Raw genomic sequence first — 144,179 nt, forward strand, 5'->3', positions numbered from 1 at the left:
AACAAAAACTGATCACTCACCTGGTGTGGTAGGTACCTCGGGGATGAGACTCAAAGCCCCTGCACACAGGTTTTGATTATTTTAGCCACCGTCCTCTTGAAAATGAAACATGTACTCTGTCTGTGTCCCTGAAAGCCCCACCTAAGTCAAAGTTTGAATACTTGCGGGGCTTGGACCCTGCAGCCCACACAGCAATACAATTTCTGTAAATGGCCTGTTCAGAGAGCTGTTCTTTGCATGCAGATTTCCAGGAGATCAAACAAATTAAAACAAGAAACTAAAATATGTCTTGATGTACAGCCTATCCAAGCTCCCTTGCAGCATAGAGAAAAGTCCTGCCTGGATGCAGGCTTGCTTGGTGAACAGAAGGAGATGGTGTTAGTAATTTGAGTCAGTGTGCCAGGCAAAGACTGTGCAGCTGCAGCTCTGCTTGAGGCAACGAGAGGGAGAAAGCTCAGAAAGAAAAAAAACCAAACCAACCATAAAACAGTCTAACCTGATAAGTATGGAAAAGGAAAGGTGATGTCCCACTGCCCAGCGGGAGACAGAAATGGTAATAAAGTTACTTCCCTGTAACCAGACCCTTAAAAGCTAAAAGATGTTTTTGATTTGAAAGCACTGCTCACTGGACAAAGTCAAACCTGTTCCTGTCCAGAAGGCACAGGCTACTGCTGCAGCATATTCCACATGTGGCATTAGCAGGAGCATCAGCAGGAATTTGATAGGTCTGCTCAGGCAGCACAGTGGCAGGGAGCTGATCAGTAGGTAAGGCAGAGAAGTGCAGAGTATCCATAAATCAGAAATAGAGAAAGATTTAATTACATGCTTGGTTAATATTTACAAACATTGACATTTTTGCTCAATATGTAAATAAAACACAGAGATAAGAGACAGGGGCTGCAGTAGCCAAGCAAAGCCAAAATACACTAGGTTAGACTATTTGCTGTGAGCTGGCATATGCCTGGAGAATGGAATGGAGACACACTATATAAACTGAAAGAATAAATAAATAAATATTGACATTGTTCTACACCTGTTTAGCCTCTGGAGACCAGTGATTTGTGGGACCATATGTTGGACAAAATGAGACTGTTCATTGATAATTGTAAATGTGGTGACCCCTTGCAAACTGGATATTAAAAATATTAAGTAAATGGCACATTTTAATTATACAGTAAAGAGGCTGATCTCCACCATTAAAAGACTGCAGCTGTCAGGAAGAATTGATCATATGACAGAAGGTAACATTTATTTGGTAGTAGACCTTGGTAAATGACATCCCAAACAATCTTTAGATTCTTAGACAAACACATTCAGTTCAGACTTGAGTTTAACCATGAGGCTTCATTTTCTTTGCCTTTCAGCTGAGACAGTTTTTATCTGTTCCTCATATCCTATAGGGCTTGCTTGGTTTTTTTTGTTTTAATCTGTTTAGAAGTATTTAAATTTCAAATGAAGTATTATTAAATGAGAAACTGTAAACAATGGAGTTTGGAATTGGAAGTCAACACATTTGTTATTCTTTTTGCCAAAGGTATCAAGTAAGTTGCATAATTAGCACAGTATTATATCATCTTTGTCAACATAAACAGATATGTTTTATCATCTTTGAAAGCGCCACTGGTGAACAACTGAAAGTGCAGACTCCAAAGAGCAGCAGCCCAGGAAGAGCTGAGAGCATCCACAATGCCTGATGAAGTTGGTAAGGAAATGAAGTAGACACGTAGCAAGTAGTCACCAGCAGAAATGCCCAACGCTCTCAGGTATCTGCTTCTGCATCTGAGGCTGAGGAGAAACCACACAAAGGTTTTGTAGCTTCCTTCCTGCTTGCTGTCATCTGACTTTAAGACAAATGTGTGATGGTAAAGCAGCAGTGGATTGATTCTTCTCACTGACCCAGAGGAACCCTTCTATGCACAGGGTTTGATGTTTTCCCCCTCCACTTCTGGTTCTGTGAAGCGCAAGGAATGCGTCACATTGTGCCGATCCTGTGGTGAGGCACTTGCAGAGTCTGAAGGTTGGGGCACGTGAAGTAAGGAGCTGGGAGAAAGCAGGCTGCTATTCCATTGGAAGCAAAGGGGAGCGTAGGCCCATAGAATACCTCTTCCTTCCCCTCCTTGCTAACATCCAGCACCTGCATGTCAAAGCATACAAAATATTTCTGGGATCACAGAAAAAAGCTGAAACGAATTTGCTGGCACCCACCACATGTATTTACTATTCATCCCAGTGGAATAGTAGTTTCAGATAACTTTTAGATTATTTATGGATCTGGTGATCCATTTGCTGTTCTCATCACCCAACCCAAAACCTGAGTGCACAGGCACTCGGGAGCAAACGGTGACATTGGATCCTGCTTCCTGGCAGGAGAAGGTGCAGCCATGCAAGTGGGTTACCCTGCACAGAAGGGCTCCTGTTAGCAGAGAGCACAAATCATCTGTCAGCTCAGTGGTGTATAGGGGGCACAGAAGCTCTATGGAAGATGGGAATGCCAAAGAAATGACTGACTTAAAGTAAGTAAAGGTATTTGAAGAAAAGTGGCATTTTTTCTTCCAAAGGAGAGATCAACCTCAGTTTTCCTCAACTGGAAGATAAAAGGGCTAGTTTTGCTGGTTAAAGCCAGGCACACTGCCAACAGCTGAGGAAGGACAGCACACAGAGCTCTGCCAAATCACTCATTATATTTCTTTTCCCTTTTATGTGGGGACTGTGTCAGGCAGACTGCCAGTTCACGATCAGTCTGGGGATGTGGACAAATGTCCATTTAAGAAAGCAAGATCCCAAGATCATTTTTGCTTGTCACTAAGCTGTATTTAAACCCAGGTGCAATACTGCAAAGTACCTGTTGATTATAAAGGAGCCCACTGGCGGAGCACAGCTGCTACCTCTATACTGTGCTATTACTCCATCTAAGCATTATTATGTCAGCTATATCCAAGCCAGCCTGAACGACTTGTTCCAATAAATTTTTAGGTATGGTATCCAACAACTTGCTAAAACAGAATTATACTAATGACCAGAGCATATTTTTAACTGTTTATCTTCCATTATCTACTTTTTACAAATTCATGCTACTAAGTGTTCATTATAAGACCAGCAGCATGGCAACCTAATATACTCCCTTCTTATGCTAAGCCTAACTTCTAGTCTTATGGGACAGTTTGGAGGTGAAATTCTAAAATCCAAAAAGTTGGAAGCAAATGAAAATTTTGTTTATCAGCAGAAGTGCAGAAACTGAGACATGAACAAGAGTTTCTGTCTGTAACTGCCCAGCTGGTCACAAAGCAATGGCTGTGATGCAGAACTGCTTCACTCAGAGACATGCAGAAATACAAGAATTCCAAATTTCTATACCGAAGTACCTGAAATCCATGGATCTGCAGGTGAGCTGCTTTTATAAAAGATGGGAGAGCAGAAGAGTTTGTTGGACAACCTATTTCCTAGAGCAGGGATCAAAAAACTTCCACTGAAGCTTTAAAGCAGTAAGCAGTAGGGCAAGTCACAGGCTGACTGCACTTGGTCAATGAACAACTTGTTTACTCTGGCTGCCCTTCAGAAACACAACTTGGAAAGAAAAGAAAAATCACAATATGGGCTGAAAAATTCTTAGCCCCGTCACCCATTTCTGCTGCCCTATTCCTTTTGAACTTGATTGTGTAACCTGTGAATATATACACATTATTTTATCCAAACCTTGCCAAAGGAAAGATAACTCAGCCCTGGTTTACTGGAATATCTTAGAGGAATTGCATCTATTGGCTCATCTGGAAATACTTTTAATATCTACAGTATTTCCTCTCTGTTTATGCAAGTTCAGTGACTGCATAAGAAATATCCTTAATCTCTCCACTTCACATGTATTTTCCTTTTTTAATAACAACTGTGCAAAACTTATCCTTGCAAAATTATTGGAAAAGACTTTAAAAGAAACCTAAATCACTCACCTGGATACATGCCAAAGGCTCATTTGTCCAAATCGAATAGCCACCAACTAAATATATTCTACCATTGTGGACAGCAACTCCAGACTCATTTTGACCTAAAGCAAAAATGGAAATAGAAACCACTTTCAATGTTTAATTAACCCTTTTAACACCAAATGCTGGAGTTCTATAATGGGATGCAAACACTCCTGGCAGTAACTTGACTTTCAGAATTCCCAACATGTCTGAGCGAAGGTGAGGTGTGGGGGCACTTCCTTGCTCTCTGCAGGAGTCCCACCTGGTGCTGCCCAGGGATAGCTCAGGTGAGCAATAATGTGGCTGTGCAGGGGACCATCTGCTCCCTCCTCAGGTGTGTCACAGGTGACAGGCAGGGTCCCCACATGCCCCTCAGCCTCCATCAGACACGAACAGCCAAAGAGCCACAGAGGCTGAGAGCTCCTCACATGCTGCCCACACCTGTCCAGCCCCGCTCCTCCAGGTGCAAGCACGGTGAAAATCGCTGGAGCTGCTGTGCAAGTTCATCCCCATCGCAACAGTCTCCAAACAAGTTTGGAAGTTTTGAGGGAAAAAAATAGCCTTAAAAAAGTCTGCACTACACAGTGCACCAGGCACATTTACTGCCAGTTGCACAGACAGAAAGAAAGGCTTGGATAGTTTCTTAAGGTGCAGGTTGTGGAAACAACCTGCAGGCAGTAGAGAGGAGGCTGCCTCACAGCAAAGCATTTAATGGCACAGAGTCAGCTCCAGAATGAGGAGAGTACCTGCGGTGCCACAGTTTTGCAGTTGCAAATCAGATTACATCCTTCTCAAAGGCTGTCAGTTCCTCCAGATAATAAAATAATTAACTAGTGAGCAAAAGACACATGAAAAACCAGTTCTGTTTGACCGTGTGTAATTCCTTTTTAATCTCTGCCTCAGTGTTCATCAAATACTCTGATGGCCTGACTTGGACACCAAGCAACCCTACTGCTAGTGCTACTCTAAGAAGGTGTCACATGCCTGTCTGAAGCGTGGCCAGCAGGTTCAGGGAGGGGATTCTGCCCCTCTACTCCACTCTGGTGAGACCCCACCTGGAGTGCTGTGTCCAGCTCTGGGGACCTCAGTACAGGCAGGACAGTGACCTGTTGGAATGAGTCCAGAGGAGGCCACCAAGTGGATGGGAGGGATGGAGCACCTCTCCTGCAATGAAAGGCTGAGAGAATTGGGGTATGTTCAGCCTGAAGAGAAGGCTCCAGGGGGACCTAATTGTGGCCTTCCAGTACCAGCAGAGAGCCTACCAGAAAGCTGGAGAGGGACTTTTTAAAAGGGCATGCAGTGACAGGACAAGGGCTAATGGCTTCAAGCTGTGAGTAGGTTTAGACTAGATATTAGGAAGAAAGTCTTTACTTTGAGGGTGGTAAGACTGCCCAGAGAAGTTGTGGATGGCCAGTCCCAGGAAGTGCTCAAGGCCAGGTTAGATGGGGCTTTGAGCAACCTGGTCCAATGGGAGGTGTCCCTGCCCATGGCAGGTGGTTAGAACGAAATGATCTTTAAGGTCCCTTCCAACCCAAACCATTATATGATTCTATGTCTCCCCTTGGGATTCAAGGGGATAATACATCAGGGAATTGTATCAGGTGGAGGTGAAGTTTGGTGGACTGGGTGGCAGGGACAGTGAGTTGCAGTGCTTTGCAAGGTACACCTGTAACAGTTCTTACTCTAAGTCAAGAAGAACTTTACAGATCCTATAGCTAACTAAGTGCTCAATTCACTTCTGACTTGACAGAGTTCCAACAAGGACACCTGCTTTTTGATAATTTATTAAGATACTGTTTAGAAATTAACAGATTTCAGTGAAAGCTTTGTCCTATAATGCCAGCAGAAACCACTACAAAATGATGTTACATGGTAAAGAAACATCAGTCTCTTGTACACTCAAACAGGGAGCTAAAACCAATACCACAGGCAAGCTTTTGGAGAATTAAAAAAGCAATACTGATAATATTATACCAAATTATTTTTAATGACTGCTTAATTAAATAAAATTTATTTGCACCTTCTTCAAAATTTAATGTACAATGTGCTAAAACAAATGTTTTGTAGACCACTGAATGCCAGAACTGTAAAGAGAAGTGTCTTCTTGGCTAACAGTGGTCCCTAAATCAGAAGCAATTGTAGCAAAGTCATGGAGTTCCACATACTAAAGGCATCTAAAGGGAAAATACGTTTCAGTTCAACAGTAGTGAGTTCCCCTTTTGTACAGTGCTCACCTGTCAGCATGTTGAAGCTGCAACGGGTCCACTGGTCGGCATCTATGCTGTAGGAGTCTATGTGACGGACCAGGATCCGATCGTTGTTGTAGTCGAGGTCATTCCCACCTAACACATAAAGCTTCCTCTGGACAGCGGCCATGGAGTGATACACTCTCCTCTGCGGCATCGGGCTACGGCTTAACCACTTATTCTGGGAAGAGAGGGAACTTGTCCAAGCACTGCTCAAAGACACACCTATACTGCTAGTGCAATAAACAGCAGCACAGGTCTGGTTTCTTCTTAGCCTTGGTCAGGAACCACAAGTGCATATACTTGTTCTGTTCATATGCTAAACGTGTGTTGGTTGTAACACTGACTAAGGATACTGGACTTTCAACATGTGGTTTACAGTTCTCACATTTAAATTCATTAATTTAATGGTATTTCTTGCTCTGTATTTTTTTTTGTCTAGCTCATCAGGTTTCAAAGGTCTTTTTTTTTCTTTATAACTCCATAGCAAATTCTCCTTAAACCAGACTATTAGATGTCTCCTTTGTATACAATGCTAAAATTATCTGTACCAATGAGCTCTGTTATGAGAGAAGAGAAATTCTTCTACCTTTCTTTATTCAGAAGCTTATTTGATCTTATCCTTGGAGAATGAAGCAACAGGAAAAATAATTTCCTAAAGAATCTTCTCAAATGATTCATGCATTTGGTTTAAAATTAACCCTTTATTTGTGGGAAATTACAAAGTTACAACCCTTTCCATATTTTTCTTACTCATTAACAATATTCAAGAATTTTACCTGTTTAGGGGAGAGGCAAAAAGACATGGAAGACAAAGGATTAAAGCACAGTATTTTATACCTGAGAAAACAATTGCTCCTGCTATGCCTACCAAATCGAACAACCTGGCAATGGGTAGGATTAATTTAAGTGGAGGAAGTTAAGAATCTGTGAGGAAATTTTTTGTGATACATGTGCAGCAACTCGAGAGCCTCTAAACCTTCTGCCTTTTAACCTCTGCAATATATAGCTATACATTTCAATGTGTAATAGTTGAATATTAGGCATTAATGTTCGCATTAGTAGTCCAGTCTCTTAACACCAGACTATAGACACCATCTGCTTTGCAAAGCCTGCCTGCATCCCCTGATTATATCTTTAGCTTCCTCCACTGCAGTGCCTGCCAGGTGAGCCTCAAAGCGCTGCAAAGGCAGTGAAACAGAGGGGCCTGGCAGGGTCATTTCTAATAAGTCGGTGTGTGAATACTAATCAGTGGTGGGGAAGCAGAGGTCAGCCCAGCCGGCTTGTTGGCAGGTAGCTGTGTGCTCGGTGGCAGATGGCAGGCATTATCGACTCGCCACAAAGGCCTCGCGCAGGAGCCGGCGCTGGGGCTCCGTGATAGAGCTATTGAGATTCCGTGCGAGATGCAAGCAGATGTGATGGTTTCCAGTACCCACCGTAAACAATATGCCAGCAGAATTTTTAAAAAGAGCTTGTGTGTACAAACACGAAGCAGACCCCGTTTGAAGAATGCAAGTGCACAATTCCTCTGTAACTCTTCAGGCACCAGGCCGGGTTCCTCGCCGTCAGCACAGCACGCTGAGGCAGCCCCACCACTGCTATTCTGGGGGGCAACTTTCACGTCAGCAAGTGAAGAAATAAAGTGAAAGGTACAGTAGAGACATGGTATCCAAACACATGCCCCCCTCACAAGCAAAGTAAGATTGCTGCCTGTAATTGCTGCTTGGATTTAGGACAGTCAGCATTTGTACAGTCAATGATAAAACTGCACCTCAAAAAGAACGAGGCAGGTGTGTCATCTCCTGCTTTCTGCTTCAGGCCCCATATGTGCTATGCTTTAAAAAGTCACTGGGAACCACACAGAAGTATCTCCTGGCACAATTTTTTTCCAAATACAGCAATCAAAGCCCCTATCCTACAATCAGAAAAGTCAATACTCTTCCACGTGGGTGTAAATCAGGCTATGCAACTCTGATTGCAAGCTTAGGACTTTTAATTCCTAATACAAGCAAGAGGGCATAACCATGCCCTAACCCTCTGAAATGGTTACTGAGCCATGCTAACCTAATCAAAACACATACATAATGTATGAAATAATCCCTAAAAGATATTTTAGGTGCTTGGGTAATGAAATGATAGGCACCCTTGCAGTCAGCAGAGTAAGTCATGGCCAGGTAGTACAGTTCTCAAAGTATGCAGGAAACAAAAAGGCCCATATATGCAATTAAAAGCAGAATGCCAATGACAAGCAGTGGTTTTGGGACACTGACTTTGAGTATACATTGCCCAGGGCTGCTGGATTACAAAAGAAAAAAAATTAAAAAAAGAACAAGCAAAATAAATACTGATAAATATAGGTGATTTAAAGCACATTTCTGTGTTTAAGATATTTCTAATGCCTATAGGCTTACAAACATAATAAGTTGTCAGGGGTCTCCATTATTCTGTTAAACTCACAGATCAGTACAAAGTGAATTTAAAACACCACTAATTCAAATGGTCAGTGCTTTTAACCTTACAAAATCCTTTTATGCATTTGCCAAGAGACCTGTTTGAAGCAAAACAAAACATATAAATAACTCAGACACTCACCTGCTTAGGATCATAGACCATGAGTCTGTTTTGATACTGTGCAGTATTTGTTACTCCTCCTACAAAAGAGTTTAAACAGGTTACATTTTTTCATATCAGCAAAGCCAGGACCAAGATCAGGTACAGCAAAATAACCAATTCTAGAGTTCATTTGCAGATAATAACTACATTACATACTACCACTTCTGCTTACATTCCACTGCACTTCTTCATGTGGTTACAAGGGGGAAAAGCCCCATTTGTTATACAGAAACACAGAATAGCATCAATAAACACCCCCCACACACTTCCTTTGTAGAGCTAATTCTATGGGCCAAAAATGAGATAAAAATGGATCTGTTTATAAGTAACTGTGCATTCAGCCTTCATCAAGACAGAAAGATAAAACCCATTCCTGTTCCAGGGAACATACAGCATGTGACACGGTTTTAAAGAGGAGGAGGTGGGCTTGCATCAAAGAGAAGGGAGAGGTCAGAGAGAAGCTGTGCCTACCAGGAGTATGACAGGGGATACCACTGCCAGTTAGAGCACAGTGGAAACCTGTGCAACTGTGCTCCCCTATATATTTGAAAGAAATTCTGTACTTAGTTTGTATTATAGACAGAACATCTCCTGGTTTAGTTGTAAACTTAGGTTGGAAGGTTCCTCCACAGTGACCAGAAACATCACTACCATTTACTTATCAATAATGGTCAGGAAAGTATGGTGTAAAGCACCTCAGAAAAGCTTGGAATAGAGTCTGACCCAAGTAGATGCTGCAAACCAACTATTTACCTCAATGCAGTGAAGAGATGTTTAATGCCCAATCATCCTCTTCTCATTTTGCTTTAAATGGCAAATTTCACTAAGTAAACACAGAAAACTTCTTCAGTCTGTAATCTTACCTGTGCAAACATGTTTTTGAGTGTGCTCAAGCCTTCTGGGGACATGGTGTCACTGCAGCACTGCCACAGTTCCCAGTCCCTCTCTGTCACCATGCTGGGCCCATGGGAAGATAGAATCAGAAATAACACCTGCAAACTGCACCTCACCTTCATCGTGCCAGGAGGTCTGGGCAGAACTAGGGCATTTCAGTGGCCACACACCAGGGACACTCACACTGACAGACAAACTATTTATATTACAGTTTTAATGGCACGTGGACAATAGCAGACAAAATCCACAGCAATGAGAGCAAGGATTTTAATCTTATTTCATTTTGTTGACGCTTCCCTTTTTGTGAGGGCATACCCTGTTTCAGCCAGGACAGCAGCACAATGACTTACATTCCTGCTGGCTGAGCTATGGCCCAGTCCCACTAAGATTGCTGGGTTGGTTTTTTCCCTTTTATCCCCGAGCTCTGTGCTGGGGAATCCTCATTTTGCCAGCCTCCAGCTATGCCGAGGGAAGCATTTTGGTTCAGAGGCATACCATGATTTTGAAGCAACTCTGCCACTTCCCCCATGTCATTTTAGGCTGTAGGTTGGGACTGGTGTGCACTCAAGTTAAACCAGGAGCTCTGCTCCAGATGTGCACCAGCTGTGCTCCACTTCCTAATGGCAGCATAAGGGTGTGAAACAATAACTGGTGTTTTGACTTTGTACCATCTGAGTACTGGGAACATTTGAGCCAGAGGACCAGAACAAACCTAGTCCAAAGCAAAAAATGTGACTGGAACATGGAGTAAACATAGAGAACTCGGCGCCAAGGTTTTACCTGCTGATCTGCTCCTGCCAGCCTGAGCTGCTTGCTGACATAGAAGTACCCTCTGATCACTCCAAATAACTTGAGTGGGGCCAAGAATCGATAGCAGAAATTACAAATGTCTCTATTTTAGACTCTTTTCTTCAGCTGCAGCAGCAGGGAGAAATGATGCTGTTACTTGGGTGCATCTCTGCAAGCACCAGCCTGTACTGGGCACCTACCCAGGGAGGGCAGCACAAACTTCCAGCTCAGAGATGCTCACAGGCTAAGAGATAGCTGGGATGAGATGTAGTCTTTCCAAACTGTTTCTATCACACTATACCACACCCTGCCCATCACAGCACATGTGAAGTGCACACACAAGAATAGGCACTAGAAAGCTATGACTGCTCTTGTGTCTGATCTCACAATCTTTAATTTGCCTCTACACTGTTGTGCAGCCTTCATATTCCTAGTGGTCATCAGTCACACACACAAAAAATTCTTTCCTAATATCTCTTTTGTAGTTTGATTTTTTTTGTTACATACCGTTATTTTCTCTCCCAGCATAATGTCTAAAATGAGACATCAGATTAGTATTTTGAAAAATAAAAAACATAGTTATTTGGATTATTAGTTCCAGAATGTTAAACTACAGGAGACACATTCAAAACACAGTGCTGGGTCATACATTTCCATTCTGAAAGGACACCTTAATTTGGGGGGAAAGATGTGAAGGAAGAAGAGAAAGAAGAGTGTTGTTTCCTCATAAAATAATAAAATAAGCAAATAAGCAAAATTATTTGCTTCTCTTCACAAAGAGCCACTCACACCAAGTACACAGCTTACATCTTTTCCCCTGCAATATTGCTCATCTCTGGTGTTTTATCATTACATTCCCTTCACATACTGCTCTTCACTTTTAGATTAATCTGCCAAAATGAGATGCTAAGGATTTGCATACAGATTTGACTACACAAAAATAGATCTGGAATTAATAACAGTCTCTATATGTTTTAATTTCTTCTAGACTGGAGTACCCTTGCCTCCAGCAGTATTCTTGGCTTTGAAAGTCATCAAGCTGATTTGTCTGCTCTTAGGTTATGATGCCACATGCTGCTACACTGTCCCCTGCAATCAAAGTGCTCGCAGAGATAGATTCCATGCCTTCCCCTAACAAGTATATTTTATAGATTGGCAGTTTTGATCTCCCCTCCCCAGGGGGATAATCTGCATCTTAACAGGTTTCTATAGATACATCTGTCATTAAATATGCCATCTTATATCTGCATCAATTTTCAAACTCTAGTTCCTTCTAACTTTGAAGTGCTATAGCAAAAGTTTAAAATTTTCTGCCAAAATTCAGCTTTAACAAGTCTGCAATGTCCCCTTGAACTATTTTTTTTAAAAATACTCCAGACAGCTGGGAAAGGGCAAAAGAGCAGCAATATGTCTCTTAAAAATAAGAGAAGAAGGGGAAAAAAGAGTTTAAATGGTACCAAAAATAATACATACTTTCTTAGAAAAGAAATGGGGTAATTCTGAGAGAATTTCTTAAACTTCTCTGCTGTGTTTTCTATGAGGAAAGGAGAGGATAGAGAGACATCATAACGAGAGAAAGTATTTAAAAACACAAACTATGCTATTAAATTTGATGTCAAGCAATAACAGCTAATGTGGTAGTAACCCAACAGTTAGAGAAAGAGGAAAAAAAATGTCTGGCTGGTTAAATTACAGAAAATGTACAGTTTGGTAAGCATTTGCTGTTTTTATAAACAGAGTCATGATTACACCACTTTAACATGAGCAGCTTGCTTTGAGGATTCCACTGCCTGGGAGGCAAGAATCACCCTCAGGACAAGACTTACAGACAGGAAAGGAAATCATGGAAAGGCCATCCTCCAACCTATGGGCTTACAATGTTTTTACACTGCCACAGTTACTGTCCCTTGTTCTCTTGCAGGCTGTAAATGTTGCTTTTTAAAGCCCTCCAAGGCCTGTAAATTCCCAGCTCATGCAACAGTGCCCCTCTACATGGGGAAATTGCTAGAGGATTCCAAAACACACCTTGTCCATCCCCTTCCCACACTTGGGAAACATTCTGCGTTGTTATAGCCCCCCCAGACACTCCACAAACTGCATGGAGAAACACCTTCAAAACACACACTTCTAAAAAGAGAAGGGTAGGAGGCAGTAGATTCAACATTTTCCTAAATGACAGTTTATAAGCCATATTTATAACGTGTCCTAGCAAGGTCCCCATATGACTTGAGAAATCGAAACCAATCCAAATCCCCCAGAAAATATCACAACTCTCTCTGCAGTCCCCAAGCGCTAGGCTGTGTGCGGGAATCCGAGTTCACGGGGAGACGTGTAAAACTACACGTTGGCAAAGAGCTCCCATGTGTGCTCCTTCCAGCAAATCCTGGGAATATATAGCAACCCATGACATCTACCCTAAGGTGCTCTACTATTTTAAAACAGAAATCTCTCCTCTCTTAGGTGTCTGTGTGTCAAACACAAGCTAATCCTTCCTCAATGTGCAAACCCACTGCCTCGGACTGCAGCCAGCCCAGGTGCAGTGAGGACAGCTGAGCTGGAGCATATTCTCCCAAGGTAAGGAGTCCCCTGGAAGAGGCCAGCATCAGCTCTGATTACTGCTCTTCAACTCCAGATGCAATTGAGCCACAGACAAGAGGGGCACAAGCCCTAGGTTGGTTTAAATCATTAAAGCTGGATGTTTACATTCAGTCTAAGGAGAATCAATGCCATCAAGCCAATAATGTCCACCACTGAAAGGTGTGAGATAATTCATTTGAATACAGTAAAAATGAAGTCTGTATATATATATGGAACATATACAGATTAAGATTGGGCTGCTAAGGCAATTTTATGTACTTGTTAACCTCCCACTCCCAGTAAATCCTGTGCCAGCCACACTGTAAAACTTATTTGGTTAGATTCTGTAAACTCCTATTATTCCAGATCTATTTTTCATAAAAGCATTTTATAGACATTTACTGAGAAAAAAAATCTTTACTTCACAACAGCATACTGATAGTAAGGTCATACTTTTCATCCCAAATCACTTGCAAACTCAGCATAATTCTTCAAACTATGTTATCAGCATCATTTCCTTAGTCAAAAATCTCCACCATTAGGGAAAAAACAACAGTTAAAAAACCAAAAAGAATCTTGAATTTTGAAAAAAAACCCCTCCTATATTAAATACAAAGCAACTGTACAGGGTTGGCTTGTTTACCCCCTTCCAACAAGCTGAGTTTCTATGTGCATGTCAAGATGTTATTTTAGCTGGCACACTTAAGGTCAGACAACTCAGGCCTCTGCAAAACACCAGTGTAACACTTTGTTTTAAACAAGACTTTTCATGTGCTAATCTCTTGAGCACCGAAGGCAAGGGGAAGTGTCATTATCCCAGGATGCAGCTGCAGGAATGGCCCAGAGTTGGAGTACCTGGCAGAGGTTCCCTGCCCCTCGCTGTCCCCAGGGGCACTACACCTATACTGGTGGAGGAAGGTTAACATGTATAGAAAAGGAGGTCTCTGGATTTGCATGTGTGCTCCACAGAGGATGCAGGGAAATGGGCATGGTTCAAGTCCTCGCTCTTATGGAAAATATTTCCCCGCTTTTATAGGTAATGATTGTTAGTAATGTTGAACTCCGAAGTGTTTAGTGTAGTTTGTTTTTCTTTCACTGAAATACTTCACTTTTCAAGCATTGGGGCATGAATTCATTTGTGAAATTGGTCATGGCATCAGATGTTAACTGGGGCCTAGAAGAATCACCATTCTATAAAATTTCCAAACCACCTGCCCCATGCAATGGCAGTACAGAGAACTTATTTGTTGTGGTTTAACCCCAGTCAGCAACTCAGCCTCACACAGCCACTCATTCACTCCCCCCACCATGAGACGGGGAGAGAATTGGAAAGTAAAACTGAGAAAATTCGTGGGTTGGGATAAAGGGAGTTTAACAGGCAAAGCAAAAGCCATGCACACAAGCAAAGCAAAACATGGAATTAATTCACTGCTTCGTATGAGCAGGCAGGTGTTCAGCCATCTCCAGAAGAGCAGGGATCCATCAAGCATAATCATGATTTGGGAAGTCAAATGTCAGCACTATGAATATCCCCCGTTTCCTCCTTCTTTCCCCACATTTATATGCTGAGCATAACACCATATGGTCTGGAATATCCCTTTGGTCAGTGGGGATCAGCTGTCCTGGGTGTGTCCCCTCCTAAATTCTTGCCCATCCCCAGCCTCCTCGCTGGTGGGGTGGGGTGAGAAGTAAAAAACGCCTTCACTCTGTAGAAGCACCGCTCAGCAATAACAAAAACATCCCTGTGTTACCAGGACTGTTTCCAGCACAAATCCAAAACATAGCCCAGACTAGCTGCTATAAGGAAAATTAACTCTATCCCAGTCAAAATCAGAATATTTTTTTAATAAACTCACATGTATTTTTTTTAATAAGAAAATAAAATGAAGAGTGTAGGGGAAAAACAATAAATAATGACATGAATATAAAAAATGGAACACAGAAAACTCAAGGGCTGAACCCACTTGTGCTAAGCAGAGGGTCTGATTATTTCCAGTGTGCAAAAGCCTCCCTCTTTTAATCTGCTTCTGTCAGGTTAAAAACCCTAAAGAGGTGGTAGCAGCTTAGGAGTCCCTCTGTCACCTGAACACCAGCCACCCACCTCCTATTGCCATTGTGTACACTCATACAGTGTTTTGTTTTGTCCATTTTCCTTTCCTGCTGCCTCTGCCATGATTTTATTCTCTATTATTTTTGAATCCTTGTCATATTTGTCCCAAAGGAGCAGCAAAGGAAAGCTGAAAATTAATCCCAATAATAATAGAAATCCCTTAAGTCTAGTCAGCTTTTGATCAGCAAAGCCTTTAAGAGGGCATGGGGCTGTAGCAGAAGCACTGAGTAAGTAAATGGTCAGTGTGCAGATCAAGCTTTGATGACTCTCTCCACAAATAGAAGGGCTAGAAACTTAAATTATCACTATTTAATTTATTCCCTCACTAAAAACCTGGGCACATTTCCATGGTTCCCTTGCCAGCTGGTAGTAGCAGACTGACTTTGAGAGCTCTTTGCTGATGACCTGTATTTCCCAGAAAAAGCAGCAGGGATACAACTCAGAAACATTTCTAACTCAGACTAATTTTTTAATTACTTAATTTTAGGCCACATACTTCAAAATTAGGGTCCCTCCTGCATTACTAATTACTTTTATGCTAACATCTTATATTCAGTGATGAACAGTGGATTTTCCAGCAGTGACTATGGTACAATAAAACATCTCTCTCTACTATTCTCCTGCCCCTGAACTAGATTCTAGTCCTAAGCAATTAATTAATAATAGAAAGCTAGCTATACTTATTACATCTCCATCTACTTTTCTTTTTAAAATAACTCTATTCGATAAACAGCCAGGTTTCAGTATGAGAGTACAAAATTCAGATCAATACCTACTGAAGTGTCGTGTAGTAAGTATGTTCTTGTCCTTCATAATAACCTGTCAGAACTGAGCAACTCAAAACTTCTAAGCATTTTATTGGAACCTATCAAAATACAACTGAAAATCCCTGTCTACTTTATTCCACTGTTGGTAGTATTTTCAAGTATAAATGGAACAATACTGATAAAATATTTTTTGTTGTTTTGCCCAGTTTTAAAGAATTCATCCAGTAGGCTTCCACTTATCTCTTCCCTTGATTCTACAGCTCTGTTAGAGGCATATCCTTGAACACAATATCACACTGCATCATTTTATAAACACAAGTGGAATTTAAAACACACAGGCATGCATGCATTTCACCTACATAACCAAGCACATGAATTAATCCTCAGCATAATTTCCCTTTTCCTAGAAAATCTGGAAAGATTAAATTTAATCTTCAACCAGACCCATGTTTGACTTAAAAATTGCTATCAAATACTTTCTTGAGTTTTGATTGTTCTGCTTTGTTGGTTTGGGGTTTTTTAAATGAAATTAAGACAAAAACTATTATTTTTTTCATTTACTGGAGGAAAGACCACACTGATGGATTTCTAGTGCATATTCAATGATTTTATATGAGAATGCTTAACACCATATTCTAAAAAGTCCTATTCTTCATAAATACTGACAAATGTAAACCACAAAACAGGAAAAAAACCCAGCAATCAAGGCACAGTAGTAGTAACATCCATGTATTTGAAGTTCCCACCACAGACACACATCCCTCTCCACTAATAAAACAGGAATGGTAGTGAATAAACAGAATAATGCTCTGAATACACCCAGCTGGTAGCCTAAAGCAGAAATCCTGTTCCTGTACTGTAACTGGGTCTCAGATAAGGATTCACACAACACAAACTCTAGAAGACTCCTTAAATGACGGTCACTAAAGAAAGCGACCCAAAGAACCTGCCAGGGATCTTGGTGATTTTCTGTGTTCTGTCCTGCTTTTAATTCCAAAGTCATCATTCATTACTTTAGTGTATATGTATTAAAATAGATACTTGCTAATTCCCCTGCCAGTGTTTGGGAATCCATTCCCATGAGGCACTCAATCCATAGGGACAGGAAGGTACATCCACTAACCTAAACAACACACTTTGAGAAGCACAGCGAAGGCCTAAGAAGCTAAGTTCATCTTCCATTCATATTCCATCTTTTTACCAGAGGCATTCCAGACCATATTAAAATCTCCAGAGGGTACCTACGGTGAAGATGCCAATCACTGAACATTTACCTCAAGGGCTGGCCCCATTTACTCATTAGCTTCCTTAATAAATATTATAACTATATAACCTTCCGTGGCATACTTCTTAGTAAAGGGGGGAATATTTTTCTGTCAAATCTTCTGGAGACAGCATTGACTGTATTCCAAAATAACTAATACCAGAAAAGTCACTACAAACACGGAGGAAACTAAGTCCTCCCACCCCCATCAATGGAACATAACAACTAAAGACTCAGTTGCAAATGATATGTTATTTTAGGATTATAGGGTCTATACATTTATCTATCTGTGCCATAAAGCTATGATTACATCCAGACCGTATTGTGCATTTGTTATGGACAGAGCCATGGAAGATTTTAAAAAAAAGTCATCTTGGCCTGTTACAATATCCTGAAGAGCAAGTGGGAGCCAAATCCTACACCTCCCTTCAAGCCCTGGAACAACACAAGCTAACAAGCACCTAATTTTCCGTTTCATCATCAGGAATAAGTGAATCATAGAATTATACAATATTCTGAGTTGGAAGGGACCCACAAGGATCATCAAGTCCAACTCCAGGCCCTGTACAGGCTCAGGAATTGCACCATGTGCCTAAAAGCATTGTCCAAACGCTTCTTGAACTCTGTCAGGCTAGTGTTGTGACCACTTCCCTAGGGAGCCTGTTCCAGTGCCCAATCAACCTGTGGGTGAAGAACCTGTTCCTGATATCCAGCCTAAACCTCCCCTGACACAACTTCAGACCATTCCCTCCGGTCCTGTTACTGTCAAAAGAACCAGATCATATTACAGAAACAATGTCTTCTTTTGTTTGTTTTTAGGAAGCACACAGAATTTATCGTTGGAAATTTGTCCAAAAGTGCATTATCATTCCAGTTCACCGTGATTTATGAATGGCAACTGGAGATAGCACATATGATAGCAGCAGCTCTGAAACACCAAGAGCGTATGTATAAGGTACGTTATGTTCCTATACTTCTAATGAGGCTTCAGTTCTTTGTCCTCTCCTAAGAGAAAAGTTATCATGACATATAAACCAAAGAAGATTTATTACTTTAATTCAAGACAGTATTTTGGTATTTTGTTAGTACCTCAAACTGTGTGAAACGTTTTCTACCTGATATCCAAAGAAGACCATCCACCACATATCCTGCATGGCATGAGAGCGACCGATCAAAGGACTGAACAAAGGTCCACTTGTTCTTCTTGGGGCAGTAGCGTTCAACTGTAGGCAACACTTGACGCAATTCATTCCTGCCCCCTACGGCATAGAGGTACTCGTCCACGGCTCCCAGCACAAAGTGTTCCCGGCAGTTCTTCATCGGAGCTATCTCCGCCCAGGAGTTAGTGCGGGGGTCATATCGACAGACAGTTCTCACGGCGCACGTGCGCCCCGTGGAGTGCTCTGCCTCTCCACCAGCTACAAAAAGAAAGTCTCCCATGACAGCAACACAGTGGTGGCTCCTCCCCACAGGCATAGGCGCCAGCTCGCTCCAGTTAGCAATCCCTGCAATATGAACGTTCTCTTGGTCTACTGGATTGAAGTATCGCAATTCCTTCACCTTACAGACTTCTCGTTTTTTGCCCCCAATAATGTAAAGAGTGTCTGACTGGAAGCGAGGCTTTGTCCTTGCTGTTTGCCAAACTGGCTGTGCATAGACGCTCTGGTGGTAAGCCAAGGCCTCATTAATGAGCGCTGTCGCAGTTTCACTGGCTTGGACGAGAGGATGAGTAAGAGCTACAGTATGCAGTGTATCCACATCCATAAGGCCAAAGCGGACGTACTGGAGAAGTTCATCCAGGTACTGGTAGCGGCAGTTGTGTTCCAGCCACCTCACAGCCAGCTAAAAATGGGGGGAAGGAAGGGGAAAAAAAAGACATGCGTTATTTGCGTACAGTTCTGTCAAAATTTGGTCTCTTGAAATTTGCTTGCATTCCAAGAGCAGATATATACTTGCCTCAGTCATGGTATCTATCTATCCATCTAAAAAGCAGCTGTGAAAGCCTATTAGTCCACATAAAAAGATACCTATTAAGACTCTACCTACAGTGTATCTACAAAAGCATTGTATTGCACCAGTTCCCCTAAACAATTTCCACAGCATTGTCAGCTGCTATGCAATACTCTCATTGTACAACCTGTTAGTGTTGCTGGAGACCATACTATCCCTGAACCAAGCTGCTGGAAAAATAATAAAAAGTTAGGGGCTATGGGATCACTGATAGACTAGAAAGAAGACTAATATCAGAAGATAAAAAAAAAAGCCTTTTCTGCCCTTCATATTTCATCCTGTTTATGACAAAATATCGAAGAAATATAACACAGTACATACTGAATCCTTCAATATTTTTTTCTTCCTCATTTATTTTATTCATAAAGGAGAGAAAGGTGTAAGGGGACAAAAAAATTAAGTCAGAGAAGAGAGAAGCACAGAAGAGTCTCTGCTAGTTTGGGGCAGACAGAAAGCAACAAGGAAAACTCTAAAACTGTTCAGCAATTGAAACTAGTACCAACATTGAAAATTAAACATAGCTTTCAAATTACATAAAGCTTACTGAACCCAACTGGTCCTAAAAAGAGGCTAGGAAGGGCCTAAACCATTTGAAGAATTGTTGTATAAGTTATGCATGAAAACATCCAGTAATGAAGATACCAAAACTTCCTCAGGAAAACCATTCCCATACTCTGGTATCTCTCAGACAAATATTCCTCTTACACATGCAAAAGCTCTAAACCTTTAAACTCATCATCCCATTTTCCACCTTTGGGTTTATCTTCCAGAGCAACCCTTGAAAGTGATTCATCCGTATGGGATGAAAAGCATTTTGTTACCTTCTTTTTCTTCTCCACCTCAGATGCATTTTAATATTGGTGTGAGAGTCCTCTTCAGTAAATGAAAAAAAATATTTCAATGCATCTTGGGTCGTATTTTCTAAATCCCTGTTGCTTGGCTCACAGTTCTTTGTTATTGAAATCCTTAATTAGGGTTAGTTAGTTAGTGTTACTTAGGGTTAGGGTTAGTTAGTTAGGGTTAGTTGGATTTGGGCTTAGGGTCAGTTACTTAGGGTTAGTTAGGGTTAGGGCTAGTTAGTTAGGGTTAGTGTTGGAGTTAGTTAATTAGAGTTAGGGCCAGCAGGTTCGGGTTAGGGTTTATTAGGGTTAGTTACTGTTAAGGTTAGGGTTAGTTTGTTAGCTTTTGGGTTATTTTGTTAGGGTTACTTAGGGTCAGCATTAATTAGAGTTAGGTTTAGTTAGTTAGGGTTAGTTAGGGGTAGGGTTAGTTAATTAGGGTTAGGGTTAGTTAATTAGGGTTAGGGTTAGTTAATTAGGGTTACTTAGGGTTAGGTTTAAAGTTAGTTTTAGGGTTAGTTAGATTTAGGGTTAGGATTAGGATTGGGTTAGGATATTAAATCCCGCAGGTATTTAAATCCTTAATGTTTTCTTTTGAAAACTGGATATAATCTTCTTATGGCTTTAGCTGTAGTGAATAGGTTGGAAGAATCCCTTTGATTGGGATAATCTATGCCATTCTTGCTTGCACATCACCATGCAAGACTGTCATTGTACTACGATGTTGCTGATCCATGTTGAAGTTTATGACTGAGTACTATTCCCACTTTTTTTTTTTTTCTTTTTTTTTCTCCAGAGATTTCACAGCATGTCATGCTTTCTCTGTCATTACCAAACTCTCTACTGTTACTTTAGGCCACTGCCACTGCTTCAGTCAAGAATGTTCTCAATCCTAATTGTATTTTCAAAACTGCTTGAAAACCATTTCACCTTCTGATTTTCTATAAGCATAAATCCCTTATTGTTCTTTCATCCAAGTCATTTTCAAAGACATTGACTAGTTCTTGATAAGGACAAACTCTACTGGATACTTCAAATTATTTTGACACAGAACTCGTGGCATGGGTGTTTTCAACCAGCTGCGTGATAAAAAAAATTTCAGTTAAATCTTACTGCCCTGTACCATTTTTGGGAATGTCACATAAAGGAGCTGAAAATTATTCTCTTATTCATAGCTTTCATATAAGATATATTAAATTTATTACTGCTTCTGTATTCTGTCAGAGAGGGAAGATGACAAACCAAAACCACCTTCTTGTTAAGATTAATTTGAAACACATTTTCTTCCTTGTGATCCCCTGTGAAACAAAGAATCAATGAAGGGCATCAAAAATGCAAAAGTAGTTCAGTCAGTTAAATGCTATATTGAGTTTCAAATACATGCATTAGCTATATGTATTTCAAATTGCTAGTAAAAGGCATTAATCAAATACATTTGAAAATGTTCATGGACTTGAAGTCATTGAGCTTTACAGCCAGGTGTTCTAAGTCCATCAAACCCATGTGTCAGGTGTCTCCTACTGAGTTTTATTAGGCAACTTCCTATTCCATGTCTTTGGCCACGTGAATGATTCCTGAAAGGCACTTAGCACTCATCATTCAGACACTTGAAATTGAAGAGAAATTCAGGCTATCTTCAGCATATATAGCAACTGAATGATTTGTGGGTTGCTATATTGAGATAGAAGAATTTACCAAAACTTAGTTCTTATCTGTCAGCACTTGAATCCAACAGACTGGTTACTTTTGGAACTATAAATTCATGCCCTTGCTCACATCTCTAATGGCATCACAGAGGTATCACTTGGGCTACAGTGACAGACATTATAGACTCTGTAAAAGACAGGCACTAATGTAAACTAGGACTTGGTAACCACAAAACTTTTAGAGGAAGATTAATATTAATGCCTTATTAATATCTTAGAACTTCATCCATCTGCTTTCCTTTATTGTCCTCCTCTTGGTCCCCCAATAAATACTGTATAAACACACAAGCAACAACACATACATTCATAACATCAAAGACATGGTACCTGCATTCATTTCTGGATATGGGATGTGTGATGATCTGCACAGAAGACATGGACATCTCCATTGCAATACATTTTCTCTACTGTAGGAAGTTTGACATATGCAGCTTGGTTCATACTGAGTTAGGTCTGTACTGAGAATAGTACTGGAGTTGTAAAAAATGTTTCACTGAAACCAATAATGTTTAACTTTTCTCTAAAGTCACAGAATTTCTAAACCACTACAGTGATAGCTGCGAAATGATACAAAGACTCTGTTGGCACTCATGAGACGTACAGTGTATTCTGGGTCTTGAACTAAAATCTTCTCTATCCATTCCACACTATTTTATCCCCACTCATCTGTCCTGAATCTTTTTTATGTAAACCTTTGACTCTTTCCAAATTAAGTTGATTGCAACCTGCTTGGGATTCTCTACATGCTGCACCTCAAGGTATCTTTGGCCTACGTTACTTCCACCTTTCCCCTCTGACAAGCAGCTGCAACAGCAATGGGGGGACAAGGTGAATCCCAGGCTGTCTCTTGTGTAGTTTGCTACTGGCTCTTACCAGACTCCATGTCTGAGGTCAATTTGCAGTGGAAGAGAGCATTTTAATGTATGAGTTTAGAAAGCAGGACTAAGAACCCTGCATACCACCTGGATGGTCTGTAGGCATTTGACAGAATGCAGAGAAGCTTCACTGAGTCTTGGGGAAGCAACTGAGGTCTGTGAATCACAATTTGTTTAGAAGCTCCTCTCCAAATCAACTCATGCCACTGTTTGAACACAATTTGACTACAGTGCTCCACATGACCCACACCTAGTCTGTGACACCCCAAGGCAGAAAAAAGGCCAGAAGAGCTAAAAGCTATAATGTTTTTATCTCCTTGTCTTGCCATTTGTGACAATAACTGTTACTCCACTTTAAAATTCATTTTAGGTCACTACTTAAAAGTAAGTGCTAGGAATTTAACCTACAAATGTAGGTATCTATATGCCTATTTACAGAATACAGGACCAACTCCTAAATTGTGACACAAGGCTGTGGAACAGGTCATCTGGTTTCAGGAACACTCACAAACTGAGCCTTAGATTTCTACATTGGTTTTGCAGCACATTGTTACCATGTTCTCTAGCAGAACATGGTGTCTCACACTATAGAGGCATGGAAGAAAATTGGGTGTGGGTGAACAGATACTCTAGTCACTGGATGGTTTGGCAGCTATTGGAAGGCTGAAAAAGTTCAAAAGAAAGAAAACTGAATTCTCAAACAAGTCTTTCAGTTATAGTAGAAGTAGCCACTGATGGACGTTAACACAGTTCTAACTTTCCTCCAGTGCAAAGGAGGCAAATATAACTCTCACCAACATATGGCAGACAGAAACTTCCATGTACAAGACCAGCAAACATCTGTATATCTATCAACACGATTTCCAACACCTTTATTCAAGGTTTTGTTTAATCTAGACCGAAAAACCTGGTGCCTACATAAAAATCCCAAAATCCACCCCATCTATACACTGACTATAGTGTCTATGTTTTCGCCTCTCTGGAAGTAACAATTAGCAACTATAATCAGTATTGGCAAAATAAACTCAAAGCCATTATACACTTTATGATGCTGCAAGAAAAGACATTCTGGCTTCTCTAAGGAAATACCAGTAGCACTTGAAATCACAGCTGTGTTTAAAATGCTAACAAGCAAGCAAAAAAGAAAAAAGAGCATCCACAATTTTGGGGTTTAAAATATTTGTATCAGTGCTAAATAATTTACAAAAATAAGGAAAGACTCCTACTCCTACTGCCATATAGGCAAATTCTGTTTAAACTGCTAGAAGCTTCTTTTCTATTAATTTTAATGTATGAGTGTGTGAGTAAAGGAAGCTACAGCCTAGTGCCTATATCAACTTTAATAAATAATATATTTTGCCATATTCATCTTCTAAACTAAGTAAATGACAAAAGTAGACCCTCAGAAGGACAGGATTTTCAAACCAGATAAATTCTCTTATTCTAATGCCTTAACCCAAAGGATCTTTCTTCTCCAAGGTCACATAATGTGATTTAGCAATGGAGTTCATTCTCAAAACAGCAGAAAAGAGATGGAAAAATATGTCGTGGCACAGTTGGAGCACACATCAAAGTACATCTGCATGTTGGATAGCGATTTCATTGTGTTTCCAACACCTGCTTCTGCTTCCAGCACAGTGCTTCAACAGTCCAAGTCACACAGGCTTGGAGCGCAGTTCTTCCCTCCCTGCTGTTAATGGTGTACACACCACGCACATCCCGCAGCCGGAGAGGCCACAGAGGCAGAGGAGGTTAAAGCTGAACTAGGAATTTCACTCCTGTTGAAGATAACTCTGCAAGAAGTAGTTACCTGGTCCTTTGGGCTGCCAGCTATCCCAGGGAGCAAGAGAGCCCATCACGCCTGTGCCTTGCCTGTTCAGCATCCCCTGCAATCCTTCTCCAGCCACTCTGCTGGGAAACGTGCCAAACCTTCACTTGACATCACACCAAGTTTTCTAATCAGAAAAGCCAAGCTACTTCATGAGTGCAAAAAGCTTGACATACTCATATTTATTAGACTCAGGTTCACTTAGAAACTACTCTAAGTCACAAAGCCAGCAGCAGGGAAAGTTTCTGTTGACAGAGCTCCAAGAAAGAAAAAACTTTTCTAAGCCTGGGCTCTGTGTGAGGGGCCACAGGAACTCTATTAAAAGTCATCTTGGTCTGCTCCTTAGTTGATGCATTCATGTTGTAGCCCAGTGGACCAGCAGCAAATATGCTACTTTATATCATCCAAGGTGTCTAGTAAATGAGATGAAGTCCAAAAGTGACAGCAGTGGAAAAAATTAGAGGGTTGAAGTGTTGTTTTTTTTTTTCATTTTGTTTATTTTAGCAACAACTACTAGAAAGAAACAAATTTTCTAAGATTTTAAAGCAATGAATTCACACTGTCTTATTAAAACAAATGGAAATCCTAATTATAATAACGTAGTAAACATTCTAAGAGAAAACAAAATTTACTTGTGGAAAGATGTATTTTCCTGGACTGAGATCTGATATGTGCAACACAAATGACCCAATTTGTGCATGACAATCTGATGATGATATTATATGAGGGGAAGGGAAAGAACTACAAATCTCACCTGAACAGTTCTTCTGTTCCTTACCAGAAGCAAAAATTTTTGGCCAGAAAAGAAAAAAAATCACATGAATATCTTTGTATCCTTAGCATATTGGACAGTGCTTGTAGACTGATCCTATTGATTTTTGATGCCAAGAAGAGTTGTGCAAGAAACACAGTTACTATAGCAATCACCTTAAAGCACCACCAAGGGAACTTCAAAAAGCAAAACTTGAAATTTACTTGTTTGGTCTTTGAAACACTAGAAATATATATTTTGGCTGTAAACTCGCACATAATTTTGTCTTTTGTTGGATTTTATCTAACTCAGCAAGCCTGAGCTATTCCAGACTGGGACCTCCTGTCTCAAAACCACATTTCAGTTGGCAATTGTCAGCAACACTCTGGCTCTTCACATTTCAAGTACAGGAGCAGAATCCATGGGTAAAACCAGGACATTTACTGAAGCTCTGAAACAAAGTCCACTGAGGGCTACAGAGGAACTTCCCCTAATCCAAAATGAAGATGGATTTCCAAAGGGCCTGAATTTGGGTCTCTAAAGGGTCTTAGTCCTTCCCTCTCTCTCTAGAGGCCATAAAGGACAAAACCCAGGGGTTTAGGATATTCATTTAAGCATTTTAAGTAGGATGAACTAAATTGGTCTGTATCACCTATTGAGGAAGAAAAATGTAAGAATTGTTGCTGAGGAAAAAAAACCCCACCACACAAAAAACCGTATGCACACAATTTTTCAAAGCCATGAGTTACACATGAATATTTTTAGACATTAGTAACCACTCAGCACAGCCTCCAGACTCACTCTGCAATTTTATCAATCAGGTACTATCTTACAGTTGTGGACATCATGGAGAATTAGTGTCTTGAGCCTAGATGCAAGAGAGCTTTAAAGATAGAAATCTTTTTCTTCTTTTTATTTTGAATTTAAAATGTGCATAAAAATAAGACTCTAATGAGCTGCATGTGGAACAATCAAAATTATGAGGTATTTGCATTTCTTTTGCACCTTGAGCCAAACAACTACAAAATTATGCATATGATTCTCTCAATCTGAACACAGTAAATATTAATAATCTATGAATCAGCAATGAAATGCCTTTTGCCCCTGAACCCTGAAGAGAGACTTTCCAACCCAAAAAGTTGCAATACAGTGACTAAGACCACATTTACAAGGCACCGAGCTAAGGCATATGCATGAAGCCTGTGAAAATAAAGCTGTGCCATTCCCCACCCTCTTTACACAGAGACATTTTTAAATTACCTGTTTGTCAGTTTTACAAATGTGTGTCTACGTAAGCAGCTCCCGGTGTGGCGCTGCGTTAGCAAGCAGGCGTGCTTCCATTTGCACATTTGGATTCTAGAATCAGAATTAAAACATTTGCTCTGTTCAGGGTGAGCAGATAAACAGGGATTTTAAATTTTCCTTTTTTTTTTTTTTTTTTTTAATGTGAAAAATGAAAGAAAAACGTTCCTCTGGATGTATTATGCCTTTGGGCTCTATGTGAGGGAAGCGAAAAAAGACAGAGAAAGCTACTGTGAAGGTCACAGAGTGAAAGAACTTCCTCAGGGCACAGAATAAATTAAATCCCAAGGAAAAAATAAAATGTGATTTCCAGAGTGTGAGGCACAAACTCAAAATGACAATGATTGACAGCCAAACTATATCCGTGCAATATCGAAGACTGCACGTTCTCATTTACCTCAGTGTAGCCAGCAAGCGCCCATTAAACATCCGTCTGATGCCCAAATTAACCTTCTTGGCAAACTGAAAGAGGCACAAACTATCATAATCAACCTTTCATTATCACAGCAGCCTCTAGTTAAAGGGTCAGAATAATTGTGCCATCAGAGCCCTGATTGTTTTCAATCAACAGACGACTGGAGTGACAGCTCAGTGATGGAGTAGTTTGATGAAACCGCACCAGGCCTAATCAGAGCAGATGAAAGGAAGGCATGATTGGCGCAAATGAACAGTCGTGCCTCTCTTTTTCATTTACAATCTGAAATTACTCTTAAATTTACAGGGTTTTTTCTCCCTTATGAGTACCTCTGAAAGAATGTTTGACTTATTATGGGTTCTGACAGTGCAGAGTTATAAAACACAGGTAGGGTTTTCAGCCCAGGCTTTAAGTGGGTATTCAGCATAATTTTAACAAATTCACTCTTGAAAAGCACAAAATGACTAAAGACTTCCAATGACCTAACCTTTCAGTGCTGTTTGATTAGCAGAACAATTTATCACAGCTCACATTCTTCATGATAAGAGAAGATTAAAAAAAATGGGCAGGGATCTCTTGCAAATGTTTTCTCTTAGCCAATATATTTATTGTATTATTGCTCTTCTGTTCTCTCTCACACACACACAAAAGAAAAAAATAAATTAAAGAACACTGCATTAATAACCCTTTTCCTCTTTGAATGAATAATAGAATCCAAGCAAGGGTTTGTTTGGAGATGAAAGCAGAGACCAATTATCATGCCACTGACAGCATCAATATTTAGTTTTCTGGTGGGTTGGGTTGTTCATTCCCACATTTTAAAGGATGGGAAATTAATCAATCCCACTAGGTTTTCTTACCTTACTCATCGGCACTGATAGAGAGTGTCTCACAAATGAACAGGGGGGAAAAAAAAAGGAAAAAATGTAGGGGCTGCTTAAATTTGGAAAGAATGAAAGATTCAAATTTCCTGCACCTCCTCAGCTAGGTTCACTTTCTCTCCCAAACCAACTCTGCTCCAGCCATATGCCTTCTCCTTCTCAGAAGGCTGCTGTAAGGAAGGTGAGGCAAACAAAAAAAATCTAATTGAGTCATACCTCTGAAAAAAGCAAATATTTCACGTAGTGAGTGGTAAATCTTTTGTTCTGTGATCTTGGTCATCATCAGATGCTCTCTAGTTTGTCAAACATTACAGAATTCATACCAATGTTCACATCAGCATACCAAACCAAAAAAAAACAGTGTAGAAGCCAAGATTAAGATTTGTCTGAAGGGGGAGTGGATAAAAAAGTTTGATCCAAACACCAAAGGCTTTTAAGAAATTTTATGTCCTGTATTGATTCTCACACTACACAATGGAAGTTTTACTTCCTTAAAAGTTCGGGACTGTAGGAGAATATTCACCTAAGTGGAACTGCCCTCAGCAGAGGAAGCTCTGAGCAGGTTTGCACATCCTTACTGACACACAAGATGATATTTACAGTTATTGAAGTCTACTGTTGATGTAAGGAGGTTGAAAGGCTCTCTGGTCCTTTTTATTTTTATAGTGAGGAAAATCTTACTACCCTCAGAGAGTATGAAGACATCAAGCCCGCCCAATTAAGATTTATTAGCCCCAAGTCCTAGATAAAAGAAGCATGACCAAAGTTGCCCAGTTTGCCAGTGATTTGGCAAGAAGTACTTCCCCACAATGCTTCCACTCAGCTGACAGCTGAGTTTAATATTTGAAGTGGCAGGAAAGGTGAAACGCCCAAACTTTTCCAAGTATAAAGACACCGTTTATGAAATATATATATATATATATACATATATATACATATAGTGAACTCTTGGGAATGAACCCAAAACATTCCTCACAAACCAGTGAAGAAGGGAAGTAAGAGTTTGGGAAGCTGCCAACACGCGTTTTGTTGGATGCAGCAGAAGACAACTCCAAAGCAAATGTTTCTCTGCATAAAGAGAGGTGTCTCACATTCACATTTCCCCACCACAAGGCATCACTGCACACATTCAAAGATCCCATCATTCTGCTGTTTGTCCGCAACTCCCACCCAGCCAACCCCACACTATTGCCAGACTTCTGCTTCAGCAGTGGCACTGGGATTGTGTACATGGGTGTCCCTGAAGTGCATTCCCAAACTGAAGACTGAGATCACAGCTGGCAGGAAAGAAAAAATATGCATCCTTCCAGACCCAAACATTTTCACTGTGATGCAGTCAGACTCTCAGCTTCACAGATGGACAGGGCTTGGAGGACTGAGGGATTAGCTCAGGCAATAAAGAGGGAAGCCAATTACAAATGAGTTGACTTCAGGAAATACATGGCCCCAAAGGAAGATTAGAGAACACCAAGCTTCATTATCTCTGGAGAATGAAAGCACTTGTTAGAGTATGTCCTCCTGACCTCTGATCAGGGTCCGCAAAAGCTGCAGTGGATTTGTCCAGAGTATTACTCAGGGAACTCTTGCTCCAGATAAGAAATGCTGTACCTGTTGGCTGATTTGCTGGTTTGGGATCTATGTGATGGCAAGGTAACAACCTGCAAGTTTCAGAACATGGGCCCTGTATTCTGTAAGCCACTTTGCAAGAAGCAGAAATTTGATTTTTGATCTTTCAGCTGAAAAACACTGCAGCAAGCAGAGTTATTGGTGGAAGTCTCTTGCACCAAAAATGATGCATTTCATGATACTATGCTGTAATCAAAGCAGAGGTAGATAATGCGGCTGTATTAATAACAAACATTCATAAAAATCAATTACATTAAAATAAATCACAATGTATTAAAAATACTTCTCAATTTTTATCAAGTGCTGATAAGATCTATCTTCTTAAAGCATTTAAGCTGCAAAGCATCCATGAGCAATTGCTGTTAGACAAAAAAATTGTCCTGCATAGTCTTTCAATAGGTGCTAGGAGGATAACACAACCTACACATCTTTGGCAGATTTCTTACTCATAATCAAACAGCTCCAGGAGTAACAATTTTAACACCTGTATTTCCGCCTCAGAAATTTTCAATAATTGTTTCTGCACAACATCCTTGGGAGAGAGGAATTCTTTATCCAAAGACAAACTCTCCATCAATCCAGTACAGTCCCTTGCATTGCCAGTTCAGTGCTTTACTGCAAGCTTCCTTCTTTCCTAGTGCTACATAACTATAGTGGCCTTCTCAAAAGGGACATTATTTTATGAAAAAGGTTTGTGAGAAAGACAGTGGTAGTTTCATATTTTTTATGTATGTGTTTCCTATGAAACACATAGAAAAAAATGCCAGTTTTATAATAACAGTGAAGAATAGAATGTATGCTTTCAGAATTGTATTCACTTCTTTTACACACTTTCTGCATTTCTTATATTTACTGGCAATGAGAGTAAGAAATTTACCTAGAAGACATTGATTAAACTGAATAAAGATATTCCATTTTTTTAGATTTACAATAAAGTAACTGTGATCACAAATCATAGCTTTACAAAAGGCTACCTGAACTACATTAATATATAACATTATATATGGTAAGGAATCATATAAAGCAATTGAGTTGCTATAATAGAAAAACTGAACTTCTCATCTACTGGAGCTCAAAGTGAAGTAAGGTACAGACAGAAGGTAAACTCTCAGCTGTTGTAAATTACCACAGCTCATGAAAGCTTGCCATTTTACACCTTCTGGGGAATCTGAACTTCAAAATTAGACAGCGCTTTCCTTCCAAGTATCTAAAAGCAATTTATAAGCAGTAAAACTCAGGCTTCCCTGAGAGAAGTTTACATTTTAACCACTTTCTCAAAATAGGAACTCGGAGAAAAATTAGGTGCCTTAATCAAAATCTTCTGTCCCCTCAATCTTTCCAACTGAGTCTCTTTATTTCCCTACAAAAAATTCTGTGGAAATATTGGTGCTCATGGCACAGAACAAAGTCTGGTAATATGGTATCTGAAACTGAGGACAAAACAGTTCCCTAAGTATCATCTGTCAAAAGTACTTGAAGTATTTTTGCAGCTGAAAAGTGCATCTCCACACAGGCAATAAACACTGCATCCTTTCTTAACCTTGGAGCAGCAAAGACTAAATTGTCCCATAGTGTGCTTCAAGAGAAGTCTGCCCTTGTGTGATCAGGTCCTCAAACTATGGAGGAGTTTCCTCTGTAGTCATTTGGAGCTTCCCTACCAAGACAGATATACGAGTGTGCTTCTTGCACCTAACTGGTTCTTCCACTGTGATAGAAGGGGCAAGCAAGGCCCAGTGCAACCCCTCTCAATGACACTCCACATGTACAAGTGTGTATTTAAAAGTTGTATGATCTTGTGTGTAGCTCCTGTTGCAATAGATTTTAGAGCTACCCCACTTCTCACAGCCACTCTGTTTTCCTGTGCACTGCCATGGCTGTCTTACTGGGGAGTCCACACACAAAATAAATGAGCTGGGAATGGTCACACTGGAAAGGCTTTACTTCTGCAATCAAGGCAAATTTTGTTTTAACAAGATCATCAAAAAGGAGTGTGGAGGGTGACAAAGCAAAGCCAACAAAACTAGAGCAAAGAAAAGCAATAAAACTAAATGCAAAATATGGCATCCAGAAGCTCAATCTCGCTTTTTCCAGAAACACGATCTCAATTCTTTCCTTTGAAACAAGTCCAGCCACAGAGAGTTAGAAGTGACAAGGAAATCGTCTCATCATCAACATTCCTAAAATGTAGCTTCATGGGTCGCTAAAACCTGCCTCTCTTTAATAATGCGATCAAATGGCAAGAAGCTCTCAGGTAAAAACTTCTTGCCATCCATTTTCAAGTGCATCACAAAATGCTCAAGTTTGGATCCTCCATCATTTCTTGTGATGGTAGAACCAACATTGTTAGGTGCTTTATATCTGATAAGCTTTTCTGAAGCTGCAAAGAACAGAAGCTTATCTCTTCATAAACACAGCTGTTTAACTAGGGCTCTTAACTGTGATTTGATTTCAGTTTAAGGAGATAAGGGTTAATGATAGCATTTATCTTTTCTGAAACAGGGTAAGGACAGAGAACACGCAAGTGGAAAAGGACCTCCCTCCAGCAGCCACCATCTCAAAATCTGGAATTGCTCAGGTTGACATCAAATGCATTGAAACTTTACATAGCCACATTTAGCACTAAAATAAGTTACTGGTACATAATTAATAAGTGGAAAAGACAATTTTTCACCATCTGATACACACTGTTTTTATTGCTATTCCTCTCTTGTTATTTTTCCCTCTGAAATATATTTTAGAAGTATAGCAGCTCACTACAGAGACAAGAATCTACAAGCTTTCATTGGTAAAAAATTGTTAGAAAATGGAATAGGCACAAAATTGACAAAATTCTATAAAAATGCAATTCAGCTCTGTGAAAATTAGTCTAAATGGTTCCTGAATGTAAAAGGATTCCTATTCCTTTCTTCCCTATTGTTAGGGTATAATTTTCTAGGGATTTAATAGGCAAATCCAACAAATCACATAAAAATGTATCATTTTCTATAATAATCTTTACAACAGCTATACAGGACTTGTATGTCATTAATATCTTTGGTCACACACAAAAACGTACTTCAAAGTATATGCTCTCCTTAGCTGGTTTATAAATATGCATGCTTTCAACACGCTGTGTTACTACAAAACCACAGACTTCAAATTTTCCAACCAAAATCACACAATGGTTTGGGTTGGAAGGGATCTTAAAGATCACCTAGTTCCAACCCCCTGTCATGGATAGTGCCCATTAGACCAGGATGCTCAAAGCTCCATCTGACCTCGCCTTGAACACTGCCAGGAACGGGGCATCCACAACTTCTCTGGGGTAACCTCTGCCAGTGCCTCACCTCCCTCACAATTTAGAATTTCTTCTGTATATCTGATCCAAACCTACTCTTTTTCAGTTTAAAGTAATTACCCCCTGTCCTTATGACTACATGCCCTTGCAAAAAGTCCCTCTCCATCTTTCTTGTAGGCCCTCTTAGATACTGAAAGGCTGCTATAAGATCTTACAGAAGCTTTCTCTTCTCCAGGCTGAAAAACCCCCACTCTCTCAGTCAGTTTTATTGACTTTGATGTAATCCCCGTATGATGGGCTTCAGATTGACTCATTGCTTAAAAATGAGTCCTGCATTAATTTTTCAAAATTAACTAATTGTTCTCAGAAAGATATTTCTTTCAAAAAGTGACTTAAACACTTAGAACCACATTTGTAATTGCTTTTGAGATCTCAAACATACCTAATGAATTGGGAATGTCAGAGCTTCCCCACTCCAAGATTAAAACAAACATAAATTTACTATTTAAACTGACTAAATAATACCTCAAGCAAACTGAAACACCTGCAACTGCTAGCAGACAAATCTTGTAAAATTATGACCTATACAGTTTCACACAAACGTTAAAATAGGCTCCACCCAAAGGAGCACTTTGAAAGCTCTCCAGCACAGATTTTCACTTCAGAGACTGTGATCTTTCGATCTGTTATTACTATCCCACATAGACCTCTAGCTTGGAAGCCACTTCACAGTAAAGCTTCTTAAGATCTTTTTGACAAGTGTATTTGTCGTAATTTCTTCCATTTCCCTCTGGCATGAGGGAGTCCAAAGTGATCAAAGGAGTATAAGGAACCCTTTGTCAGAAGGCAAGGAAACCCCCAGCTCTGCAGCTCACTTGCACATCTGGAAGCTGCCAAGGGTGCCCCAGTTGGAGTAACAAAGGATGCGCAGGAGTGCCACTGCTTTTCTATCTCCTCGCCTCCTCCCCTTCCTGGAGCCTCCAGTGTCCTGATCCTGGGGCAGGAGTGATAGCACAGGGAAATAGCTAATGAGATCTCAGCAGTCATGCTGAACTAACACACCTTTCAGCAGGTCTAGACACACAAGTGCAACTTTATTACATCTAAGCTGGCACACTTTGGGTGCTTAACTCCAAAACTAGATTCTAGATATCTTAACACATTGATGACAATGTGCATGGTTACAGGAAACCTGGAATTCAATTTCCTTCCATCACCTTCTTTGGCTTTGTGGTTAGAAATAAAAGTAATGCTTCTATCAGCTCCCAAAGGAAAATGTGTTGAAATACGGAGCTGGGAATTCTCAGAAGAGTTTCTAATTTCCTATCATTTTCCACAAGCTTAAATCCACTGGAAACTGTGTTAAACAGCTTTAGTAAAATTTTGAAAGAGTAAAGATTACTAACATTTATATTTCTGAATGGAAGACATAAACTAAGGTAATAACAACAGACTGACATATTTGATCCTCCATGGTATCTGTGCATTTTAGACTTTATGTTCTTTTCTTTAGCTTAAAAATTAATGTGTATTTCCAACCACACTTGGCTTTCAAAACAGCTTCAGTAACTTCTTTTCATGTAACCATATATATCTGTATGCTAATACAATTATATTTAAGTTAATCTCCACAGATCCAAGCCACAAAGAGCGTAACACAAACCCCAGTACAACAGACAAATCCAAACGCAGAATGCAGTAACACAGAAGTCTTGCTGTGTGGACACCTTGGCGTCCTTGTCTGCCTTTCCAAATCGAAATGAACATCCACTGCTTAGCTAAAGAAGTGACCTAAATTCAAGAGCTGTGAGCACAGCAGCCTTCCTAAATACTGGTATGATGCTCTGTGCACTTCTGAAGGTAATCTGGGATAAATAGGTTGAGGCAATATGACTGTAGGACAGTAAGACAAAAGTAATGCTCTCTAGTAATTTTCTATTGCTCACAGCAATAGCAGCAAAATAATCAAGTTTTCTGATTGCAACTGACATGTATCAAAAAGAGAATTAGAAGAACACACAGTTGCTCCTAACATAAACCCAGTTTTAATACAGAAAATCGCCTTTTATACTGTTATACTTGATAAATAACAGTAACCGTATTAGCTAACATTCAAAAAACAGGACTCTGAAACTTTTAAAAGTTCAGAACAAAAGCATAGATAAAGTTCACAAGATATTACTGTAAAGGACAAGATTAAGAGCCCATTTGAATTAAGCCAAAGCAGACAAAGGGGAAAGGTGTTTCATAAAATAAGGGAACAGTGCCAACAGGGACACCATTCATTTTCCCTGTAAGCCAAAATACCATTACTATTACAAATGATACAGAAATTATATCAGGAAAATAGTGTGTGACTTAAGCACATCAGCAGAACAGTGAGAGGTTCTGTCCTACATCCACTGCCTGACCCACTGTATCCTGCATGAACCCTGTCCAGTCTGCAGTTCCAGTGGACACCAACCTCCCTGCAGAATTTGGGCCACAACTACCAGCTCGGCCTATCTATAATGGATGTCATACCAAGAATATTGTACATGCCTAAACTTATAAAAATTAATCCCACACAGTCTGGGGAGGTTGTAAGGAATACACCATTGCACGGAGTCAATTCAGGTAAGATACCTATGTTTAAGCAGATTAGACTAAGGAAAAGGAAACCTGCAGCCTATCACAGGTTATGTTCCCATACTACTTTTATTTCAGGGTAACTGTGTGATTTTGCTTGCAGGCAGTCATGATAGACAGTGCAATCATCACAGATGTAGTACACTGGATACTGCGATTCACGGGTGGCTCTCTGGCACTTTTGTGTAGACTTTCACAAAAAGGGTACAAAAAAGCACAGCAAAACATGCATAGGCAATGTGTTAACTTTCTCATTTAGCCTCACCAATTCACCTCAGCCTTGAGATGCATCAAGCCCCTTTTTTCTCTTCTATGCCTTCCTTGATGAGAGGCTGACAGCCACACTTTAGAGTGGTAGTTTTCTGCTTAGGGTAAATACTCACTAGGAACAAGCATTAGAGTAGACATTATTTCACTTATTGCCCAAGAGAGCACTTAAGCTTATTTCTTGAACAGTGAAAGGCTAATATACTGCTTAAACACAACATTGATTACTGAAATGCTTTCCTTCGCTTATATTTTATGTTGTTACTTGTTTGTCAGTAAAATTTAAGTTCACATTTAGCAAGGCACTTAGGCCACATTTCATTAAAACATATATATACCCCTGAGAAAAATGACTTTTGGTCTCTCCATGTTAAAAATTACTCTGCAATACCAAAAGATTGACAGAAAAAAACCTCAAGTACTGCTCTGAAGGAGTGGCAAGCTTGTACCAGAACATGACAACCCACTTTAGAAACTGCTGTTCTGCATAGGTGAATGTGTGCATCATTGGAGATGCACGGAAGATGTCTTTGGATCTGTCATCAGCACAGAACTGTTCCAACGTAGCAGGCTGCCACAATGTGTATACCACAAAATTTCCTACAGCACTGAACTCTGGCATTTCTGCTGAAGAATAATTTTGGTCCTTCACAAATGCCATCAGGAAATTCAAAATGGAGCTCAAGTGTAAGAAAAGGCTGTTAAAAACAGGGCAGAGAAGAGGATAAACAGGCCTGTAGTAAGAAAACTGGATTTTTACACTTAATTATTTTTATAAAAGATACATTAAAAACTCAGATTGACCTATAACACTGCAGTCTTCCTGTCCTTTATTTTTCTATTTATTCAAGCAAAGACACTTCTCTAATACAGAGACCAAACACTGTTTTTGCTCATCCGCAGGGATAAAAGGAAAAACTAGTGCTACACTTTCACGCATGGAACACATACTTCATAAACACAAGTCCAGAAGTTACACACAAGGAATTTAACAGGGCTGGAATGTCTTAGGAGACTAGCCCAGGAAAAGGCACAACACATTTGCATGCTTTCTAGCTGAATAAACCACTCATGCAGTTTTCTCTACCAATTTTTCCTAGATTGCTTGCTTATCAGTTGATTACCAAGAAACTAAGTTGCTTGGCAAAGTAAAAAAAGAAAAAAAAATAAAAGAAACCAAAAAAAACCCAAGGAAAAAGTCTAACCTTTGCTTCAGAAGAAATACTGACAAATACAAAAATTGATCTGCTTTTAATATTAGCTGTTTAAAAATTATATGTATCCTTTAGAAACCTACTTAAACAGTAGCAGAGATGGAAGAAACTAATCTATACTGATCTCACATTACGACTTTTTTCCAAATATGATTTAAGAGTCCACCTTGGATCAAGTGCAGTATTTAATACAGAATCGTTTGACCAATCTACTGCAGGAAGACAGAATAATCCATTAAATATTTCTATCTGCAACTATTAGTATGATCTTTGAAATATGAATATTTAAGCTTCATGACACTAGAGTTTATAATAAAAAATATAAGGCATAATTATATCATAACTAAAGCTAACATTAATTTTTTACTTAAATCTTTGGCTTGCTTTCTACTTGCTAAGGTTCCAACAACAAGCCTCCATCATTATATTTCTCTGGCAACATGTTCCATCTTATAGGGTTGGTTACTTTTTCAATTATCAAGTGAAAGAATTCTCCTGCTTCCTTAAAGTAAAGCCAATGAATCTTTCTTGTAATGGCCAATTATGAAAAGATTAACTTTTCATTTCATGATAAACTAGACATTTATGTTCTTGTCATGACTGCTTACTGTGGAAAAAAGAAGGGTGCTGCACAGGTCATGATGAAGAAGAAAGAACAAAAAAAAAAATAGTATATTTTCCTCTACCTTCTTCAGGATTCTTCCTTTGTTTTCTTAATTTTTTTATTTAATCCTTTCTTCCACTGCCTTAACTTTACACATTTTAATGCAGCTGACAAATAACAAATTTCTTATATACAAAATAATAGTTCATACTCTCACATGCTAATGAAATGTAAAAACTCAACAGGAAAACAAATCTTATGTCAACTAATAATCATTATTACTGGGCTAGCTTACCTAAAAAAAAAACTGATTGTGGAGGCTCATAAATTGATCCAATTTCATAGCCTACACAGGCTTTCTGGTGGGCTTTTTGTTTTTTATTTGTTTTAAGAAATACATCACTATAGTCCTTGTCTATTGTCTCCACTTAAAATAAGACACATCAAGCCAAAGAGTCTGAAAAATCAACAGGAATTACTGTAGAACTCTACATTAATCCATATCCTAGCACACTGCCACTAATATTACCATTTAACTTTCTCAGACTTGATTTGTTCACAGTTATATTTCATCATACTTACTAGAACTGGCCAGTTGTGAATTGGTAGCCTAAAAAATCCAAAGTATGACAGGATAGAGCTGCAGTCACTTCACTGTAAATCATATTTAAGCATCACTCCATGTATGCATTTTGATGCATTAAAATAACTGCTTTAATCTTTTATGTGCACTAGGATCAGATCACCAAGTGGACATTGGGAATTCAAACTGGTGTAAATAACTGTGCTCTACAGACAGTGGCACCCGTTCCAGAGGTTCTCTGAGGGAAGCTTTAATTTGTGCTTAGGGCTTCATGGCAGCCTTACTAGCAAAGGTGCTTTGGGCATGTGCTGAATTCATATTGCTGTGACATGCAGCCATGTGTGTGCAGAGGCTACACTAGTCACAGGTAAAACAGATAAATCAAATAGTAGCATCCCCACCATCAGCTTTGCTATTATCTGCCCCACTTTGTGCCAATTTCCTCCAGCTTCCCCAACACCTCTTGCTTTGCTGTTCTTCCTTAAGACATGGGATGGGGATTTGTCAAAGTCAATGAGCACTTTATTACAGTGAGAGTGCTCAGTAATGAACAATTCAGCAATTTAATGAGATTCTGTAGATCTGTCTCCAGCCTGTCCATCAAGTTTCACTTCTATAAAGCACCCTGACACTAATCCTCTGGCATACCCAATCTTCACCCTGGGCTGAATATTAGATTCTTCCATGGTATATTGCATTACCACTATAACCTTAGCAAAAATGATGAACTTAACTACACTTGAGGCAATATAGCTGCTCTGATTTGATTTTCTTCTATCGGGTTGACTATGAGGGAATTACTTATTTACTAAGATAAAGCAAAAAACCAGTTTCTTATTGCCTTCTGAATGCCCAAATTGGTAAATATTTATATGTGTCTTTTAATCCATTCTGGGGACCTGGAATATTTATAAATATATATTTATTCCTGGTTTCACAAACTGAATTAAAAAGATGCATGCACATTTTGCCTGCAGCAGAAAACTAGTTTAAAAAATTCTTCGGAAAAGCATTAGTAACCTTTAGAGAGGCAATTATGATAACACTTAAATGGACAGTGTGGAGTTTGTTGTCACTCAGAAAGCAGCATATTACCCATAATTATCTCTCCCCAGTATGACCCTGCAACAGAAACAGAGGCTTTGTCATATTTGCCTCATGAAGTGTTCATTGACTGGAGTGCACACAATTAAGAAAATTACTTCTGAGTCTTTCTTGCAGGACAGGACAGTGAGACACGATTTAAAAACTCCCACTTCCCAAACATCATTACAGCAGGTTACAGAGGGCCTATTACTTGGGATGTGCTTGCTCATTACTGAGTGAATATTAACTTATACTTGTATGGCCCAAGTACACCCAAGCTAGGGGAGTCCACCAACCCTGCAGACAAACGATGATAAAACCCAATCAGCCAATCATCCATGCTCCATGCATAAACCTGTACATCAAAACTTGCTTTTGATAAAGGGAATATGGGCTAGGACTCCAGAGTAGTGTGCCTTGAAACCCTAAATCAAACACAACCCATCCTCATGTGTAGTATACAGCAGGTTCTGTTGTACAGGCATCCTCCAGAGACTAGAACAGGAAAAAGTCCAACTTTATTTTGGTATTTGCAGAAAATATCATCTTTGTAACATACTCCATAATCTAAAGCCTCAAAATTTTGGAAACATATATGCCTTTTGTTATACTGAAGGGTTATGTTACATTTTCATACTGGTTTCGTGCTTTAAAGAACTTAACCTGACATTTTAATTTTTTTAAGAATAAATATTTTGTTCCAGCATGACATTATTCATCCACAGAACATGAAACATCCCACTGATGAATACACACTTTACACTTTGAGAAACTGATGGCATCTAAATGTAGTTATTTCCTTAGAATAATCCAAAAGATAAATAGATAAATAATAGGGGTTGAAATATAAATCAGTCTTCTGAATCACAGTCTTCTCTGTTGGACCAATATAATGCACTTCCTAAAAGGAATGCACAGGTTTCTTTTCAGCAAGTGTCCTTCTACCTTGAAATACATGGAAATACTTTCCTCTCTAAAACATGACAGCAAAAAGGAATCTTTGGGTAATCAATATTACAGAGATTTCCTTCCACTCTATAGAGAATTTTTACAGACTTACAACGGGAATGCTTCCAAGGACAGATTTTGGTTTAGTTTTTGTGTTTCTCTTAATAGGCTATGTGTTTTTCTCACACTAGGTTTTCTTCCAGCCCATACACACTAAAGGTCACAAGATAATGTTTTTATCTTGTTAATACTTTATGGCTAGCAATCTGGTCCTTTTCTAGATCCAGCTTTTTAAAAGGAAGTGATCTCCAGCTTCTTGCCACAAACCTTCTACAGAAGCCTCCACTCACCTCAGAGCAGACCTGCCTGTGTGATGATTCTCTCATTTGCTTCAGGCAAAGTCGGCTGTGGTGGCCCAAACAATTTTAATGACTATTGAATTTATAAGCTAAGTTTGTCTGAAGTGAATGAGAGAGACTGCAGAAGCAGGTTTGCCACCAGACTCATGGCACTAGCCTCATCAGAGGTAATTATAATGGAGTTGCATGCATCAGCCATCTCTTCCCACCAAAGAAGTTGGATCTGGAGGAAAATCTCTGGCTGTATTTAAGCAGCAGAAGTTAAACAGCATGACAAATTTCTCTTTCAAACAAAGTAATTGCATTAACACAACACAACATTTTTAGAATTTCATTTAGAAATTTCCTTCAGTTGTTATTCACAGTTTTTGCTCAAGTGCTTATTCTCCCTCGAGATTGCTCCAGGGTTTCAAAACAACAGATTACTGCTATGGTTTATAGAGTGTCACACATTCTGGTTGTTCACCAATCTCCTTACCTGCCAGATTTGTTCTTCACTGAGTGAAGTGAGTCTATCGCTTTTAAAAACCTCTCGAAGAAGACAGTATGGGAGTGCCAGAACTTCTTCAGGATGACTCTTCAATAGCTCAGAGAGATGTTTTACTAAGAAGCCAATGACTGCATTCTCCAACAAAGTGAGGTTGAAAAGATCCGCAAGCTTGTACAGGTCCAAGTAATTAAAACTATTTAATTCCTAAATGGATGAAGAAAATAAAATACAGGTCACAAAGAAAAATCCCAAACACAAAACAGAGAATATAAAAATCCACAAGTCTCAGATAATGAAAACAGGTTATTCTTTTGGAGCTGTGGAGAAGGAAGGCAATATAACTTGAAGTTAATTAACAGCCTCATTCAAAATGTATATGTAAGTGTTACCAGTGCATATGCAAATATATATGATAGTACTAATTTATACTGCAACTTCTAAGGTTATATATGCATAACGCATCTGTAAGAAATATGGATTAGCACACAATATAATAAACCAGCATGATTTACACTGTATGTCAAGAGCTCACAGGAGCTAACAAGTGGATTTAAAAGATGTATTTTTTAACTACAATGTTTTGTTACAAAGCAACTGTTTGTTCATTATTTACTGTTTTCATTGAACTAGAGCACCTGTGTAGCACAACTTTTCATTCAATGAAACCTCACAAAATACAAGATGCTGAGCTATATTTTATTACGTATTAATTTTTCTTCAATGAACAAATGAACCCTTTGTTATTTCTCCAACTACTGGCATCAACATATAGTGGATGCTGGCCTCCTACTGTTTCTCCCTCTCCTTCTGGCAGCTGAAAATGCGAAGAGACAAAAGCTGCAGTAGCTCAAGGCAGGGAGCTTTGTCCATCCTGCTACAGATGACCCATATTTATGGGCTAATGTTTCCAACTTGGCATCCCTCGTAAATTAGTACCTGGACAACTAACTACTGCAGTTCTAGACCACACTGCTCCCTTCAGGGAAGAGGCCAAGAATTCACCTTTATTAGAGAAAAGTACCCGGGGCACCTGGGAAATAGTCATGTTTACCCGTTTTCTCTGTTCTTGCTGCATGTTCACACCTCTCTTCCTCTCTCCTCCACAATCCTAGTTTTCATCTTCCAATTTACCGCATTGCTCCCTATCAGCCGCCTGCTCCTTGACCAGCCCCATGTGTGAGAATGACAAGGAGCCTCGTCAGTCTCACTTTGCTGGTGAGTTAACACGGGGACTGGAGCAAGGAAGAGAAACAGACTAAATTAAGTCAATTTCACTTTCACTGCTCTGCTGGATGGAATGGCAGCACCAAATGAAACTGACAAGAAATCTTGTAAATGTCAAATGAGCTGCACGGCTGGCAGATAGAGCAGAGCAACAGGGAAGATGGGAAAGTGCGAAGAGGGGTTTTTTTGGAATGTTTTATGGACTACATCTTGAACGTGTGAATTGGGTGCCTGTCCCAATGACTGTGGAGCTGTTTATGCATATGCAATGGAGAGTGGAGAAAGAATTTTTTTTACCTGCTTAGAGTCAGTACTGGAGGAAATGGAATCAAATTCCTGTGGAGGTTCCTGCTTGTTACATAATCTCCCAGTCTGAACAGTGCACCTTTCCTAGCAGAGTTGTACATTAAAGATGAATCCTATTCATTATCTACTTAGACTGCTGCATAAGAGTTTCACATGGTTTTCTTGGAAGTACAAAGATAAGTTCTTTACATTGTCAGAACAAGCACTAACAGCCATCATCCCAAAAGCCACAGTTACTCTAGTGTCAGCTCCTCCTCACACTAACACAGAGGAGGCAAGGATAAATCTGCAGTTGCAGAAAGAAAGAGAAAAGAATGAATTTTACATGAGAAGTATCTGGTCTGTGTGCTTGCTTGGTGATTTAATATCTTCAGATCACAGATGGTACCTCACAACACCACTCCTGTGATGGCCATGCAGTGGTGGCAACAGCACACAGGAGTCTGATCAAAGCAAACATCACAGTATTCGACAAGCAACAACCACAATTTACTATCCCTGGTTTAGAAAACTCTTTTCAAAGAACTCGCTGATTGAATAAATCCCCAATGCCAGAAAGAAACTCAGAAGAGCTCAGTGTGTATTTATGGAGCTCTTTTGTGGTCAATGGTTATGTCTAGGGAGGATAAAAATAAATAAATAAATAAATAAATAAATGAATAAGCAAGCAATGTGAGCTGAGGATCAACAGCCCCACTAAAATACATACCAGGTCAAACCCCACTAAGTGTCAGTTGAGAAGGAGAGGTGGCTTTTAGCAGAATTCAGAAGAGGACAATACTGTAGAGAACATAGTAAAATCTTTCCTTATTAGAGAGAATCAGTAATGAGACACACAAATGCAATCTACCCCTGAAAAATCTTCACATTTCCAGTGAAATCTGAATGACACTGGTAAGCCTTAAATTTTTGGTTTGGATATTTTTCATGATCCTCCAAACTCCCCTAATCCCCTCAAATCAACAGCAACAATTGAAGTTGTTTTTATGAAAGCTGTTTTACAGTTGCAGAGGCCAAATATACTTACAGATGTATAAATAAAACCTCACCAGTTGTTTATTTACAATACAGTATGTAATAACTTATTTCAAATACTTATTTATGTATGTGTGTTTATTTATTACTGGGGTTATGTGTTTACTTATTTTCATTGGTAAGTTTCAGATGATTTTTGATGCTTCTTAACATAATATGTTAGTTACGTGCTGAACTTAGAAAGTTTACTTCTTAATGAATACTACAAGTGTGTTTTGTTAAAACTGGCCTTGGCCTGGAATCAGTAACTTTCATTTCTGGTTTTGTAAGGTTAGAGTTGATCTACAGGTTTGTATTTCACAGACAAAGAGGCAAATAGTGCATTAGCTTTTACAAAAGAAAATCAAGATTACACAGTACTGTATATTACTCAGTTATGATCCTAGAGGGAAAAAATGCCACACTGAGATTGCTCAATGTATACCTCAGATCATATAACTTTGCTCTTATAAGTGGTAAGACTTTCAGAAATAGACTAAAATGCAGTAAGTGAGTTACTTGCAAGAAAAATGCACCTTACCTTCTAGCTTTAAAAAAATCCCACAGGAAGGATCAAAGCAATCACTGTCAACTCAGTCTGATTTGAATAGATTTTTCACACTAAAACCTTAATCAAATTAAAACCTGTGGTAAATGGTGAAATAGGTTACTGAACAGGAAACTTAGATGTGGCCATGAGTAAGAGTACTGGCAGTGTCTGCTTTCCACAGATTTTATCATATTGTGTTAACTGAGCAACTACAAAATTTTGAAGTAGTGTGCAACATTCTTCTGGTACTGTACTGCAGTATATGTTCTTTGAAAACATAAAATACAAACCAGGCTTATGTAAATTATTGAAACTTTTAACCCCTTTTTTTAGAAACTTTTATGTATGTGCCACTTATCTTTTTTGAACTGAAGGATGAAATATGAACATAAGCAGAACTGTCACTAAGAGCTGAAGAGAATTAGGGAAAGGTAGTGATCCTGTATCTTCTAATATGATGTATGTTACACTGCTGAAACACATTCAGACTAAGAAAATATGTATAAAATTATAGACACAGCATTTAAAACTGAAGTTGAAATAGTCCTGAAATCTCACAGTAAACTCAAACCAAATTTAGTAAATTGGCTAAATTACTTCTCAGAGTCTACTTCTAAAATAAGAAACTACCTTAGATCCTATGCATCCTACTTAGTGTGCATCCCCCACTGAAGTAAGGGAATCCATTGTTCCCCACTACTGGTCTTCTGATTCAGTAGTATCAACCTTTAGATGTCAAAACAATTCAACAATGATCTGACATTTAAAAGCCTCATAAAAGAAAATAAGTTCTACAAACAAATATAATCTGAAATATGACAATATTAAATATTCAAAATAAATTATATGACAGTGTGCGTATTTTGATACAGAGGTGTATTTTAATATAGAGATATGATAAATTGTCAAACAGGAAAAATAGATATAAACATTGTGTTTAAATTGCTTCCAAAACCATCTTTTTTCATTTGTACTTTAAAGAATAATTGCTTTGCACAAGCCACAGAAAAGGATGTAACAGATTGATAAATTAGAGTTAATCATAACCAAGTACACAGCAGACTACAGTATACCTCTATTCCTGTGCTCTGTGTTATAAATAGCAGAAAAAGCACAAGGAGAACTAAGGGGAAAGAATGCATTTCTTTATGACCTTATTTGAAAGATAAACTCCTCGGGGAAATACAATTTATTCAGATTATCAAGACCCTGCTGTGCAAATCTACAGTCTGGGAGCACACTACGGAGATCAAACAATATTTACTTTATTCTGTTGGGTATAAAAGCTTTTAATGAATGCATAATTAAAACAGAAAAAGTATATACAGCTTTAGAATTCCACTGCCAAGCCAAGCCATTAATATCCAAAATACCGTACCCAGTTGTAACTCCACCTGCTTCCTATTTAGATTACAACACTGTCATAAATCAAGGTATTAAATGACTAGCTGTAGCAGAGAAGAGTTGCATGGTGACACTATTTCCCCTTTTTCTGAAAGGGGTTCAGCCTCTTTAAAGCAAAAAAAAAAAAAACCCAAACCCAAGTGTGAGGTCTCTGAGACAGGGACAAGGTTATTCAAAATCTGTAAGCAGCACCTAATACAACAGGGTCTTGACCCTGTGTCCTCCAGGTTCTCTGCCACATTAAATACTATGAACCAGCTGCACCACTAAGAAGAGAACCTTGACAAAAATTACAGCAAAGATGGACTCTAAATAGATAAGGGATAGTAACGAAATGAAAACCTGTAGTGACAAAAATATACTTACCTGACAACAAAAGGGATCAACACAATTTAAAGATAAAAGAAATCCAATTCTGTTGGTTCTAGCTGTTTCCTTCTATATCAAAGGTTTTAGTTCTGCAAAACCTCACACATTTACCTAAGAACTAACAGGTCACACACACTCAACAGCACAGCAACAGACATAAACGTTTCGTAATAAGCATAAGCAGAAAAAGTATATTTTAGATCTTATTTGAAATTTGCCTCTGTTAAACACCAAAGTCATCCAGTTGAACCATGAAAAGCATTTTGCTGAAGCCTGGTCACAGTGGAACAGCTGGCTCAGAATTTTTCAATGTATAGAACTGATTACACTTATTATGAGTTAAGTGCAGACTGCAGATGTGTTTATTGACAAAGTAAAAGATGGCTTTCTAAGTGACTCATTTTATACAATTAATTTTTCTGATAGATCACTGCTTTCTCAACACTTTCTGTAACTCTTGCTTTCGTTTTCTCCTTTAAGCATGAAAAGTTAATTTGCATCCTTGCTGCAATTTCAAAGTAGGTCTAGAGCCAAGTAAAAGACCAACAATATCAAAACATTTCAGCCTATTATTTTCCCTCTACCCTATGAGAATTCATTTCCCTTCTCACTTATTGTTTCTATGTATCTGCTCAGTTTTCAGGTTTAATTCTGCTGGCTGGTGCTAGTGAGAATCCTCTTTGAAGACACAGAGGAGGCCTATGAGCTTCACAAGCACAGAGGAAAGTCATGACATTCTCAGATTGCTCATGTGATGACACAAATGTGCAGTCTTCAAAAAAAGAAAGTGAAACATGACATGTGTAAAACTAACAATAAGCAAACATCTTCCTGAAACCCAGTCAGATCGATCTACTTTATTAAATAGTACAAATATCTTCAACTGGCAATCCAATTAAATATTTCAGGGGACCCTGATTATACATACCTTTTATAATCTGCATACACAATTACATATATCACAGAAAGAAATAAAATAATGAAACATTAAGACTACACAGTTAAATTTTCATGGTACTGATGCCATGATCATTTTTTGCCTTTTCTTTTATACCCCTGTTATACCTTCTTACAAGTTCTGTATTCTTAGTGCTTTTTGCCTACATTCTTGGACTTGTTTGTTCAGCTAGGAGACTTAACATTTTAGAAGCTTCATAGGTAGGGGTTAGTGTGCCCCAAATCCCAAGGTCCTCTCCAGAACACATTTTGCAAACTGTGATAGAACCATCCAGGGGAAGTCTCCTTGGGGAGGGGGGCTCATTCGAGCCTCTCATTGGGGACTGTTTGATAGATAAGCTCACTGGTAGGACCTATAATGTTATACCCAATCTATAGTGGGTGTGCATTGCAGGGTGCATTTCGGTGCAATCCACCTGGACGTGGTGCACCTAAGGATCCTTAAAATAAATACCAAGGTAAAATCCCTTTTTTCCTTCTAACCTTGTTTGACTCTTGATTTTAAGACCAGGAAAAGGCATCAGTACCAGTGGAACAACTACAGGTCAGGTTCTGCAGAGGTTTCAGTAGCTGCATTCTCTTGGTTAACGGATGCTGCTATAGGAATTTTTAAAACTATTTTAAGTGTCCCTGGCACAGAAACTCCCCAAATGAAAAGCTTCACATCTCACCAGCTACTCCTGGCAAGGTAACTGTAGCAATCAATGCTATTTAACAAAAAAAAGTGCAGGGATGAAGGAACATGGAGATCTTCTAATCCTTCACCCGGCACTTTTATACCATTTCAGACAGTAGAAACACAAAGCGGGGATTTTATGAGATTTATCAAGATTTACCATTTTTGCCAACTATGGGAGCTTGCCTTTTCTTTAAACATGTTGTGAGGAATAACATGTCTCATACACATTCATATACTCTTTACTCCAGCAGAAATCACAGAATACAGCCTCTGCAGATGATTTATCATTTTATAGTTTTGCTAGCTCTTTGGATTTACTACAGTGTAAGTGGAAAGCTGAAAATTACTTGCCTAATGCATCAACAACCAGTAATTTTTTATGGTAAGTGTTCTCTTTTTTTGTTTTTGTTGCTAATATTGACAAACCCAGAAAGAGCAAGAATTGTCCCTTAGAAACCCAAACCTTACAGGAGTAGTAGTTAAAATAAATAATTACAAACCAGAAGAAGAAAAATAGGACTGTATAATACTATTCTTTTTTGGGGGTTTTTTTGTTACATGCTCCTATAACCGCCTAAGGCCATGAGAATACAGGAGTAATAACAGTTTAAGGCCATGAGAACATAGAAGTGGAGGTCTATTCCTCTTCTATACCACAAGCTCATCAAGGCACCTTTATCATAAATTAAGAAAGATCCATTTTGTTCCCAACTACTATTACAAGAAGGATCAGCGGATTTTGAGACTCCATCTCCTAATTTCTAGTTTAATTTACTCAGACAGTTTATATGCATTTGCTTCTGTACCAACATTATCTTTTAGATTTAACAGCACAATGTTTCACTCCCTGCTCCCCCCTCCCTCAGTATTTACTCCCTTGATATATTTACAGAAAGCAATGATATTCCTCCCCAGCCCTCATTTTGCTAGACTAAAGGCAAACTCTTTTAATCTTCTCGTGTAAAACAGGCATTCCTGATCATCTTAGCTGACCTTTTCTACACTTCACAGTTTTGATTTCACTTATTCTTCTGCATGGACAAACTCTTCCCAGTACTCCCGATTTTTCAGCAATACCTTGTAAAGTAGCATTAATACTTCCTTAGCTCTAGAAATTACTTTGTATGAAATATCTTAAAAGTAAAACCGCCTTTTTCTTGATGCCATCACATTAGTAGCTCAAAGTCATCATATGATTTAATGCATGAAAATTCTCTGTAAACTTGGTCCTCAAGTGAGACACAGCACCAGCCACTCAGTCTGCCAGGCAAGACAGAAGTAATATGACATATTACAAATGGGAATTATGATGCAATAGTTTCTATTGAGAAACTATACTCAGAAACTATTTTCCAATCACTTCTTTAATTTCTTTCTATATTTGAGTAACTGTCCTGGGTTGCAGTGTATTCTATAACCATCCTCATGAGCTGAAACCAGGTGGGGCAGTGTTCCCTTGCCTCCTCCCCCCAGACTATCTCTCTGTTAATGGCCCATCATTGTCCTGCCGCATGACTCAGAGATAACTCCCTCCGGACTATCTTCTATTAATGAGCCCAATCAACACTTGGCCTCATGACTCATTACCCCATTGTGAGATGCTCCACCCAGAGGGAGGAGCCAAGCATTCCATCCTGGATATAATCTGAGACTCTGACCACCACAGACACCCTTTCCATGGGATTCCCAGAGGACAGGAGCTACACAGCCACCACTGGACCTTCCGAGGAAGAGCAGACCCTTTCTGCAGGATCACTGCTTCAACAGAACCACATCCACCACTTCAGGAGGACTGCAGCCACTATCTTGTCGGACTGTGACCACCCTGACTAACAGGGTGTCAGGTATCCTGACTCTGTCAGTTTAACCCAGTGTTTTCTGCCTTTATCTTTTTGATTTCCCTATTAAATTGTTATTCTGACTTGGTGCCTCCCACTGGTTTGTTTTCAAACTAGTACAGTAACAGATCTTGTAATTGTCCTGTTCCATACCAGTTACTGGGGGGAAAATTATTTCAATGATTTTTTTTAAGACTTGTTTCAAATTATATCTGGATCAATGGGCTGAGGCCAACAGTATGAGATTCAACAAGGCCAAGTGCTGGGTCCTGCACTTTGGCCACAACAACCACCTGCAGCACTACAGGCTGGGGGCAGAGTAGCTGCAAAACTGCCCAGTGGAAAAGGAGGCTGGTGACAGCAGCGGAACATCAGCCAGCCCTGTGCTCAGGTGGCCAAGAAGGCCAATGGCATCCTGGCTTGTATAAAGAATAGTGTGGCCAGCAGGACCAGGGCAGTGACTGTCCCTCTGTACTCAGCACTGGTGAGGCCACGTCATGAAAAAACTCCAGACCACAGAACAAGAGAGTAGATCCAGACAAGAATCCCAGAGATTACAAGAGGCAAACAGTATTGGAATATAGCAGGAGATTTAGAATCACAACTCAGAAGACATGGCTTCTCAAGGAGGCTGAGTGATAGTTCCTCCAACTACTCTGCATACATGTAAATGAAAAATGATGAAGACTGATAAAAAGCATCATAGTCACTAACTAAAAAAAGGAAGGCAACATTCACAACTCAAGACATTCTGCTAAATAACAAACAGGAAGCATATTCAGAATTATCTGAATATACTGATGTTAACACTCTAAGAATAAATAAGGAGAAGGATATTAATGTACAAAGAATATGTAATATGATTTAAACAATGGTTTCATAATCCTATTTTATTTCTGGAACATTTCATTGATGTATACATGTGCTCTGTATTAAGCCCAGCAAGGGGCCACCTTTCTTAAAAACCTATTTCAGGCAACAGCCTGTCACCAAATACTTAAGGATTACAAAGCTAACAGACAAGTGTAAAAATTTACATTTGGAAAAGGGTATCTGTAGTGAGCTGGTCATCTAATAACACCAGAGAATCAAACAAGTTGTCTAAAATATGTGGGATAACTGGTTATTTAACACAGATAAACTCAAGTCTCAGCAATATTTGCGGAACAACCCAAAGCAACGAAACTTCTGTAGAATTTTAAGGTAGTATGTGATACTGCATATACAGAAAGGTGGAATCCAGTGCAGGGTAACTCAATAATGAGTATAACTTTGATAGGCAAAGCAGAAACAGTCACAATTTGAAATCAGTACTTCCTAATGCATTATAAGAATCACATCACCTAAGCTATCTATTAAAATTTGACTTGCAGGAAAGGATTAAGGCGTAAGTAGGGGAACGTTATTTCTTTGAAACCTCGGAAGAGCTCCGTTTTCCAAGTTCCCAAAAAATATTAACAGCATAAAATGGGACAAGCTTAACACAAGGAGAATTATAGAAATTTGTGTGTTATGTTTCATAAATTTCATATATCACACACTTTCAGTAGGATGCATCTCAGGCAGATCAAAGATTTGCTTAATGAAAAATTTGTTCAATCTCAAAATGAAGTTGATAATGATAACTTATAAAGCAGTGCAACTTTTTCCAACAAAGTCCTCAAGGAATCAATTTTGATCCAATACTGTTAACAGTTTAACTGAAGTAGAGTAAGTTTTGTCCACAGATTCTGCAGAAGACTCTGCTAGGACAGCATGAGTATTGTCAGGCTTTCCTGGTTAAGTAATAAAAAAAAAAAGAAAAAAAAGAAAAAAAAAAATGTGGCTATATCTGTATCGCTATCTATCTGTGAACCATTAACATAATATAGAAAATATACCAGTCTCTATTTGGAACAACACCAACAAGCCATCAGGAGGCACTAAGAAGCAGTCATAAATAGCAACATCAGTTCTCGGAGCAGTGCTGCGGCAAAAAAAAATAAGCTCATGTCATAAAATGCACATGCAGTACTGCCCAATGAAAGAAACAGACCCTCTTGCTGCTTCAACATTACATTTTAAAGATACTCTTCAATTATTGGTCCCAGTTCTGAAGTCCAAACTTTAAGGATACTTAAATACTACAGGTTGGAAAACCAACCTTGCAGGATTTCAGGTGCTCAGCTCAGTTTTTTAAAGAAAGACTCCTGAAGGATTTGATCTTCAGCAAAGATATTTATAACATGGAAAGACTATATGAAAGAAAAAAGCTCTGACTAAATTTTCAGAAAATAGCTTCTGGTGCGTGAATGTAGGATCAGAGCTACCCTGGACAAGGAACTAGAAAGTACAGGATTGTTTGCATTGGCTTCATGGGATTATGTACATTTTGCAGCTCTGCATTTAAAAAAAAAAAAATACTGCAATAAAACAAGTTTTTTTGGCAACTGTCTGTTCAGGTAAAGAAGGAAATATTTGTGCAATTTGACCTCTGGGGTTAAAATGGTTTCTCATTCCTCTCAAAAGCAGGAGTCTTGTTGCAGCTGCAGGAAGATATGAGAGTACTCAGCAGTTAAAAGAACCTGACTGTAAGTATCTGAATGATAAAAAGGCAACATTTCCATTTTATTTGGAAAACTTATTTGTTCAGGTATCTCTATGCTTCTGCAATACCTGACCTCAGCTCAAAAACCAGCAAAATGTCTGCAACATGTATTGTACAAGCATTATACCCCAGTAGAATAAAACTCTCTACAACTCTCTTTCCCCAGATTTATGCAGTGAAAAGAACATCTCTTTTTCCCACAACTAGGAGCTGTGTTACTAGGTTTACTATGTAATAATCAGAACTGATTTCAGGAGGTAAACAGTATTAAAAGGGATAGTGGTAGGCCATAAATGGGCAGAAATTAAAGAATGAAAAAAATCTGGAAGAACCACTGAATTGAAAAAAAAATAATACATGTGAGGAGCAAGAGGAGTTTGCTTGTATTTCACAGAATCACAGCATTAACTAGGTTGAAAAAGACCTTTGAGATCATCGAGTCCAACCTATGAAATAACACCACTTTGTCAACTAGATCAAGGCACTAAGTGCCACATCCAGTCTTTTTATAAACACTTCTAGGGACAATGACTCCACCACCTCCCTGGGCAGCCCATTCCAACAGCAAATCACTCTTTCTATGAAGCATTTTTTCCTAATGTTCTGCCTAAACCTCCCCCAGCACATCTTAAGACTGAGTCCTCTTGTCCTGCTGCTGGTTGCCTGCGAGCAGAGACAGACCCCCAGCAGGCTACAGCCTCCTTTCAGGGAGTTGTAGAGAGTGATAAGGTCTTCCCTGAGCCTCCTTTTTTTTCCCCAGGCTAAGCATATTTTAAGCATTACTGACTATCATTCTTTCAGTCAGAAATTATAAGTCTGACTTTCAAAACTAGAAAACCTGGAAAGTGTGAAGGCCAAATGCAAAAAATGGGCCTTGACTCAACATGCAGTTTGACATTTCCTACATCTGACCTTCAGTAGTGCCAAACAAGCCACAGGTCCCCCAAAACTAATACATGTGAATGTTCACACTGCTGAAGGTGCCAAGCACCACCAGGAATGTACGAGACTTCAAAGATCATGATGCCTCTTGTTCATGTGATTCTAGCAGTTCTTACCAAGAATAAAAAATTTCTTTTCTGCCCTCACTCCCAGGTCTCAAACAGCTTACTGTCAGAATCCCTTGCTTTAGCATAAAGCCTTTTTTATCCACAGAAAGAGAAGAGAAAAACATTTAATCAATGCACCAAATATTTAAGACAACCAAATGGTGAAATTCTCACTGACTTCATGATTTCACCCTAAAGATACCACCTTTAAAAGCTGAATAGATCACTGTAGGCCCAGTTTCTAAGTATTCACAACTACAGATCATTTCCAGGACCTCAATCCTGAAGAGTTTGGAAGGCACCTCTCTAGCATTTCCCTTGAAACACAATAGAATCAAGTGAAGCAACACTGTGGAGAAGGACATGGGAGACCTGGTAGACTGCAAGCTGTCCATGAGCCAGCAGTGTGTCCTGGTGGCCAAAAAGGGGTCCTGGGGTACATTAGGAAGAGCATTTCCAGCAGATTGAGAGGTGATCCTACCCCTCTACTCAGCCCTCATGAGGCTGCATCTGGAGAACTGTGACCAGTTCTGGGCTCCTCAGTATTAGAGAGATGTGGAACTCTGGAGTGGGTCCAGAAAAAGGCTACAGAGATGTCTACGGGACTGAAGAATCTCTGTTATGAGGAAAGGCTGAGGGAACTGGGCCTGTTCATTCTCAAGAAGAGATGATTGAGAGGGGACCTCAACAATATACATGAAGGGATGGTGCCAAGAGGATGGAGCCAGGCTCTTCCTGGTGGTGCCAAGCAATAGGAAAAGAGGCAATAAACACAAACTGATGCACAGGAAGTTCCACCTGAATATGAGGAAGAACTTTACTGTACAGGTGACTGAGCACTGGAACAGGTTGCTTAGAGAGGTTGCAGAGTCTCCCTCACTGGAAATATTCAAGAACCATCTGGGCACAATCCTGTGCCATGTGCTCTAGGGTGTCCATGCTTGACCAGGGAGGCTGGACCAGACAACCCATTGTGGTACCTTCCAACCTCACCCAACCTGTGACACTCTTCTGCAGAACATTGGAAAGGCATTTAAAGATGGGACATAGCTCAGTTGCTTCAAAGAGAATGTACTTCTGCAGAACAGTCACTGCTTTTTAAAATTATCTACAGCTTACCGAAAAAGTTTTTAGCCAATAATTATTGCATGCAGTGTTACAAAAGTCAGTCCTTTTCAAATACAAAGGTCAGTAAGAAATGTTGCTGAAACACTCAAATTTCAAAGACTTCAACCACACTTATAAGCAAAACCCTATAAAGAGCTTATAAAAGGTTACATATGCCTAATATTGTTTGTTTACCCCCACCTCAAAATATTCACCATGCACACACTGATCCTTTTTGCTACTTGTTTTGCTCCTTTTCAAGAAGTTCTTTAACCTGTTCAAGTTTTGTTCCAGGGATGAATGGTGCTGTGTGAGTCCAGAACTTGATTAGGAATTCAATGGAAGTTAAGACTCAAAATAGTACCTAGAGTAGTGAAATAATTTCAAGTGTTTGGTTACAATAAACTTTCAATACCAGTCTCAGGGGTCCTGGACATCGCCACTGCATACATATACTTCCTACATACTTCAGTTCCCCATTAAGAGGGTAATGCTGGAAATATGAGTAAAAATACTGAGAGGCAGGCATCATGTCCACAACATGCCACCTCAAGTCACCTGCAATTCCAATCCCAGTGACTGCTGGCTACTGAACATACCTGAACATACAATACTTTCCCATGATAACCAGGTGGGCTGAGATGCTATGGAAACTCAAGGCCCTTTACATATATAATTAGAATAGATAACGCATGCAATAAACAAGGAGAAAACACTGAAATGGAATTTAGAAAAAAACCTCCGTTGTAAAGCTTTGAAAACTTTCACACCAAAGGTCAAAGTGTTTACAAGACAAGTTCAACCAAAATATCACTACCTCTCTGACCCAGAGGACACAATAGCACCCATAAAAATTACCGTGGAAGTACTTCCACGTGTTCCCAGTTCAGTTTGTACTGAACTGTAAATAAAAGTCCTGGTTTAAGATTCAATGCTGCCTATATAGCTAGACACACTCTGTGATAGAAACCACAAATGTTGTAAAACTGTGTTTAAACAGATGGGATATTTAACAACAACTTCCTCCAAATTAATAAACAGATGTTTTGAATACATCACACAAGAAAATGGGCAAATGAAGTTACAGACATTTCTCGTATTTTTCATGTTTGAAATAACACACTTGCAGGACATTATTGATGGTTAAAAAAGTTGTTGATGCCACTAATCTTTAGACTTGGACCTTTAATTTTTAGAATTAGTGAGGTGAATGAGGACAATTTATAACTTTCAAAGCTCTGATTACATATTGGCTGAAGATTCAGTAAGTCATTACAGCATGTATGCATTTATATTCATTCTAGGTTCAAGGCCTATTCAATACCCTGGACAGAAAGTGTGTCTTTCTTCTAAATGGAGTTAGTCTACAACACTCTTCTGAAGCAAAATACAAATTCTACTCATGCAGTTGTGCAAACAAAATACCATAAATGATGTAATGTGCTAAAATGCTGTTTCATTTACTGCTGCTAAGAGATCTACTGGAGAACATCACTAGTGTGACATGGAACTTGTTTCTTTCTTTGTGGTCCCCTATAAACATAAATGGTTTAGCAAAAAATGTCTCTCTATTAAGTACTGAAATAGTATTTAACAGTAGTTAAAAAGAGATGATAATCTGGAGTACTTCCATTTTTGAAACTACTTATGTATAACTTGGGCTTTGGCAATTTTCCTTAAAAATCTTTCTTCTTAACTAGCACAACTAGTTGAGTATGTCGTAAGCAGTTCAGGTAGATGGATCAAACAGTAATGATTAAGCCATCAGAAAAACATAAAAAATGATGGGGCAGGGCATCAACTGCCAAATACACAGGTTTGTATCAAGTCCGGATTTCTTTTGCCTTTAATGAGAGACGGTCTACCAAAAAGACTAAAATGCAAATACTGCATAACTGGAGAATGTGTAACTTGGATCCTCATTGCTTCAGTCCATCTTCACCATAAAATAAACAAGGTTTTGAAAGTCTCTTCTATTAAACTGACTGAAAAACACAATAAAATTTACAAGGTCTTTTTTGACATTTTTTAAAGATAGAGAAGACTGAGTCATTCACTATTTTCCTTAGTTTAAATACTTCAGCTGCTAAGTTGCCTCTGAAATTCCATCAAGTAATACATCTTCTCATTCATTTTCTTAAGAAAGGTTTTGCTACTGCATTTAGAATTTGAAATTGACCCCTGTGAAAATAATAATAATTTATCTAAAAATACAAAGTAGACAAGAGGTAGAAGATATTTACTTCATAATGAAGAATGAAAAAAATCAGCTCTTTTTTGGGTAAGCCAGTATAGAGGAAAAAAAAGATGGAACTATTAACTCTCTACCACAGTGATACTTCTGAGATAAAATCAAATTGTAACTCACTTCAAGCCCACTGTTCTCTTCAGGTTCATAGGTTACAAATGATTTATAGTCACCATTTCGTACTTAGCACTCTGGCTTTTCCCATATTGTAAATACTTTATAATAAAGCATTTTCGTGTTTCAGAAATACCTTTGCTAAAATGGCTTAACACAACTAAAAGTGCTTTAGATCAAAGAAAATTTAAGTAAAAGTTCCCTCTGCTTCTTCACAGGAGGTAAAAACCCCTCTCAGTGTCTGGTGCCTATATTCCTGTTCTTTCACATTAGAGCTGTAAGTCTCCTCTTTCAGGTCACGTCTTACACATAAAAGTGCTAAACTAATGCCGCTTAATGACAAATTAATGTCCATGAATAAAAAATACACCTCTAATAGCATAGAGTAATTTGCCATTACAATATCATCATTGGACATGCCCCTGGTTTAATACGATGTATTTAATTCATAACTTAATGAGTGATATATAAAAAGAGAGAGATGAACCCTGCAATTACATTTATGTGAGTCTGTCACCTTATTTGTAAAACCTTAGAGTCATTTACATTCAAATTAGAACAAATGAGTGATTTCACAAAGTGCAGTGATAAATGACCATTGCTGCACAAGACAGAACTGTATTTCCTGTGAAAACATTAACAGTTTCCTATTATTTGTTAAAAATTACAATGCATATTGCCCAGTGTTGTGTGAATAATGACTTTTTTACTGATTAGGTCAGAAGACTAATACAGAGTAAAAATAAATAATTTTTCTTTTCATTTTTTCTGATTTTAGCTTGAATTTCTCTGCTCAAGCTGTTACGGACTCACACTGCCACCTGCTGCTCAGGCCCGGGGAGGAAGGGGTCCGACTGCCTCATTTCAAGTCCAGTTCAGTCATTCTGCCTTCTGGGTGTCATCTCTTGCAATAAACAAAATTTTCCTTCCAGACTTCTAAGTGGGCATGTCGCTGAGAACACCAGCAGATAAGGACAGCTGCACTACCCAGTTAAAAATACTTCCATTCTGGGGGCTCATGCATCCAAACTGCATCAACTTGTAAGGAGAATTTAAAGCTAAATACATTGGGAGGGACAGGAAGAACATAAAACATTAGTATTGATCAGATGGTAATAAAACCAAAGAAGAATTTTTTACACTAAGCATTATGTCATTCATCAGCCCATTTACAGCTTTATAAAAATACTGGAAAGATTCCAGAAGCAGAAATCTTCCAGGGACTGGTGGACAGAAAGGTCATCTAAAGAGGCTACACTGGCCAGAACATGAGAAGGGCAGGGAGAGAAACCACGAAGCAATGTAGTTTCTCTGTTCCTATTTAAAACACATGCCAAAGCTGCTCTCCCTTCCTGACAAAATCTGCAAAGAGATGGCAGGTACAGCACAACTACCTCTTCCCAAATTGTGACCTCTCCTGTAACTTCACTGCAGAGGACTGGAAATGTGTATCCATACAACTACCTAGACAGCTTGGGAGCTTTGATCTTGCCAGCAATAGCTAACCTAGATGTTGCAGCATCATTTTTTTACACATCCATCATCAGATTCATTTCACATTGCAGATAAATAGCAGCAAGTGGACTGCAGTAAGAATGGGATTCAAAGTGAATGGGTATTGTCACTTTGGAGTATTTTCACTTTCCTCACTGACACAACTGAAAAATGGAGAAAAACACCATTTTTTTCCTGAGTCCTATTTTAAGTTGGAATCCTCACTAGTGCATTCACATTTCACATATATAGATCATTATCTCTGTAATGTATCACTATATTAAAGAGATAGCAGAGAAAAATTCCCAAAGGTATTTCTGAGTTTTGTCCAAGAACTTTTCTAATGACTGCCAATAGCTCAATGACAACAGCTGACAAAATTTGCTCCTTCAAAAAATAGCAGGCTAGCACAGCAACAACTGGTTGTGTAACACTTAAAACCAGAAAATGCAAGACAACATTATTTTTGTCTACTTTGTATTCTTAGCATGGGAAGGTTACTTCACCACAGGATAAAGCTGGTAGATTTAAGTTTGCTGGTGGTGACTAATTTTGGGGCATTGAGGGGAGTGTGCAGAGTGTGCATGCATGTACTTAGATAAAAAACTCAGTATTAGTTAAAAAAAGCAAGCCTTGGTTGCTAGATGACCTTTGGATTTTCTTTCCAGCAGTTTAATTCGCTCTATATGAAAAACCCAGGAGCTAAAATCCCACCTGATCTGGGGCTTCTAGCAATACAAAGGTGATGCTCTCAATCTCTTGTGTATGAATTAATTCATCTCTGAAGGAGTGTATCTTAGTGAAAGTTGGGATTGTTATTGGCACCATTCCAAATGGAGAAGCTGGGTTTAAGAAAAATAAATAGCTTTGAAGCTCTGGCCTACCCACATATATAAACCATGCACACTCCTCCTTTTAATTCCACATGCAAATTCATTTGTGGCTTCTTCCATTTAAAAACAGTAACATATTTCAATCCACAACACATTCAAATAGTTTAAAATTAGAAGAAGAAAATATTCAGATCATTAGGCATTTGTACACCATGAAAAAACTTTGTTTTATAAGCCTAAATTGACCATCACAGTAGAAGCTTAAAAATCAAATGCCCCTACCCAAGACAATTTGCCTGTTTCAATTATTACCATGAATATCACAGGAGGCCTTATTTTATAATTTGTGAATTGATTAATCTTATTTTTGTATTCCACGTCTGATCCTGCTCACTGCCTGCTTTTGTATACAAGAATCCAGAGCAGGGCAGTACAGAGGCAGTTCCAAGAAAATTCCAGTTGACTGCTGTTGTATAATGTTGTGTTCAGGCTTATTTTAATCACTCACCTAAAATGCCCTTTTTTTTTTTTAGCTTAAATTAGCTCTCTTTAAAGATGGTATGACTGACATCAGTAGCAAGCCAGCAGATACACCTGTAGCAGAGTTCCATTTAATGTAATGAAGTTTCCAAAAAGTAATCTGGTACATTTACCATTTAGCAGGGAACCTAATGCACTTAAAACTAATGGGGAAATCAGCATCAAATTTTCAAGTTCACTTGACACAAAAACATTTAGGATCCCAAGAACAGTTTTTACAAGTCAGAGTAACTTCAGCGGCAATCAGGATCATCACTGCTCATGTCTACTATACCTGCTCCTCCCAGAAACTCTAAGAATAAGAAATCATTTCCAGCATTAAGTACAAGGACAGTCACTTCACATAAGTCTGTGCTGAAACGATGCCACTATCTCACCAATAAACATAACATAAATGATATCCCAGACTCTGTCCAGTGTGTAAACTTAATCTGTTCTTCACAAAAAGTGCCTGATCAGGCAGCAGAAAATTAAAGGGATATATGTTATCTAATGGTCATACCACATCCTGCCTCTCAGAACTGAGTGCTTTGCTTTGGACCATTCTGCAGCTTCTGAACCCCTCACTCACAGCTATCACCCTTGTACCTTGAATGTGACTCAGGATGTACCTAGAACTCCACTGAAAAAAAAAATTGTACTTCAGAATACACAGAAAAATCACTTAGCTTTAAGATTTCAGTTATGGACAGTCCAATATCCCAGATCCCTGAATACCAGTGGAAATCAACCTCTGGTTTAAAAACCAATTACTACCCACACAATGCTAAGCTTATGTTGATCAGTAGAAGGAAATTCCATTAAAAACTTTTATTCTCAATAGCATTCCCTCCTTATTAAGACTCTTTGATTGTTGAAATAATTTGCAGTTTGTGGCTCTCTGGTACTGAATACACAAACAGCTGAGGAAAGACAAAACTTCTTAGATCTACAACCAGTTATGTAACTCATATATACATATGAAACAAACATTTTTATGTTCTGAATAAATGTTTTAACACATTTATGCTCTTGCATAAGAATAAAGTTGTCATCTGTCTTCCAGAAAAACACTCAAAAGCTTTAAAGGGCAAAATAGGTCATCACAAGCATACTATCTAATACCATGTTCTCTACAGTTCTACTTAAAAAGTCCAGTCTCAGATGTCCATCACTTTTAATGCCTTTAACTAGCTATCTCTTGCTTTCTCCAATGTCATATGACAGATATGGTCCACTTTTAAAAGGGAAAGAAGATATTCAGATAACCCATTCCCATTATATTTCGAAGTTTGCCTATTGGCTGCAGCTCTCTGCATTAGCCTCCTTTGAAAAACCTCACCCAAAACTGACAATCAATCTGACCTGGAGGAGGAACTTGGGAAACAAGAATCTAAGAGAATTGGATGTGCACGCTGCAAGCAAATGCTGTGTGAGTGATAACAGACCCCAGTGCCACTGAAGGTACACAAAGTTCAAGTCTTTAGCTCTCCCACACCTCTGTAGCAGTTAAGAAAAATCGCATTGCCTTACCGTTTGCTCAGCCTGAGACAGATGTGCGTGCTTACAAGCCTTGTTTCAATGTTTAATGTACCTGAGAATTATGCAGATGACATGAGAGATTCATGAATATGTATGTATCTCAAATAAAATATATCAGCATGCTTCAGAAGAGTCCCCCTCTACAAATGAAGATGGAAACAAAACCCCCAAGCAGCAGAGGTTGTGGAATAATCATAAGTCAGGATATGACAATACTGATAAAGAGAAGTCTGCACAACACAAAGCTGGAATTAAGACCAAAAGTAAGGAATACTTGGGCATTTCTTGTTTGCAAATAAAGAAAAGATTATTTACTACTGTTTTAAAATAAAAACTAGTAAATTATCAATCTAAAATGAGCATGAGTTTTCAAATTAAAATATTGAATCAACATTAGATGCTACAATTTTGATAATGAGAACATTATCCAAACATTTGATAACGAGAAGTTTATAGATGATAAAATGCATTTAATAAACTAGCAGTGTTGTCAGAAATGTCCATTGCATTACCTTATTGAGGGTGGGGAGAAAATGTTCCTCTTCTTTTTCCTGTCTTTCCTTTGATTGAGCACTCTTTAAAAAATTGCCATAAATGCAATTTAAACAATTTGTTACAGATATATTCTTGAGATTCATCTACAAATTCAAGACCTCTAAGCTGTTTAGTCAATAAGAAAGAAGATCTATCATAGTCAAAATAACATTTTGTTTATTTTGAGACAACCAAGAGGAAATTCCTTAAAGACCAGTCAATATAAAAGTCAGCATTGGCTGGAAATTACTCTGTCCCCAGACCACTACAAATAATTCTTGATAATCTGACACTTCAGCAATCATCTTAGCTGAATCAGATCAGTACAGTATTCTTTGGAAACTCACAGACTACCAATGTGCCTGGAAACATTGAATGGGCAATGCCAATTGCATTTGTAGCAACAAACACCCTCCTTATCAAAATGCATGGAATTATTACAGGTCGCAGATAAAAGTATCAAGAAAAGATGAAACTGCTCAAGACCGTTCCAATAAACTGACGAGCTGGAATATCTAGAGAAGAGCTGGAACAAGTGCTAACAATAAGAGCAGCACTCATACAGGAAAAGCTTGGTCTAATCAAAACAATTAAAGATAATCCTAACAAGTTAAAACTCTGTGTCATCATTACACAATAAATGACAGCTAGATCCCACACACTGCATTTCCTGAATTTAGGCTAAACTAAGCTAAGTTCATGATATTTCAACAACTCAAAACAGCATGAAAGTAATTCAGTAGCACTGTAAATGAAGAACTCTGGCATACTCATTTATCAGGAAGAAAAAGGGCAAGCACTACTCCCCTTCCAGCATCTGTATCACAGCACATGTGGTGACAAGACACCCCAGTTACCAACTGCAGCTAGGATAAGTGGCTTTAAGGAAGCCTTCTTTAACTACTTGGATTTTATTTGCAGATAGTACTAAAATAAGGCAAAAGGTATTTTTTGAAGTCACACAATACTACGTAGAACATAAACAGATATTTGGTATAATTAGTTTGGACCCTGAAAGATATCATGGTCTTAATCTTGTTGACCTCTGTTAAAAAGACTTACAACAACTACTCAAGACTGATTACTTGCATGGACTGCAACTGTACAAAACAAACAAGACAGGTAAATTCTTACTGTGATCTATTCAGACTGCAAATCTGTCTACATATATGCCTTGCTGAGGTGAACTTCATAAAAAAAATACTGTAAAATACAGCCTAAATCCCAACATGATACAAGCTACAGCCACCCCACAGATGTGCATGCAGATTCCAAACTTTTATGATGAGACCCTGATTCAAAAATAGTTTACAGAACTAGCACTGCTCTCTGTCTTCCAACACATATTCTCCTCTTTTTTTCCCCTACCCTTCTTCCACTACCTTATTCTCTCCCTCCACTACTATAAATCTGGACACTGGGTCCCACTTCCTCTTAATTTTCACAACAGTGTAGCTCCAGTTGTCCTACCCTGGCACACTACTCAGAGCACAACAGTGCTTTTTCACATCTTTCACACATCCTACAGCAACTGCAGGCCACAGAGTTGTGGTTTCTGTAACTCATGAAAGACATGGTTATCCTCTAAGTTGTAGAAACAGAAAAAACATGCAAATAAACATTAGACAAAATGCATCTAAAGACATGAGAGCAACAGGAAAAACCATTAGCAGGAGAGGAATTAAAACACCTCTGAATCTTTTGCAATCTTTTTACAGTTGGACTTCATCTTAAAGAGCTTTTCCAGCCTAAAGGTTTCTATGACTCTCATGTCCAGAGAATTTTTACTGGTCTGTTAATACAGAGTAATTTGGAAGAAATGTTTACTAACTCCAGAGTGTTGGGTTCTATAATGGGGCTAGTGTGATTTTGGGGTTGATTTATTTTTTAATTCATTAGCAATCTATTCCTAAATAATTGACCATAGCTTGCACATTAAGGACAAGATTCAAAGCACTGATAACTCTGTAGTTGTCTGTCTCTCCCCTGCAATGGCCTTGGGATTAAAAGTTTAAAGATGGTGCTGAGGGAAGGGCTAAAAATACCAGAGGCTACTCAACACAGGTGATAGAAAAAGTTGGCACAAGGATTTATGTTGAGCATATACCTACTCTTTTCCTAAGTCCTCTCACATCCCTGCTTCATGAGCACAATATTCAGTCTTTTCCATACTCTTTAATATTTTCTGTAGGTTCTTTGTTGTAATAGTCTCTTTAGTTCAATTTCTGACAAAGTAAGAGCCACATATAAGCATCACAGACATACACTGACTGGTTTGTTTGGGGAGCATTAAATACATTGTATGCCTACTAGTGTTGATTTATATCTTTCTCATTACAGTAACCCGTTCCCATGCCTGCCTGACATTAGTAGGTCAAATGGTTTTGTGGCTTTTTTGGTATCTCACAGTTCTTATTTCTCAAACCAACCATCCCTCCCATCACAACCCATTTCCACTTTCTCAGAAAAATTAAGTTCCTCCTTGCATCCCTGAAAAAAAAAAATTATACCAATTGCAGCACTGACAGCTCCTTTAACTTTCTAATCAATTTATAATGCACAAATTAATACCTCCTTATTATCTGAACATACATTTTGAAGGGTTTCCTAAGGCTAACACTCAGAGAACAGATTCTTTCTCTGTAAGACACAGAGCCTTCAAGTACATCCTGAAGTTCTTAACATGAGATCCTGCATGCCCCTGGTACTCAGCAGCTCAGCATGCTGCCAAGCACACTCCAACTGTTCAAAGGCAGTCACGCTGTTGGAAGGCAAGTGCATACTAAGAGCACTGTGCTGATGTGCATCTTAGTGCCCAAGTGCTGCCCAGATGCAGTTAACACATCCGATTTCAGAAACGGTACTGAAAAGTTACTGAGAGCAAGAAACAGCTCTGTAGAACTGCTACTGCCATTTTATTTTTAGAAGGCTTTTCACAGATACCCATCAAAGCCGTGTTCTTGCTATCATCATAAGTCATTTCCTACACAAGCCAAAAAAAAACTTTACTGCAACTCAAACTTTTTGTTTCATAAAGACATTGGCATTATGGGCATGAGGCCAGTTGAGAATAAGGTACCATTATAACAAGCCCTCTTCCTTCAGTGAGAGGTTGTAGTACCCTGAAATACACATCAATATTCACAGAATTACACATCTGAATTTGTCACAATACTCATGATCCCAATAGGGAAATATCTTCACATTTGGTACACTGAGGTAGAAGAAAGCAAATTCCCTGGTAAAAGAGGGAATCTAATTCCCATGTGCTGATATTAATCAGTGGACCATTCTTGTTTTCAGGAATGAAATGGACAAAATGAATGGAAGGATAAAGCATCTACCATAAACTGAAACCCAAATTCCACTCAAAATTTAGATCTCCTGAAACCCAGTTCTTGACATTTACAGTGTACCAGGTATTGCACTAATAGTCTTCTACTGCAATTAGGCTTTAAACAAAAGTGTACCAAACAGAAACAGCTGATCAGGCCAAAAAGCCTCACCTCAATGAGATAGTGAGAACATAAACTGAGAAGCTCCAGCAGCTGCAAATGACTCCCAGCTGCTAGGACGTCCTGTATCACCCCTGGTTCCAAGAGGATCTGTAAAGAAGAAAATGGAAGGTTTGTCATCTGGAAGATGTACTCAGAGTACTTGCAGAAAATACTAAAGGCCTTTGTTATTTCAGATATTTAGGTCAACATAAAGAACAGAAACATACAATACAATTAAGCATATAGAGAAGTCTTTGCAGAATAGGGATCAGAGTTTCTAAAGTTCATCTGAATCTCCCTAAGGATTTTTTAACCTTTCCTTTTGCTTTTTTTTCCCCTGTGAGGGTCTCTAGTCACAATATCCCCTAAATCCTTTGAAACTAAATGTGTGCTGTTTAAGGAGACTTTTAAAAAAAACCTGAGACTCCTTTTGTTATGTGTATACTTAGATCCTTCCATACATACTGATGAATCAGGCCAACAGAACTGACTCAGAAGTCTCCACTATTAATATTATTCATGCATGCAAAACATATACAGACAAGGAACACCCTGCCTATTCTGCATAGTGCCACTTTATAATTTTCCTAAGCCCTGTCTTCATTTTACAGAGCAGGGCTCTGAAGGCACAGTGAGCATGTTGCTGGGGAAGTGCCAGAAAGGGCTTAGAAACCAAGACTGATTATTCAGTTACTTGCTCACATGAAACTCCTACTCATTTCAATTAAAATCATGTACAGGCAGCAGTAAGAATAATTGGGCCACAGCTCATAGACGGCTGTCTTGGGGTCAGCTTGTTAGAGCACCCCTTTTGGGACACAAAAATGTCTTTGGGAATATGGACACTGGTCAACTTATTAGCAATCAGACTACAAACTATCCGGACTAAAATTTTTTAAGCAGTACAACATCCCCAGAAAAATCAGAAATGCATGAGGAAAATTAATTTTTCAAAGATGCTCAGTTTATTAAATTTTATTCTTGTACTTCCCCTGGCAACTTTGGTTTCATACCACATGAGGTCAGTCTCTCACTGCTCCACAGGGAAGTAAAGCTTGCTTTCAGATCCTTCTTCTTCTGCCCGTATAATTCAGTTTTATCTCACAGCATCATTTGTATACCTCAAGTGCAGTGGAATAAGGAAAATAGAAAACAAAAGGAAAGATGCTCACCTGCATCTTTGGTAGTTTAACTATTTTTTAGGGAAATGAAAAAATGTGTATGCACTTCTTTAAGCAAAACCACAAAATATCTCCAACATAATGGATATATTAGGGAGAGGAGAGAAGGGGATTGATTCTTGTTTATATCAAGAAGTAATTTACATTGAGTTCTGGCAGTGTATGACATCCTTAATGCTTGTGCAAATCACTGTATTTATTAATACTAGGTTTTAAGTGAACATTGTATGTCATTTATATACTATATATAATATGAAGGCTCTTTATCTAGCCAGAAAGGCTAGATGAAGGATGTAAGGATCTTACTGTAAATGAAATCAGGCCCAGCACAACCCAGGTTTTTGGCTGGTGCTACTGAGGTTGCTGCACATGGTGAGACGTAGTTCAATGGAAAGCTAGAATGGATTTCAGCTACAAAAGTATCTCCACTAGACACAGATATTAAAAACAAACAAATAAAAAAATAAAAGCACATCACTGTCAAGTATTTTCAAGTGAGACTATAAACAAGCTCGTATAGACCTTGCAGTGTTTTTTATTCAGGTATGATTGACACTGAGGAAGTTGCCATCCCATGGCACGTTACTTGCTTTGTCAGCCAGAGAACCAGAACCCTAAGCAGATTAATACCTTGTAGGCATAGAAAACTGTATTTAACAGTGATAATACTAATGTATTTTAAAGCTACAGCATTCCATTTACAAATAACACTAGTAGCCCTATGAGATGAGAAATAGGACAAGAAGCAAGGAGGGTAGCTGGCTACTGTCTAGAGGTGATTTGCAAAAAGTCAGCAACAAAAGTTCATTTCAAGGTGGCAGATGTATTTCTTACATGTTCTTCCATTTTCTTACAGCCCCCCTATACCATGCAAGATATATTCTACTGAGAAAACAGATTGATTTCCGTGTTTCCCAAGAGAACTGAGGAAAGTCTAGTTTATCTCTTCACAAAACTTTGCCTTATATGGAACTATCTGAACTCTTATTCAATACTCATTCATTTGCATACAGGCAAAAATACTAATTCATCTATGCTAAATGTTCACCATCAGGAAACTTCATGCTGGAGAAATCCACAAGGAAAAGAAAATGGTAAGTAAAGAAGGAAATAAACATTGGAAGCTTTCCTTCTACTGAAACTGTGGTAATTCACAATTATTCCACACCTTTCAGCTTTTATACACTAAAGCAATTGCTCGGTTTTTATTAATTACCAGCACAGGTGTTTATATGTTATACAGGCATTCCAGCTCAATATTAACAGTAAATACACATAAATACCACCACATGCACACCACCAGTACACACAGTGACTGAGCCTCCTCTGCTTGTCTAACTCTCAAAACAATAACTCTGTGGTCTACAGAGTGATACTTATTGCAAATTAAGGAGAGTTAAACTGAGGTCTACTTTGGATTCACAACTTCAAAATTCATCATAAAATTTTAGTGTGAAAAATAGAGAGAAGGTTTATCATTTTCTGTAATCCATCCTCAAGTCCAAGGTTATGAAGCATAATTACTGGGACAGAAACTTAGAGTAATTTGGACCCATCAAATTCAGACAATAACTGCAATCTTCACCATGAAGAATGTGCCTTCATATGACACAGACGATATCAAAACTGGTTCCTGTACTGTTTTTACATTAAGATTAACTAGAAGCAATTAATGTGTTCCACCTGGCTGCATCTTACAATCAGCCCTCTATTCAATCCTTATTTCTAAGGGTTAATTTTCATTACACTCTCAACTTCTCTCTGGCATATGATGGTACCCAAGAAAATCTCCTTAAGCACCATTTCCCTGTACACAACAGGCGGATCTTGCCGATACATGAGTAACTTCCTTTCCTAAGCCATCAAGCCTGACATACTGCTCATTTTCAAGCTGATCTACTTTGACAAACTAATTGTCTCTTACAGTGACTGTTTTCAAACAGGAAACCTGTTCCTCAAAGCAGCTGTTCTACTACTTATCATGCCACAAGCCCTTCAGAGAGGATGCACCAAATACAGTCCAGTCCCTACTGTGGTCAGATCCATAGGCCAAGGGATTGAAGCAATGCAAAAACTGGCTGGTTGTAACAAAATGCTGAGTTCACAAGATCCAGAAAGGCAGATTACACAATTTCTTAGATCCACTACTTTTAGACATACAATCTAAATCTATCGGGAAACTTACCCACTTATGCTTTGTAGATATATTGCAGAAAGCTTCTTTGCAAATGCAAGAACTAGAAAATGGTAAATTAAACCTGACCTTGTAAAGCACAATTCTGAGGCAGAAAAGGGAATTTTATAACCTACAGAGACATGTGGGCCGTAACAGCCCGCTCTGTATTTTAACCCTCTGGCCAGCAGTTCAAAACTAGAATTTATTCCCTCTTACCCCAAGATTTCTCTCTTCCTTTCCCAGCTCACACCTGCATCCCCTCCAACACCTTAGGATGGTGGGTAAGCATGGGAAAAGACTTAACTGATATCATATATCTTGCCTCTCTCTTCAATCCTCTTTGGGACTCTTGTGGCAACAGAGTGTATATGAACCACCAACCTTTCCCAAGGACAACTACTCAGGCTTCATCTTCACACTGTCCACAGATCAAAAATGTCCCCCTACTCCTTTAATGCCTCCTGCACCCACCCTCCTACAGCCAACAAAGCAGTATAGGCCAAGAAAAAAAAATTGTAAGGTCAGAGCAAAGAGGGCAATAATGGCCAAAACAGAACGAGAAGGAAACTCCTTAAACTGTCCTTTACAACAAAGCAACTTACAGCCTGAGGGAGAAGGTAAGATGCAGATTAACTGTCACCTCTGCGGAGTCTCATGAGGTTTACATCTGGAAAGAACAATTAGAACATTCTATTCCCTGCATACTGCAGGCCACTATATTTCATCCACAGATTTTTAAAGACACTAAATAATAGCTACTCTAGGCCCAAGAAGGCTAAACTGCATACCCAGACAAAGAGGGAGAGACTAAGATGCACTTTCATCACCTTCATTCCAGCTACTCATTTATCCCCCATATTGTTCTCATTTCCATACAGCTGTTTGTGGGACAATGGAAAGGTGAGGTGGTGGCATGATTCACATTAAAAATAAACCAGTATTGTGCTGTAACAGTAAGGAAATATGCAGTGCAATGTCAGAAAATTCTAGAAAGTAAACTGTATGGAATTTAACACAGACGACATGAAAAAAATTTCCTAAGACTCCTGCCACTCTGATGAAAAAGAAAATTCCTCCTTGACTCCACTTGCAGTGATCAGCATTTCAAACAAGACAGGCATCAAACAAAAGTATCAGTTGTTTTTGCCTGATGGAGATCATTCCATGTGCTTGAGAGCAATCAAACACCTTAACTTTTCTTTTAAAGTAATTTAGACTGCATTTCACTCTCAACCAGATAGCACTTCTGGCTGTCTCCCTGTTCATTCATGATTTGGCTGAATACTGAGATCCTTGCACATTGACAAGTGCTGCTTCAAAAAAGTGAGCGAGGAAAGAATGTTCTAGTCCCCCGCAAGCAACTGCCCAATGCCCTGGCACGTAATGCTTGGTAGCACTCACTATGAAATCCAGATGTCTCATTAGCCAAAGCCAGAAAGAATCATGACCACCATTTCTCTGATATGTCATAATATTTTTCCAGAAAACTAGAAGAAAATCTGTGTTAAATGCACAGTAGATATACATCATAAAACCATAGAATATTTCAATTTGGAGGGCACCCATAAAGATCATCTAGTCCTATCACCCTGCTAATTGCAGAACTGTCCAAAACTAAACACATGTCCAGACATTCCTTGAACTCTGACAAAGCTTGGTGCCATGACCACTTCCCTGGAGAACCTGTTCCAGGGACCTGCCACCTTTTCATTATGTCCAGCCTGAACTTTCCCTGACATAGCTTCACAACACTGTAAGTACCATTACTGTAATTAAAGAGGGTTTGGATAAGCAAGACTTCAAGAAAATTCACTATTCTTTGGGAAGGTGTTTCATTACTTTAATCACTTTCAGCACTAGAAAAGCTACCTTGTCCCTAGCTTAATTCCTGTCCAGAGCACATGAAGTCAAACATTTAATTTTCTCTGAAAATGAACTGCATAAAGTGAGTTAATTAAAGCTCTGTATATCTAAGCCCCTTAGGCAACCCGTAGCTGAACTGTGAACCTAGGACCTAGTAGCTGTAACCTAGCGCTAGATACAGAAACAAGATTATTCTGAGAGAAGTGAAAAAGGAAAAGCCCAAATCTAAGCATCAAATTCATATTTTTTCCTTTGAAATTACATTGAAAAATGATGTTAAGTATTTATAGTAAGACACAGACCTGTTGTATTCAGTTACACATGACTTTGGCATATTGTCCCCAGTAGAAAAGAGCAAGGATAGCTGAAGTCACTTTTGCTAGGGCACAGCAGGTAGTTTAATTGATTCATTTTATCTAAAAGCAGCCAGTGGAACTGCTGTGCACAGGATGCAGTAGGTCACTTACCCAAGAAAATCAACCATCACAATACAGCTTTGCAATACACCTCCATCCACAAGAGAGAGGATTAACACAATAAGAGGCACTAAGATATTGACAGCTGCCTTACCCTGGTCTTAACTAAAAATGGCAGATGAAATACTGGTTGATCACTAGAAAAAGTGTCAACATCAAATGAGGAGGGGAGTTGATGAGAGATGAAAGCCAAGATTCTATAAAGGAATCAAAGCAATTATAAGGAGAAATAGTTGTGCTTAGAAATAATATTTATTTCTACTAATTCTTTACTATCTAAGAAGATCTTCTACTCTTTCATAGCTTTTGTTAAAGAAATAACTAAATTGAAAGAACAATTTCACAAAGGAGCTGTAAGATAATACTTCAACTAATCAGAGGTTTGTGTGCATGAATTTGAAAAATCACGTGATGGTACTCTACCAATTCCTGAAACCTGCTTGGTAAAGTGATAGATAATAGCTGTCAACAGGATGACAGATTTCAAACTAACTGAATACAAAGTAAAGGCAATAGTTAAATAGGACTCACACTGATAATGCATTAAAGTAATATTGGGAGCAACATACCTGGAAATAAAATGAAGTTCTAGATTTGTAACTGGGATAATATACTCATATTACCTTTATTAAAACACTGCTGGTACATTAGCATTTTGTGAGTAAAAGAAAACCTATTAAATATGCTAGCAACAGAAAGTTTAAAACCTATTTTTGAATCACTATAAGTGCAGCTTCATATGTGGCTTTTAATAAAAGGAAACATTTCAACATGCCATAGTTAGGAAGGAAGGCTGTGTTAATCTCAGGCTATGAAAGTATCACAGGAAAAATTACCCCAAAATTCACTTTGGGAAAAAGAACATAAAAAGCCTCATATATAAGGGCTTCCTCACTAATGCTTTCATTTCAGCTTTGCTAATTCAGGATAATATTTCTATAAATACAGAAAGAAAATATTAGGGTTTAGGGGAAAAAAACCAGACCAGCCACTTAGGAAAATGGGACTTAGTCAGGAGAACTTGGTATTAAGCACTAAGAAAGCCACAGGTGTGTTGTGCTGTCTCTGGAAAGTTATTTTCTCCCAAAATAATTTCCTGTCTGTGACGCAACAAAATAAGGACAGTGATTACTTGCTTTTGTAATGTGTTTTGAGGTCCTCAAACAAAATTCTACCTAAATGCAAAATATTTATTACCACAGATTAAAGACATATGATAGAACATAATTACAAAAAACATCCAAGTCTGAAGCACTTCAGTATGCATGGGACTCTGTGTATTTGTATTTTTGTTGAATTAGGATCACAATCATCCCCTGCAAATTAAAGCCAGTGTTCCTCTGACTTGTCAGCCGACTACACTGACCTATTTTGTGGCTATCCCATTCCTCCAAATAAGATTTTGTCTCTTTTTAACAAAAAAGTTAAAATTATAAAAGGTAGTCAAAAAGAGTAGACAACTGAGTCTCTAACACAGTGATTAAGGCTCTTATTTTGACAGTAGGGATTGTGAGCTCCAAACTCTTTGCCTAGAAATGCTTCTCCATATGAGTATTCTAAAACATATTGTTCATAAATTGATTGGACTTGATCCATCTCCCTTCCAAGGCACATTTGACACTTGCAAGATGCCCTTGTGAGAAGAAAGGGAGAGTAATCTACTCACTGAGACTCTGGCCTGGCCTTACTGCTGCCAGCTATGAAGTAAAAGAGAGAATGACCTTAAAGCCCTTCTGGGAAGAAAGGATATGGGAACTACAACAGTAAAAGAACCAACTACAACAGGAAAAGAGTTGTACCTCTGAATTCTGAATATGGGGATTACATAGTAAAAGGCCTATGGATGAGATGAAACCTATCTAAGACATATTTTGCTGAAGATTTTATTATTAAATGATTACTGAGAACATACACACAAAGAACAAAATCAAAGTCTACTGCCACTCCTTTTGTCCATTTTTATTTATTTCTATACCAAAATTTCTTTCTTTGTAATTATTGAGGACCATAGTAATGGATTAGTCCAGTTGGAATTAAATTATTTATACTTGACTTGAGTTTTAAAACATTCTTTTTTTCTGAAAAATAAATTTTTCCTTAAAAGCAAAATATTTTCAACAGTAATTACAGTAAGGTACTGTCTGCCTAAGTAGACAGGAAGATGAAGGTTGCATTTTAAGGCCACAGGAAGATTTCAAATTAACAAAAAGAGTGTTGTGTGACAGGGTTTTGGATGACAGAGTAATTTCAGATTTCATGGTCATCCTGAAAATTAAATTTCTTCATTTTAATAACTTTCAAAAACTGCAGGCATCAAATATTGCCATCATGCAATATTAAATATTTCCACCAGATGTCTCCAGTATATTATTTTACACAAAGTTGCACCCAGTTTGAAGTGTAATGTATCAAATGTAAGTGCAGTACATTAAAGAAGTAAAGAGAAGAAAGCTGCAACTAATTACTTATCTGTTTAGACAAGGATATTTTAGGGACTTCCACCGTGTTATCTAGAGAAACACCAATTTTTTTGAACTAACATTTTGGCCAAATAGGATTAAAATAAAAAGAAGAGAGAGAGAGTTCATGGTTTTCACTTTAAGAGGCACTTCAGATCACATCTTGATACCCACATTTTCAGAGCAATATAAGGTTGTGTTTGGCACAAGTGACTTCTGGATTACTGAGAAATATTTTGTTTGTTTATTAAAAACAGGAGGAGTTTTTTAAGCCAAGCTAAAGACAATTCTGTTTTCAGAACTCTCTGATGTAAGCATGCAGTAATACAGTTATTTACTAATAGCCTTTGTGGATTACTCCCACTCACTGCCTTGAAATGTTCACCCAGATTCTGCCAGTCTGAGTCAGAACACAAGCAATGCTCAATACATACAAATGCAGTGCCAGAAGAGAATTCCAAGGATGAAAGGGAAACGAGACACTGCTAATTCTCAGACCCACATTTCACTGAGTTGTGCTTCAAAGGCATCTTTGCAAGAGAACTACTACAGAATCCTTCTCATTTGTCTGTGCATCAAAGTAGCACTTGGTGTATCTGACAGACACAGAGCAAGCTTCGCCTCATAATCACTTACACGTACAAGCAACTATACATACATGCACAGCTATATTTAACTCAGGAAACCCACTCATTTATTCAAAGTAGGTTATGCCTGAAAGTGAAAGGCTCAAAAAGTCTCTAAAGGGCCAAGGACAGAAGGTACATATTTCCCAGGGATCTGAGGATACTACCCTGGAAGCAATGTGGGGTCACTTGCTGTGTTACATAAAAGCCATATCCAGTCTTTCAAAGGTTCTCAATGTATTTTACACGTGTTTGTTAAACTCTGAATTTTGCAGAAAGATGGGGAATACCTCTAAGCATAGCAGACAGGATGGATCAGACAGAAATCAATTACAACCCATCTTCTCAAAAGATACTTTCATTTAACCAGAGTTTTCTCTTCAGAATAATCAACATATAGTTTTAAATGACTAAGAGGATAGGTACCTAACATTTTCATTTTTATCAAAGACATTCAATTTTTTTTAAAAGCTTTCAGCTGCAAGAAAAAAAAAGCATACCAATGACAAGTCATGTACTGAGATCTTCAGCTAATTCACTAATATAGTATGGCATCTCTGTTTATCATTCATATCAAAAAAATTTTGAATACGTTGTGTTTTCCAAAACAGCACAAACTCAAATTTTTCCAAAGAAATTCAAGTGCTAGTCTCCAAAACCAATGCTAAAGCATAACTGTTTTCTGGGCCGGTGACAAAAATAGGTCATTTAAAACAGGTAATTTTTTCCCCTTATTTCTATTTAGTTTCCTTTAAAAAGTAAAACAAAAAAACCAAGAAGACCCAAATAAGTCCATATACTCAATCCACAGTATGGAAGCAGATGCCTTAAATTTTTATAACCCAACAGCTCTTCAGAGTAACATCACATGTATTTAAGCCTTCCTTTTCAAAATTAACTAATAAACGTCACTAATACGTCAATGGACTCAGCTGCTGTAGTGATATTCCAGAAATAGTTTGGTTATCTAGAATTTTTGGAGTGCAAAGCAAAAATAGCAGGGTGTTCTATGATACTCAGCTGGGTGTTTCATGATAGCTCACTATACATGAACAGTGAACTGAGATGAAGTCACACAGCAGCACTGTCCAAGCATGCAGTGCAGAGGTCATAAATACTTCTTTCCCCCCCCCCCTTTTTTTTTTCTCTTTCAGGCAAGGGGCAGAGGGAAAAGGAGCATCTCTCTGCATTTTCCGAAGTGCCATAAAGCGATACCTAGCCTGGGGTCATAAAGAGGGCCACAATGAAGATGTATAGAATTTATAAGCATTTACAAAGATGCCTCAACTGCATCTGTCCAGAGAGTAAGACACTACTTTTCCCATCAATTATATAATTTCTCAAACACAGCAGAGTTTATAAATATTTATTACAAGGGAAATACATTTAATTTAGCAAGCAGATTCAACTCACATTAAGATTTTATGAATAGCCAGGCAACTATAAAAAGAGCATGAAAGTCCTACATGGCTCCCTTCCTGACAATGATGCACATAAAGCACTGTTTTTATTAAACAATCCTTCTGAAGAAAAAAATCCACCACAGTATAAGAAAACTAAGACCTGTTAAACTAAAATACCTTATACTGAATAGCGCACAAGAAAACTATTTTCTAGTACCTCTAAAAAGGTCACACTCAGTTTTTATTGCAGCTGCTTTTGATTGTGTTTCTTAATTTGAAGAACTGTACAATACCTGTCCAGTATATGCAAAGTCCAGGGCCTGTTTTAAACCGAGGCTTGTGACACCATGTAAATTCACCTCATCAGCTTCACTCTCAACCATGCAGAGACTGAACATTGCCTACAGAAAAAAAACAGAAATGCTATTAACCAATTTTGGATAAGAATTCCAAATAGCAGCAGCCTTGAGAGTTAGAATGAAATCTATACCAAGTTTTCAGTAACACCACAGCAATCAATCTTGCAACTGAGTCCTTTTATCTTTAAAGAAATACAAAAACTTATTCTGGATAAACTGAGATAAATCCCTTTGGTCCATGTATATATATTTTTTAACTAAGTAATTCAGGTGAAATCAGCAAGACCAGTCACACAATAAGGTATCATTCAACAAAAAAAAGTAACTGGACTCTGGGAAAAGAGCCTACACAAGCACCACTAAAAATAATACTTATGTACAGTATCATTATATATAAGAAGGAGCAGTAAGCCATACACAATTGCTTGAGAAGAAGGGGCAGTTAAAATACCATCTTTTATAGGCAATCCTTTTCAAACAAGCATTTCAGACTGGAATATGTGCAATATAATACTCAACTTATTAAATTAAGAGGAATGATGGAGATGCAGTCACCTAAACTTACAACCTTCCCTTGCTTGTCATTGCCCATTTTCTCAGATCATAAAACCTAAACTGAAGATAGGCAAGGTGCTACAGAATTTCTGTGAAAATACCACTGAGAAGAGCAACTGTCCCTTTCATCCAGCCTTACTTTCCAGATTATTTGTCTTAAGTGCCTAGCTGGACTGAAGCAATATCCTACTCAGTGTCTGAATCTTTGTGAGAACCTTTTTCTTCTCATCTCCATTAAACTTCTTTGCCCTTCACTCTTCCCTCCCAGCCTGCACTCCTGCTGCACTACCCCTACTTACCACTCCTTCTCTCTTCATCAGCCCCATTCTCTATTCTTTGGCACCCTCCCACACTTTTTAAACAAAATATACCACTCAGACTTTTTAAACAGTAAACTGTGAACAAATAAACTGAACACTTCTGCCATCTGTCACTACTAAAGAAAGTCTAAACTTACCCCTTAAAGGATAAGTTTAAAACCTTAAAGTAGATTTCATGCTGAACTCAACGCCTTTATGGAGGCTACCAAACTTCACCTTGGAGAACTCCAGTAACAAAGCACTTCTCATGGACATAACCCCTGATACCTTCTTCCTATACTCTGGCTGATACCTGCAGAAGCTGAGACAGTCAACAAGCTCACTGGATTTCATATGTGCAATCTGTCCACCAAGGAGTGCTGAATTTAAAGGAAAAAAAATAAGCCCTACCCCCTCTAACTCTTTAGCACATAAGAACGACTACATGACCTTTACTCAAACTATTCCACAATTTACCTAGTCTCAGGTGGCTTCAAGAACTGAATGGTTCCTGCAAATATGGAATTTCTTCAAAAATATTAGAACTTTTAATCATTAAAACACCATAATCTGTTTCCTGGAAATCATCCAGTATAAGCAAGAATAACATTTATCATACAGTTAGTCCTATTTTTGCAATTTCTATTGAATTAAAGTGATATCAGGGCTTCTTCCAAACTGGCAACAGAAAAGAAGCAACAAATAGCTTAAAAGGCTTTTCAAACAAACACAGTAAGACACTGCCCTGAAATATAGCTAGGGAGAAAAAAAAATAAATTCTAACAAGTTCAGCCACCTTTTTTATCCATTAAAAATGTAATCAGAGTTGGATATTTTGTTGTCATGTAATAGCTAATGTGAGGCTTCAGAGCTTGCCAGGAGCTGCAAGGTACCCACCCATCAGCCACCTACTCCTTGGAAAAGCAGACCTGCAGCCCCTGTCTGGAAGAGATAAGCTTCTCTTCCCAGAAATTCACTGCTAGATAAACCTTTTGGAAAATATTCCTTTCACACACCAATTCCTGAATAAAGAGAGTAAAGTCTCAAATCAACATCTGTCTACCCAGGGGTAGATTTGCACACCTTCTGTACACTCAATTCCATCACTGACTGCCTGCAGAAAGACTGGAAATGCTCAGAGGTAAAAGATGCTCTGTGTCCTCCAACCATGCTACACTAATAATCTGTACACTACAGACCTGTACATAGGAACCATCAAAACAGAGTGGGGTTACTGATATAGTTTTTATTCTGATCCAGGGATAATATTCCACACAATGAGTTAAGGTTACAAATACAAAGAAACACTTAACTGAATCTTATCTGTAAACCAGGAATCATTCCTATATGATTTCTCCTGTGTACATTTAGCAACTTTATCTTTAGGAGATTATTTTAATACAGAGATTCCAACATGGTCTTTACACAGGGTTTATTACTACACCTAACTTAGTAAACTCAACAGGATCAGGTCACTAACTCAGTCACTGTCCATAATCACTCACAGCATTTAAGGAACACAGCCTCCAGCAGAGCTTTGAGCCCTGACAACTAGCACTCTCCCAGGCAATGCCCAGACTATGGTCCAGAAGATAACTACAGCCATAGCTGTTCCAAACAGCATGGATAAAGCCAAGCTGTTCACAGAGGTTTAGACATATTGTCACATGCTGTGTTATGCCAGACAACAAGCCCTCATTCACCTTATTTTATAACTACAGATACAGTCTAAGAGTGCAGTGGGCTATTAGAACTGTAGCTGCAAGTAAGACAGAACTATGGCTTTGTGGAGAATCATAGAATGATCTGGGTTGGAAGGGACCATAAAGATTATCCAGTTCCAACCCCCTGCCATGGACAGAGGCATCCTCCACTAAACCAGCTTACTGAAAGCCCCACCTAACCTGGCATTGAAGACTTACAGGGACAGGGCATCCACAAATTCTCTGGGCATCCTCGCAGTACAGGATTTCTTCTAATATCTAGTCTAAACCTACTCTCTTCCACTTAAACTGAAAGCCTTCCCCCTTGTCCTATCACTACCTGCCCTTATCACAAGTCCCTCTCCAGCTTTCTTGAAGGCGCTCTCTACATAAAGAAAGGACACACACCCTGAAGCCGTCTCTTTTTCAGGCTGAACAGATCATTTCTCTCAGTCTTTCTTCATAGGAAAGGTGCTCCTTCTAATCAGTTTGGTGGCCCTCTTCTGGACTCATTCCAACAGGTCGAAGTCCTTCCTGTATTGAGGACCTCAGAGCTGCATGCGGCACTCCAGGTGGGGTCTCATGTGAACAGAGCAGAGGGGCAAAATCACCTCCCCCAACCCACTGCCCACACTGCTTAGGATGCAGCCCAGGATACAACTGACTTTCTGGGCTGTGAGTGCCCATTGCTGGGTCATGTCCAGCCTCTCATACACCAGCACCCCCAAGTCCTTCTCAGTAGGGCTGCTCTTCATCTGTTCATCCCTCATCCCCATTCAGGAGGCTGCCCTGATCCAGGCGCAGCACCTTGCACCTTATTAAGCCACAGGAGATTCCCATGGGCCTATTTCTAGAGCTTGTCCAGGCACCTCTGGATTGCATCCCATCCTTCAGGTGAGACACCCAGCATTGTGTCATCTGCAAATGTGCCAAGGGTGCACTCAACCACTTTGTCCATGTCATTGATGAAGGTACTAAATAACGCTGGTCCCAGTACAGACTCCTGAGGGACACCACTTGTCACTGATGCCCATCAGGACTCTAAGCCGTTGACCACTACCCTCCAGAAGCAACTGTCCAAACACTTTCTTATCCATCTACCGGTCCCCTCATTTAATCCATCTCTTTCTAATCTAGAGAGAAGGATGTTGTGGGAGACTGTGTGAAAGGCTTTACGAAAGTTCAGAGAGATGATGTCTGTAGCTCTTCCCTTGTCCAGAAGTAGTCACTTCATCATAGATGTCATACATCTGCTATTCAGAGTTCATTTGCTCAAATACTATCCCCAAGTAATCTGTGAAAGTTTTTGAAACTGGGTAGGAACTACATCTATTTTTCAGGAAGCAAGGCCAAAGAATTTGATCAAAAGACAAGGCCTGCAATGGTCCTCAGACAGTTCCCATTCAGCTGAACTGGATTAGCCTTCAGGAAAGTAGTCTCCCCATTTGAATGAACTTCGTACTGCTCACTGATCCACACTGCCTTCACCAGCAGGCAAATTTCCTTCTCAGCCTGATAGTTTTTGAGGTTTAATCCAGCATGACAAAAAAATCTGTTCTACCATAGGCAGAAATTGAACTCAAACTCAGTGTTTAATTTGCACTCTTGTACCTGAATATTGTAGTTTAACTGTAAAAAAATATGGACCATTAAATTCTGATTTAAGACTTCACCAATACCTGGAGAATGAGTTACGGTTGAGCTGTTAAACTCCAATTTCAGATGCATCCCTGAAAACACTCTAAGGTTTTATGAGCTTATATAGATCCATCAGTCATGCTTTTAATACAAGGCTACTAGCCTACTTTATTTTTCCCTCGGGTACATTAAAAACAAGGCAATAAGATAAATATCTCAGGTGGATGTAGAAGTGAAAGACAAGAAAAACAAATGAAATACAAAATATTTGGACAAATGCACAATTCAAAGTCAAACCTAGCAGAAAAGTTAGCAAATTGGGCTAAGCATGAAATGTTAATCATGTTAGTTACTGACTTCATTCAACAATGCTATTATACCTTATTTTAAAACATTTCAGCTTGAAATAAAAGCTATTTGGTAATGCCTCATTTCTGCTTCAAGACCTTCATGAAGAGTGGGAAGTACAAGTTTCCAGTGTTAACCAAAGATCCCTTTTATAATGAAAACCCCCTGATGAGAGGACTTACCCTTTTTCCAGCTTCTTAAAATATAAATAAATAAATAAAAGATCTTGTTCTGCCACCCAATAGTATACTTAGCCAACATTGTGGTAAATAAATTGATTGCTTAAATTCTGATATTTCAGTTAAGATTTTAAGTAAGTAAACGAAATCCCTCAATGCAAAATAAGTACAATCCACTTGCCATTTTGTGGCAACTGCTCCAAAATTCAGGTCTCAACATGCTGTCACAAATGGATGTATTCCATTTGTGGAATTCCACCTGAGGTCACACTTATTTCAGATGCTACAGATTTGGATGGCCTTATTCTTGTGGGGCAGGCAGACACTTTATTAGCTCCTCTTTTTGGAGGAAGGGAGGAATCAACCCTCTATTCTTCTTCTAATCTTGGCCTGAAACAAAGCTACAGACCTATACCCAAAGGAAAAAGAAAACAAAACACACAGTCCTTAGATAAAAATATTCAAGCCATAAAAAAATTCTCGGACTCTTGAAAACTAGACTTCAAAGAAATGTAGCAAGCTGTTGGGCATTTAACACAGTGCAACCGTAGTTTCACAACTTGGCCCTCAGCAGTCACAGGCACCTTTATAAAAGTTTTCCCTACAAATACAGAATACAAAAGTCAACAAGAGCTCCAAACTGAAAAGCACACAACCACAGGGTGTATAGACTTAGATGTTATAAGATCTGATGCCAGGCAGAGCAGTCCAAGTAAAAGATGCTTAGAACAATCATTGTGTCTAACTTTCCATGCTCAGCACAGCAACATGCTGTTGTTTAGCTTTCAAAAGCAAAATGTACAATAGCTGTAAAACACCACCAAATCAGAATAATATATTACTGTTAAAATGTCCATACACATTGATTTTATCAGTCATGCAGCACTGCAGCAACATATATAGACTCCTTCACAACATACGACTTCAGGAACAGATACCAGGGTAACAGACACACAAGATGATACTCAAAATCCCCAAAATACAAATTGCTCACTGTCACAGTGGTGACATACAAAATTGCTCCTTGCCTTTGAGTCATTTTCTTACTTACTCAGATGTTCCATATCCATGAGAGTAATGAGCTTTTCCTCATTTGTACACATCAACCTTACAGCCATGTCAGTCACAGCAAACAGCAAATCATCACAAAACAACTTAGCCAAGCTGTATGTATTTTTCACAAGCAAATTTTGTCAGTGAATTCCACATAGCTTAGTGGCCTTTTAAAAGCAAGAAACAGAATCAAAACATATGCAGTGTCAGGAGGCAGATAAATGATGTAAAAAGAACAAATGGTTATGCTTTACGCTGTTAAAAAAATAGCACTGCGACTGAAATCGTAAGTAACTTGCCTCTGTGACTTGGCGCCTCCAAGAAATACCCTGCCTCTTCTAGGAGTAAAGAAGTACATGGTTCCAGTGCATAGTAATAACCTCTAAAATATCTCAAACTTTTCTCAGCAAGATTGTGAAAAGACATTCATTATTTTCCATTTTTGTTTGATTCAGCTTCAAATGCAACTTTCAAAAGAAATCTAAGCTTTCAAAAACAGGCAAGTAAGCTGAGCTTACTACAGCAAACTACAATAACTCCAAAAATAACATTCACTCCCTCTGTTTTCTCAAACGCTGCTTTGGTAACAACCAGCAGCCCTAGATCCACGTCCACTATAACACAAAACAAACATTTGGAATTTCCCACCAATGCATAGCCCCGACCTACACAAATTCTTGTTCAACCACAGACTTAGCTGCACAATAATAAAGTCCAGGGATACTTTAGAATTACCTCCATTTAGCAAACTAAGTGTAAAGAATTGATCAATGAAGTCACCAAGGTTTTCCTTTGCTATTTATCTTGTTGCATTGAATTTTCCAAGTAATTAACACTATCTAGTATTGTGGTGGCCAACAGCTGGCCTGAAGGCCTCACAATTATAATTAATACCCGTTTTATAACTGAAAGGTAACTAATTATATAAGTACCTTGATTATATAACCTGACCAGTGTGGGCTCTTGGAGAGAAGGCCTGGGCCGTTGAGGAAGCGAGCAGCCACTGGCTGATTGGCTGGGTGGCAACTGGTTTGGCTATGAATTGACCATGGATTGACCATGCAGACCTTCAGATCTGTATAAGGGGAAGAAGACTCAATAAAAGTTGGCTGCTGTGCACAAGGCCAGTGTGTCTTGTCGCTTGTCTGTCTCCGAAACTGCGACAATCTAGGATTGTGCTACTGATATAAAAAGAGCTGATTTGTCATCTCAAATTTCTGCCTCCACAATTAAACAATGATACTGAAGCCACTTCTTTTTAAAATTATTTTCAAATAGTTAGGCATCTTCATTAAGGGCAGTGTTTTATTCAAATTCACTTCCCACATCATAGGCACTTAATTCTACATTCACCTGTTCCATTGCTTTTTCTTTACAGGAAATTGATTGCACTTCTCATCTCAGGCATCAGAAGAGCTATGAAGAGAGTAAACTAACACTTTGGAGAGCTCAGATCAATTTCCCACATTGCTCAGGCAACTCAGTTATGATGTGATACCTCAAGATTTTTTCCATTTCATGTGTAATTTTAAGCCTGTAAGAAATCTTACTGGCATCAATGGAACAGATCAGTCGTGCATTCTTTCTGATTTGGGACCTAAGCTTATCTGTCACCCGGGCTACTAAGTATCCAGCCCTGACATAATCTTTTCTGTTTGGACTATAAACTTATTCAGGCCAAAACATTTTCTTTTGCAGTTTGTATTAAAAATAGCAATTCCCTGTTCATGTAACAGTAATATTAAATAAATAAATCATACTCTATTTCATCTACTTTGTTGTATTACTCCTGAAACAACCTTTGGCTGTTCTTAGCTTCATGTTCTGATTCTTCATTACATAAGCCATATAATTTTTCCTTTGCTGTTTCCACCTATCACAACAAAAAAGAATACATTCAGAATCTATGAATAGGAGTCAAAATACTGCTTTGACAGATGACCATGCCCACATCAAATAGCAACTATGCTCCAGATGTGCAATATATACTTACCCAAATAACCAATTTAATATGTGACTGTTTCTTTACAGCATGTAAAAATCTGCCTTGTTCTTATAACTAGCTTTGTTTCCCTCCCGATTCGAGCCTGTCTATCCTAAATCAATCATCAGCCAATCAGCCATGTCCTCCGGAGTCTCTCACACACTGAAAAACATATCCATCAATACCAATTGCATGAAATATGATTAAGAGGCTCATTACACGATTCTTCTGAAAAAAGTTCTATATAAATTCCCAGAGAAAATGTCACATAACATCAATCACTGATAACTGAGCCTACAGTAATTTATCTGCTCTATGAAACCTACCTAAATATTGTTTTTTAAGCATTTGCCAAGCAACTAAAATGAATCCCATGAAATTGAAAGGTCAGCTATCATTCATAGTTTAAGAGAATATATAGTAATAAATAGTTAAAGAAATAAAACTGAGCAGCAAACTATACAACTTTATGCACAACATTCAAGTGTCACATATTACTGTTAGCAAAGCAAATTCCACTGAACCTTTGGTGTTTCTTTTAGTATGCCAGTGTCAGACAGTGATAGATAATTACGCAGCCCCAAGGGCTTACCAACTCAAGGATATATACAGTGCACTTATTACATTACACTCTGGATACAAAAAAGATAACCCTTTCTTGGCATCTTTCAAAATAAGTAATGAAAATTGCAATAAAGAGCTACCTTACACTCCTTAGAGGACCTAAGGCTGTGATATTTTTTCCTGTTTGTATAGTGGACATTCCATCAAGAACAAAGTAATTTTCTTGGTTTTAACAAGGCACAGGGTCTTCATTCCCAGTCAAAATAAAAACACAAATATTAAAACAAACAAATAAAAAAAATCCCCAAAATTTTGTTGCTAGCAAGTTCTATCCTTGATTGAAACTGCATCAAACGTAATTTGTGTTTTGATAGTCAGAGTTTAATAGTGTAATGTGTCTTCCCCAAACCTCTGCTTAGGTACACAAACATAATTTAAGCCATATGGAAAAAGGAACTCTTTAGCATGCTACTCCTCATGAGTTGCTGCATCATCCCTAGAAAGACTCTCATTCAAAATCTAAGTAGTGCCATAGAAACAAAATAATTCTACAATTTCCATGTGCATCTCTGTATCAGAACACAAAAACCCACAAAACTGTGAACTATTACAGCTACAGTTCCAATATTTCAAAATGAATTGGTCATCACAGGTGGTCCTGAATATCAAAATTATTATTTTATGGCAGAAGCAAGAAAACTGAATTTTAAGGACACTGCCATGCAAAGCACTGCATAAAACTCCAATAATGTACAATCTGTCCTAACAATAGACAGCCATAAGCAGGCCTGCCTTTTGGAGAATAAAGAAAGCAGCATAACTAACACCAGATTTTTTCCAGCATTTCCAGTCAAGCACAGAAAAGCATGAGTCACATTTGCAAATTTTGGCTTAAATTGGTTTAATGCTTCCCAGTGAATGCATAAGCCTATTGTTCACGTCCTTCGATGATTTTAGCAAGTGATATCAAAAGCAAGCCCAGAATAAAATTGCAATAAAAGTCACTTAGCTCTTGAACTAGCATTTTAACTACCACAATACACTTAATTCAGGGAGGCAAAGCTTCTTGTGATTCCCCCCACCCCAAGAAAAAACCATGATCCAAACTTGGACACCTTTAAGGGACTTCATTTTTAAAACCTACTTCATATAATACCATTAAGACAAGTTTTCCACCTTAGTGTATGCAGGCTCTAATTCAATAGTTGTACAGCAAGGCTTAATCTAAGGGAACTGCAGTAACAATCTTAGTTGTTATTATAATTACCTTTTTAAGAAGCCATTTATATAATGGGATGTGAATGTCATTAGACACTGACATCCAAATGTTCCAAGCAATAGTAAACTATAGCAATTACTTCTATTCTGTATCATAACTGCAAAAGCATACTTGTTATGTGAGAAGTCTAATGCCGAAATTCTAAATCGTTCATTTTATGAGACACCCCTTTCATATCCTGCCCATTTTATGAGGGCTTGAACTAGACCTTTGTATCCTTTAAAATAATTCTATTTTTCACTATGATTATAAATCTTGTTTTCCATTAAGAATACAGCACAATTTTGCTAAAGTACCACCCTTAATTCCCACCAACATATTTATTAAATTTTTATACAAAGTAATAAAACCAGGTTACTATTTTTCTTCGTTTTTTCATAGCCTTATACTGATAAAAACCTAAAAAGTAAACAAACACTAACAATTTGCAAAATAAAAGAAGAATGACTTGACTAACCAAGCTTGTATTAATGTTGCAGTCATTTGTCACAGTAGTTTTCATCATCAGCTAAGCTCTACCCTCCATCAGCTACCTCCTCTGGAACAAATGCCTCCATAAAATGATCTCTTCACAAATGCAGTAGCCTGCATTTGACCATGTTCATTTATCCTTTGGCTTTTCCTTCAACTCTAACAAACTAAGCCCTTCTGAGCTAACAGACCACAATGACATTAATTTAATTATTCCCATATATTCTCTAGGCTTGACACCTACTCCTTCTTGGCTGAAATCTTACCCTGACAGGGTAGATGATTAAGTGCCAGGTATAAGAGCTTCTGAAAATGCAAATGAACATTTCATAAGTTGTCCTAATATTCCTAATTGTTATATAAAATGGGGTTTGTGTATATTTGTTGCCTATTTGCATAGCTGGCACTCTATGACCCTGGAAGGGCAGGTTATTTCATCAAGTAGCTGAGAATGTTCCACATGTCTAATGAGATGGTAATTTGATTTTTGCACACATACACACACAAACATGAAATTGGTTCTATATATATACAGGTAATGGATGCAACCTAATGGTGAAGAGTATGCTATGCTGGGCTTTAACCATTACTTTTTCACAATGTGGATTCACAAAAAGCTTTTGACAGAGGCCTTTAAATGCCTAGAAGGCAAACTAGGCAAGAGAGAAAAGAAGAGAGATCTTTGCCTGGATAAGTGACTGAATACATAAAACAGTGAAAAAGAAAAGACCGGGCCAGTTTTCACAGGGAATGATGATTCCAGTGGAGCATCCCATGCTTAACATATGCAGAGCAGTTCTGGAAAAGGGCAAGGGGGGTGCAGATAGGAAGTCCGTGGAGACAAAACTATGCAAGGATTGTATGGAAGAAGCAGTTGGCTTCTAAAATGGCAATTATAAAAATGAACATATGAGTTTAATAAAAAATCATCCTGATCCTCAGCAATAAAAATAAGAAAAAAATTTAAAAAGCTAACCAAAGCTTAGAAATTTTTTTTGCAAGAGAGAACAAAACAGAAATCAATCCTGTGCCCATACAGAAATTTACACTTTGCATATTGCATGCAATCCCCTTAACCTCAGCTCACAAAACACCAGAGCTATCAAAACTTCGGAGAAGGGCAAGAGGCTTCATCGAGCATCCTGAACAGCTTCCATTTAAATAGCATCTGATTAAGTCAAAAGTTTCCAGCTGGAAAAGAGATGATTGAGTGCTATGAGAAGGACCAATGGTTATCTTTTCCAATAGAAGAACTACAAGGAATCAAGTGAAACTGGTAGAAACCAGCTTGACAATAAACAAAAGTAGATCTTCATACAACAGGCAGTTGTCCACCCTGTACAGGGCACGAGAAATCTTACACAGGCCCAATGGGAAAGAAGATAACAGCTTAGAAGAGACTTACTTAGGACTGCTGAACAGACAGGAATCACACCCTGCTCCAAAATGTCCCTGAGCTGGAAACAGCTGAGGAATTCTCTGGAACACACCACACACACTTACCCTGGATTTACTCTTCTTCACCAGACGTCTCAAACAGCTACTGCTAAACTAAACAGCCAATGATCCAACTCAGTGCGGCCATTCTTATGCTCTCACCTAAGGCTGCTAAGGGCATCTCCCTCCTTTGAGGCATTACTGATCAGTTAGGAGATTGAGAGGCAGTTTGATTCATTCATCACTCACACATTAGGTCATTCAGTAAGAGTAGACTGGGATTTAGAGAAGTTTTTGATGTCTGCAAGTTTGCAAACTGGCTGGCTCAGGCAGACTAACTCCTGCCAAAGATAAGCAATCAGCAGCACTTTATAAAGCTGTTCAGGACAATCAAATGCAAAGGTTCCACTGCTTAAGTCCAACGTTTTACAAGACTGAGACCTACAGTGATATGAATTCAATTTGCCAATATTATATTTCAGTCTACTAAAATGAAGGTGTTAACAGGATGTAAAACAACGGCACTGTTGACAATGAAGCAACTGAAGAATTTATTTAAAGAAAGGTATCTCCTCTAAACTTCAAACAAGCAACACAAAAGCCAGAATTGCATTGTACTGGGCTTCTTATACAAACAAGAGACTGGAACACTCCCTGAGGGAGTAGCCAAAAGAAAAACAGCTATTTCAAGAGTGGTAAAAGATCCAAACACCAGCTTCAGCTCTCTGTTTCTTTTGTTGGATACTTCTCATGTTATTAAAATGGTATGTGGGTCCTAGTCACTGAAGCTAAAAGTGATATGCTGCCCAAATAATTCCCTCGGGTATTTTCAGCTTCACTACACCCACAGAATAATTTTAATTTTTCCCGAGGTTGTGTGGGAAGATACTGACAGAGACTACAAGATATACAAGCGCATCTACTGCATCCAACAATGTTCTGAAACACAAGACTTCTTCACCAGACTATAGAAACTGAGAAGAAAACAGGTACAAAAAGCTTCTCTGCCACAGGCCTGCCCCAGTAAATTGGTTTTCATGGGCAAACACTAAGCCACATAGAAATGCAGCTGAGACCAGCCCAAACTCAGAACACTTGTTATGGCAGCACTGCAAAACTGAACTGAGGTAGCCCGGTGCGGCGACCTGTCTACCCACTGCTTTTCTGACTCTGTATCTCCTCCCTGCTTTCCCTTTCTCCTAGCCCTGGCCACTCCCTCGGATCCTCCCTATTGGTTCCTGCACCCCAACTCCGCCCATGTACCGCCCCCGCGATCTGACAAAACACCCCTGCGCCTGGATCACAGGGTCTCTCTGCCTCTGGGGATTGCTGGGATGATTTTCTGAAACCCTCACGGGGAGACCCTTCTCACCTCCTTTGCCATCACTGTGTTGTAGACCTGACAGCTACCGGAGCAAAACCACGGAGCTGTCCCAAATGGACCACGGGAGGGTGACAATGGTCGCACTGCCCTAAGCAGCTCCGCTGAGCTCTCAGGGAAAGCTGCAGCCTGCTAAACCAAACCTAGCACTACAACAGGCTGGAGTAAGCAAAGAAGATGGTAAAGAAAATGGACAACCAGAGCAACATGGCTGTAGTGACTCCTTTCTGTCCTAGTTTTAAACTGAGAAAATGCATCAATTCAATAGCCAAACACCACATGCTGTTACCACACCAATCTGAGACAGTGAGCCACAGCCTACTATGGTCTATCTCACTAACTGCAGAGTTGATGTTGCCATATACAACCATGGTGCATGCACTTACCATACAGGCACTTCAAAAAAGAAAAAGAAAAAAACATCAAAATGATACGACAGCATATTGTCTACCATCCAACACTGAGAGAATTGCAATGAATTCATTTATGAACTATGAGAATTGCAACAGAAACATATTTACTCAGACAGAATAACATCTATTGGGAATTTGAATACAGAATTCAGAAAAGAGAAGATTCTTGTAGATGTTTTTGATAGCACCAACAGTGCTGAGCTGTGGGAATTCTGTCATCAGCAAAGAAAAATTGCTTCAGAGCCTCACAGAATAAAAACCCATTAAATACAAAGATAAGGACGAACAAAATAAAATAACCCAGATACACTTCCTTATTTTTCTCATTTTGAAAGAATATTAAAGTATTTCTTTAGACAGCTTTAAAACATTTGCAAATCATTTTTGTATATACTCCAGAAGTAAAAGAGATTGTTCAGATAAACATTACACAAGACACCTCACACCTACCCATGCTATATACTTCCAATGCTTTAACTTAGTAAAACTATTGAAGTGCCTATATTAAATAATGTTTTGAGAAGTAAAGGAATGTGCAGGGTTTTTTACACTCAACTATAACTGGATTACTGAATAATTAGCAGTAACATTCTAATTTGTATTTAAACTTCTAAAATATGCTAGTAATTGAATTTTTTTTTCCCCAGGCCTCCTCGTATTTTAGACAAATTTCTTTTTTTTTTCTAATGGGAAGCAAGCATCTCACTCTCAACAGGTGGCATATAAGGAACATATTCACAAAACCAGACACTACTATGAATCTTAAAATATCTTCTGCATTGTTGGCATCACTCAGAACCATGTGTATTGTGATCCATCTGGCTGATTCCATGTGTAGGAGAGCTTAAAAACAGTGCTAAACAGCTAGACAGCATGCCAAAACAGCCCTTCGGTTTCTTAAAGCATCACTGTATGGTAGTGAACATTATAAACTCAATAATCTCAAGCCTGGAACCACTACTAAGACTATATTCCTTCCCAAGTCTGCAGTTAGCATTCTTACATAAAAAGAATGCATTAAAAAAACCTACAAAACCAAGAAACTAAGGAAGATTAAACAGAGAGTTAAGAAGGGGGGGAAAGTGGTTTTATGTCAATACTAAGCATATTTAAATGAGACTTATTTATCAAAGTTCTTATACAGGAAAACTGCTGGTGTGACAGTAAGTGAGAACAGACAGTAGATGAGAATATCCTGTTCCAAAATTTTGTATAGCAGTTGGAAACTGTTTCTGAATTAAGGGCTTTGATAATGGAGAATGGCACAGGACAATATGAAATAGTATAGCAAAGACCAGAAATTGGTCAAAAGTCTTGAGGGTTCTCAGACTATGGGGAAAATGTTAAGAGTAAGAAGATGGCAAGGACGTATAAGTAAATGACAGATGCCACATAGCTGGGATATTACTACTTTTGCATAAATCATGATGGTGGCAGAAAGGGAGCTTGGTGTTTCATGCAAAAGGTTTCAAATGTCATATAACTTTTCATCAGTGATAACAAAGATAAGAAAGAGAAGATCCAAGGAATCCTAGCAGGGTGCATGATTTGCCAGCTCTGGGATGTTCATCTGACATATTTATAGTTGTACTATCAGATTTCCAAACAAATAGCTTGGGGAAATCTGTTTACTGCTTGTAAGGATTCAAGAGAGAGGGACAAGAAAAGCAAGCCTATTGGTGAGCCTGACTCAGTACAAAAATTCCTCCTCTAGTACTCAAGCTAGAAAGGTAGTCTGTAAGTTACAGAATCACAGAATCATTAGTTAGAAGGGGCCTTTGAAGATCATCCAGTCCAACCTCCTGCTAGAGCAGCTCACACAGGAACATGTCCAGGTGAGTTTGGAATGTCTCCAGAGAGGGAGCTCCAAGACCTCCCTGGGCAGCCCTTTCCGGTGCTCTGCTACCCTCAATGTAAAGTTCTTCCTCAGGCTGAGGTGGAACTTCTCTTGTTTAAATTTATGGCCATTGCTTCTTAGCCTGTTGTTCAGGAAGTTCAGAAGCAGACATATCTATCCATACATGGCTTGGGACTAGGGAAGGACTGCAAGTAGAACTACTGCTTGGAAGAATAGAGCTGATTTGATCCAATGGGAAGAGCTTACATTTTTATCGGTTATCTGGAAAGAATTTCTAAGAAGCATCACTTTTGGGTATGATAGAAAGGAAGATATTGTTTCTTTAGCAGACACATACCAGCGGTAAAATACTGAAAGACAAAATCACATTACACTGCAAAAGCAGCAGGCAGTCCTGATTTCTCTGAACTAGGTCCTTACATCTGAGACATATCAGGGAGAGCCTTTTCCTCTTTATGATTAATATAGCAAGACTTCGAAAGCTACTTGCATCCATCAGCCTTTCAGTCCTCAGGGATTGGTTTATAAAAATTAATTCCCTAACCTTATCAAGAAACAATGCAGTATACTGTAAAATATTCAGTAAAATCAGCAATGCTGTGGACAAAGGAGGAAACCATCTAGCAAGGGGCAGGAAAGTCAGCACAGAAAACCCCTAAGAAGAAACTGTTTAAGAATCAGCTGTGACAGTAGTATAAAGTCTGTGTGCAAAACTATTATCTACTAGTTCATTTCAGAAAAGAAAAATTCTTCTAAGAATTGAGCATGCTCATTGTGGAAGAAGAATTAGAATATTATTGACATTTTAAAATCTATCCTAGATAATTGATATAATTTTGTTCATCTAGATTAGATAGAAAATCTGCATATTTTTGAGAAAGATCAAAGTCCTGCAACTAAAAACCCACTCAAATGAAAAGTAAGGAAGAAGAAAGGAGTTTTTCTGATTGGAAAACCAATGTATTTTGTACAAGAAAATCTTGAGGTTATATAATCACCTGCCAACACTGTAAATGCCTACTAATGAAGTCATGCAGTAACATTTCATTTTGCTCCCAGAGGGGAAAAAAGCAGAAGAATCTTTTAATTGGAAATGACTTAGCTTGCTAGAGTTATCACAGTGCACACATATTAACTCAGCTGCCTTGTCTCAGTGCAATAGATTGAGACAAATGGCAAATCACAGCATGTCAATATGGAAAAGTTTGCTTAAAATGCTGTTTGTTGCATTAAAAAGAACCCATAAAATACAGATATGTACTACTCTTTATAGTAGTATTTTAGAGTATGGAGATAACTATTATATTCCTTAGCACATTCTGAAAGAAGAGGTACTTCAGGAGCAGAAAACAAACCTCTAATTTTCAAGTGTTTAATCTTGCAGTGTAACTCCGTATATGCAGTCTTTGTATCCAATTTCCTAAGGGTTTTTTTTTTCATGATGAAAGAACCCACAGAATTTTGGTGTACAAATGTAACAAACTCCCAAACCAGGAGCTACGCTTAGGATTTAAATGTCAATGTTTCTGCACAGCTGGAACTATGAGACTAACTACACCAACAGGAAAGATGGATGGCCTGCTGTTATCCTAGAAGGCTGGCCTTTAAGTATTTTGCTGAAGCTCAGGTCTTCAGCTTGATTTTACTCCAGACTATAATCTCAAAGAAAATTTGATAAGGAAACCTCTGGCCTTCTCTGTTCACTCTTCCTCACACAGTGGCTCCAATTCCCCCAGTCTGTAACATGACACACATTTAGTTAGCCTTCCAAAGCATTAACAACTGTTCTTTCCAGTAAAAGACATAAGTGTCAATTTCAAAGAAAATATGCTGCTCAAGAAAACACTCCAGTTTAAGAAGTAGCTCCATCTGAATCAAAGTACACACAGAACAAAACTGCAGAAAACTGTACAAACCCTCCATAGAACGCAAACATCCAGTCTCTTGCAGAAGCCGTTTTATCATAGTAGCAAAAAAAAATGGAAAACAAATTATTTATTCTGATAGAACCCTGTGTAGAATAGAACATGTTTTTGGAGACCTGAAAAAAAGACTGTAGTGGATGCTGGCTGGATGCCAGGCACCCACCAAAGCATCTCTCTCACTCCCCTCTACAAATGGACAGGGGAGAGAAAATATAATGAAGTGTTCATGAGTTGAGATAAGGAATAGGAGAGATCACTCAGCAAATAACATCATAGGCAAAGTGGACTCAAATTGGGGATATTAATAGAAATCATTACTAACAAAATCAGGATAGCAAGAAGTAAAATAAATCTTAAAAACACCTTCCCTGCACCCCTCCCTCCTTCCCAGCTCTCCCTCCTCCCCCAGCAGCGCAGGGAGACAGGGAATGGGGGTTACGGTCAGTTCAGCACCTGTGGCTTCTTCCACTGCTCAGGGAGAGGAGTCCTTCCCCTGCTGCACTATGGGGTCTCTCCAAGGGGAGACAGTTCTCCATGAACTTCTCCAGTGTGAGCCCATCCCACGGACAAGAGTCCTCCACAAACTGCTGCAGCATGGGTCACTCTTCCATGGGGTGCAGTCCTTCAAGGAGAGGCTGCTCCAGCATGGGTTCCCCACAGGATCATAAGCCCTACCAAGAAACCTGCTCCTGCATGGGCATCTCTCTCCACGGGTCTGCAGGTCCCTGCCAGGATCCAGCTCCAGCACAGGTTTCCCAGGGGTTCACAGACCTCTTTCAGGCATCCACCTGCTCTGGCTTGGGTCTCTTCCACAGGCTGCAGGTGGATCTCTGCATCCTCATGGACCTCCATGGGCTGCAGGGGGACAGCTGCTTCACCAGGGTCTTCACCATGGGCTGCAGGGGAATGTCAGCTCCAGCACTTGGAGCACCTCCTCCCCCTCCTTCTCCACTGATCTTGGTGTCTGTACAGTTGTTCCTCTCACATAGTCTCATCCTGCTCTTCTCTGGCCACAATTACACCTGCACAATAACTTTTTTTTCCCCTTCTTAACAGATTACAGAGGTGCTCCTATTATCCCTGCTTGGTTCGGCCCTGGCCAGCAGCAGGTCCATCCTGGAGCCAGGCTCTGCTGGACATAAAAGAAGCTTCTGGCAACTTCTCACAGAATTCCCCCTGTAGGCCCCCGCTCCCAAGGCCACACAAGCCCAATACACCTGTGAAATCATAAGAAGTGGATGACAGCCTCTCCACACAGAGCTGAAAAGAGGCTGGGATATTAAACAAATCTTTGAGCTGTAGAAACCAGAAGCTATGGTAGGCAAGTTCTTTGTGTCACATTGACGTATATTTGTGTCATCTCAGTGTTATTCAAGGAAACTCCCAACACCTGATGTTCCCAGAATTCCATTCACTGCAGTCCTGTGATGATTTCTCACAAAAAATAGTGAAAGGCAAATTTCACATGGCAATGAGTTCTTCATAAATGACTTCAGGGATAGAAAATCTGAAAGCCTCATGTAAGAATTCCTCCAGGAAAAAAAATAAGGGTAAAAAATATATAATATTAACAGCTAAGTTTGAAGCAAGTGAGTGTGGCCTTTATGGTCAGTTGAGAGAGATCTGGCACTTCCAGATGGTCATTCATGTAATTCTAAATAAATCTGCTATTCTCCTTTATCACCCTCTGGAAATGCCTGTTTCTTTTCACCAACTCTGAAATTAAGCTTGATGCATTCTCCTAAATCTTAGAAAAAGAATATCCAAGTAGCTCAAATCAGGCAAGATCCCCCTAGATATAAAAAAGATCTATAATCTCAGGTTAAATACAAAACATTATTACTTTTTAACCAATGCTTGCTTTTTCTAAATTATTAGACTCAGGAACGTAGTGAATAGTAACTTACATGCCATTTTCCTCCAGAATATAGATCTTATTTCACAATATTCTAAAAAAGATTTTTGTCTATTAATAAAAAAACCCTGTTTGCCTGATTTCCGAAATCACAGGTTCCATGTTTATACCTCATACCTAAAGTCTGAAGAATACATCCTACCAAACCATAAGAGTTTAGAGGCAGACCAAATTACTAAATGCTGCATAAATCATTCTCTCAACACTTTTTTAATAGAAAATATTTATGTAGCAATTAATGGCATTAAGATTTTTATTTGTAATAACTGTCCAGCCAATACCAAGTAACTCAACTGGAAATAAGAGGATAAATCACAGTGCCCCAAATCTCAACATCAATCAATAAGTGACCAAAGTAGAAGCTGTCCCTAGCACACTGTTGGAACGCTGGGCACAGGTGCCCACCCTATGATGTTTCTAAGCACAGGGTACAATGAGCTCTGGAGAGAGTGTCACAGGTGTGGATGATACGGCACCCTTATGAAAATATTTCAAACAAACCAGGACAACAGGCACTATATCTATCATTGGCAAGTATACACAGCAGTTGCTACAGCTAGAAAGGTCCAGAATCCATCTCAGTGCACTGGGGTAAAAGCAAAAAAAAAAAGCAAAGCAATCTCTGTTACAGCAGGGCCTGGGCACCATGATGAAGCAACATCAGCAACCACAGCAGTAGGAACTATGCTGTAGTAGAACCCATAAGCATGCAGATAAGCTCAAAGAATGAGCAGTCAATTCGCTCAACACCAGCACAGCAAAAGACACATCAAGGTTAACAACATTTCTTAAATACACAGAATAAATTAAGTCTAAATTCTAACCGAAAGCGAGAGAGAGAGTTGACAGGAAGATAAAAACCCTGCTCAGGTAATCAAAGATACAGATAAGTTGTCACACACTGTATTACTATTGTAACAAGACAAAAAGGTCCCCATAAAGAAGTTCATAACACTAAAATTACAGTGTAGACAAAATATTTAATAAATTTACTTTGTTAGAGAAAATAGACCTTTAAATTAATTTCAGCTTTAGTCTCTGATTAACAACAGGATGACTCACACTTAAAAATACAAGTCAACTACAGAGCTAGAGAAAGTCCAACATTTTGAGTGGGTACATTATAATAAAGGTTAGTAGAATTGCTTTATATGAAGAATATTTTTCCTAGGAACAAACACAGTTTTTCAGTTACTCCAATTTTAGACTGGAATTAGACTGGAATTGTCCAAATTAAATTTCCCAGGGAATATTTTATTTTACATCTTGGAAACACTTGTTTGTGAAAATACGTTTTATCACATTTAAAAAATTACTATGGCTTTGTCTTTGAGAGCAATCATTTATATCCTACAAAAATCCACTCTCAAGCTGAATTAAATTGCAGTTATCATAGTATCATAGAATGGCTTGGGTTGAAAGGGATCTTAAAGATCACCTAGCTCCAAACCCACTGCCATGGACACCTCCCAGTAGACCAGGTTGCTCAGAGCCCCATCCAACCTGGCCTTGAACACTTCCAGGGATGGCACAGCCATAGGTTCTCTGGGCAACCTGTTCCAGTGCCTCACCAACCTCACAGTGAAGATTAAATTTAAACTCCCTCTCTCCATACTTCCATATTCTAATCATAGAATCACAGAATACACTGACTTGGAAGGAACCCATCAGGATCATTGAGTACAACTCCTGGCCCTGCACAGGACACCCCAAGAGTCACACCATGAGCCTGAGAGCATTGTCCAAGTGCTTCTTGAACTCTGTCAGGATGGTGCTGTGACCACTGCCCTGGGGAACCTATTCCAGTGCACAAACCTCTGGGTGAAAAACTTTTCCTGATATCCAAACTAAATGTCCCCTGACTCAGCTTCATGCTGTTTCCTTGAGTCCTGTCACTGAACATCAGAGAGGACATTAGTGCCTGCCCCCTTCCTTCCCCTTGTGAGGATATTGAAGACCACAGTGACGTCTTCCCTCAGTCTCCACCATCCTCTCATCACAACTCTCGTATGTTCTACAAACATTTCTACATACTAAAAAAATCGTCCACTTTCTGACTTTACTGGGGCATTAAATTCATAAAAAGATGTGTACTGCCTATCTCTGTTGGGGAGGAGGGAGGGAGAAAGGGAAAGACTTACCCTTAATTCTTATAAAAACCTGAATTATGTTCTTATCATTTTTTCCTACGGATATTTAAAGTTGTATACTCTACTGAATGTTCAATAATCCTTCATTTTCCAAAGATTCAAATTTAAATCTTCTTCAATATGATATCTATAACCATCCCCATCCTCCACAATGATAATTTTTAATATTATTCTATAAAGTGAAGAATCTTGGGACTCACTCGGAAGTAGTCACTGCAGGCTGCCAGGACTGCTTTATGTGCATGGAATTTCTGCTCTTCAGCAATAAGGGTAATATCACAAAGTATGCCATCACTTCTTTGTTGGTTCAGAGCTGCCAGGACAGCATCGTTATGGGAGCTGGACTGACAAAGCCTCTGACCTGTCAGCATTTCCTGAACACTGAAAGGGGAAAGGGGAAAGATTCTGTCAAAAAAAAATGTAAGAAACAAGCACATTCTGTCAGAAATATAGAACAACTTTTTCTAAAACAAGATAGTTTGATAATTCTTGGAAAGCAAAAATGTCATGAACCCTGTCAGGCAAAAGTGTTTACACAGCATCAACAACAGAAGAAAAGCTCAATATAACAAAGCATTATGAAACCTGATTATATACTCAAATTTAAAAACCTCAATGGTTCTGATTTTTCATTTCCTGTACCAGAAGTCAGCTGAACTCACAGGACTAATTCAGAATCATTTTAGGATTAAATGAGAAGAATAAAGGGCTTAGGTCAATGGACCACCAGAAAACTTTTAAGTGGTTCAAACTGAAGAACCTGTAGAAAGAAGGGTGTATGTATGTATGCAAGGAGTTCTACTAAAAAGAATGAAGCCTTGTGGTCTCAGGTGGCCTGTTTAAGTCTGATGCTGAGTTACTGAATGTTCTCAGACCACTTCAGGATATTCATATTTATGAAGTGTTGTGGTGTTTTTTCAATTTTCTGTTTTGTGTTGGGGGTAGGGAGAGGATGTTTGCTTGGTTTTAAAATGCCAAGGCCTTCTCCACCTCTGAATATCTCCATGTATGAATATAAGATTTGCATATAATCCAGTCTGTCTGATTGCAGCTTTCTTTTTCTGTAGCAGAAGGAAGAGACAATATAACTGTTGATGCAAATGGAAACAAATCAAAACATATCAGCAAATCCTCTTTGATACAAAACAATGCAATTGATTTGAACTCTGTGAGACCACCAATTTATATTGCCAGAGAATCCATATTTGTGTTTATAGAAGGTGAGTTTACAGAGTCATCTCAGTGTAAATCAAAGGCAAGATTTTTTTTTTTTAAGGGGTGAATAACCCATCATCTTTCCAGTACAATCATGTAATTCACTGCATACACATACTATACAGCAGCTGTGTGGCTGCTATATTCTCCTTTCTCTGCCTATCCTACTCCTGCACCTTGGGTACCTGTAAACTACTGCAGACCTGCCTTGCAGACTGTTTGCTCTAATCTAACCTACTCTTTTAGAAAGACAACAACTAAAACATTACTTCTAGAAGAAGGCTGGCTGAAGAGGAATAACACAGAAATAGCATGTATCTGAATTCTACTCCCTCTCTGATAGTTTAGGTTTCACATATGGACATGGCCTAAATACATTTCAAAATGACTCATTCAAATTATTCTTTTTTCTTCAGCTGTTCTGTCTGTGGAACCCAACTGATATGCTAAATGACAGTTATCAAGAAATCTAACTTGCTAAAATACAAGGGAATTATTTTTAACTGTTATTTCTCTTCTGTAATTTCTATAGCAAAGTGACTAAATCAAACTAGTGCAAGTATAATACATTAATGACACTCAGAGATGCTTCTCTTTACTTCTGTTTTTGTCAGCCTCTCTCCCAGTGTTGTAAACCAAGACCTTCATTCCTCTTGCTTTTTCACCATCATCCACACATCTGGGATTTTAAACTGCATTCTATCATAATCCATTTTTCAATTCATTGACCAAAGTGAAGAATCAATTGCCTGTAACCCTTGTGCCAGCAACATAGGAAGCATGCATACACATGAAAAGCAATTTAACTGGAATTTATGAATGAAAATACATAGAATAATTAAAACATAACATGACTGATTACTTGTAGTGATAGTGTCAGTTGATTCCATATTCAATAGCTATAAAAGCAAGCAAGTCCTGATTCTCTTCTGCTGCAGAAGCATGGCAGAGAAGGGGGAACGGAACTGGAATGCTAAGGTGTCCCAGTCATATCAGGGAGTTTTCTGAGCTCCGAGATCAGAGTGTTAACTACTCTGTAAAGCAGAACTACCAGCATATCACACTACTGCCAAGTTCTGCAGAAAACCAATTCAGTTAATAAATTCTGCAGAGCATTCTGTCTGAAAGAACTGTGTTCTGCTCCCAGAAAGTAATTAAATTATAAATGACAAATTCTCTATTGCAACAATGGGTGATACAAACAAATGAGAAAGACTACACTGGAAAAGAGAGAGAAGGGAAGGCAGAAAGATGAATTTGGAGAGAATTCTTGGAAGACATTTCATATAACTGGAAAAGCTATATGTCCTGAACAGTGGAGCACTACACAGACCCAAAATTATCACCAGCCACCAGTTCAGATGCATAAATGTAAAATGCCAGTTGCTTCCACAATCAAAAATTCCAAGCATAGACTAAGGCATAAACAAGATAATGTATGAAGAGACCATGGGACTCCAATCAATCCCAGGCACAATTTTCTTTGCTAGAGATAAGTGGCAACAAGAAGGTAATATTTTGCAGATTATAACATGGATATGTATTTAATAATGTGAATTCCTATCTAATGAACAAAATTATTAGTTTTACTCTTTTCTACTTTCTTAACTGAATCTTTGGTAAATATCATCCTAAGTGTTAACAACTTCCTACACACTACCAAGTACTATACCTCAGGCACCTCTCGGATGGCATCCTTCAGTTTTGGTCTTCTGAATATCAAAGCTTATAATCCTGTAGGGAAAGCTGCAAGCGTTCCAGCTAGAAAAAGAGAACAGAGAGGAACATTAAAATTCAAAGCATACACAGCCTCAGCCTTAAAGATCAATACTTTCAGGATGTGCAATTCAAAAGCAACTTTCATTGGCTAGATTTGAGTACAGTCTGAAGGTGGCCTTTCCTCTAGTCTTTTCTAGAGATTCACAGCTTGCCGTCTCAATGTCCTGTACCTACCGCCCTTGAGGAATGCTTTCCACAAACTCAGGAACACATATTGTTTCAGAAAACATGAAGAGTGGTGAGGAGGGAAGTAACTGTACCAAAAATCCTTCAATATGAAGAGTAAGCCAAAGGCATGTATTATTGTTTGTTTACTTCCCTGAATAACATACAGTTTTTATGTTTAATGATCCTAAGGTTCTTTTCCAACCTAAATGATTCTATGATGCTATGAACATTCTGGCAAATATAAACAGTACAGTACAATCATTTTTACAAACACAATGGCTTCTTTTTTTAAAGGCAAAATATTAAAGTGACCATATAAATAAACACAGAACAACTGAAGTGTCCAAAGACCTAAGTTATTGAAAATGGGGTTTTGTAGCAAATTTTTAAATGGTGTAGCATCCAGCACAGCTGACAAAACATTTCAACTTTACATATGAAGTATAAAAAGTAGATTTTAATAGAATAGTCAAAAAAGAAAAGTACACTACTTTGGCTGCTTATTTATACCATATGTGGATAATTTAATGTAAGTCAGTGACAATAAAGTAATAAAATTCAGCAAAATTTGAAGAATGGAAAGATTTCCGTATTTTTCTCCCTTTTCCAAAATGTCCGCAATTCTGAGCAAAGGGGTGAGGTCATAGAGAATGTATGCTGATGATTCAGCTGGATACTGAGCAAATGCATATGCAGTGCTTTCCAATGCTCGTTTCAGAACATTTCACTCTCACCATCAACCATCACCATTCTAGTTCTACTAAGACAATTCACCTTATCCTTCAAGAGACAGAAAAACACCACATATTAAGTGAGTGCTGTCGACTAATGACACAAACATTTCTGATCAATGTACCTGCTCTTGTATACACCCATACATCAATACTGATGGCTGCCCTTAGGAAATCCTACACCATCCAGAGACTGGTAGAGAACAAAATCAACTTTCTCTGAACTTTGAAGTCCAAACTCTCTGGCCCACACGCAGGAAAAAAAACCTCAAACTACAAGCAGCATGGAGGGCAAACAGAGGAAGGACGAAGACCTGCAGGGAAAAAGCATTCCTTCTCCAATAATTAAGGCATATGCATCAAAGAATTAACAAAACATTCAAAGAGTCCCATACTGCATTCAGTGTTTTTACCCTAACAAAGCAACCTGCCCTAAACTTTGGCACTCCTCCTTTCTCTTCCAAAGCTCTAGCACTGCATGCCTCACTTAAATGTACACCATGTATACAAGAGTACAGCGTGGAAATCATTTAATCAATACTACACTGATTTTGTTGAGCCACATAGAGTTAAGGCAGCTCAAAATTTTTAAGAACTGGAAATTCGAAAGCATTATTTATCCTTATGGAAAAAAAAAATTAAGGAGGCACTTCCACCTGTGTGGATACGCTGTGCTGGAACAGCTCTAAAATCATTCGAACCAACAGTTTATTTCTATTTCAGACAGCTAGATAGATCTCTATTATATAAACTGTGATTGGTACCTAAGGAAACTCTTTGCATTAGAATGTTTAAGACATACTATTGTCTTTCAATTTAACTACTATAAGTAATCAAATCAGTTTAAAAGATTAGTTTATAAATTTAAGGATAAGACTTTTGGTTTAAATGGAAAACTTTAAATCCGCTTAAATCCTTCTGTTATAGTGAAATACTCCTTTATGTGGAAATTAACAGGGAAAAATAGGCCAGACAGAAAATGCCCATTACATGCTAGGTCTGAGATACACGCGAAAATTGCCAAAAAAATGTTTTTAAACTCACATTCAATCTACTTTATACTGAAAATAACTTAAATGTCCCAAAATTCACTGTTTCCTCCCCCCTGAAGTAACAAGCTTTTTTTTTCTAGTTCACATGTCTGATTTGACAGAGTTGCCTAAACCGTCATCCAGGTCATCACGGAACTTACCCTGTTGCATAAACAGGCTCTGTATTTTATACTGGGTACCTAAGAAACATTTTTTCCACTCTAATTATGCTTGCTTTGTCTTGCAAACTAGTAAAAAATTTATGTTCATAATGGAAATGACAGTCTATTAATAATGCCTGAAAACAGGCAGGTTTTCTACATAATTCAAGCTTATATAAAATAATTACCACCTTGGTGGTTTCATCAATAATTTTACCATTTGCTCTGTATAAATAAGAACTGAGTTACAATCAACTTCAGTGTGAACTCACTTACAAAACATGACATAAGCATTATTTTTGTTAGGTCAAAAATGAAACTATTTAAAAATCCTGATTTTAAATGTGTTCTTAATACAAAAATAAAAGAGCATTTGAAAAAAAAGCTTGCGCTCTCTTCTTGACTAAGGGAATTACTTCTTAGGCAGATAGTTACTAAACTATCCCACTCCCCTCCCCTGAGCCCCACCTAGGTTTAGGGGAAAGCAAGGGTTCTATTACCTATGTAGAAGTCAGAAAAACCCCAACTGACTGCCTCCATGGTTCCAGGTATGGCCAAGATCAGAACTCCTTTAAAAGACAGGGTGGAAAATTACAGAGCAGTTGGTGCCTTTTATCCCACATAAAGAAAATAGTTTAACTGTGGAAAGCTGCAACACAAAATTCGAGCTAAATATCTTTCAAACAATTCACTGAGATCCAGGCAGCCAACATACATAAATCTTCACTGCAGCCAGATGCAATCTCTGCTCTTGTGATGATCCACATTTGGAGGGAGGTAGAAGAGCCAGCTTCCAAAAACCCTTGGGGATGTCTTCAAGCAGCCACTCCTTCGCTCCTCACAACAGCCCCTGCTTCAGAGCCACTTACAGAGTGACAGGAGACTGACTTGCCTCTCTGGGAAGATCCCTGGCACTCATCTCTTAATAAAGGAGGCAGTGAGACTTCGGGAACTGCGGAGTCCTTTACACTGGTACCACTTAAGGCAGCTTTCACCTAGTTCATCACAAATAGACTTGCTGATCTTCTGTTTACCACTAAATTTCACAGAATGGCACTGCATTAGTTAAGTATTTCTCTGCCTTTAAAGTCCTCTAGTGTGTGAAAGGCCCTCTAACTTCTCCTTTAATTTTTCACTTTGAATTGGGAAAGCCACTCATTTATCCATTACCACATTACTTAAAACAATACTGCTTATCAAAGACATATTTCAGCTAATTAATTTTAACTCACTCAAACCACATAGCCAAACCCTGAGTGTTTAAGTAGATTTTAAACTCATTCCACGTAGGTAGCTTTTACTTACATTCCTAAACTTCGTTTCACTTGTCAGTAACCATAAAAAGGTGTTGATTCATAAAACGTTACATTAAATGTGGGGGTTTTTTTCATTTCTCTGGGTACAGATAATGTATCTGTTCAGATAGCAATATTTCATTTAGATATATTTCTTAACATTCTTAATTATGACTGTTGTTATGTTGGAAAACAGTAACTCAATATTGCTTACATTAAATTTGCCATGTGCCAAACTCGCTTACAGAGAAATTTATTAAAATTCACATGCTCAAGAACTGGTTAAAAAGACTAAAAATACTGAATATATAAATAATTTTAAAGATATTTTGCCTTTTCATGTAGTTATCTTTAATCAGTTATCTTCTTTCCCTCAAGTCACTCCTTTTCTAAGTGTGTATATTAAATATTGAAAAACACTTCCACTTAAACCCACACCACTTCAAGTCAGATGCATGGACAAACTGAAGGGATCATGAGCTCCTTCCTGCAAAAAAGTAAAATTTGGAACCAACTGGATAAGTCATGAAGATAAAGCATTTGTACACAGTGAAATGGTATTTTCACTTTGACAGCTCCAAATATCTGGTTTCAATTTGGCCTTTTTTAAAAAAGAAAATGCAACATTTAAAAGCTAACAGAAGAACACTATATTCATTTCACTCCAGAATGGCATCATAGCACATCCTGACGGAGGCTGTCATGGATACAGAACCAGACCATTAAGATTAACCCATGGCAATTTTCTGTTCTGGCTTACATCCTTATTCACAGGAGCTTCTGCTTTTGCCTGTGGTTTTAGTAAGTCAGAATAAATCATCCTTTCAAGCCGTACTTCACCTTCTCTCAAAGTAAGGGTGTCTTCAGAAACAAAAATACGAGTTTACTATTCACAGAAAATAAAGGACATGATCTTCTATTTTTTTTAAATCACATCTCTGCCAAATTAATTTGTCGAAAGGAAAACACCTGGAAACAGCTTTAAAGTTTGACTGCAAACCTGCCCTTCTGAGTATACTAGCACACTTTTATGCCTGGGAGACACTACTTTTTCCCTTTTTCATTGAGATCTTTGAGAATTGGAATATTTTTCTCACTCCATAAAAAATGTTCAAGAATGTCAAGTGTGAGAAAAACTCTGCCACTGCCCAATGTTGTCAGTGAAACCATCACTCAGCTCAAACACAAGTTGCTCAACTAATTTAGTGCCTCAATACAGTGACTTTCAAGAAAAAGCATTCATAGTACTGAAAAAACCCCTTAGACTTAATGTAAATTACAATATTAAGGGAATAAAAAAACTGAAAATCTGGATTTGTTTGGGAAAACAGAAGTCAGTAAAAACACCTCAAGAAAAAATTCAGCAAAATAAATATAGAATAAAACCACAAAAAATTCAAACTTTTATAGTCTTCTGATTAATTACAAACTATTTTCTTGTGAGACTGGAAAGATCATTGCTATCTTCAGGCCATCAGCTATCGTCAATTAGAATAATGAGGTTTATTTTCTATTACTACCAAATTGCTATCTGACTTCACAGAATAATTAAGATCTTAAACCACAAAAAATATAAAATGAAATCACAGGGGTAAAGGCTGTACGAGTAGAACAACATCTTTATGTCTTTATATCTTCTTTGTGGCATTATATCTTCTACATATCTCAATACATCAGTATTCTGGACATTTTTTCTGAATACACATTCACATAAAATAAAAAGCAAGGTTCATGGTCATCTGTGTAACTTATGGCATATTTTACCTAAACTACCACCTGAGAAAGAGCTTGTTGCATTCCAGTGATAAAAACATATAGAATCATGTAACTCTACTGGAAACTACACAGGTGAAGTTTGATGACTTTGAAGACGAGGTTTGCTTCCAGGCTGTGTGCACACAGTTTCACATATTTCATTTGAGAAAAGATAACAGTTTTATACAACTGTAGTAACATATCTTTGTGCACTATCATCTTAGCTTTTCAGAGCACTAATTGTTGCTATCATTTAAGCTATGATACTAATTACTCACCTGCTGAAAGGAGCAGGATGTAACTTGCAGCTGATCCATTTTTCGTAGTTGGGAGAACAATATTACAACTTGACCCTGATCTCATTGAAGAAATCTCAGCTCATGGCAGGGGACCAGACTAGATGACCTTCAAGGGTCTCTTCCAATCCAAACTATTCTATTTTTCTATAAACTTATTTTCTCATCTTTCTGAAAGTTAGGCAACAAACATGCTTTTACATTTATATTTACATAGGCTTAACAATTATTCTCAAAATGAAGTATCTAATCCATACATTGAGTTCACGGTCATTATAAGGGACAAGTCAAAAGCTATCTGGTATTTCAGCTTTAAGGCATTCTGCTGCTGGCATGAACCAAAATCTTCAGTTACTTTGCAAAACTATGCTTTCAAGATTTTTCCTGTAGACTTCACGAAACAAAAATAAAATATAAGGTGATTTGAGTATCTTGTAACTGAGTGTTCTTTTGGAATTTGATTCGCATTTTCATTTGATAAAAAAAGCAACAAGAACACCCTGTTCTTCAAATCCAAGCTTTTTTTTTCCTAGAAAATTTGTCATGATTTTTTCAAAATCATAGAATGGTTTGGGTTGGAAGAGACCTTAAAAATTATCTAGGTGCCAACCACCTGCCAGGGACAGGGTTGTCACTCACTAGATCAGGTTGCTCAGGGCCCCATCCAACTTGGCCTTGAACACTTCCACAGATGGGGCATCCACAACATCCCTGGGCAACCTGCTCCAGTGCTTCATCACCCTCTGAGTAAAGAATTTCTTCCTAAAATCTAAACTAAGCCCGCTGTCTTTTAGTTTAAAACCTATTCCAGTGAACAAGTATCTATATATTTCAATAAAATCATGGAGAGTTCATACATCTCTACAGGACCTGCAAGAGCACTCCAACTTTCTCCGTGAAATAGCATTCATGATGTTAAAAGTAAAAGGCTGTGACTACCAGCAGTTAAGTAAACATGTACCTTCTAAGAACGGCCTTCAGTAGCCACAGGGTGGCAGAACTATACTTCAATATAACCTGTACCTCCAGGACAGTGACAGTATTTCAAAGAGTGGATTTTTTCTTACAGCATAATTACAATAACATAAAATATATGCTCTGTGTCCAATGGGTGCTTTCAATTTCAGGAATCAGAGGAAAAAAAAATGTCTGTACCTAACAGTACAGCTACACAGCAATTCTATAAACATCAAAACACTGCAACAGGTTTCTGACCTCCATGTTTCTATTTTGACAAAACATTCAACTCATAGAGTAACTGATTATTAAAATCACTATCAATTTTACCCCAGAATTCAAAGAATCATAGAATGGATTGGGTTAAAAGGGCCCTTAAAGATCATCTAGTTCCAGCCCCCATCCCATGGGCAGGGTCCATTAGACCAGGCTGGTCAAAGTCCCATCCAACTTGGCCTTGAACGCTTCCAGGAATGGGGCATCCATAGCTTCTCTGGGCAACCTGTTCCAGTACCTCTCTGTCCTCCAAATAAAGGATTACTTCCTGACATCTCACCTAAACCCTGTAAAACCATTCCCCTTGTCCTATCATTACCTGCCCATGTAAGTCAGTCTCCGTCCTTTCTATAAGGCCCCTTTAAGTGCTGGATGGCCACTGTGAGGCCGGGCTCCAAGTTATTCTCCAGGCTGAACAATCCCAACTGTCTCAGCCTGTCTCTGCGGGAAAGGTGCTACAGCCCTTTGACCATCTTTGCGATCCTTCTCTGGACCCTTTCTAACAAGTCACCATTCCTTGTGTTGAGGACCCCAGAACTAAACACATTATTGGCTTATGGACTATTCCTCCACTCTTCAGTGTAAGAGAACAAAGATAGTTGCAAACACCTTTCTGTTAAGAGAAACAGGCATTAAAAGATTTCTGACAGCTTTAAGCAAATTGGACAGAGTGTCATTCGTCTTGATGACGAAACACATTTTGATGAGGCCAAGAGGGAGATGACAAGTGGGAAATAAGTAGGAAGAGGAAACAAAAACAATATGGAGGAAGCTGGTGATAAAGCCCAGCTACAGTTATTTCTTGGGTTTCCTCTTTTGCAGAGGGGAAGGGGAAACAGTGGAATAGTACACAATCTAAAAATCAGATGAGTATCTGGGAAAACAGATCAGAGAGCATGCATTTTTCTACAGTGCAATCACAGGAAGAGAAGCCAGAGGGCATCAGGAATAATTCTAATTGCTGGACAAGAAGACTGAATGCTCAGGAGCACAGACTGGGAAAACATACAGAAGAAAGACAAAGAGCCAAGGGCAGGGAAGATCCTGGACTAAAATGTGCGTGTGACAAAACCATCAGATTTAGAAGAAAGCAACTAAAATAATCAATGTCTGTTAAAGCCCATTTCATCTAGATTTTAGACTAGAAATCAAGATCACCAAGTTTTGCACCTTTTTTTTGTGGAGAAACAGCTGCAGAACATTTGCTTTCACTTTCTGCTGATTGTGATGGATTATAGTGAATAATTCCTGACAGTTTACTTAGTGATCTTAGGGCTAACGGTTGCATGCTGCTGTTCCATGCAGTCAGTACAGCTGTTCCAGATTTTTTCTTTAGTTTACCTTTTTAAAAGTGTTAGAGGGTTACATGCTCATGAAACTAAGAATGCTAGAAAAGGCAAAAAGCTAAGTTCTCCAATACCTGAACCGAAGTTCCCTACAATCAGCTTACTACAAGAAAAGGCACAGGTATTCCTAATTCCATCATTTCTTTAAACTTGAATGTTTGAACTCCCTTAGGGCCCTTTTTCTACACTTAAATTGCATCAAAACTTCTAAAAGCCTGGCTAACGCCATTCCAGCATAAACTCTTGTATTACAGGGATGCCTGTATTACTATTTAGCTGCAAGGCGCTTCAAGTATAAAAGGAATTTCTACTATGTAGCTTTTCATAATTGACTTAGAAGTTTAAGTAGGAGTGACAGCACTTGAAGTTAGCTAGAGCTCCGAAGTAGATCCACCTAATTTAGACCTTTTCCTTACAACAAACACGGATCAATTGAAACACTTCCTTACTGAAAAGATATATGTGATTTAAACATTAAAGAAATTTAGATTGAAAGAGAAAATCACAACTAATTAGATGACCAGAATAAATAAGACTTACAGACAAATTCTGTTTGTAGGTGAGAAGTAGTGGGAGAGAATGGAGAGGGTTGCCCGTCTCCAAGTTCTATTGCACACTGCAATCACAAAAGCCATAAGCAGTGAAGCCTTCACAGTTATCTCTCCTCTAGCTCTTTACCCTGTTTTACACTGCCTTCTGCAGATCAAAAAAACCACTTGTATTTTAGGAAAGACAGAGTTTCCATCATGTACATATTTTGTTACTGTCAGACCACTATTTCTTATATTCACTGTCTGCAACTTGTTCATATAGTCACTGCTACCTCTATAATCTTAACTAGCCTAGCTAGAGGAGTACACAGATAAGGCTGGTCTGGGATATGCAAAGCAGCACTGAAGATGTCAGATAGATTTTTTTTTTTTTTGCACCCATAGACAAAAAACATCAGGAGCTTTGCTATACACACAAGACTGTACAAACCTTACCTGGATAAAGGAGAAAACTCTTACCACACCACTAGAAGGAAAAATGCACTCAACTCAAGAGGGATATCGGGGCAGATTTACTTAGGGAACTGTGCCCTTCTCCCTGCTCCCTGTGAGCACAGCCTGCTAGACTGTGAGCTTTTGAAGCATTAGGACAGTTGGGAATGGTACAGTTCCTACCAGAGGAATCTGTGGTTCACATATCTGCTGGGAACACAAGGGAAAAACATCAGGACACCTGACCTCTTATGCCAGAAAACAGCTGAATGCCCTGCCCACATTGATGATAGAGTTAGTGGATTCTTTCTCTCCAAGGATTCATCCAGAATCTAGATTTCATACTAGAGTATTTTACTGAAACAGGAGATCTTTTTTCTCTCATTCTTTACTCAACATATGTTCCACTTCTAACACAGACTTTATTCAATGTTCCAGACCAGCTACCTAGAAAATGTTCTGATATTGACCTCTGTCATTAATACCCATTGTCAATCCAACAAATAAAAATTCCTCTCAGAGCAGAAGGGACATACCAGGTAGGGAGGGGAGGTGACAGGAAATACAGTCTGAAAAAACTCAGTGTGAAAATGCATATGATGTATTTGTAGTGGGAGTCATAACTTTGACAACATGTCTTAAGAAACTCAGTTTAAGGAAATACTTCGTACTAAAGTAAAATATTACTCTAATTAAGCTCTATCAAATAGGTTACTAGAGAAACATGAGTTCTTGTTTGAAAACATCAGATTTGAACATGCTCTACTTTCTGCTTTTCAGAGAATCCAGGAATTCATACTTTAAATCCTTTGGGTATATACAGATTTAAAGACAGACTCAGATCCTTTTTTAGGTGAATGTAGCATCAACACTCCTTAGATTATGTAAACAAACAAAAAAAACCCAAAACAAAACCACACACAAAAAACAACAACAACAACAACAACAAAAAACAAACAAAAAAAACAAAAAAAACAAAAAAACCAAAAAAAAAACCAGAACCTAAATTTCAAAAGAAAAGTACAAACTTCTTTTTTAAACAAGTTGCTGTTTAAATTCTCAAGGGCATTGTGAATGTAGGTAGGCACCTATGAAGGACTGCATAAGGCTACACTTAGGTGCTTACTTGCAGAAGTGAAGAATTTAAAACTTGTATATGTTTGATTTTTTTTTTCTAGTGGTTAAATTGACACATTGTTCTTCCCTTTATATACATGCAAACAACTTACAGCTTGTTGAGTCTTTGTTCTGAAGCATCTATCACTACCCAGACATTAAACTGGTAAGCTCAGCAAGTCTCTAGGGTTTGTGAATACTGCCCCTAGCACCAAATATCAGGTGATTCATGGAGACAGACCTACATGCCTAACTGAAGTTGGTGAATTGAATGGCAATCACTAGAATCACACTATATTTGAGAAAGCTAAACAGTGATGAGCAGGAAAAAAAAAAAAAAAAAGAAAAGGCTCTAGGAGCATTTGTTTCCTTGTTTCGAAAATAACATTTATTTTTCAATTTCAAGGGCAACAATTACCTTGTTAAAAACCTCTAAATGCTACAAATAGCTACTTATAATTCAAGTTAAAACACAGTTTCTTCTATAACTTAATGGGCATGAATTAACAGACATGGAATTCCATTAGAAAATGATTTTTGCTGTGAGGATGGCTAAGCATCAGAACAGATTGCCCAGAGAGCTTGTGGATCTTCATTCTTGGAGACATTCAAAACACCTCTGGACACCGTCCTGGAGAATCTGATCTAGCTGGCCCTGCTTAAATTGGGGGGGGGTTGAGTAAATTATGTCAAGAGGTCCTTCCAACCTAGACAATTCTGTGCTTTGTGTGATTTGGCTGAGAAGACTGTGAACGTCTTCTCAGTGCATGCATGCAAGAGCATATTAGTCCCATATGACCTATTTATTCCACATTCCAATCTTCCTGAAGACATTTTATCTCATAAAAGGAAACAGAAGGGGCAAAAGGGGGAAATTCTAACAAAACCATAGCAAATGCACATGCCTCCACATCTCTGTTAGGTGTCCCAGCAGGGCACATTTATGAAGTTCAGTCTTTTCCATTTATTGGAACTGCCTAGAAATCCTTTTAACGCCTGTCTAGAAATAATACCAATCCAAACCAAATGTCCCGTGGCACTAAACACTTCTTTTGTCATAAGCAAGTATTTTTTTCTTTTTTATTTTTTTTTTAGGATAGGAAAACTTGGTAGCAATGCAAGTGCAACTACTGTCTATGTGAAGTTTGCTGATTATTTCACTTGATAAACAAAAATAATACTTTGTAAACAATTCATGCACTCACTTTTTAAAAATTTTTTCCAATTAAACTCAATTAATACTTTAATTCAATTGATAATATACAGAAATGTACTGTTATTTCAGACCCCATAGAGTATCTAAGCCATCTTCCTGGGGATACGAGAAAGATGACACAGGACACACAGGACACCCAGTCCCTTCTGGATTAGTATCTCAAGTGGCATTAGACATTCCTATTCCAGAAAGTAAGTTGAGCCCTGAGTGACTCCTGACAAAGAGCAAAAGAATTTATTTTCTTTAACTAAGTTTCAGTGAGGGTATTTTCAAAATTTTCCAGCAGATGGTCATCAACCAAAAGAAATCCAAGCAATTAAAAGCACCTGGAATAAATTTCCAACAATCACTAAAATTTTTGCTTTTAAATGTAATGCTTCTGAGAGTCAAAAGTTAAGGCAACAAATTAGTATATATCAAAATTGAGTCACACTAAGAGGCCTTCTTGAAAGATAATTCTGCTAACTATGTCTGGGAAAGCCACAGCTCCTAGAGGCTACAGTGAACATCTCTATCTAAACTACACTGCCAGGTAAAGAAGAAAATCAAAACAAAAGGAAACCATGAATTACCAAAGGGACAATAGTGGCCTATTACTGTTACTACCATATCCCAGAATACAATTAAGATTTTCCTGGATATGGTAACAACAAAACTCTACAAGACAGCCCTGAAGAAGTTTTTTCCTCCAAATCTCTTCTTCATGGACGTGTGTAAGGCCAAAATAGTTCCTTCATTCCTAAAAATGTTATTGAAGTACTTGAAGAAGTCAAATCTTTAACTAAAATTGAAAGATCCACAATCTTTTTAGCAGAGCACAGAGTTATCAAGCTTGTATTACAGAGGTTTGGGGTTTTTTTTTTTCACTTCAGTGTTGGCTGGTTTGGGATTTTTTTGGTAGTGGAAAAGAACTTACATCAAAAATACATTTGACTAGATCTTATGCTGTTAATTGCTTTAACTGTGCACTTTATCTACAAGATCTCATATTAGCATTTTTAATTATTTAAAAGACATTAAATATTGCTGGTACCGGCATGATCAGAGATTAGCTTCTTAATAATTACTCGTTTGAGAGTAAAGCATTTGATTCCAGCTGCTATGAACTTTTAAACAAGCAAAAGCAACATTTGTAGACATAAAAGGGACAATCCACTCTGTAAAGGAATTGTGATGAAATTAAACTGCCTATGTCCCACAAAACAATAATATTTTATATTAGACACTTTGCAAAATTTTTTAAAAAGTTTACTTGCTCAGGAGAAATCTGAATTACTGTATTTTACTATATTATTCTGACTTGTATGCTGTATCACAACACTTCCACATTACTCTAGCTACTTTTTCATTAGTTTAGATTCCCAGCCTCTAATCCACATGGAAGCTACCTAGGTTGCTTTTACATTTGGACCATAGCAAATAATAAAATTTAAATATACCACTGTTACTACACCTCTGGAAGAATCAGTGGGACAGCATGATCCCTAAAATCAACTGAATTTCTAAATCAAAATTTGACACAGACTGACTTAGGAAGGAAAATGCCAACTCAGGCTCTAACTCTAGAGAATAGTTTTGTTGCAATCACAGGTAAGCCATGATCAGAAAATAAACACATTTTAATGTGCAAAATAGCCAAAATAAACCAGTCATGATGGTTTCCTTCCCTGCCACCAAATGTACCTCCTGGAACAAAACTGTTCCTGAAGCTCTCACCTCACAAAAAAGAATAAAGTTTATAGGGCTGAAGATTACTGAGAGAAGCTTGAAAACATAATCTAACACCAGGTTTATGACTTCTACTGAGGAGTGTCTGAATTTATGTGATTACTGATGTCTGGGAACTGACTTTTAGACTTTGAATGCTTGGGAATGACAATGCTAAGATTTAAAGCCATTCAATGATAGAACAAGTAGAAGCTATTCATCAATGTCTTGAGCTGGGAACAGAGACACACTGGCCCAAAAACTGCTGACTGGCATAAAGATGGCCTGAAGCACCCACTCATCCCCTCCAGTGGCCAAGCCCAAGGATACTGCAGATACATCCAAGGACTAAGAGGATAATTAAATTGTGTTTGATTTCTCTTTACCAAATGGCACACAAAAGAAGCTGGATTTGAATCAGAGAATTTGCAGGGGACAGACTGCTCCTCACCTTGCCAAGGAGCTGAGCCATTGGATTGTACATGATCCAGCACTCTAAACACACACTCACTCCTTTTCTGTCTTTGGACAGTAAGATGCCTAATGCAGCCAAGAAGTGCAGGATTACTTTGGTCAGGTTTATTAATTCACCTGGCAACACTACAGTCACCCCCATTTAATCAGGAGACAACTGATCTCCAATAAACAAATAAATAGATAAATAAATAAATTCTGAAAGATCTCTCCCCACCTTGAAAGCACTTTAACTTGTAGATCTGACAGTGTTGCCTGTCACTGAGCATATAGAAGCTCTTGCATCACCACTAGGACTGGCTTCACCACTAGCTTGCTCTCAGGCTAATTCTCAGTTATATTTGAAAAACAAATGCAAGTTTTTACCTCTGTATTTATACCAATTTCAAGATAATCAAATAAAGGCTCTTGCCACCCATTTTCAGGGGAAAAAGAGCACAATCTGCACACTAACTACAACTAAAAGCTATTTATGAAATTCCTTCAGTAAGTGCTACTGGCAATACAAAACCTTCTCAAAGATGAATCAAAATCCAATGCAGCAATACTATTAGAACTCAATAGTTTCCCCAATTTATTACCATCTAAGTGTGGTCTTTGCAGTCTATTTCTCACAGAGAAGGAGAATAAAATTTCTAAATCTGGACTGGAATTTACTGACCTGCATTCAACATAGCCCAATGCAGAGACCTGCAGACATAGAAGTAATTTCTCAACACGTTACTCACATGAAACACTACACCACAAATAGTGCTCCTACATGTTTAGCTACTTTGTTCAGAGCTAAGCGCGTATCTCTACACCGCACAGTCAACTTGTATGCCCTAATGACAGTTTATATGGAAGGTTTTGTCTCTTCTGTAAAACATACTTCTTTTCACTACCATCACAGTCACAAACACATCTGAGCTATTAATACCATTTCCCCACCTGCTTGGTTCCAGTGGAACCCTACAACCAAGAGATTCTCCATGAAGACCATAAGATTGCTGAAGACACATTTCCACTCCACACAGGGAATAACTAAGAAAAAGGTACAGCCTTAGCCACGATTTTTATTACCATTTCATCAGCTCCATTTCTAGTCTGAGTCTAGTCTATCTTTTAAGGCTAGAGATTCTTTGGTACATTGCTGTGGTTGCATGAAAACCACTAAAAAAGTTGCAAAAAAGTCAGTATGAGTTATCAGATACTAAGATACTTGGACATTACTCAATCACAAAAACCATGTGTCAGTATAAAATAAAAATGGAATATTGATTTTGGGGTTTGGTACCATTTAACAACTACTTTAAAAAGCCCCATAAATCCATCCTTCAACTACGTAACTGGAAATGCTCTACTTATCTGATTATTGCTTACCTACCCCTTTATACAGTAATGTTAGACTGAAAAAAATCCCAAGAACACAAAACAATAAGGAAAATAACTTCCTTGTAGTAGGTAATAATCTCATTAAGTACTAAAAGAAGAGCTTTCCTTGTAGGAAAAGGTTTGTTAGGGGATTTTTGAAAGAATTCTTTTCTTTAGTTAACTACAACATTTTAAGTGACTGCAAGATTTCTAACACTCAGAAACAGGTAGGAAATTTTCTTGGAAATACCTTGGGGAGATATAAAAGACTCACATCAGTATTGAATGGAGCTGAAGATTTTCACCCTTCTCTGTGGCTGGAGTTGGTTAAAATCATTTGCCCTTCTCTTCTTTATGTTTTCTAAAGACTGAAAACAGGAGAACATGAAATGTTACTGAAATTTATTCCAGGTTCACAAACAATGTTTTTCAGTATTTGAAAATTACTTACTACTTTTGTTCACAGTCTCTTCTCCCTTTGCAAACCATGAATAACAGCCCATCTTTTATTTGTTTTCAGTTTCTCACAGAACCAGTTTGTTATGACTGCTCTCTCCTACACAAAAGCTGGTCAGGGTTTCCAAACACCCTTCTGTTTATTTATGGCAAGCTGCAGTGTAAACATTTGCTTACTACCAATCAGTGCCAGAAATTGCTAAATAAACCCACTGTTTTAACACCTTTTACCCCTGACTATATGAAAGAAAACTAAGCACTTACAGTCCACATGCCTTTCTCTAGTCTGCATATATTCATTACAGGTCAAAGCAACTTTCTCCTAAGATAGAATGGGTACAAGCTCAGCAGCAGTGCTGGCTTCTATACTTCCTTCTCTTGCCTGACTTGGTTTAAGAGTGTACGAGAGACTTCTGTGGGGTTGTCTTTAATTTTTTGGGGGGAGGCTGGTTTATTTTTCATTTTTTATCCCCAATACCCCTCCATGAACACTGATGCCAGCAAAACACATGAGCAATAAGCTGCAGCAGGAGGACAGAGATCAGGAGTACCTCAAGCCAGTACTGCTGCAGAACATCTTGTGTCAAAACAAGATGCATAAGGTGTCATAAACTCATTAGATGGAATTTTCTGATAAAGTCTGGTTCTTCTGACAGTTTTCAAATGTGTGTAACAGAGATAAACAGATGGAAAATAATCTTAGTTGACAACAGATAGAGGGGCTTTTTTTTCCCTTCATATAGAAGGTTCTGAATTTACAGTTCAAGGTTTTCTTCAACCACTCCTTAGCACTCCTTAGCCTGAAAAACTATTTTTTCTTTACTTGGAGAAAAACTGCTGTTTCAAGGAAAAATTCCTAAAATTAAGATGTTAAATAATTTTTAATCTGTGACTTTAATTAGGAGCAGATGTTGAATTAGAAAAAGAACAGGCAAGTGTTTAGACTTCTGTGCCTTCTTCAAGTCTAAGCAAAAGAAACACTTCTGTTCACGCTTCCCCACTCCCCCCCTCCCCACAGACTATACCAACTAGCCCAGAGGAAAAAAACAAACCAACAGCAACAATAAGACTAAAAAAAACCTCAAACAAACAAAACCCCACCATTCTATCGTATATCTTTACATCACTGTAGCTATACTACCACGTTTTTTCTTTTCCTTCTCTTTTTAGGTGTTCGGGGCTTGATCTGGTTTGTTTAAGGCTCTTTGGTGATCACACAGTAATCCCCCTCACTACCTGGGCCAAAGGATAAATACATTAGGAACTAAAGACACAGCCTATGAAAATTCACTCCTTGGGTTTCCAACAACAATTTTCGTCACTCACAGTACACAGACCAGTGACAAGAAAAAACGCAGGAACATAATGTGGAACTCACAGAATCAATCCATGCCACTGAAGATGCCTCAGCTCCCCTGACCCTGTATGCCCCATGCTCTGCCACATACTATTGCCTCAGAGTACAGGTGACACTTGTGTTGCCACTGGTGTCGTGGTGTAAACTCATACTGACATCCCACAATAGTGCCTTCAACCAGACAAAATTCAGGCACTTGTTCCACTCCTCCAGCTCTGCAATACATGCAGAGGGAGGTGGAAAGCTGGAGGTATTTATGTCTTAAACTGCCAGAAATTACAATTGACAAGGTTCTGTTACTAGAGCCTTAATTCTCTTCACCTACCCATCAACACCACTAAAAATCAATGCAAGTCCATAGTGCAAGAGTTAGTTCTTATTAGCAAAGACAGTAATTTCAAACAGCCTTTCTAGCAGCTTTCCAGCCTTTAAGGTAGAGTTGCACTCCGGTGGATTTGGAATCCTAGGGAAAAGTGAACAGCTGCAAGAAATATAAACTGCACTAATTTTGTGTATGACTTGTTCTTGTCTGCTGCCACTTGCATCCAAAGATGTGAAGCATGGAATCTGATGACATTGTGAATGATGGATCTGATCAAAAGGTCTTAAAGAAATTGAACAAATCTAATAAAAGGAAAAAAAAAAAAAAAAAGAAAAAGAAAAAAAATGAAATGGCATGATTCAAACTGAATATATAATTGAGGATCCAGTCACACTGGTCCAGGAGAGCTTCCTCCTGTATTAGGTAGCCAGCCCTGGCTATGGAAACATTTTGGAGTTTGACTTGCACTCTAATGCTGAATTCCTCTTTCTGTTTCACCTCCATTCAGTTATCCTCCCTAAGCAAGCAAAGCACATCTAGTTCTTCTATTTACATTTCGACAACACCTACGTTTTTGCAATTCTGTGAGTGTGTTTGGAGGATAGAGCCACATACATGAAATGTAAATGGACAAGACTTCAGTTGAATTGTCACCACTCAATTTCCTACACACTTTCCCTACATGGAAACACAGCAGCTACATTTGTATGCAAAAGTCACCACAGACCACAAGAAACGCCCAGTGTACTTTAATGTAACCTCACCAAGGATAGGAAGCTCAGCACAGCAGGGGGGGATGGCACACTCTCCAGTGCACTCTGCAGTGCTGATGCACTAAGGCCCTGCCAGAAAGGAATTCTGCTCCCTTCCTGTTTGTTTGCCTGAGTTTTCTATGGAAAAGAAAAAGTGAAGAAAAGGAAGTTCAGCTAAGGAATATACCAAACCCACAAAACAGGTATTGTGATCCCCTCAAGAAGACAGCACTTCAGTTCAGCCTTGCTCTCGAGACCTCTATTTCGATCTTCACAGTTCACTAAAGTCAAAGTCCCAGCTCTGTTCTGAAAACATCACCTCAGTTCTTTATTTTTTTTTTTTTGTTTTATTCAACTGAAAGATAGGTCACTGACTGAAAGGGGGCTTTCAAAACTAACAGAGAAAAGGCAAAAACCACAGAAGATGTATACCCTCAAAGGGAGAACCTTCTTTTTATTGCTTTAAAGACATAATTTTAAAATCTGTATTAGATCAGGAAAAAACTACTACTCAAGAGACTCTCTTATAAATGTAGATATTAGGAAAAAAAACATTAATACCAATTTTAGAAAATTTCAAAAATAAACCTGAAAAAATACATTTCACATATCCTGATGACATTTCTTCAACCACAGGTTTTTATCTATTTTGTCTTGACAAGCCAGGTAGAGGCACAGTTTAGCTTACAAAGGGCAGTGGCCCTTTTATTTTATTTAACCTGAAGTGAAACATGATGGAAAATGTTTCAGACATAATAAGGCCATAAGCTTGCTCACATCTTCTTCAAATTTTTTTATTAATCTAAGAAATGCTTCTTACTTAAGCAATCACTTAAAAAAAACAAACAAAACATACAGGACAGAAATTGAGCCTTATCAACACTGCAGAAATGGACCTCAATCACTCTGAGATACAATACCTTCAAAACAAAACCCCCCTGTAGTCCAAACTAGTGATGCTGAGAATTTTTTTCAAGTGGTTTCTTACTGAAGACTAGAATGAAAGGCTATTCTGGAGGCACAAAGGGCTAAAAAATTGAAAGAATTTCAGTCACTGAGGGGAAAAAAACCCACAACCTTAAGATCCATCCTAAACAACCACAGCATTCAGGGAAAACACAACAGTAAATTAGGCTCCAGCATTATGGTATCTATACTGTCAAACACCATCACTATATGTATCATTCCTGCCAGGAAAAACAAAGACAGATGGTAGTAGAAAAAGACACTCCAGAACAACCTTAACCTTCGTGTACTGATGAATCAAAATATTTACAATATTTATCCCCCTACAGAGCTCATTCCCAACAATTAAAGCTCTTCTAAACTGCTGCAGCATATTGCTACAGAAATTTTGGCAGAACAAATTCTTAATTTACATAACTGTTCAGAGTAGTCACCTAACTTAGAGGAAGAAAAATCATGCATTCTCAAGTATTATGGATGTTCTGAAGCCTCTCATTTATTTTACTCATAACTGTTTACATCTTTCATTGCTTTCTCATCACAGGGCAATATCCATCCGGTGATATCAAGGTCGATAGCTTCCAACTGGCATGAGTGTGACTGGAATTTGCATGCCATTCACTACTGGAATGTCACTTTTTGAAACAGCATCTTTCTTGTCTCGAGCCAAAGGAGAGATGTATTTGGAAGATCTAGCAACATATGTAGGTGCATAAAGACCCCTTGGTACTGCCCCAGCTCCCACAAGCTATCTGCCCTGAGTGACTTCACTGTCACTGACAGCATGGAGACAAAAGGTTTCCTAATTCAGGTACCTTGTCTGTGCAAAAATCCTGCCCCAGAAAGGAAGACAAACTCTGCAGGTCCACAGCAAGCCCAGTAACAGACTTCAGTGTTGAATCTTAGCTATGTCCAAATGTTTCCATAGTTAAAAGTGCAATTAAAACACATGTCTGATAAAATCTTGACAAAACATTTTTGTGGAATCTAGAACACAAACTAACACCTGCCCAGAAGCTGCTGCAGCTCCTTTCTGGCCTACATTAGACATTTGTCTTTCTATAAAAGTCAGGCAGATTCGGGGTGGCTGGTCCACATGGGGAACACCCAGAACGGGGAGTTTCAAAGCTCTCCTGGTTTCCCAGTTTAAACTGTCAAACTCCAACATAATTGCTTCTTTTTCTTTTCTTGCAACTACCTCCCAGAGTTGCCTCTAGTCCCTGAAATTTCTTCAGGCTTAGCAGGAATTCTCCTGGAAAAATAGTCTCCTAAGTATGTTTCTTCTCAGTTTGAAGGTTCTAACTGTTCAAAGCCCAAAATTCAGTCAGGGGTAAAACCCACACACAAGACAAAATTTTTAAAAAATGCATTAATTAAACAATTGCTTAAAAGACCCTGTGAAAGGTTTCTACTCTTTACTTATTTTCACTAATCAGAATTTGATAGTAAAATCTCAAAAATCTCTTGGAAATGAAAGCATCCCATCTAGAAGCACACATTTGTGCAATATAGTATGCACACAGAATGCCAGAGCAGCAGACCTTATCTCCTCAGTGGTCAAAAGGCCAGAACACAAAGAATTGAGGGTTTAGAAATCACTGTCAAGGATCCTATGTCTTTCACTACTAAGTATAAGCATCAGATAAGTCAAGAAATGCGAGGGGATATACTACTACTACCAGTTAGTAGTACCAGGGTGGTTTGGCAGTTTTTTGTGTGAGGAATAAACTGTTAAAAAAATCTGAAATCAGGTTTATAAAAATTTAATAATTTCTTAGGAAAATCTTGTAATTTTTAGCCTTTTGGAACTGTTCCTCTATCTCCAAAGTAGAGAGACAGAAAAATACAAACACAAGATTCCCCTCCACTCCCTGCAATCAGGGTAATCAGGGTAATTGAAGTCCTCAGACCAGAGAACACACTGGCAAGTATCATATGAAAGTCTCAGATGGATGAGAAATATGAAGGATAACTTTTCTTTTTCAATAAAATAATTAAAATGAGACAAATATGTGGTTGCTGTAGGTATGTGTAATTACACTGCATGATATTTTTGTTTGGCTAGTTTTTCCCAATAACTCTGTCATCTGTTCTCACCCAAGTGATTAAATTATTTCACTTTTCACTTAATCTAATTCCCATTTCTAGTTCAATTTATAACTATCACTTCCCCATGCTAGTGTGGCATTAAATTACGGTCATTTTTGGCCATTAAGTTCATCATAATCCAGTCAGCAGAATCGATCAAAAACACCACAGCAGTGCCATGAATTTCTTATTAAATACATTCCTTTTTTGCTGCTTTGTAGAAGCTGATCATCAGTGTCAGAAGCTACATTACATCTATTTCTGATTTTTCAGGCAAAAGAAACACATTCTGAATCAAAAACAGACAACAAAATATTCATTATTTTAAATGAACGTAGCATTTTCTCTGTTCAAATCATACTCACTTTACTTTGTAAGTGCCCACTGAAGAAATTACCCATGCAAGCATAAATTTCCATCTGCTACTGATCTTCTAACCATACTTCTTAGCATAAACTCAAAATTTATTGCTCCCCTTAATAAAAAGGGAGGAAAAAAAACCAAAACAAAACCACCTCCTGTGATGCTACTCAGATTTCTTTTTATGTTCAAATTCAGCTCCTGGGTCAAATTCGCTTACACGATTAACAATACACAGACTTTTTAACAGGAGTTGCCATCTTAAACACAGTTGTTCATGTCCTATCTTACAGAGAAGACAGACAGAAGAAAAATTACAGCTCCACTAGAAGTTGTCCAAGGCAAGATTCTACACTATTTGTTCCGGGCCAATTTAAAGCTCAGTCACTTCCAAGCTCGCTTTCACAAAATGGTATCCATAAATTAAATTTCTGCATAGTCATCTCTACTTTTAAAATATCCCATTGTTTTTTGACAGTAAAGATAGTGCTCAGTCTCATCTTCTGTGTGGTTCGTGCTGAGCTACAGTGTTAAATAAACAACACTTCAATTTCCATATTAAAATTCCATTCCCTAAGAGCACTTTTGCTTGGAATTGAATGGAAGGTATACCTGCCAATCTAACTGGACCATTTTCAAAGAAATCCTGAGGCAACTTCTTCCTCTCTTGAAATATTACGAGTACAATCTTCCTCCCATCTGCCAATTCAATAGCTGCCCAGATGTACATTTTCTCCACGCATGCTTATACAGGAATTAACAGGACCTTTTGCTGCTTGTATGTACAATAAAACACAGTATTTTTATAAACACCGTAGGCACCTAAAAAATAAAAAAAATTGTGCTTAAGAGATGTTAATTGGTACAACTCCATTATTTTTAGTGTCCTACTAAGTCAAGAGCTTATTATTCTCTAAGAGTTTCTCAGAATACCCATACCTAGTGTAGTACTTTGTACATAATAACTGTAAAGTACTTTACAGATGCCGTCAAATTATTCACAGTCTGAAAAGCAGACAAAAGATTAAAGGAGTTTTTCTGGAATACTTTCAAAGTAAAGAAAAAAATTCTTTGTAATCATCTGTAAACTTGAACAACACAAAGAGATGTGACGGAGTAGCTATATATGGGTGGCTTTTTAAGCATCTGTGGTAACTGTATTACTTATTCAGAACATCGCTGGATTTCTGTAGGATGTACTTAAACAGCAAACACGGTTTTCAGATAAAAACTCTAAAGAATTGAACACACCTCAGCGGCCTTGCCCCTGCCAACTGCTTCATGCAGGCAGATCCCAGAATCAACAGGAACTGGCAAGGCTACAGCACTCCTTTACCCTATGAGCTACAGTTAACAGGATTGTGGCCTCTCGGTCTACTCCTGATCTTTTCATGACTGAACAAACGCTGCCATGAACATTTACGCAAATAAGACTAACCCCAACTTGCTTTTGAAACGTTTGTAAGATTTCTCCTAGCCCTACAAAATTAGAAAAATTCATGACAAGCTTTAAAAACTGTAGTCACACTATTTGCTAGGATCAACATCTGCAGTTTATTTCCCCGTGGTAAGATTTAAACCGTAATCCCATTTCTTTCCCATTTTACTGTGGTGTCTGGTGCCAAGCCCGCTGCTTCCCAGTGTTTGGTGTGACAGCTATGGATCAGCTGTCACTCCGACTCCGCCAGAGCCCGCTCAGACAAGCCGGGCTCGCTCCACGGGGGGAATCCAGCCTCCACCGATGGCCTGGGAGAGCGGCAGCAACGAGCCATCTGCAACCTGCGGCATCGCAGCGACCCGCGCTCCCGCGGGAGAATTGCTCCAGATCGACCAAACGGGAGATTTCCTGCCGGGAACCAAATCCTTCCCCACCATCAGCTACAACCACCTGAGCAGCACCTTTGCAACTGCGAGGGCTGCAGATAAAATGTTCCAGCAATCACGGTGCCTAGATCATTTGCAGTTGTGATCTCTCGCATATTTAAACGCCGGAGAGGAGCAAAAGCTTGTTTTTGTCACTCAAACGAGTCGCTTCAAGTCCAGGTTCACAAGAGCGCGGCTCACACCAAGTAACGAGACGCCTTCCAGCGCCCGTGTCGCGGCGGCAGAGCCATGTTTCGCGGAGCCGCCGCCAGCCGAGCACCTGGAGCACGTCCCTGCCTAACCCCGCGGGGAGCGGGACTCACGGCGCCCCGGAGCCACCCCGGGCTCCGGCTCATCCTACCCCCACCGCCGCTCCCCGCCGCCTCCTACGCGGAGCCGAGGGCCGGCGGGAGCGCTGCCCGGTGCCCGGGGACGCCCCGGCGGCCGGAGCTGCCGCTTGACCCGTCTCCCTGGCAACGGGGACACTGGCCCTCGGCCCCCCCCTTCCCCGTCAGAGTCCCCCTTCCCCACTGCAGCGGTGCTGAGCGGCCGGGGCGGCGGGGCACGACCGGCGGCCGCCCCCCGCCCCGGTCCCGGTTAGGTAACAGGGGCGGCGAGGCGCCGCCTCGGGCCCGGCCGCTCGCTCACCTCGGGCAGGTGCCGGGGCCGCGCACGGCGGTGGCGGCGCCGCCTCTCCGCCCCGCTCCGCTCCGACGGCAGCGGGCGGACGAGCCGCGGGCAAGCAACTCCCGCGCCGCAGAGCCGCCGTCCCGGCTGTGCCGCTCCGGTGCCCGAGCGGGAGGAGCTTCCCCGCCCCGCCCAGTGCGCAGCGGCGGCCCGGCAGGGCCGCACCTGCCGGAGGAGGAGGCGGGTCGGGCCGCGGGATCCCGGCGCCGGGTGTCGTCCGCTCCCGTGGCGCTGGAGGGCCGCTACTGCAGCCCGCGGTGCCCCCAGGAGGCGAGGGCCGCCGCGCTGCCCACCCGCCGGGACCACGGCCCTGCCGGAGGGCTGGAGGGAGAAGGCCTGGTTGAGTGAGCCCTTTAAGTAGCGCTAAGTTTGTAGGCAGAGCACCTGCGAGGCGGGGTCAGGAGGGCTGTCAGGGGAGCATTGGGAAAGAGGATTTTAGGGCAAGAGATACGGCTGGAAAGGATGAGGTCTCTGCAAGATAAGGACCAGAGCGCTACATCCTAGGATATTAAGGCATCAGTGCTTTATCATCCTGTTACGGGGTTTAATGTTACTTTTTAGAAACCTTATTTGCAAAAGTGATGAGGAACATCCATCTGAGATACAACTGCTGCACCATCGTGTATTTTTCCAAATGCCATCTTTGCAGGGACACAGGACCCAGCTCTGCAGAGAGGCTCAGTAACAGTGCTTTTCTCTCAGCTTCACCTCATGAGCTGAGAGGTGGTGGGAACTTTTCTTCCCGCACCCTCTACCCAATCCCATAATTGTGAAGAACATTGAGGAGAATTAAAAAAACAAATCTAATGATTAGTGATCCAGTCATAATCAGCACGACTGGAACATGCGTTAATATGTAAGAGAAAATACTATTTTGAGAATTGCACAGAGCAGCTCTACTTTAGAACATCTTGCTACTGGATTTTCTTAGGAGTTTAGTTCCAGTTTTCTGATCTGTGAAGTTAGTATGAAAACAGTAGATCCCAAAAATCTCTGCCTCCATCTCCAACATACCTCCATATTAAATTTTACTTACATGCCACATCAGAGGAGTTCAAGTCTTTTTCAGATAACAATTCCTTAAGACTTTTCGGCATGTGGGTCTTCAGTTAAGCCTACTAACAGATGAGTTGTTTGTTGTCAGGTGTTTGTGAAAGGTATCTAGAAATACCCCAATTCCTCATCTGCAGAGCAGACAGTAACAACTGGAAAGTTAGCTCAGAAGGTGCACCAGATGCAGTATATGGAGTGTTTTGGGTAATAATGCAAAGCTTCCCAAAGTCAAGGGTCAAGCTGCTTGGTGCTTATGCAGTGCAGTACCAGGCAGAAGCCCATGTTTGTTCCAAAACACAGGCATAAAGAAAAAGCCAGTGCTTCACTAGAACCAGTTAAGTCATGTCCAACACGAAACTGTTATGACTATAGTACCTTTCTTTGTCCAAGTGGGTTTTGAATGTCTCCAGAAAGGGATACTGCATGACCTCCCTAGGCAGCCTGTTACAGGGCTCTGCCACCTTCAATGTAAAGAAGTTCTTCCTCATGTTGAGGTGGAACTTCTTGTGTTGTGGTTTATGGTCACTGCTCCTCAACCTGTTGCTGGACACCACTGAAAGGAGTCTGGCAATACATCATATCGACTATTAGAAAAAGTCACAGAGATTGACAATGATTTTTATTCTTCTTTTTGTAAAATTCTCTCTTCTGGAAATACATAAGGAAGGGCTTTTTTATCTCCTGAATCCAATTCGCAGCACTAGAGAAAGACTGCAGATGTTCAATGACCCCATATACAAGACAGGTGTAAATGTGAAAGGCTCAGAAGAAATACCTGAACACAACAAAAATGAAGCCTACCAAATCTTGGAAAAAGGTGCAGCAAAAAGAACTATTACAGCTACTTACATGAATTCATATTCCAGTTGATCCTACTGTTTTTCCTTGACCATTCATATGAAAGTGATTCAAGCAGATGGACAAGAGCTTGTTAGAACTGGGAATACAAACTTGCATGAGGTAAGAACACTTCAGTTTGGGGCAATTGATAAAAGAGTTTATGAAGCTGGAAATACCAAGTCATCTATTCTGATCCATGAAAGAGTTATTGCTGCTCTTGTGGAATAAGACACAGGGCATCCTAAGAGGATCCTTCAAGACTTTTGTAGAACACAGAACATCAATAATAGCCACAGTTTCTCTCACATCTATAAATCCCGAGGGAAAACAGAGTACAGTGAAGTATGGTCACAGAGCAAAGAATGTGTTGAAACCTTAAGTTAACCAGCAGCTGCCTAAGGAAGATACTGAAGATATTAAGCACCTAAAAGGAGACCTCACTGCTGCACAAGAGTAAAATGGAATCGATATTTTCATTGAAAATTCATGTAGCCCTTAAAGGAAAGCTGGCAGTTTGGGAAGAACAAGTATATTGAGATAATGAGCACCACAGAAAAAGTAACGGAAACAATCACTAAACCATTCACAATCAATAAAAGCAATGAAACAATGAAAACATCTGCAATTCCAGGAGAAATAACTGAAAAGAAGCACAGACAGATCGGCAAGAAACCAAGATTACTCTAGCTGAGAAAGAATATATGGTTTCAGTTCCGAATACACAAAAATTTCATGGCACAGCTAGCTATTTGGTCAGTACTGTTAATTAGATGATGTGTCTGTGCAAAACTGTATCATAAGAAAGCTGTTGATCAACACAATCCTATTATCCAAATAGATTTGCAGGAGAAATTAATGTTCTGGTCAATAAAGTACAAGAATCAGTTAGTGAGAACTGTCTGAAGCAGCAACAGATGTTGATATCTCATACATATTTTATAGGTGTCCTCCTATCTATCAGTTGTTCAGCAGATAATGTATTTGCATTAGTTGTATCAGGGTCTTTCACCTCTGTTAAAAAAATGCTGACCACTGAATTTTCTCAAGTGTCTGAAAATGTGTTACAAAATATGACTGTGCCATTTGCTAGTAAAGCTGAGCCATTCAGGTTGACTGAGAAGCAAATATCTGGATCAGGAGGAGCATTAAATATCTTGACAGCAATGGCAGAAATTGTCCTGGAACTAATCTGTTTGTTTCAGAACAACATAAGGAAATTTTCTGGTTGATGAGATGGAGTGCCATGAAAAACAATTAGTATCTTCTTAGGAGATCTCTGTCTCACTCTGAAAAAAATTACAGAAACAGCCAATTTTTTTTCCACAGCTGCAAAGTGCTGTGGGAATTTAAGAGAAGTGGAAATGGAAAAGTGTGTACATACAAAGAATGCAAATTAATTAGTGTCCTCACTATAAAGCTAGCTGGACCTGTTGGCACAGGAGATGCAGAAGAACTTAGCTTGTATACTGTCAAAAAATGCAAGTTGGAAGACTACCATCACTGCTGGGCAAGAAAATGTGTATCTGGAAACTATTGACCTAGCAAGCAGTAAAACTTCTGCTTCAAAACAAATTTATCGCATCTCTGGATAATTTCTTTCAAAAGCTCAAGGACATAAATGGTGGTTTATGGCCATATGTTTCATGGACATAAAAGAAGATGCTGTTGTAATCCATAGTCTGTTCTTAGCAATCTAAAAAAGGCACCTCAGGACACTGGTAAATGGAGGGAATTTAAAACTGCTCAGATAAGTCAACTTTATGGATCAGTAACAGTCCTTCAGCAACAAGAAACAGCAGCTTCAGTGCTTGCAGCAGGGAACAGAAGGTTTAGGAGTGAGAGCCGTATTTTTTACTGGATATTTTGTTCTGCATTAAGGTTGCAGTAGATGTGGTTCGGAACTACTGCACTGTAAGAACACATCCTCCAATACATTTTATTATACGCATATCAAGAATACAAATAGTTGTGTTCAAAGATCCTTGGCATACTGCTGGAACTAAAACAAACTAATTGCCAATTTTAAAAGCATTGGAATTCACCCATAAGAGCTACAAACCAATGGCCTATATTGACCTTAAAAAAGGAAAGAGTATGTCATGGTGCTGCCAGCCAAGTCCAGGGTCTCCACACCCGTGCTCTCATTTAGAGGCCTGCCTGAATGACTCCTAAAAAAATGATCTTATCGATTTCCAGTTTGTGCTCACTAAAAGCCAGTCAATAAGTAAGAACTTATTCACAGCATGGAATTGTCCTATAGCTATTGAAAGCTAGACAGCAAGCAATTCTGTGTAACGGGGAGATGCAATGGATTTATATATTATATACAACTTCTCTCAAGAACAACAGTAAATTATGACTTGCAGCATTTACCATTAAAGAGACAGAAAAATTATCCTTAAATAAAGGCTTGTCAAGCTCTTTTACTCTCTCTCTCTCTTTCAAAGCTCATATTGCCACAAATATACTCCCTTATATATTTTTTAGAAGACTGACTTCAGAGATTGGCATCAATGTAATTTTATCACTGCAACATATGGCAGTCTTCCCTGCTGCCAAAACATGGCCGTGTTTCAGCCTCAGGGTACAGCTGGCTTGAACTTAAAACTGAGACTGCTTTCAAACATAAATACAGAATTTTGTGTTACCCCTTCAGACACTATGAAGAAAAGTAAATTAAAATGTCTGTCACTGGAACCTCTATGAATACTACAGTGCCTCATGGTTCCAGCCACACCAGGAAGTATTTTTTCCTTCTGGTTTTCAGATAACATCTAAAATGATTAACAGTCACTGTGTCAGGATCATGTATCACTCAACTATCCATACTGAACACTTATGCAGTTCAGATTCCCGTATGGTTTGCAAGATTCTCATCTTATGGTGATTTATGATGAATTCCCCACACAGGCACAAGTTACAGCAATCTCTGATCATGTGCAATCAGTGCTCGTGTAAACCTTCTGTTCAGAGGTTTTTTACTACTCATCTGTACTTAACCCATCAATTCCTCTTACAGTGCTCTTCATGATTTGCAAAGCTGAATGTAAACCTGCTGTACTGGTGGTGCATGTTATCTCAACATTCTGAAAATTAACCAGATAAACACAGGCAATTCCTAATTGCATCTGAAAGTATACCCAGCACCACTATTTTGATTAAAAACATGAAAACATCAAACACTACATTATGTTCTGAGCAGTTCTCTCAGCTGAGCATTTTCCAGGTTACACGTCAGTACCACAAACATCTAAAAGAAACACACAGAATAAAAGTCCAACATTAAAAAAGGAAGAAAATGTAGTATCTGCAATCCCACCCTCTATCATCATTGCAACTAGAAGAAAACCCCTAAGTGCCTTGGGTTTTCTGCTGGTTGGTGGAGCTGACAAACACAAACTACATGAGAGCACCTGCATAAAAGAAGCCCAGTGGGCAAAAGAAAATTAAAACACGTAAGGGAATAACTATTCCCTTCTCAGTAGAAGCTATATAAATAGTAGTGTTAGCTGTAACATTGAAGTTGTCTAGGCTATTGCTTTGACCTGGTTCTTTCATTTGGAACAGATTTAGTCACATGAGGTGACATCCCCTATCAAAGGAAAGAAACTTCCTGACAGGTAGGGTGTGTAAAGTCCTGCTCGAACTTTGCAGTGCTTCCTCTGCTATGTATGTTTTTCTGAATACAGCCCTGGATGCAGCCCTTAACATTTACAGAAAGGGAAAATGGAAGTGGAGGTTAGACAATAAATGAAAAAAACAGTTCTCTAAGCAACCTGTATAGTACTTTTGGTAGGTAAATTGCTGGCCACTGAATGTTAACAATTTTCTTATTCCTCCATCTCCCTTTCCTAGATCCCCCCTACACCCAAAGAACAGTTGAGCATGGCTCAGCCTGAAGCTGGTTTAAACAAAATCATTCTCAACTTCTAAACTGTTGAAATCAAAAAAGTCTGGCACATTAGATGTGATACTCCACAGCTTTTATTTCTGTGAAGTAGGAGGTGTATTTCTAACATCAAGGAAACATATTTTACTGTCAGTACTCTGAAAATGTAGCTGCTTCATTCAGCATTTGGCTGCAGCAAGAGCATCAGGCTGGAGGCTCTGATGTATGAAAACCTCTGATCAGATGAAAGGGATCATGACATGGCTGGCAAAGGAAGAGTAAGGATAAAACCTGGGGTCAGGAAGAGGGAGAAAGACCATGCACTCCTGCAGTGCTTTTTACACTGTGATAGATGAGCTTGTATATGTAATGCTTTATGGAGCCTGTTGTAAGCCTTGGTACTGGCACTCTGCTAACAAAAGCGTAGACCTTTGTGTAGAGCACTCTGCAGGTCTTTGTTTTCAAAACCAATGAGTTTTTTCTTCCTTTTTTAATGTTGGACTTTTATTCTGTTTGTGTAACAGTGTCTTTAGATTACTCTTCCTTCAGCCTTTTCTTACATTCAGGTCCTTTCTGCAAATGAAAATAGCATGGGGATACTGAAGATCTGAAAGAATGACTGAATGTTTGCTTCACTTTTAATTCTGGGGCAATTAGACAACCAGTTATCCCCCTCATAAGAGGGAGGATTCAGGTGTTAGAAACCTGCAGGGAGAGGGAGAGCTCATAAAAGTAATTTATGGAGCTTAGTCTGTCTGCAGAACCAAAGGATTTTCTATCATCCCTTCCACAACTACAGCTGGCACAGCTGACCTCACTGTGCTAACTATGCAGAGCAGCAACTCCTTCCTCACACAGTTAAAAAAAAAGTTAACTGATTAATCATAAAGCTCTCCTAGTTTCTAACCTCTGAAGATGAAAAGAATAAGAAGAGCCAGTGGGTACACAATGGAAACACAGCGTGGGACAATGAGCATGTGTAGTCTTCCTCTACCTGGGACTATCTACTTTCCAGGCACCATCTCGAGAATAGCCGATTCCATATCTGGTCAAGGACTTCCAGCATTTCCCTATGCAAAAGCACCTGCAGAAATCAGTTATCATAGGCTGCTACACCCAGCACTCACAGTTTGAGGCTTGCTACCTTTTAGATTGTTTCAGCATATGCTACCAGCCTTTCATCCTTCTCAGTATGTGTTCTAACAGCTCTCTGTGGTTTTTAGGGCATTATTGAAGGTTCTCTATGGCTTCATGTTGTGAGAGCATGAATTCATAGACAGTGTTAGGAAGAACTAGGTAGATATCCAAAATAATGATGTTCTGTAGATACCAGTGATACAAGGTCACAGCTTACTCCAGCTCCTCAGTGTCTGAACTAAGACCCCTGCACCTTTGTCAGGATTTGTGCACTGGAAACAGAAGATATTCTAGTCAACATACTCACAGAATAGATGAGTCCACTCACAGTGGTGCTTGGGCAATATGGAAACCTCAGTTTCTGAAAGCCTGTTATTTTCATGTGCATGACTGGTGCTGTTAAATCAGTGAAGGAAGAACTTTCTTAGTCACACTGGTGGCAGAATAGTAACTCTACTTATTCAGACCAAAGATTCACCTAACACAGTGTAAATGAACCCTGACAGGCTGACATTCCAATGTTTAACTCCTTAGTTAAGGAACAGTAGAAATATGGAATAGACAGTTTCCTAAAAGAAATCTGTTTTTTCAAATAGGATGGAATCTTTAATCAATCATCTAACTGGTGACAGAAGGTGCAAGTTCCACACGTATGCAAATTTGCTTATTTTGAATGTCACAAAAATACCTGTAGAGATAAGGAGCATGCTTGTTTTAATTTATATTTTTTTGTCCATGTTTGCCAGAAGATATGTTATGTCTTTTTCCATTCTTGATATTAACTAGCCAAGGAAGTATCTAAATACTGCAAAAGCCACTCTAAAATATGTCTGCATAGTTACCCAACAAATGAGAGACTGAGACACAGTTCTCTGAAGGGTCTATGCTTGCTTTCTCAAAATTTCCTTGTACTGGTTAGGCTGCATGCATGGTGGTCTGCAATATTATCATTTGGATCATGATGAAAGACAAGAAACGGTGCTCCATACATCAAATACTAGACAGGCTGGCCATGTAGCCCAAGACTTGCTCTACCTTGATAAGAGATCAGATTTAGGTGTAATAATTGTTAATCCATCTAGTATATGTGGGAATAGTTCTGTATATATGTATGTACTTGGAGGTGAATTTCTGTAACTCGATCATTTTTTAACAGGCATACTAGTCCAGAGCACAATGTTTCTCTTTTCATCACTATAAAACATCAGAGATGCTAGAACAAAAAAAAAAAAAAAAAAAAAAAAAAAAAAAAAAAAAAAAAAAACCAAAAAAACCCCAGCAACACAACAATAAACCAAAGATTTGACAAAAGAGCAGGACAAAGAGGAAGATCCTTAGCACATCAGTTAGAAATCCTCTTCTTGTCACTGACAAATTAGGAAAGATAAAATCACTACTTTAGATACCAGTCTTGAAACCCCTCAGCCATTTTCTGGACCATGACTGTACTTGAGGAAGACATATGTGCTATGCTTCTTACTCACCCTCTTAAACAAGGGGTATCTGAAAAAAAAAATAGAATAAAAGAATAGAAAGTGAGTAGTTTTCTGCACAGGCAGTGGATTGAACTGGCTTACCACGGAGGCAGAGGAGCCCTTCTTACCAAGGGGGCTGAGGGGTGGCTACTGGCAGAAGCAGGATTCTCCTTTAGAGACAAGGCACTGTTAGACTGCAGCTTTAAATTGCTTCTGGTAAGCACACAAAAACTTACTTGAAATTAACTTCAGGATGATGGATTCCACTCTGGGAACCAGGCACTTGTCTGCTTATATAGACAGAAAAGTCATAATGGTGCAGGAGACACTAAAAGGCTGCAACTTACTTTCATGAGAGGTACCTTTGATTTATGAAAAAGTCTAAATCCTATTTAAGGTTACTAGGAATGATAGCCTACTTCCATTCCAGCTACAGTCAAATACCCTTTTCTTAAAAATTTATTTTATCCAAAACAACTGAAGTCACTGCTCAAATTATTCACCAGAATGAGAGGCCTGGAGTGGAAGTTGAATAATCCGGTCTGAAATCAGGAGGGTTGAAAATTGTCTGGGGAGTCACTCTGTAATTTGAGATAAAGATACAAAAAGCAGCTTGGAGGGAGACAGGTTATGGAAGTCATTAAATGAAACATTAGGGTTGTGACAGCAAGGGCTATAATGACAACAGCCCCTCCTGCCCACAAAAGCAACAATAGCATACAATTGTGTGTCTGTGTACATGTGTGAGTGAATGTTGCCTGGTGGGGGCCTGAGACTGAGCACGGAAACTATCTCCTATTTCCTGCTGTGTCCAGAAAAAAGGGGATTATGTATACAGTTTGATAGGAACAGAACCCAAATGAGCAAGATGCCTTCAGAAGAGTCGTTGAAGCCATCTTCTGTTTTGCCCAGTGGGAATAACCTGCAAAATCAGAAACACCAGACAAAATGTTAGCATTAAAGCAAATATTGTTTCCATTTAACTCCCAGTCTACGGGGCAATTAAAAAAATACATGTATGGTCGCCTCTGGCAAACACACATAATGCATTAATAAAATGCTAAGTTGTAAAAAGTATCAAAATTTAAACCTTTCAGATTTTTCCTATTGTTAGGAAACAGGAATACACTTTCACAGTTTTTCATAATTTTTCATAATAGCTTTTAATTACACATTTTCTGACTATACTTTAGCTTTTTACTCTCTATTTTCAATTTATACACTGCACAACAAAAAAAAAAAAAACAACCCACACCTTATTTATGCCTCAGAAAAACAAAACATCTGAAAAAAATATTTAATTTTAGCAAAAAGTGTAACTGCTGTTTTAAAAATTGCAGTGTTACTTTCCACTCCGTTTTCTAACCTGTCTTAGGATATTGTGGAAGAGCCTGAAATACATGTGAATCAATAGAAAGAACAAAAGGCAATGGTTGACATCATCCATTCATTAAAAAAGAGAAAAATGTATCTTGCTTTGTTACTGGGAGCTGCAACAGCTAGTGGGGATCACTGGTATGTGCATTTCAGCACTTGAAGAGAGAGAGAGGACAGATTCTGAAATCGATATTGTTCTGTCTCCTATGAGAAGAGCCTGTAGTTCTGCTTCTCAACCCCATGCCCAAAACCAGAATATAGTACATCCACACAGGTGTCAGAAAAAAATGAAAACACGTCATTGTTGGAGCAATTAACCACTAGAAGATGACCCACGTTTTCCAAACAGATTAAAGTATTAAACAAGAACAAATAACTTAGCATGTTCCCTCTGATGTCTGAACAAAAAGTGAAAGACTGCAGAAGCAGCTTGCAGAATTCTAAAAATCTCAATTGTTCTTGGGGTGAGAGGTGAATTTCCCCATGCTGCAAAGAGAAATGCCCTGCAGGGATCATTTCTACAGGCTGACAAGAGATTTTACACCAGGATGAAACTGGTCCATGTCACAATCCATTGATGAGTCTGGCAGCACTTCTGACAAGAGATGCTTTGCTGCTGTAATTCAGACAGGCCATCAACAGATACTTCCTCTGGAGTAACTCAGTGTACTGAATTATTTAAAGTCTGTCATCCACAGGCTGAGACCTGCTACTTGTAGGTACAGCAGGGAACCTCATCTCCTGGCAGCTCTTAGATGCTGAGACCTAGTCACAAAGAAAGGTGCTCAGAGAGATTTTTTTAAACTAACTTCTACCAATTTTATGCATGTGAAATTTATCATTTGTTATCACTTATCAGTATACCCTGCAGAGAATTCCTTAATTCATATTTGAACAATGTGAGTCACCCTGACAAACTGTTTATCGACTAAAGGAAACTTGACCATTTTCAGCATTTTCTAGCCCAAAAAAGTACAATAGTACCTATAGAGTTCCTGAACTAATGCTTGAGAACACTGTTTTTGTATTTTATTATGTATACAGGAAAGTGTGGTAGCTTCATCAGGATCCCAAAGACATCTTACATAAAGAAAGAGCTCTGCCTTCAAGGAGTCTCAGTAAGTCTGCATTAAAATGCTGGAGCTTTGAAGCTTAATCATGTCCTTATTATACAACCTAAAAATGAACTTTTAGTACATAGAGGCAGTACTTTAAATATTTGGGGATCTCTTTAATGGTGTATTTTAGTAGTCCCCAGAGCAACCCGACACTTGCATGTTTAACCACTGTATCTCTCTATATAATTAGTAAATGTAACTGTTCAAAATACATCTGTGTCCCACATGCTGCCCTGAGATTTTTGATGCTGTGGAAAGAAGAGGCACACAAAAGGGCTCTCTAACTTCAGTAATTATTTCCACTTGAACTCTAATACTGATAGTCATGTGTTGGTATCATTGAAACCTTTTCTTCTTTCTTTAATGCATTCTCTACCAGCACAATTTGGGTATGTAATCACACAGGTAAATGGTGATACATACAAATGAAAATGCTCAGAAGACCTGGAGGAAGAATGTAATTAATTTTCTGTATTAGTGTACATAAAGTATAATATCAGGGAATAATGCAAAATTAACTGAAAAAATCCAGCATTTGTCTCAACTATATCCTTCTCTGTGACATATGTTTAGGAATACTGCATTAGGTGTAGACCAAATCCTTTGTTGTGAACATTATTCCTGTTACACTGTGCTACATAATCCATACTGGTATATTCCTAAATCAAATAAAACATAATATTATATGGTAAATGAAGCAAGTAGATAATAAATCTATTTTGCCCTGATCATCAATATGTCTAAAACTGCGTCTCTGATTAAGGGCTTCCACAGGGTATTTCACAGTAAGACACAAAACAAACAAAACCCATGTAGTAGACAGAACATAGTTATGAAGAATCTTCCCTCGTGAATTTTTTTCCTGACCCTCACTGAATTACACTCCAAATTCTAAGAATTTTTGATTCATTTAAAATGCAGATTTTTGTATAGAGCTTTGGATTCTTTCCCATTATTTTCATTCCTATTTATCCTATTCTGGATAAATGTTATTGAAGTCAATAGGATTTTATCTGTTTTACATGTTTTAAGGTCAATTACTACACAGTTGCTACTTAGAGTTTAGAATAAAGTTATTTCAATCAGAAATTTAAGAAAAAATTGTTTGAATCAGCAAGACTTTAATATTGTAACTCTACTGGTGACTGTATATCTTAGAATATTCATTTGTTTCTTGGACTAAATGATAAATGAATGTGATATATTTCTCTAATCACGCTCTGTTGTTTATCTTTTGGTAATGCAATATTGCACATTCATCTTTACTTCAAGGCTTTTAATTAAAGGTTGTAGGTTGTAACCCTATGGTCACATTTTCTTTGCTCTGCAGTCTGGCAGCTTCCCCTAATAGAATCCTCTCCCAGCATTAGTGTAGATACATTTGCTTTTTGGAAATTAGAGGACTTGAAATGGCTTGTGGAATCAGCCAGGAAAGTTGTGTAATCTCACTATGGTATTCCTTGAATATCTGCAAAGAATCCTCTGTGTGTGCCAGGCAGATTTTTAGCTACTGTGTCTAAAAGAATACAGGTATAGGACATGGACTCAAATGCTACTTAACCAGCATAACGCTGATTAAGCCACTGAGCTATTAAACCACACTGTAACTTCTCCAGCTTCTTAAGATCTATATATAAGCCTTCTTTAAGACTGAGATATATATAAAATGGTTTTAGAAGTGTTCACTGAGGTCATTTTGGATTTCCTATTCTGCACAAAATTTGGCTCCTCATAGGTAAATAAAACAGACTTCAGTTTTTCATGTAATTCACACCTGCAAATACACAATTTGCAAATTGCAGAAGGATGCAATTCAAGTGTAAAAGGAATAAATACAAATGGTTCTGCAACTACTTATAAAAGCATGGAAAAACAATCCCTTGATACATCAAGTCACAGATAATAGAACGAAATTATAAAGTTATGTATACAAAATGCATCACACCTGTATAAATAGTTATGCAGCATCATAAATTAAAACCATATAGAGAGAATAAAAATATCCTTTGGGGATGGAAAAATATTACATTATTGTAGAAGAGCATCTTGCCAGCACACATAGGTTATACATTTGTTATTTTTTATGTGTTATATTTCATGAAAGAAACTCCAGCAGATAGCTAATATTTTGAATCCATTCCCCAGCTATCTTCTGGACTATCAGACAGCTACTGCAGTGGCAGTGCAGTAAAATCATGGCTACTGTTACTGCCTCAATCAGTACAAAGGATGTTTTTTGTCTTGGGCCATGTTAGAGCACCAGCAAAGCCAGCCCAAGATGAGCCAGCCACCTCTCCGTTCCACCCAGCCTCTTCCCACTGCTGGTTCACCTCCCCCTCACTGGAGCTGGTACAGTTGTTTCTGTCACTGCTGGAGGAAAACAATCTGGCAGCAAAGTGCAACCTCTCACAAGCAAACCGAACAACCAACCAACCTGGCAGCAATACCACTCCAAGGTATTTGCACTCCTCCTGTCATATGCCTTTTGTTTCTCCTCTTGTGTTTCCAGTAGCTTGCTGTGGGAACAGTGAAATCGTCAGTGATTGATGCAGCTTCAGAAAGTTAAGGGAGCTCTTCTCTTTCTTAAATCAGACCATCTATGCAATGTTGTTTGCTCTGGAAGTGTTCCTACATCCTCACTCTAGCAAGAGGGAAGAACTGAAGTCAGGGTTACAAGAAATAATAAGGCTGAACGTTGTCTCAGCTAGTATTGCCACTGAGAAGAGAGCATGGGGTACTGAATCCTGTCAGTAAAAATGAAGTAAAAAGGCATGTGTAACTGATGAAATTAATTAATTCCAGTACCAGGCTGCCTCATTCTCAAATATGCTGGCTCCTACTGTGCATTTCCAACTCAAAGTAAACTGCTTATTGAGATACAACAATCAGACAAGAAAAATATTGAAGATTATGTCAGGTATGTCAAGCCACAGTCAATCAGGAGAATTTAAATGCAATGTCTTTGAAATTAGTACTATCTGACAAGAAGCTAGTGATCTGTCTGGCCTGGTGTGTGAGCCTGCAACACTGAGCTTGCTGCACTTGCCATAAACTTCATCCACATAAGGACTTGACAAAAAGTCCTTTAAATAAAGCACTGCAGCCACCTAGCCTTGAAAATATGCAAGTGTTCAGGAACACTCTGATCACAGACTGGAATTAAGCAAAATCCTTCAATGTAGATCATTCTGTAGATACTTCAGAAGCCATTAAATGATGGATCAGTTGAAAGCAGTAACAGAGAAACAAACCAGATTAAGTAACAGAACGACCAAAAATCACTGAAAGGCAAAAGTGATCCATCAGTAAGTCCATCTCTCTTGAGTTCACCTTTACAAACTTGCAGGACAGTCATTTTTACTTGGCTCATAATCAATTCTTGCTAATTCTGTGTTCTCTGGTTCTGCCTAACACTGATGAGATAAGGAACAAAAGGATCAATGCTCTCATTGTGTTTACTGGTAAACCAGTAATCAGGATAGAGGGCTCAATTCCCTGAATCCTAATGATATATGAAGTTGCTTAAGTATCCATTTAGACTGACATCAATTATGAACAAACAACAACAAAAAGAAGAGAAGAGGAAAACAGTGTCAGTGGTAGAAAATGTGGACAGAATAAAATATAAACCTGTACTGCTGCTGTATTAGGGCATTCCTAATTTTCCTCTGTGGTCGACTGCTGTGCCATTCCCAGACCACAAATCACAAAGCAAACCTCACCTGCCTCCTCTCTAAGATTCTCTAGCTGGGCACCGGTTACCAAAAAAAGACTCTTATTTCACTGAGATTACCTGCTCGTATGGGCTTATACTCTGACTCCTGATCTTCTGAGTAGTGAAGACAGCAAAGAAACCTCAGTAGTACCACACAGTAACACAAGTTAATGACAAGACACTCCTCCCTTTTCTAAAGGGAATTTTCAATAGGTCAATCAGACTTTTGATGCTAGTTAACTATCAAAATTAATTTCTCATTTTCCACTCAGCTACAGAACTAGCTGAGAAAGAAAAAAATACACACAACATCTAATCAAAACTGGAATGAAAAACCAAAAAGATTCAAAGAACAGTCACAAATGTACTTTTTATTTTCCAGGTGCACAGCAGCTTTAGAAATGTCTCTCCTAAGAGGTATGAAAGGATAAAAAGGAGATCTAGTGTGGCAGCCCATGGCACACGTATATCATGGGAGTTACAGTATTTTTCTCTGATGTGTTTGGTGCTGCCCGGCATTGAGAACAGGCTGCTGGTGTATATGAACTCAGCTGGATAGCCTGTGTTCTTCTCATGGGCTGTTTTGTTATGCTATTTTTAAATTACCTGGAAAAATTCAGAGTCCTAGTTCAAGAAAAATGCATCCCATTTGAAACTCTATCTAAGCTGAATACACATACATTCATTTTTTAATCATCCCACTTGCAGATGCTTTATATGAAAAAAAAAATCCAACCTCTTGATTATTTATATTTAATATCAACATGGTCACATTGGTAAAATACCAAATTATTAAAAATATATATTTTTTTTCAATCTCAGTTCTTCTGCTTGGTACAGTCTAAGAAAGATTCTTCAGAATAAAAATCTTGTACTTTTGGTGTGTCTTTATACATGAAAAGAACAGCTTTGTTCCATCCTCAGTGGTAGGAAGTGACAGGCAGAGCATGACATCACTCTTTATTTTTAACTGACTGCCTTCTGGTGAATTTATTTTGCTGTCAGTAAATATTATAGCAGTGTTAATCACATGCAGGCTTTACGAAGACAGAAGCCCTGTGCCGAGTTTGATCCCAGAAGCTGTGAGTTCTTAGCTTTTGAAGGAGAAACTTTGTTTCCAAATTTGGCACAATGGCTGATCTGCAGACAGATCAATAGGGATGCGTCTCAGAGAAATGCTGAAGTACCTATAAAAGGTCTACAACCACCAAAGGCATCCATGTGGATTTTTCCATTATAGCCACACAGACAGACTCACCACTTACAAAAGTATCAAATCCTGGACTCAAGAACACAGGTTTAGTCAGCAAGTAATTGACTATAGATAATTAAATAAACTTGTCACCAGTCTGACTTCAGCAGATTTTAACAGCTTCCTATTATCACTATATCACTTGTCTTCTTAATTCATTTGCATGCAATGTCTAAAATAAGACAGGGTCAGAAAGCTTATAACCAGAGAACAAAAACATGTTTCTATCATCCTACAGACCACAAGAGCCTTTAAAATAAACAAGTGGAGAAACTGGACCTTCCTGATTCCCAAAGACAGCAGAAATCCAGCACAGACCATGCTTATGTTGCCTTGTCTCCATTGTCTGTCTAAATCTATTTGACTTCTCTCTAAGGAAAACACTGTCATTCTTTAATCCAGCATTAAATGTAGCCCTGATAACGATCACATCGTAATTGCTACTACTAAATAAAGCTACTAGTAGAAGACCAAGTTCTGAAACCCCAAGTTTTGCATACCCACAATAATAAGAACAACTAGATAGATGCAAGGGCAGAAGAAAAGATGTTTCCCACTTTAAAAGAAAACAAAACAAAACAACACCCCCCCCAAAAAAAAAACCCCAAGAAGAAGCCTGGTCTTTTTTCTGCCCTTCATTAACACTCCCACTCCAGGTCACTTCATTCAGGCAACTACTACTATGCACTAACTAGCAGCCCAGAAGGCACTAAGAGTCTGCAAACAGCATAAACACAATTTCAAACCATAAGGGAATTACTTATCGACACAGCAGCTGGGATTGAAGTGTCAATGATCTCTGTTGGTAAAACACCTTATCAGCAGTCGTGGTTGAATAAAGTAGTCAACCATCAGGCTTTATCGCTTTTTGCATCAGGCCAATAACTCTTACTCTTGTTCTTCCTACCTTCCTTTCTCTGAGGATTCTGTATATTTTCACACTTTGCTTCTTGAATCTACGAACTGATGATTCCATCTCAACAATTTAGATTCTGTCTACAATTTTACCTTTCTTATCATGCATGGCTCAAGGCCTCCTCAGTATTTCCTCACAAGTAGTTTTTGCAATTTTTGCAAAGTCAAAAGAAGGGTTATTTGCTTGAGCTGAAAAAGAGGGTCTGCACCCTGAAAGCATTGTGTAGCCTACAAATTCTCAACAGTACGGGAGAAATAAATGTCCCTCCCTGCAGTTTGGAGCCGCGCCTATCCCCGCCGACAAAAAAGTGGCGACAGTCACGACATGACGTGTTCGGGGGCTCACGCCAGCCACCACGGCTAAAAAGGAAACTCTGGGGCAGCCCGCGGCTTTGAGAGCATTCCCAACGGGACCCGCCCGATGCGGGGGCTCCGGTCACGCACGCGTTTAGAAAAGCCACGGCACGACCAACGCCGCCCCGGGCCAGCGTCGGAGGCAGCGCCGAGAGCAAGGAGAAAGCACCGCCGGGGCGTATGAAGTGCAAAGCGAACCGCCTTGTCCGGAGTTCTCATTCGCTTGTTTGTTTGTTTTCCTGCGCTACTCGGCCGATTTTCTTCCGGTGCATTCGCCGGCGCGGCGCATCAACCCGTGTCGCGGCCTGCCCCGTGCGCAGGCGCGGCTGGCGGCGGAGATGGGCGGGCGGGTGACCCGCGTGTTCCGGAATTTTAACGTGGAGAACCGGGCTAGCCGCGAGATCAGCAAGGAGAAGCCCACGCCCGCGCCGCGGCACCCCACCGCCCGACCGGACGCCATGGCCGGTGAGTGCCGGCCTCGCCTGGCCGCGGGGCGACCCCGGCGGTGGGGGCGGCCTCTGTGGGCACGGCGCGGGGCCGTGGCGCGGGGCCGTGGCGCGGGCGGAGGAGGGGCAGGGGGTGCCGGCTGCGGGGCGAGGAGCGGCGGCGAAGCCGCGGCGGCCCCCGGTGCGAGGCCGCTGACATTGAGAGCGGGGCTGGGCGCGCGGGGCATGCCGGGAGCCGCGGCGGCGGTGATGGGGCGGCTGTGGGACGGTTCGCGGGGGCGGGGGGTCCGAGGGGAAGCGGCGTGAGGGAGGTGATGGAGGCGGCCTGTCGGGGCTCCGTGATGAGGGCGGGGGCTGGGGGCAGTTAATGGCGCGGTTGGTGGAGGCTGTTGCTGGGACGGTCGCAGCGGGCGGTCGGTGGAGGTGGTTGATGGGGCCAGGACCTGGGGCAGTTGATGGGGCGGGTGAGGGGGTGGTTGCTGGGACACTTGGTGCAGGTGGTGCTGGGGGTTGCTGGGGCAGTAGCTGGGGTGGCAGTAGGGAGCGGCTGCTGAGGCAGTGCTGCAAGCGTACCGCAGGCTGTGCTTCCCGCTGTGCTGTGACGGCTGACTGGCCCAGCCCCACCATGTGAAGCGGTGTCGCTAAGGTCAGGGCGGTGGGAAGAATGACACCTTCCCAAGAGGACACGTTCATTTGCGGGAGCCATGCCGTGCCTCTGGGGAAGCGATGAGCTGGCAGAACTAACAAAAAGGAAACGATTTGACTCAGATCAATCTTTTCTCCTTTTTTTTTCCTCCTTTCCCTTCTTCTTCTCACTGCCTTTAGATAGCCCAGAGATAAAAGAAGAAGTTCTCAGAAAGGATGATAGGTTCCTCACCTTGCTGAAAGATGTTTATGTGGAGTCCAGAGATCCACCAGTGCGGGTGAGTGCATCTCTCTGTACGAGCCATACCAGCATCAGCTTTGTGGTCTTCAAACTCAGCACAAAGTTTGTGTCAAGAAAAACGCTCTTAGTGCATAAAAGCTACCTTTTTTCATTAGATAAAAGTGGTGGTTTTATTACTCTTCTATACATCAATAGCACTGACTGTGTCTGACCCCAGGTTTTGAACATGTGACAGATTTTGATTGTACAAACTTGTAAATGCTGACACAGTCTTCCTTTTTAACATTGAGTTGATCTTATATTGTTTTTCACCTAAATTCCCATTTCTGCTTCCTATGAGGCAGGATAGTTCTCCAGCCTTTTGCAAAGATAAAGGAGTTTGCCAGATGTCATTTGTTGAGTTGTTAGAAAACATTTGGATTGCTGGGGGAGCAGGGATGTGGTAGAGGACAAAGATGTTTACATTTTAATGGAGTGTTTAACTAGTGATGCTAATGTTCTACAGTGCAGAGACTTTTTTTAATCCAGCTCATGAAGTGCCTTAGGTTTTTTTCTACATAATCTTGTGGGTTGTATGGTCATCATTTCCTTATTGCCAGTGGCTGCAATCTTCTAGTTTGAAAGGCAAAGCATACTCCTTTGTAAAATGCAGACTGGGATTCAGTGTCCTCTTTTCCATCCTATTGTGCTATGGCTTGTGTGTTTCACCTTTTGCTTTATTGGACTACTTTATTCCAGCTGCTTTATTCAGCAATAAAATTTTTATAGTCATCTAGCAAAATCCCTACATCTCTCTAATTTGCCACTTACATGGTATTCAAGTCTAAAAATATTTAAAATGCAAATAGATTTCTTCAGTTCCTCCCTGAAATTTTCAAGTAATTTCTATCCTTAATTTCCATCACAGGTTAGGGCTCTAATCTTGAAGTGCTGAAGGTTTAATTTCAGTATCTTTCAATATTCATTTATAAGCCTGTCAAGAGAGATTTGAGAAAAAGCCAAAAGTGGAACAAATCTTTGCTTGATTCCATGCCTACTCCGAGGTTGCTGCCACATAAGACTTGCCCTTGTGGTATGTCTGCTTGCAGTTGTTAGAGCTCAGCTGAAATGTAATCACAGAGACTTGTGGGCAAAACAATACAAAAACTTTTTCCCATTCCTGATGTTATCCTGATGACTTTGTGCATTGTATACATGATGCCTACACACCTCTGTGTATGTTTGGGATGTCTGCCTGCGGTAAGTGGGAAAGCACCAGCTCGGGAGTCCTGAAGTGGCAGATTCCCAGAGACAGATGATCTAATTAAGATTTGAAAAATCATTCCTTATCCGAGCACAGATTTAGCACAAAGTAGAAGGAAGACATGGAGTACAGGCCAGACATTCCTTGTAGTTCAGAAACAGACACACAGGTGCTGTAGCATCCACATCAGTTTTCTCAGCATGTGAGTTAATACAGAGTGTCTGTTTGATAATCAGTGACTGTGGGCTCTGATTACTATATAAGTACTTCTAAATTTAAGAAAGGCTTAATTATATCCTTTTATTCAGTGTCATTCACTGGTTAAATCTTAATAAAAGGAAATATGTGGAAGTCAAAGCTGGTTTGGAAATTATTTGGAAATACGAAGGGACCTTGGTGAAGAGACTTTATGTGTCTACATGTTGCAGTAGTCATGGCAATTAAACTCCATACGATGCTGCAAAATAGCAGGAAAGCTTGTTCTCTAGACAGAGCAAAAGAAGGAATTTCTTTTAACAGCAAAACTAAAATTTGAAAACAAAAGGAAGGGAAGAGAGACTACATGAAATAGTTTTCCAGTGGTATCAGAAGGATACCAATTTGTTGTATGATTTTTTTATCCCTTCCAATGAATCAGTACCAAATATTAGGTTAGCTGCATTTACATTTGGCTGCCAGAATCTGTAGTTTGCCTTGTGTGAAGGGCTGCCAAGCCAATACAACACTTAGAGTGCAATGAATAGGAGCTTCTCAGCATTTGGTTGGGAGTTGACACTATATAGAAGAGCTGTGGAAGAAGCTAGGCTGGCTAAGCTTTTAAAAATAAATATGAGGAAAGCTAAAAGGAAACGCCATATTTAGGAAAGCGGTTTAGCTGCTACAGTATGCATAGTAAACAGAACTGCTGTTGAGCTCTTTTTGTTTTCCTTCCCTCAATTAGGTAAAAGATGGAGGTGGTGAACATCTTCCATGTAAACAGGAGGAAAAGAGACTTACAAAATTAGGCCACTTGGAAGCTCTAGATGTTAAGAAAGTTCCCATAGGCAAAATTTCCATTGTGGAGGCTCTGACACTTCTTAATAATCATAAACTTCAACCTCAAATATGGACTGCAGAGAAAATAGCAGCAGAATACAGTCTGGAACTGAAGGAGGTCAACTCTCTTCTGGAATTCTTCATTCCTTTCGCTGTGCAGGAATTTCCTAAAGAAACCAAAAAAGCCATAAAAAGTCATAAACCAAAACAGTTAACATAAAAATACTTGCCAAAACCTTGTGTGATCTCACTCGTGTCTTCATTTT

The 144,179-nt window shown here is 39.0% G+C and overlaps 2 protein-coding genes across 2 annotated transcripts; one reads left to right on the forward strand and one right to left on the reverse strand.

The window, feature by feature from the left end:
* Positions 1 to 1,972: 1,972 nt before the first annotated feature.
* KLHL32 (kelch like family member 32) lies at positions 1,973 to 99,378 on the reverse strand (the record flags this gene model as incomplete). The annotated part of the gene is made up of 10 exons (XM_082302862.1): positions 1,973 to 2,134; positions 3,945 to 4,039; positions 6,194 to 6,386; positions 8,798 to 8,856; positions 18,335 to 19,061; positions 40,897 to 41,112; positions 64,783 to 64,881; positions 75,251 to 75,358; positions 96,669 to 96,849; positions 99,356 to 99,378. The coding sequence occupies 10 exons, from the start codon at positions 99,376 to 99,378 to the stop codon at positions 1,973 to 1,975; spliced, it is 1,863 nt and encodes a 620-aa protein (XP_082158988.1).
* Positions 99,379 to 140,247: 40,869 nt separating this feature from the next.
* NDUFAF4 (NADH:ubiquinone oxidoreductase complex assembly factor 4) lies at positions 140,248 to 144,150 on the forward strand. Its single transcript, XM_082303422.1, has 3 exons — positions 140,248 to 140,768; positions 141,575 to 141,672; positions 143,819 to 144,150. Exons 1-3 carry the CDS (start codon positions 140,642 to 140,644, stop codon positions 144,131 to 144,133), a joined length of 540 nt encoding a protein of 179 aa, XP_082159548.1. The 5' UTR covers positions 140,248 to 140,641; the 3' UTR covers positions 144,134 to 144,150.
* Positions 144,151 to 144,179: the final 29 nt, after the last annotated feature.

Source organism: Coloeus monedula (assembly GCF_965178545.1).
Source record: "Coloeus monedula genome assembly, chromosome: 2".
Taxonomy (NCBI): Eukaryota; Metazoa; Chordata; class Aves; order Passeriformes; family Corvidae; genus Coloeus; species Coloeus monedula.

Coding starts and splice junctions, on each gene's coding strand:
- NDUFAF4 (XM_082303422.1), top strand. CDS start 140,642: ATGGGCGGGCGGGTGACCCGCGTGTTCCGGAATTTTAACGTGGAGAAC. Junction 140,769..141,574: donor CCGACCGGACGCCATGGCCG/GTGAGTGCCGGC, acceptor CACTGCCTTTAG/ATAGCCCAGAGATAAAAGAA. Junction 141,673..143,818: donor CCAGAGATCCACCAGTGCGG/GTGAGTGCATCT, acceptor TCCCTCAATTAG/GTAAAAGATGGAGGTGGTGA.